The sequence below is a fragment of the Perca fluviatilis genome, chromosome 4 (genome assembly GCF_010015445.1).
Source record: "Perca fluviatilis chromosome 4, GENO_Pfluv_1.0, whole genome shotgun sequence".
NCBI lineage: Eukaryota > Metazoa > Chordata > Actinopteri > Perciformes > Percidae > Perca > Perca fluviatilis.
Window position 1 is genome coordinate 20,660,503 of NC_053115.1, and position 141,047 is coordinate 20,801,549.

General features: G+C 39.9%; 11 protein-coding genes and 2 long non-coding RNA genes across 20 annotated transcripts in view; 6 read left to right on the forward strand and 7 right to left on the reverse strand.

Annotated features, from left to right (window-relative positions):
- The window catches only part of LOC120558134 (migration and invasion inhibitory protein), a 5,398-nt gene extending 3,835 nt beyond the window's left edge, over positions 1–1,563 (reverse strand). The window contains exons 1-2 of one of the 2 annotated variants that reach the window (XM_039799049.1): positions 1,188–1,563; positions 298–500 (exon numbers count right to left, since the gene is read on the reverse strand). In XM_039799049.1, coding sequence (XP_039654983.1) covers positions 298–500; positions 1,188–1,422 — 438 coding nt within the window. In that variant the 5' untranslated portion in view covers positions 1,423–1,563. Of the gene's footprint in view, positions 1–297; positions 504–1,187 lie in introns of both variants that reach the window. The other variant, XM_039799048.1, reaches the window with a different exon arrangement.
- Positions 1,564–2,823: 1,260 nt separating this feature from the next.
- On the forward strand, positions 2,824–10,174 carry si:ch73-130a3.4 (uncharacterized protein LOC664763 homolog). The gene is made up of 4 exons (XM_039796277.1): positions 2,824–3,138; positions 4,587–4,779; positions 4,956–5,054; positions 9,064–10,174. Exons 1-4 carry the CDS (start codon positions 3,059–3,061, stop codon positions 9,301–9,303), a joined length of 612 nt encoding a protein of 203 aa, XP_039652211.1. The 5' UTR covers positions 2,824–3,058; the 3' UTR covers positions 9,304–10,174.
- Positions 10,175–20,485: 10,311 nt separating this feature from the next.
- On the forward strand, positions 20,486–40,422 carry mmel1 (membrane metallo-endopeptidase-like 1). Its single transcript, XM_039799026.1, has 24 exons — positions 20,486–20,634; positions 24,826–25,002; positions 25,504–25,548; positions 25,875–25,934; positions 26,051–26,212; positions 26,316–26,396; positions 27,303–27,398; positions 27,940–28,058; positions 28,402–28,467; positions 29,101–29,235; positions 29,520–29,609; positions 31,573–31,709; positions 31,817–31,910; positions 32,048–32,176; positions 32,525–32,623; positions 32,725–32,808; positions 32,910–33,013; positions 33,451–33,509; positions 33,630–33,749; positions 33,931–34,064; positions 34,204–34,269; positions 34,462–34,557; positions 35,148–35,224; positions 36,745–40,422. The coding sequence occupies exons 2-24, from the start codon at positions 24,846–24,848 to the stop codon at positions 36,842–36,844; spliced, it is 2,310 nt and encodes a 769-aa protein (XP_039654960.1). The 5' UTR covers positions 20,486–20,634; positions 24,826–24,845; the 3' UTR covers positions 36,845–40,422.
- An 897-nt stretch (positions 40,423–41,319) lies between these two features.
- Positions 41,320–53,106, reverse strand: prxl2b (peroxiredoxin like 2B). The gene is made up of 7 exons (XM_039796304.1): positions 52,902–53,106; positions 52,244–52,448; positions 45,981–46,032; positions 45,547–45,610; positions 45,333–45,408; positions 44,226–44,344; positions 41,320–41,636 (listed from the first exon to the last, which is right to left on the reverse strand). The coding sequence occupies exons 1-7, from the start codon at positions 52,962–52,964 to the stop codon at positions 41,610–41,612; spliced, it is 606 nt and encodes a 201-aa protein (XP_039652238.1). The 5' UTR covers positions 52,965–53,106; the 3' UTR covers positions 41,320–41,609.
- A 2,779-nt stretch (positions 53,107–55,885) lies between these two features.
- On the forward strand, positions 55,886–62,391 carry slc45a1 (solute carrier family 45 member 1). Of its 3 annotated transcripts, none has more exons than XM_039798558.1 (10): positions 55,886–56,040; positions 56,677–57,117; positions 57,217–57,309; positions 57,863–58,087; positions 58,246–59,123; positions 59,219–59,372; positions 59,496–59,672; positions 59,828–60,033; positions 60,253–60,478; positions 61,651–62,391. In XM_039798558.1, the coding sequence occupies exons 2-10, from the start codon at positions 56,697–56,699 to the stop codon at positions 61,677–61,679; spliced, it is 2,409 nt and encodes an 802-aa protein (XP_039654492.1). In that variant the 5' UTR covers positions 55,886–56,040; positions 56,677–56,696; the 3' UTR covers positions 61,680–62,391. The 3 variants fall into 3 exon arrangements, with proteins under 3 accessions (XP_039654492.1, XP_039654494.1, XP_039654491.1); XM_039798560.1 differs by having other exon boundaries at positions 60,253–60,375; XM_039798557.1 differs by having other exon boundaries at positions 60,253–62,391.
- Positions 62,392–62,698: 307 nt separating this feature from the next.
- Positions 62,699–65,426, reverse strand: si:ch211-222l21.1 (prothymosin alpha). Its single transcript, XM_039798561.1, has 5 exons — positions 65,219–65,426; positions 64,477–64,578; positions 64,011–64,074; positions 63,703–63,776; positions 62,699–63,589 (listed from the first exon to the last, which is right to left on the reverse strand). The coding sequence occupies exons 1-5, from the start codon at positions 65,267–65,269 to the stop codon at positions 63,518–63,520; spliced, it is 363 nt and encodes a 120-aa protein (XP_039654495.1). The 5' UTR covers positions 65,270–65,426; the 3' UTR covers positions 62,699–63,517.
- A 165-nt stretch (positions 65,427–65,591) lies between these two features.
- LOC120557890 lies at positions 65,592–71,452 on the forward strand. Its single transcript, XR_005639032.1, has 3 exons — positions 65,592–65,657; positions 70,618–70,716; positions 71,142–71,452. It is a non-coding gene; the product is annotated as an uncharacterized LOC120557890 (long non-coding RNA).
- Positions 71,453–76,541: 5,089 nt separating this feature from the next.
- odad1 (outer dynein arm docking complex subunit 1) lies at positions 76,542–82,301 on the reverse strand. 4 transcript variants are annotated; one of them, XM_039796445.1, is made up of 15 exons: positions 82,208–82,301; positions 81,555–81,624; positions 81,362–81,458; positions 81,069–81,258; positions 80,860–80,985; positions 80,573–80,686; positions 80,419–80,486; positions 80,152–80,339; positions 79,128–79,262; positions 78,774–78,856; positions 78,254–78,422; positions 77,627–77,790; positions 77,409–77,512; positions 77,203–77,293; positions 76,542–77,092 (listed from the first exon to the last, which is right to left on the reverse strand). In XM_039796445.1, the coding sequence occupies exons 2-15, from the start codon at positions 81,613–81,615 to the stop codon at positions 76,988–76,990; spliced, it is 1,695 nt and encodes a 564-aa protein (XP_039652379.1). In that variant the 5' UTR covers positions 81,616–81,624; positions 82,208–82,301; the 3' UTR covers positions 76,542–76,987. The 4 variants fall into 4 exon arrangements, with proteins under 4 accessions (XP_039652379.1, XP_039652378.1, XP_039652377.1 ...); XM_039796444.1 differs by having other exon boundaries at positions 81,362–81,461; XM_039796443.1 differs by having other exon boundaries at positions 81,549–81,624.
- Positions 82,302–83,794: 1,493 nt separating this feature from the next.
- Positions 83,795–87,634, reverse strand: LOC120557784 (taste receptor type 1 member 3). Its single transcript, XM_039798392.1, has 8 exons — positions 87,430–87,634; positions 87,000–87,300; positions 86,203–86,559; positions 85,703–86,116; positions 85,395–85,592; positions 85,142–85,262; positions 84,576–84,946; positions 83,795–84,478 (listed from the first exon to the last, which is right to left on the reverse strand). The coding sequence occupies exons 1-8, from the start codon at positions 87,630–87,632 to the stop codon at positions 83,885–83,887; spliced, it is 2,559 nt and encodes an 852-aa protein (XP_039654326.1). The 5' UTR covers positions 87,633–87,634; the 3' UTR covers positions 83,795–83,884.
- Positions 87,635–106,479: 18,845 nt separating this feature from the next.
- LOC120558155 lies at positions 106,480–107,425 on the forward strand. The gene is made up of 3 exons (XR_005639061.1): positions 106,480–106,675; positions 107,055–107,111; positions 107,204–107,425. It is a non-coding gene; the product is annotated as an uncharacterized LOC120558155 (long non-coding RNA).
- A 10,892-nt stretch (positions 107,426–118,317) lies between these two features.
- errfi1a (ERBB receptor feedback inhibitor 1a) lies at positions 118,318–125,176 on the forward strand. Of its 2 annotated transcripts, XM_039798385.1 has the most exons (4): positions 118,318–118,517; positions 121,489–121,688; positions 121,875–121,963; positions 122,192–125,176. In XM_039798385.1, exons 2-4 carry the CDS (start codon positions 121,567–121,569, stop codon positions 123,271–123,273), a joined length of 1,293 nt encoding a protein of 430 aa, XP_039654319.1. In that variant the 5' UTR covers positions 118,318–118,517; positions 121,489–121,566; the 3' UTR covers positions 123,274–125,176. The 2 variants fall into 2 exon arrangements, with proteins under 2 accessions (XP_039654319.1, XP_039654320.1); XM_039798386.1 differs by lacking the exon at positions 118,318–118,517 and having other exon boundaries at positions 121,658–121,790.
- A 3,581-nt stretch (positions 125,177–128,757) lies between these two features.
- On the reverse strand, positions 128,758–135,005 carry LOC120556758 (mucin-2). The gene is made up of 10 exons (XM_039796476.1): positions 133,694–135,005; positions 132,749–133,387; positions 130,565–130,731; positions 130,286–130,350; positions 129,982–130,184; positions 129,665–129,830; positions 129,390–129,554; positions 129,182–129,252; positions 128,996–129,077; positions 128,758–128,868 (listed from the first exon to the last, which is right to left on the reverse strand). The coding sequence occupies exons 1-9, from the start codon at positions 134,862–134,864 to the stop codon at positions 129,019–129,021; spliced, it is 2,706 nt and encodes a 901-aa protein (XP_039652410.1). The 5' UTR covers positions 134,865–135,005; the 3' UTR covers positions 128,758–128,868; positions 128,996–129,018.
- Positions 135,006–136,333: 1,328 nt separating this feature from the next.
- Positions 136,334–141,047, reverse strand: part of LOC120556759 (mucin-2-like) — a 6,414-nt gene continuing 1,700 nt past the window's right edge. The window contains exons 2-4 of the mRNA XM_039796477.1: positions 141,030–141,047; positions 140,368–140,419; positions 136,334–136,448 (exon numbers count right to left, since the gene is read on the reverse strand). The exon at positions 141,030–141,047 is cut by the window's right edge and continues 594 nt beyond it. Of these exons, the coding sequence (XP_039652411.1) occupies positions 136,334–136,448; positions 140,368–140,419; positions 141,030–141,047 (185 nt within the window). The remainder of the gene's footprint in view (positions 136,449–140,367; positions 140,420–141,029) is intronic.

A 141,047-nucleotide genomic window follows, 5' to 3' on the forward strand; every position in this document is an offset into this window, starting at 1 on the left:
AAGAAACTGAATTATGTTGATAACGTTCTGAGACAGCTGATACATTTTTTTATTCTCTCAAAGTGTAAACCACGGCTGAGTTTCCAGGGACATGGCAGGGAGTACCTTTTCAGTTTGAGATGAATTATTACTTTAAGACAACCAGTGTTAACAATGCTGGAGATAACTGAGACTTATGGAACACGGTCAGGGAACACGTTCAGGGTAGTGCTGATCTACTCATCATTGTACAAGTAAATATATAAAAAAAAAATAGAAACAAACTTGAGTAGACTGTCATTGGTACTTATTTCTTACCTGTTCCTTGCTATGATTTACTAGACAGGACTTGGTGCTGACTGGCCCAGTGTCCTGCAACCTGCTGTGGACAAGAGCATGTCTGTTGCCGTCTTTGAAAAGGCCCGATGGTGGTGTACGTTCAGCAGTCTCTCCTCTGTGTTCGGAGGTCAAAAATGGTATTGGAATAGTGCCCTGGAGGCCTGTTTGTCGTTCACATGTATCTGCTGGAGACACGGAGGAACAGATTTCTTCAATGACTCCAGGATTTTTTTATTCGTCATGTGGACACGACAGGTTTGAAGTATAAGGTTTGTGATACAGTAAAAAAGTCAGAGCACAAAAAATATAATTCCAAATTGTATAAATCACACACACACACACACACAAAAAAAAAAAAAACTTACTATCTTTTCCCAGACCTTTCAATCACATCCATCATCTTACAATGTGACCAAAGTTTCATACTTAGCCACTATCTCCATTTCAACTAGCGTTAAGCATTAGCTAGTTAACGTTAACGTTAGTCCATCCGCTGAGATAACAGTTGTCAGCTCCGGAAAAAGCTAGTATTAAGAGTTAACTAACGTTAGTTAGCTAACGTTTCTGTTTACAAAGTAGCTAACTTACTGTTGAATTAACGTTACATTTAGCTAATTGGATTAAAGAACAACTGACAAAATATATCGCTTTGTGTTTGATGTGCTGTCTGTGTAGCTCAAGCATGTCAAAATAGTTTCAATTGTTTGTTTGTTTTCTAGTTAACGTTACTTTTGTGCAGACATTTTGAAACAATACAAATGAGGAAACTTGGACGAAACACCAGTCTCACCAGGTAGCTAACTTAGCTAGCTATCTGCTGATGACTTCTCTCGTGTCTTTGGCTTAATGTAAACAAACAGTTTCATTACCCGCAAATCTCACGTTAGGCTTGGAGAGGGCGGCCCGGGCAGAACCTCGGTCTCCACCAGTCAGGGTCAGGATCTCAGCTCGGTCTCTCCTCGCCTCAGCCTCGTCCTCTCCCTCCCTCTTGAGGCTCTGACTGCAGCCGCTCAGCCGCTCCAGTTTTTCTCTCTGCTGCATCAGCTGGTTCAATAAAACTCTGTTACGCTCTCGTAAAATATCCATTCGGTCCGTAGATGACATTTTTCTTAAATGTATACCACGTTAAATTTACGTTTATGCAAGTAAGGATGAAACAAACCGACTTCAGGCTATTTAGTGATTTATTTTAAACTTTAAACCAGACGCTACCGCCACCAGCTCTATAACAACGCGTTGACAACAATGAATTGATTGGCTGTGAATCTTCTACCCATCATGCCTTGCAACCGTCCAAGTTTTTTTCTTAAAGTGACAGCCACACATTTTTTTTTTTTTTTTTTTTTTTTTACATCCTATGGATTTAAGCCATAAACCAAAAGAGTGCAACGGCCTGCGGGGAAAGGGAGACAACACAAAAATCAACTTTTGGCTGGACAGGAGATGCAGCAGCAAGATACTTAACATGGCCTGCCTGTGCTTCTCGAAACGGTGGTGGATTTGAAATAACTTCAAGGCAAGAAATAAAAGTGAAAATCTGGTCAGTGATTTTTAAATCTGTATATAAGTCCATAGTGATTCAGTCTCTGCTCATGCCAGGTGCATGCAGTAGGCCAAATCATGAGGATTTACTTTATGAAATAATGTCAATACACTCAAGAGTAATAAAACAAGGCACTGAGGTCATATTCATTTTAGTTCCTTCCTGTTCATAAAGGATTTCTTGGTAATTAAAGAGTGGACAAACTAGCCAAACACACTGTTAAATAAAGAAAATATAGACGTATTAGCAATTATTTGTCTCTCAAAATCAGAAGGAAAGGGCACTGTACGGAAGGATATCAAGAGTGGCATCAGCATAGGATTGGGAGATAAGAGGAAGACATTCCATTCAACATACATCGGGTATTGGGAGAAAGAAGAGTAAATATAAAAGAGAAGACAATCCTGAATACATGAAGAATTGGACACAGTAATCTGAACAGCAAACTTCACAATATAGGGAAGCATCCAACTGTTTTTTTGTGATCATTGCCAGGTGTCATAAACTGTAGAGTGTGTGCTTGTCAGAGCGACAGTTAAAGAAAGAGATAAATGACATGATCCTAAAAGATTATAGGGCTAACAGGAGCAGGAGTAAATAAGAACATAGCCTACTGGAGTGTGGTGGAAGTGGACAAGGCAGAAGATGCTCAGCTTCCTAATGAGAACAGGAGGAACATCTGACATACTGGACACTGTGAGTGAACTAACTCCAGTAGATGGCAGTAGTGCAACATGGATGCAAGCTGCCGTTAAACCAGAAGAAGGAAACAAGTAGGGTTAAAAGGATTTTATTTAAATATTAAAATGAAACAGGTTTAATATCCAGAATAGAACTTCTTAATAAAGTTGTTTTGTTTTTTATTTATTTATTTCAGTCATGATGTTACACGCTCCGGTACAGTAGGTGGCGGCATGCACCTTAAACGTTGGTTTGTAGCCCGCTAATAAAACTAAATAAGAAGAAGAAGAAGAAGAAGAAGAAGAAGAAGAAGAAAGTATTAATAGTAGTAACGTAGTTGTTTGCCTTGATTTAGACCGTTGAGACATTTGAATCCGCAAACTCCTTCGAGTTGTTGAGAATTCTGTCCAGGCAGTTGCCTAGTAGCAAACAGCATTTTTTGGTGGTCGTAGTATATGTCGCCGCCATATTGGACCGGGCTACGTCTCAGAAGATTAACGTTTGTCTGGAAAAGAAATGCCTGACTCGTGTGCAGCTTGGGGCTGTAAAAACCGTCGAACAGCCCAATCCAGATCTCTGGGAATTACCTTTCACAAGTAAGACGTGTGAGAGTTGTTTTTGGTTGTATGTGTTCATGATAACAATATGTTGAGAGCTAACTAGTTTACCGCCAGAGCTAGACTAATAATACCGTATATACCGCATTGGCCGCTGCTGAGCGAGACGTCGACGCGCCCGCCACGTTGGTATGGGGAGCCGTGCCTCCAATGTATGTGTGTCTTTCGAAACAGGAGGCCTATCCACAATTAAAATCATAATTGCTCGCAGAATTTTCAAGCGATTTGGGTTGTTACAAATGCGAGACATGTATGATACACTACAGGATACTTGGTTTAATTAAGCTTGCGGGTTTTCACACCAAAATATCTTATACTATTAAAGATAGTAGTAGGTTTTAAGCCTTAGTATAATTTAAAACAGGTGAGTTGTATAAAATAAAAAAATCACCCCTCGTCCTAGTTATCATGAAGGGTGAAATTAGCTATAGAGACCACAACTGTTTTTAGTATTGGGCTGTAAACATGTTTATTTTTATTTTTTAACATGGGGCTCTATGAGGATTGACCTACAGTCACAGTCTGTGGCAGTGATCTTCAATAGGGGGTCCGGGACCCTAGGGGGTCCTCAGAGTCAATGCAGGGGAGCCTCCAAATTTTTTAAGTTTTTTTCAAAAATCAAAAAGTCTTAACAAGAATCCAACATATTATTAGCAAATATTAATCCCTGCTGATTACTGGCCTATATGTAAGGTATTCACTAAAGCCATCCACAGATGCAGTTAATCGTAAGGATCCACTGTGCCACATGTATGTTTAACATTAAAACATGATTTATAAAATCATGCCAACAATTATTAGACAATTTGAATAGCTTAGTATTCTATGCAACATAGGTTATGTAAAGGCTTTAGGCCGTCCTTCAAGTTATTGTAGGCACAGTTTAATATGCAACTTCATTTTATACAACCTATGTAGTAGGGGTCCCTCCTCCATCTCTCTTTCAGTTAAGGGGTCCTTTGCTTAAAAAGACCCCTGTTTTTTTTTGACTTGCCTCAAGTGGCCACTTGATGAACTGCATTCCAGCCCCAGAGCTGCAGCTTCAATAACATACATGACAAACATAATTTTCAGCATCTTACTGATGTATTAATTACGTAAATAAAAAATACTTAAGTAATAATAATAATACTTAAGCTAGCATTAGCTTAATTTAGTATCAGGACAGTCATTTAACTTTTTGTTAGCTTAAAAAAGAAGGATTACCTTTACCTGTTTTGAAGTAGGCTATCAAATTCAACACATTCATTACTGTAGAATATTGTAAAGATGTTCATCTGTGAAATGGTATTCCATGTTGCTTAGTTTGGGCATTTATTTTGCATGAACATCCAAAAGCAGCACAAAAGATTTGTATGACAAACTACTCATTTTGGCTGAGCGACTTACATATTAGCTTACTAGCTGACTTTTCTCACACTTTGAAGGTTTCCCAAAGCGAAAGAGGTGAGGAAGCAGTGGGAAATAGCTGTAAGAAGGAAAGGTTTTTCCGCCAGTCGGTCCTCCGTGCTCTGCAGTGAGCATTTCAAGCGGCAGGACTTTGACAGCACAGGACAGACTGTCAGGATTAGAGATGGAGCTCAACCATCTGTCTTCAATTTCCCAAAACATCTACAAAGAGTAAGTGTATCACTAGATTATAAGAATTTCATAGCTAGTCAATGTCACACCTTGATGAAAATGTTTTCTTTGTTGTTGTTCTTATTGAATGTTTAGGAATCAATGATGTATTTTGTAATGCATTGTGTGGTACTTAAACCTAGTTTTAAGTGTTTTTTTTTTCCCTTCCACTTTAGCCAGTGGCAACCAGGACAACAAAAACCTCAAGGAAGGCTGAAGAGAAGCTGTCAGTGGAATCTTCTCCGCTTTTGAAAGAGACTGAACCTCTCAACGTTGTGAGTATTTGAACTAGCTACGCCCCAAACAGCTATAAGCATCATGGCCCTGGTCATAATCAAACCTGGAAGTCAGTCAGAGTTAGGGGTGCTGAGAGAAAGTCAGTCTATAATGATGTCATACAAATTTTGGATGGTTTTTTGCATTAATTGGAATAGCTAGGATCATTTTTATTTAATACTTATTAGCAACATTTTACACTAATTTCAGAATATTTTACACTACAACAGACCGCTAACGTGAACACCAATGTGTATGTTGAAGCAGCCACAGTAACTACTCAGTCAACAACACAGAACCGCTGTATAGCATTAACATAGGTACTGCAAGGAGAGGAAGAGGGAGTAAGGCAGTGTATGGATGCAGGTGAGAGATGTGACCCATAACCAGGTTATCATAGTTTACTGGGCTGTTCAGTGACATGTATGTTGCACACGATAAGCAAAAAACGGTCTGTGGTGTGAGACAGAGCTGCTTGTTTGTGTGAGGTGAGGGTTTGTGTGCTTGTTTGTGTATGAGTTGAATCGACAGCACATCACTATTGTAGTTGCGGGTGTGCATATTAGCCATACATTTCCTATGTCTGCCTGGTTGTCTTTAAATACAGAACCGGATTAGAATTGAATATTTTAAATATAACTAGACTAAGTGTTGTTTGAAGAGCAGCAACATTAAAGCCCATGTTGCAAGTTTAATTTTCCAACGAATTTGTGGTAATTGCTTGTTGGTAATAAACATTTAAACTGTTATTCATGTATTTGATGTTGTTAGGTAACACAAAACAGAATATAACACGAAAAAGTAGGTACTATTTTACAGCGGTTTGTCTTTCCCCCACAATGCATTGCATGACGTCACGTTGGGGAGACGACAGGCGAAAGCCCCGTCTCGGTTCACTGTCCCGGTCCCGGTTTCTACCACTGATCTGGCAAAATGGCTTTTGGTCCCGACCGAAGTAATGTCTTTATTATGTGTATAATAATATTGGGAGTGAAAGGCAGCTTGGACGGGGATGCTGTTCGGCTTTCACAAGTTTAAACAGCTAGCTAACGCTACGCCGACGTTTCCTAACGTTAGCGCAACAGTGTTATCTTAGACTGTTAGTTAAATACCGGTATTACAACTGCCTTCGGAGCTGCGTCCACGTTGTCAACACAAGACATGTGGCGTTAGTGCTCCTTTTGTATCATACTTTTATTGAATGAAATATTAAGCTTCGCTCCTACGAAATAGGTGTTTTTTGTAACATTACACACAAAGCTAACTGGCTATAGTTAGCCTGTACATACGCTAGCGGGATTAGCTAACGTTGCGTAGCCAGCCAGCAACTAAGCCAATCGGCAGTAGTTTCGGCGAGCTAACCGCGACAGTATGTTGCCCACAATCAACCTCTGCTGCTAAAAGTAGTCAATCTGCAGTGATGTTTTGAAATGGAGACACATGGATGTGTTAGCTGTCGAGGTTAGCTCGCCGAAGCTGCTTGCTGGCTATGCAACGTTAGCTAATGTCCGCTAGCATACGTACAGGCTAACTATAGCCAGTTAGCTTTGTGTGTAGCTAACTAACTAACAAAAACCATCTCGTATGAGCGAAGTTTAACGTTTCATTCAATAGAGTTATGGTACAAAAGGAGCACTAACGCCACAAGCCTTATGTTGACAACGTGGACGCAGATGTAGGAAACTCCGAAGGCAGTTGTAATATTCTACCTAGTCTGCTTAGCTAGGGCTAACGCTTTCGCGCTTAGCGTAGCGTAAACGTCGGGGGTGTGCGTTAGCTAGCTGTCTAAACTTGTGAAAAGCTGAACAGCATCCCCGTCCAAGTTATAAATAAACACCAGTCAAATATGTTGATACTGGAGCTAGTAGGCTACCATCAAAACGTGAGATATCTAATCATGAATCAATCATCAATCATATCTATGTGTTTACAACCATCGGGGGATTTCACAGGTGGGACTGGCAAGTTGGCACATAGCTAGCATGATGCCTTGTATTTTCTAGATCTAGATAAGTTTAGCGGTACTTATCTGAACTAACGACATGATCACTGTCACTAGATATAAATTAAACATTGACTTTCACTTGGTGCTATTCACGGACAGTAAAAACCCCTCTTCCTCATCCCAGTCAGTCACCATAGTTCTAGTACTAGGCTGATACACGTCTCCCCAACGTGACGTCATCACCGAATTGCGGGGGAAAAAAACACTAATACCAAAAACAACGAAAACCTGACAAAAACTGGCCTTTAACACTATTTGGAGACATTTTTAACAATGATATAAATATATTAAGTGCTATATGTACCTATTAATCAACAGTGGTGGTTAACTTGCAACATGAGCTTTAAAGTTTACAACAGCATAATCTCTTTATAAACTCATTAATATCTCACTGGAAACATTTTAAAATGTCAATAATATAAATGGTAATCTCCAACATCAAAATACTGCGTTAAGTTTAGAAAGAGTCAAGATTCAAGGGATAGATTTGTCACAGACAGTCTCAGTCATTCATCCTATCCTCTGTCCTCCCTCTGCTGAGGTGAATCAGGTACTCACACCTAGGGCTGGATACTGAACGTCGATACTTTTATGGCACCGACATTTTTTTAAATTTATCTTTTGGTGCCAAATTTCGGTTCCAAAAGTGTCTGAGCGCGTAAGTGCAAGCTTATCTGTCCTCTCTGCATATTGACGCAGAGCTCCGACCGACGCGCGCACACACACAGACACACAGACACACAGACAGACAGACAGACAGACAGACAGACAGACGACAGACAGACAGACAGACAGGATGGATTTGTACCTTGGCTGCTAGTTATTTTCTTTTGCCTTCTCATATTCCCACTGCGATGACAATGGCCGCTCCACAACAAGAGAGACTTTCCAAATCGTATAAAAAAACAGAGATATAGCTGCAAGCAGTGGAGAGGTGCGGGTGGAGTAAACTGTCTGCAGTTTTGTTGAAGTCACAGAGAGTCACAGCGATGCTGATAAAGTAGTTTCAAGTGTGGTTACAGTTTTTCAAAACTTCACGCAGACGTTTCCTGTGATATTATTATTAATATTATTATTATTATTATTATTATTATTATTATTATTATTAACGGCGAACTTAAAGCGGTCGCTGTGCTGTTTACGTTACACTTCCTCTTAGACAAGCGGGCACAATGGTGGCTTTTTTGACAGGCTGAGCTTGCAAGGCACTTTTAATAATGTTACTCTGAGTGAGCAGTTTAACCAGAATTTTTTAATTTTGATAACTGCTTTGATTCACAATTAAGGTGGAAAATAAAAGCTTTGTGTTTAATGTATTTTTGTTGATGTTGAAGTGGATTTTAAAACATATGGTATCGAAAAAAGTATCGTTAGGAACCGGCATCAAAACGGAGGTATCGAAATTGGCACCAGATCGAAAGATTTTGAACGATGCCCAGCCCTACTCACACCTTCACCACGAAAGGTTGATGACATCATTGACGTGCATCATAATTAGCCATGTGGATTTACCGCTGAAAGAGAGAGGAGGGGCTGGTTAGTCTCAGCCAGGCCCCCAAGAAGTGGGCTGGGCTTTGAAGCCAGTTTGACATATAGGCCAAACGGTGGAATTACAACTTTTGGGTCCGTCACGTGATGCCATGGGTCCCAAAAATACTTTTTTCCCCATAGATTTACATGTCAAAAGACATGGCTTTTTTTTTTTAAGAGCGTCACAACAACCCCTGCGAAATGACTCATTTCACCATCAGAATTTGATCCATTCGATCTGATAACATTTCAAAAGTGTAAAAGAGCTGCACCATCAAATCTTTTTAGGAGGTGCTGCAGCACCCCTACTTCCTATGGCCCTGGACGGTGCTGGCTGTGGAATTGAGGGCCGATGAGATTAAGAATGCGGGCCATCTTCTAGTGCATTGTACTAGCTATGCATCAGACAGTTGTGACTTTAAGTGATGCGATATAAACATTAATCATAACCTGTTCATCCTTCTTTTTACTAGGACCACTCCTATGCATTGCCTTCATCTCCCACTGATCTTAAGGCCAGACTCAGTGAAGCCTTGGCTAGGGTGGAGAGTCTGGAGCGAGAGATGAGGAACGTGAAGGACCGAGAACGGAGGGCAAAGAAGATGGTGCATGGTCTTCTGGAAGATCTGAGGAGGAATCGCCAATCCCCCTGTTTTGTAAAAATAAAGCATAACTTGTACAGGACAAAACGTAGAAACTTGCACATCAGGTAGAGCCTAGAGCTTTTTTTGTTGTTATGAATGAGGTTCTATTTTTTTTATTTTTTTTACTTACTTATACCAAAATCTTAGTTTTCTGGATGTCTTGTGGAGGGAGGACATAACTGCTGTAAGAAGCACAGGATCAGTCTGTTGTGGTGTTAAAAATATAATATGTAATATTTGTGCATTAAAATGTCTAAAATAGACTACCTATGGTATATATTTGTATAGTGTACTCTAATCTTAGGTAAGGATTGACATGTGGAATATATTGTAACATTGTGTCTTTAGCTGCTGGCTAATGTTAGCTTGCTTGCTCGATAACTGGTCAGCTACCACCTCAAATAAAATGTGGGAAACACTGCAGCTATTCGATTAGAATGACATGACATTAGTTAACAATCGTAAGTGTAAAAACCTTTTAATAGATGAACTCGTCCGTGAACAGATGCATTTTAATCTGCAACGGTGGTACACGAAGACAACTCCCATGATCCCATGCAACTTCACAACATCATCAAAAGTCTGTTTAAATTATAGCATGTAAAGATTTGTAATTATATTTTACAGTCCATGGTTTTGATAGAGAGACTCCTAGTGGCAGAAAATTACACTATTCTACATTTAATATATGCTGTTTTTAATCCCATATTTTTGAGAGGGAACAGAGAGCCCTCCGCCTTTTTAACCAGCCAAATGTCTTCACTACTTATTTTCCCATCAATATGCATATCTGTTTTTATTGCTGCTGTTAACCCCAAAACAGCAAAAAATGCACTACTGTTTTTTTTTTTTTCTTGTGTAGTATAAAGGGACTACAACTGTATTTAGTTGTGCAACCCTGTGTTGTACAATGACAATAAATTAACCTTGAATCTTGCAATATTTGGAGTATAATTGCACAATATACACATTATTTATTATACAGTATACTGTACATACCTACACACACACACACACACGTCTATGATTTAAAGTGCTTATATTATGCTTTTTCCCTTTCCTTTATTGTGTTCTATATCTTTTTGTGCATGTTACAGGTTTACAAAGTGAAAAAGCCTATCTCCAGCAGAAGACACTGTTCACAAACTGCTCCAAACAGCTCTGTTGTAGTCCAGCCTTTACTTCCGTAACAAACGTGCGTCATTTTGTAACACGTGGTAATGCTCGCCTAACTGCTAGTATGGCACGCCCTCATACTCTGCAACTGACAAGCTAGCAGTACTTACTGTGCATGTGCGACTCCCAACAAAGATGGAGTAGAAGTGAGATGCCTCACTCTGTAGCTAAAACAGAGAGCTCAACACACAGGGTGAAAAGAGGAGCTGCAGCAATGTGCAGTACAACAAATTCAGTGTTTTCTGAAAATTAAACCACATAAACCTATTCTGGTACAACCTCTAAATACAATTATAAACCTGAAAATGAGCATAATATGACCTCTTTAAGACATGTTGTTGAACAACAGATGGCGCTATTTACCTAAAATGACATTTGGAGAGACACTGGACACAGTTGATGGTGGTCAAAACAGATAATGCAGAATAGTTAATAACATGGTTCAAGAAGTATTAAAATCCTTAAGCAAAAGTAGTAATACCACAATGCAAATCATACTTTATTAAAGCACACGTCTGGGGACATGTATGTTTCTCGTTGTCTTCAAATCCCAACATTGTGTTGAGAATATTGCCTGTGTGGCCAAACAATAGGCCTAGTTAAAACACAGAAATGAAAATATGTTTTCAGTAGGATCCAATGGGCTTGGGACTGCGTGCCACAGACACTGATGGGATTTGTTGACAATAGCAAAGTATATTGTATATTGACATCCTTATCCTTTAATGCTGAAGGTAAGGTATTAATGTCACATACACATACTGAACATATTATTTCAGATGATCATACATTATGTACTAAAATCTGTATCTGTAGAATAAACAACATGCCGCTGTCCAAATGTAGAAGAGTAGAGAGGATCAAGTACCTCAAAATCGTATTTAAGCATAACACTTGATTAAATGTCAATTACTACTTACTCAATTACTTTCCACCATTGGTTAATAAGGAGAACTGCTGTTAAAAGTAGTCAATACACAAAATAAGGTAAAATTCATTCATAACGCATCTTTTAAAGAATTTAACAAAAACTGAGCCCTTACTAATAACTAAAGCAAAATGCTTAAATACTGTAATTCACACTAAAACTCATGGAAACTAAAGAAAGAACAAGATAGTCTGTTTGAGACATAACAAGCCTTCAAAGCCTAGTTGAGCCTAAACAGTACAGTACCACTACAGCCACAGGGAGAACAGGGACAAAATAGAAAACCATATTAGGTAGAAAGAAGAAATCAACTTCAGACGGTTTAAAGAGGAAACTCCTACAAGGACATATACAAGAGGTGCCAGGACAAAAATAATGAGCCCATGTGTAGCCTAACATAAAAGTATACATTCACAATTCAAGCTTATTTATGTCATGATCAGTTTAGGTTGAAATTGTGAGAGGCTTATGAGAACAAGTATTTAAATCATGCTTGCTCAGAGATCTGCAGCATTTAGAGACATACTCTATATTATCCACCCTATCAGGAGGCACATGCAACTGTGCCTGAAAGCCACTACATCCACTTCAGGAGGGAGGACGCAGGTCACGTGAGAAGAAGGCTCAAAATTATTATTGTTATTCTGGTAATAACATATCTATAAGAGCTCTGTTTCAAAAATATATTACTACATTTCTGTGGTAGAATTTCCAGGTTACACACTCATGCTGCTAAATTGAGATCATTAGTAGTACCCTAGGTCACATTCATGTCGCAGGTTAAAGCACAATATGTTCAGTTCGGAAACACTATTTCAACTGGCCAAATGCAACTTTGCAATATATTTATGTTGTGGATGCAACCACACTAGACATTTTTGACACACATACACACACACACAGAGGAAAGACACGCACTAGGCTCTACTGCAGTATAGTCAGGCTGACATTGTTTTCAGTCTGTGCTGAGGTGTTTGGGTTCATGATTTAGGATGAATATGTGTTGCGCCAGCAGTGGTGGAAGAAGTAGTCAGATCCTTTAAAAGTACTAATACCACACAAGTAAAAGTACTTAAAGTTTTAAAAGTAAAAGTACTTAATGCAGAAAAACTCCTCACGATCAAAACAGTTCTGTCAATCAACTGGGTGTTTAATCGGCTAATCATTTCAGCTGCACTTGTAGGCCTATATATTGTTGGGTAGTTTAATTTATAATAAAACATTGTATTTATACATGTGTTTTGTGTGCAACATCTTAATTTGTAAAGTAACTAGTAACTAAGGCTGTCAGATTAATGTAGTGGAGTAAAAAGTACAATATTTCTCTCTGAAATGTAGTGGAGTAGAAGTAGAAAGTGGCATGAAAAGCAAACATTTTTGTCTGTGTAGCCTGTTGAATTTTATACTCAGTGACCGCTTTATAGCTAAACCTGTAAAATCTAATGCAATTTAATACAAAAGCTCAGCCACAAATTCTACCTGTGTAGGACAGATTCCTCTTAGTTTACACATCTAGCTAAATTGTATTCCAACTTCTTTTTTTTTTTTTAAATCTTTGTAGATGTTTAACACATCTGTCTGAGCGCCAGATATTTCTATACAGTATATGCCACCGAATGGTCGTTGCTGTCCTGATCCTAAATCAGCTTATGTTCAGTTAAACATAACACATCCAGCATGAGTTTAAATACACCTTCAGGAAGACAGGAACTTTCAGGAACAGAGAGTTGGGATGGCATTGCACAATAACACGTGGTTAAACTGTACTGCCTGCTTAATTTTGTCCTTAATTGAGTGTTCATTAAATGCTACTGTGTAAGTCATCTAAGTCTCCTGAACCTTCCTTATGTACTGTATGTTAAATGAGTTGTGCTGCTCCTGAGTTTTACCTTAACATTTGCTATACCTACCTACCTGAACACACATTACAGGCACATTGCAATGGGTTTCCTTTATTAATTACAGTTTTGTATGTGATTTCTCCATCTTAACTTTTTGATAGGTTGATAGAGTGTTTGTAAAAATATTACCAACATGTTCTATAGGCCTAAGTTCAATGTATTTGATCAGATGCATGCATGCATGCATAGATAATAGTAGATCCAGGGAAAAGTCATAATTTCCTGCTGATTTCCTTTGTTAAATATGTTGGCTGATTGTTGATGGATCAACATGTTTCTCCCCACTGTATCACACTTAGAGGACAATCTGGGCTTGTAAAATTGGCGACAGTAGAAAATATCCAGCCTCTGCTGGGTATCTTGATGACATTAGTTTATTTACATTAAACCTGTCCATCCGTGGTGGCAATAATGACAGGGTTGCAGGTGGTGCAGGGTCACAGCTATAATCATATGCCTGATCCCCTGTGGAGCGAATGGTGTGGAACTGCGTGGGCGAGCTGCTGTTCAGTATTCCAGTCACGGCTCGTTTGCATTGAGAGCTGTCCAGGCCAGTCCAGTATGATTAGTTGACCACAGTAGTGTGGAGTTGCACCCCATTATCATTAAACGGTGGCAGTCATGAAGTCATATACTCCTCCCTGTCTCTTTAATTACACCCCCACTGTTGGGCTCCAAGCAATTACTGCCTGCCGCCAGAACGCTTCATCGTTCATTAGGCACAGATAACGGACACATCAACAACCAAAACACAAGAAAAGGGGAATTACTCATATTTCTGCCAAACAACAAAATATCACCTATTCTGACGAAACTAAAAGGTGTATTTTGGAGAAAGGTGCCAAAAATCATTGGAAAATGAAGACTAATGAATGAGGAATCATTTTATATTTGTCTTGATATTTTTTGAGGATGGGCGTGTCATGTGTCTTTGTGTCTTTTACCCTGTCTTGTTCAGTGTAATGATTTTTATTGCCTTATATTCTACCTTTAGGGGGCTGACTGTATCCTTATTTGGGGGAAAAAAACTCACTTTTAAAATAGAAAATAGTAGGCCCTATGATGGTCTGTAGTTTATGTAGACCTAGATCTGATTTTTCAAATCTGCATGCAGTCTGACAGAACAATGTACCAACTGATTGGTTCCAAGACTTTATTTAATCACATTTTATCTTAATATCTACTAAAAGTGATTCACAGACTAAGTCAATTAGTCGAAGAATGGGTTAAATATTACTTTATCACTTAATCCCAAACCCTAACCCTTCATCAGGTCTGTGACCTGACAACATGAGCAAACTCCACAACTACTATCAGATTTGCATGAACGTACATGACATCACCTTTTTCCAACTGAATCCCAAACCCAATCCAAACACACAAGATTTTAGATAGATTGGCAGAATAATTTGTGTTTAAAAACGTATCATATAAGATCTTTAATTTGGTCAATTCCTGTCCTTTGTAGTTGCAGGTCATGTTCATGGCAACAAAGAAGGACAAAAGACCTAAGTGAACAACGTCAACAGGGGAAAATAATGAGAAAAAGTGAGATTCTCAGCTCTCCTATATATTTGCATGACCATTTTGAGTGTTGTTTTTGTTATGGTTATAGTATATATCCCAGTCAGGGACGTTTTCTAAATGTCTGATATTGGAGTCATTTATTATTATTTGAATAAGCCCTAATATATAGATGTAAATGGCATTCATGCTGTCATTTGAAACATTGTTTTGTTAGACTGCAGGCCATTTTGAAAAGTCTTCTGTCTGACTGTGGAGGGAAATCAATAAGCTTAATTTACAACCTAAATAATTTTTTAAAAGTGTCAACTTGTGGCCGGGTTGGGTCAGTGGTAGAGCAGGCGCACATGTACTGAGAGGTTTATACCTCGACGCAGAGGTCCGGGGTTCAAATCTGACCTGTGACAATTTCCTGCATGTCTACCCTTTCTCACCTAGCTGTCCTGTCAAAAATTAAAGGCAGAAAAGCCCAACAAATTATCTTAAAAGTGTCAACTCATTTAGTAACGTGTAAATAAGAGTGCTGCTCGATTGAGAGATGTTTTCCCTGAATGCACATAAAGATTTTCTTCAAAAAAAGGTTTCCTCGTGATAAGGTAGATGACACAAATACACACAGTAAAACATTGCACAGAACAGATGATCAGACACAAACAGACACAACGTGATCTCCTGAATAGTACAGTAGATAGTATACAGTATACAATTGGGGGTTTATCTCAAATCATATCTAAATAATCAGTAATTATTGTCAGGATATTTAGCCATGACACAATGTTTTTATGTTGTATCCTGAGTTTTTCTGTGAAATCTATCACCAGTTTCCAGTGGAGGGCAAAGAAAGAGACACACTATGGATAATAAGACAAAGCAGTGAAATTGTATTTGGGCTGAGCTATTGGTTTTATTTACCTTAAGTTAACCAACTGTTAGAAATGATCCCTCTTAGCTGCTTGAGTATTGTTTTAAAGTAAAACACACACTGAGTTGCAGTGTACATGTTTACTTTGGAAAGCACAGTATGCCTGTTAAAACATCATTTCTACACTTATCTTCAGTTGAGCAATTATTCAGGGAAACCAGACTTTGTGGTTATACAAACCACACTGTGTGAGGGCTTTGAAAAGAAAACTTGGTATTACCACATGGTCCACTGCTTGCAGCTATATCTCTGTTTTTTTATACGATTTGGAAAGTCTCTCTTGTTGTGGAGCGGCCATCGTCATCGCAGTGGGAATATGAGAAGGCAAAAGAAAATAACTAGCAGCCAAGGTACAAATCCATCCTGTCTGTGCGTTGTGTGTGTGTGTGTGTGTGTGTGTTGTGTGTGTGTGTGTGTGTGTGTGTGCATGTTTGCAAGCTTGTGGTTCTGTTGAAAGACATGGGCCATTAGTTCTTTTTAACAGCAGCCACCTCTCCCAAAAAGCTTTTTTTTTGTATTTCCTGGAACCAGGCATCTCCAAACAAATACTAGTAAGGTAAGACTGTGACAAAGCACAACGAGCCATAATATCAGAGAGCGAAAGATCGGCCGAGTGTCTGATGGAGAAGGAGGGGTTTCTGACAGAGGGGGATGACTAACAGGATTGGTGAGGGAAGTGTTTTTTGCTGATAAAGAAAGGGAAAGGGTCGATAGTCCCCATCCCTCTAGCGATAGAGGTGGATGCCATTAAGATAAGGGGGATTAGATCTGCCACCTCGCTGTCCTAGCTGCTATAACCTGAGGGACAGGTGGAGAGTAAAAGACCCCATCCAGGGGGGGGGGAGGGGGGTTGTTGTCACCTTTCAGTGGCCAAAGAGACTGATTCATTTGGAGTTTCATAGGATAGCATTTCAAATCACAAGCAACTCTGTTACAAGCTTAAAAAAAACTCACACACAATCACAAAACATTGTTAAAAGCGGTGGAAGAAGTATTCATATCCAAAACTAGTCCTTTGTTTGTCTGAATTTTATTTCAAGAAAGTTAGTAAGTGAGTTAGTCATACTGTCGGTTCCAAACTAGAAGAAGCTTGTGTTATGCTGCTCTAATCGCCCCCCCCCCCTTTTGTTATTATTTTCAGATTATTTCTGTGTAGTTTGACAAAATTAAAATTTCAGGAAAAAACAATTAGTTCTCGTTAGTGTCTGTACTGCTGCTACACATAATATTCACAAATGCAGACCAGACTTTTTTAAAAGCTGTATATTTCTATCTACAATGTGCTTTTTTATTTGTTGCAGCAGCACCAAGTTATTGAAAGGAGTAAGCAACAAAACCTGTGCACATGACAAACATGTAGAGAAAGAAAAACTACTTCTAATACATACTAAACATTTTCCCTTTAGCCGGCCCTTCACAAGTAGATTACTCTCTCTTTCTTTTCTTTTGTTTTTACTCTGTTTTTACTTCTTGGTACAAAGTGTTATGCGTGACCACGCTCAAGTTTGGCCTGAGTGAGTGAGGAGTGAAGACGGCAGTAAAAATGTCCACAGTGACCCCAGCGCTCTGCTGTGGTCGCCTGTATTTTAAAACATTACACCTTGAAACTGTGATCTAATGGACGCCGATTTATGAGACAAGGACAGAGACCATGAGGTTTGCTTCAGGTCCGGTCTCTCTGAGTTAGTCAGCAGTCGGACCTCACATCAGGGCTTTTATGTCACTGCTGTGCTTAATGACCTGTGTGCTTCTCCGAGGCCTATTAATCACATGCAGTAAATCAACAGAGGAGGAACACACCAGTTAATCACAGCATTTGTTTCGGGGCTGAGGGACAGCAATGAATCCAACAACACCACCGAGCTGACAGAGAGTGTGTAAGGATGACTAACACTGTCATGTCAGACAGACGGACTGCTGCAGTGGCCACCTGTGTCAACAATCAATGCCTCTATTTCATCCAGCAAACCATCCTTATATAACCAAGACTATAGCATTGTTAGTATTTGTAAGAAAGGACAAATGGAAGATAGTATCACCTTGTCACAATAAATAAGCTTCCCGCTTGAAAACAGCTTTAAGATTTGCAATTAAAAACTCAAATATTCTGGGCTGGTTAAGCTCATGCCGACTGCTGGTCTAATCCGAAAGCGTTTAACACAAGACATAATTAACAGGGAGTAGAGAATGTAAAGCAGTGATTACTACTATTGTCAAGCTCAAAATAGTGCCTGAGCAAAAGCAAAAAAAAACAGTCGAAATGAAAACTAGGCCTGTATGTTAGATCCTGATTAATTAATCTAGCTACCAATAAGAACACAGGGTTCTCATATGGCTCCTGTTGGAACCATATACAGTCTATGGTTGGAACTAAAGAAGAGAACCATTTGGTCCATGTTGCGCAACCTGTAATTTGATATCATTTTTAGTTATGAGACCAAAATATATAAACTGTCATCCAAGAACAACATCATCCTTCTCTCCAGTTTCCAAGCACAGCATTACATTTTCTGCCGCAGGCTTTTAGCAAAGTTGAGCAGCCTTCTCCATCAAATTCGTACAGTAGCATTCATCAACAATAGCCTAATTAAAAAGCTTTCAAGCTTGTTTTTCAGATGCACTAATCACAGAGACAGTCCAGTATTTATTAACAGCCTGTGTGAAAACAAACATACGCTGCCTTGCAGCAAATAAATCTCCAATAATCCAATTTGAAGTTCCTTACTTAAATGTAATTTGACTTACTCGAGGATACTGTGTGCACTCAAATATATAACACACAATATCCAGACTGGAAACTGCAGCAGAGTAAAGATTTTATGTTTGCCAGCTACTTGTTTGAAATTAGGCAATGATAGTGGCAGGACGAAACAAGCAAAATATCAGCTGACAATGCTGCAACACAGAGCAGAAAGCCCCAAAACACATCAGGCAGAAAGCAAAAGGTTGTGACTCCTGGAAATGTGAAAAAAAAAAAAATCTTACCAGCACAGCGTTGTTCTGAAAAGAACACCAAAGCGACCAACCTTTTAAAAGCACTGATGTTCATTTACTTTAAATGAAATTAGTAGAAATACATTAGTCAGAAAAGAAGCTTCCCTGCGTACTGGGACTAAGAGAAAGCAGCTTTCAGAAGCATAAATCTGGCTTTTTACTTTAGTTTTATGGTTATTTGCAGAAGATGTATGAGTCTCTTGTTTGCAGTGTACCTACCACCATACTGGCGGGATGACTTCATAGTTCAGAGGGACGTAACACTGTTATGCTTGATTACATGCTCTCTCTTGGCCTTTCCCAAATCCTGTGAGTACATCTCTGTACTTCCCTGCAGGGATAAACATGTAGACCTTGACCTTGTCATTGAAGACAGTGCTCACAAGTGACAATATATGCCTAACCTTAGAAGATGAATAAGTCTAAATCATGAAGAGTTAGGAATATGATGCACACTATATTTAAAATCTCTATACCGCTAGAGCTTTGGTGGAGTATTTCGATTTATTTTGGGACCTTTTGTTAGCTGCAGGATTACTAAACTAAGTGATTATCCCTTTTTTAGGCAAAATAGGGCTTGTCAAATGTATGTTTTTGGTCAATTTATTCAAGATATTGTAGGTATAAAATATAACAAATGACAAAAAACTCAAAAAGAACACTATTTCTGGTTATTTTAAGTACTGTTTTCACCCGTCCACCTGGATATTTACTCCAGTTCTAAACCTTTAAGGAGTATAATTAAATTCTCAATCTGACCACAAACATCATATGCAAGAGTCAGGATATCATGGAAGTCAATTATGCTGCACTTCACACAATGACTTTATGAGAGGAAACATCCTCGCTGCTAAATAAAATCTATGAATAAATTATTAACTCGGTTGCAAACCTCGACCCCCGCCGTGTTGCACTCCATCATTCACGTTGTTGTTAAATGACTGCAAGCTTCTTCACTTCTTCGCGACATTAATCTTCAATGAATTTATATGATGCTGCATGGGAGCAACAAAAAGGATCTGTAACGTATTAAATGCATGTACTATTTTGGGTTGGCTCCACTAAATGTGTTTACTCTCACCTTGTCCTGGGCAGCAGCAGCAGCCACCTGAGCAACTGGTAGTCTACGAGCATCAGCCAAACACACCGTTGCTTTTCATCATCAGTTAATTAGTGTGGTCATCAGGCTGATAATAAGTCTGGGCGCCATGCCATTTCAATCTGACACCAGGCCAGGGCTCAGATCCCCACCTAGAAATACCAAGCATCTGAGATATCCCTGAAGACGAGTCTTTCTGGACACGAGAGGAGAGAGGAATGACAAGAGCAACAGTGATGAGTGGTGTTTGTTACTTTTGATGATGACAGGAGGGCATAAATCCACACTTTTATGGCTGCAGTGATAATAAAAACAGCTCAAAGAGGTTCAGAAACTCTGTTACTGGATTATCTGTCTGCAGAGTGCTTTAAGAACATGTTTTTCTTATCTCTCTGCAAGCTTTCCAGATTTTTCTGCCCTTTCCTCTCAGCCGCACTCCACAGGGATACAAAGGGGGAACTGATGCACACTGTAACACATCCTGTTGACCCTTCAGATACACACCTATAGCACCTCACCTCAACCCCTAAGAACACACACATCCCCAATATCCCAGTACTTTAATCAAAAACAATCCAGTACTATCACCTCCAATCTGCCTCCTCTCTCTCGCTCTCTCTCTCTCTCCCTCTCTCTCTCTCTCCCTCCCTTCCTCCATCTCTTGCTCTCCCTCTCTCTCTGCTGCCTCACTCATTCCCTGAGCAGCACACTAAACTGGATAACGTCTCCTTCAACCCGCAGCACAGACTCATTTCTCTACACACCAGCTCTGAGTGGATGCTCAGCAGGGGTGTTTGAGATATTAGCGCGCTGTGGGGGGGAAAGGCTCAGGGACTTCTACCATCCACATACAAAGGTAAGCCTCTGGATCCTTCAGATCAGATTCCTGTTTGCTGTCAAGTACCAAAGTGAAGGTGGTTAAAGTTACCCACCTGAAACTGCAGCCTTTATGTATCACTCATGTCAGATTCTCAGCAGTCCCAGGACAGATATGTAAGACATTTTCTAAGATTTTGAGCTGTTTGGACATTTGTACATGTGGAAAAAATGATTGCTGCTGTCATTATCAAAGACTTGGAGGTATACGTCCGTAGAAAAGCGAATAACAGTGACCTAGAGAAAGTGTGTTGGCAGTGTGACCTGCGAGTTAATCCTTGTTTTATTTGGAGCAGTATGTTTCGAGAGGAACGGTACCAGTCACTGGATGTAATCTTAATGTGCTTAAAACAAGCAGACCTGAAAACATTTAGTCTCACTTTCAGAGGAATTATTTTGTTTTGACACACTGAACCTCTGACCTGTTAGGTTACACCATGTCACTGGTATGTTAACGTTTCATGCATCATATAATGTCATTGGCGCTGGAGACATATTCAGAAAATTGCGATTTGAGGTCAGTCTCTCAGCACATAAACGAACGCATTTTCAACACTGAATCCTCGAGCTGAACTGGATCATCAGTGTCACTGACCGGATCGGTAGCTTTTTGCATTGATGCACCACTCACAGTTGACAGAGTAGAAATCAAAAGCTACACAGCCTCACGATGTTCTAGATGTTAGTTCCCAGAGTAAAGGGAGTCCCCTTTCTCCTGGGGACTTGAAATTGTCAGCGATGATTGCTGTTGGTCAAGTCAATTTGAAAGGATCTGAAAAACATGTCTTGTTTTTGCTTTATGCATCATATCATATATGACACATATTGTCACATATGGTTTTTGCTTTATTTTTAACTGTAGCATGCGACAGTTGTCTTAGTCTGCTAAGTCTGCTTAGTTTGTATTTATTGTTGTAACAATGTTTTAATGCTGCCCTCTTGGCCAGACCCCCATCATCTGCAGAGGCCTCACTGTTGGAACGCGGGCATAAAGCTGGAGGATGTTGTGTAGAGCCGCAGCTGGAGGACGTGAAGCAGATTTTGTCTGTCACTGCAGCTTCTTATTCCGTTGCCGGTTGTCTTAGTTGATAAAAATACAAATACGCTGACTGTTACCTTGCACTCATAGCAATGAGCAGCAGTGAATTTATTTTATTTTATTGGCCCTGGGTTTTTATCTCTCAGGCTACACAGAAGCTGTCCTAACCATCTGGTTGTTGGCTATCTGCAGGACAATCTGCAAACGCTACTCAGGGGGAGGAAAATACCACTCCAATAATGTTTAATGAGAAAGAAAAATATTACTGATATTACATCTACAAAGTTAAATGAGTTAATAATAATAATAATAATAATAATAATAATAATAATAATAATAATGACAATACTTTATTTATAGCATGTTTCAAAACAAGATTGCAAAGTTCATTACAAAAAAACACAAGATAAAAGAACAAAAAAATACAACAGAATTGAACACAGAGCATCATCAGGTAAAAAGACGGTAAAGAACAGTGAAGCAGTAAAAACTATATTTCAGTGTGTAATTCGTTATCTGTTGTCTCCTTCAACTATAACAAAAATCTTATTCAGTAGGGTTTGTGCATTAGTGATACAGAAATGAACAAACTTTATTAATTTAATTCCTTAGACTGCTCTTGTTGCAACAGGCATGAAGACCAATGCCATCGTAATGGTACAAATAAATGCAAGAAACAAGTCACATAGATGTTTGTTCCATGCTCTGATTATTAACAACCTGCTTGATGATTTCAGTTTCATTTTGTAATGCCATTTCACCAATGCTTAAAATATTAGGATATTATACCCTTTTTGTCCAATTTTCTGAATTGAAATGGTAGGAAGCCATAGACTTAAAGGGATAGTTTAGATCTTTTGAAGAGGGGTTGTATGAGGTACTTATCCATAGTCAGTCTACATGATGCCAGAACATAGGATTTGCTGGTCTATTACTGCTTCGATCATTTAGTTTGTTTCTGTTATTGTGTGACTTTGGTGTTTTAAAATGGTACTAGGGAACTAACAAAACAAACTCACTAACTAACCAATCAAGGCAGAGGTTAGACCAGCAAATCGGTAAACCAGTTCTGCAAGGTTAAAATTTCTGTTTTTGTCAAAGGAGTCTGGTGGCTTTGAAGAGAGCGTTATAACGACTTCAGTTCCCATACACTTAAACCAATATTTTTCAGGTGGCTAAAACATGTTTTGCTGCTGCCCCCGTCCATAGCAGTATATTGTTTAACTTCCGTGTCGGTACTACTTCCTACTGTAGGTAATACATTAACTATGGATAAGTACCTCATACAACCCCACTTCATATCTGCACTATCCCTCTAATATTCATGGGTTTTATGGTTGTTTAAAAATACAATTAGAAATGCATGTTGCTAGAAATTCAACTAAACTGCTACAGTCTGCCCGTATCCTAAAAACAGGGATAAATAAAACAGAAATGCAGCACAACTTACAATCTGAGGACATTTAAAGATGTAAATAAGTCTTACTATTAGACAACAACAAATCTTGTATTGACACAGTAGACCGCACATTATTGCGTAGTTCTCCTTAAAGTGAGGCCTGTCTTTGATGCAGCATAACAGTTTCTGTGCAGTCTGAGTCAGGGAAGCTCTAACAAGCCCCTGCCTGCTATTCATCACTGTAGTGCCAGATATGTGCCCATGAGTATTCATCAGGAAGGGCTAATGGGGCACAGCAGTGTGAACCTCTGATTTACAGCCCGTCCCCTGTCAGGCCTAATGATAGGGCAATGGAGCTGGTTATGGAGAAACAGGTGCGGCAGAGTGAATAGATGCAAAGCAATGTTGCTGAAAGCCACTGGTGATTGTCGTTTTGTCCCCTGCACATATGCTCATTTGCAATATTGTGTTCACACATACATAATTATTGTGCATAAAAATGAGCTCTTTTAAAGTGGGCTTATGAGGCCTGGTGTGTGTGTGTCTGTGTGTGTGTATGTTGGGGTGGTGGTGGGGGGGGGGGGGTGTAAGTTGGATGGTTAATTTACAGTTCCCCAAATTGTTTCCAGAATAAATGTCACATTCAATATACACAACAACCCTCTGTCCTATATTAACAACAGATGGATGAAGTGAAAAAAAATGTCTTAAATTAACTCATACACTGAACAAAATGTATGTGGTCAGGTTATTAAAACAGGTGCACTGAGCCCTGGAGAACTATCATTATTACCATACCATACCATACCATACTACACCAAACCATACCATACCATACCATACTATTCCAAACCATACCTTTTTGAGTTGTGGCCCATTAGAATAAAGAAATATCTACTTGTGATGCCACGTCACCAGCTTTGGTCATAATGTGGAGATGCGAGCAGTTTTTCTTTTATCTTTCTCAGATTGTTTCATTTAAAGGATTTTGAGAAGACTGAGGAGCTAAATCATGAAATAGCGTATGTATGACACGCCAATTCGTATGCCATTATTGCCGTGTTATCAAGATGCATACTCACTTTTTAGCGTGTATATCAACGCTGGACCACCACCAGGTTCCAATAAGAAAAGCAGGACAAAGCAATCCTTATGTCACCTCTTACTAAATCTCCCAATTAATTTTCCTTTTGAATTCCTCTCACATTAAGATAGATTGATGGTAAATACATAAATTAGAGAGAATGTAGGCATTTAGCTTTTATCAAGGCTGTCATCACTTTTAAAGGTAATAAATGAATGGCCAAAAGGCTCATTTTGTGAATTAAACAGGCTATACAAGTAAAGGCTATACAAATTAAACCTGGGCTGAAACGTTTTACATTACTTTAGAAAAGAATAACATGTAAAGTGACAAACTGTTTTTCTGCAGCGAGACCAACAGTTTCACAACTCCTGTCAGTGAAGTTGTTGTAGGTGTTTAGCAGTTGAAGCTCGCTCACTGCAGGTCAGCTGGCACAGTTTACTGATGGATCACTGCACAGCCCACACACACACACACACACACACACACACACACACACACACACACACACACACACACACACACACACACACACACACACACACACACACACACACACACACACACACACACACACACACACACACACGCGCACACTGGTAGCTCTCTGCCACGACCATCCCACACTCCAACAGTGTCTTTCCCACAGAGCCGGCAGTCAGGAGGAATATGGGCAAATCCGAAAGTCAAATGGATATCATGGAGAAATCAAGTAAACCTGGAAAGCGTCGTTGGACTGTTGCAGAAATCGGTCTGTCTGTGTTGCTGCTGTTGGTCAGCTGTGCCTTGGCCGGGTTGGTAGTCCTCTACACATCGGTTGTGAAAGGTAATGGCTCTTGTCAGGCTCACTGTGGAAAGATCTAAATGTTACAGATGGCTAATGACAAGTGTCCCCCTGCTCTGTTTTTGTGTGACTGCAAGCTGACATTGACACAGGAAAATATCCTGACCCTAGAAATGCTTTCACATATGACCGTAACATTGTTTCATGCAATATTGATGCACATATGTCATCAGTTTTTTTTAGGGATTTTTAAATGTTAATGTTACTCACCTAAATAAGCAAAAGAAGGGTTTTGCTCATAATATACACTACACACAGGCCTAACCTTTAAGTTGGGAACAACTCCAGGTTCTTTTCATTGCAGTTTTTTTTGAAAGAATAGATGATCTTTTGTGGACTTTTGTGAAACACAAACACAATGCTGTATAGGCCTCAATTGTGTTTTCTCATGCTTACATGTTAAATTATCGTGATAATTTAGAATAAAGTTGTCCTAACTGTGTATAATGGTGTCTAAAAATCTGTTTCTTCCAACCAATTCAGAACAATATAACAAAACAAGTGTGTCGAGGAGCTCAACAAGTGAAGGTGAGTGTTCCTCGCTTTAAACTTGTAAACTGAACACAGGAAGCACCGTGTGATAAGTGGGCAGGCATGTGTCATATTGGAGCGTGCACCTCGGATAGTCACTGTAATACTGTAATTCCCTTTACTGCCTGATCAGCAGTGCCACACAAAAGTGAAAGAACAGAGTCACTGCTGACATTGCACGTCACACATACGACTACACCAATGATCTAGACTATTTAGAATGAGCTTGTTTTACAGAGCAACATCCTCCTTGTCTCAGTTGGGGTGTAGTTTGTCAAAGAGTCTGCATGCTTTCTCATGAATGTTTACTTGATTTTTTTCAGGCCAGCTGTTTCGCTCCAGCCACAACAGTGTGTGCACAACTGCGGACTGTGTTACTGCAGGTGAGAGGAGCTGTTTTTTCTTTGCCCCCATCCCTGCCAAAAGCTGTTTTCTAACCACATGTGGATCTTCATCACCCTGTCTCTCTTTCCCATCTTCTCTCTGTGATACCTCAAAGCTGCTCGGCTCTTGCAGAACATGGATAAGTCTGTGAAGCCCTGTGATAATTTCTACCAGTATGCCTGCGGGGGTTGGCTGGAGAGACATGTTATCCCAGAGACGAGCTCCCGCCACAGCGTCTTTGACATTCTGAGGGACAAGCTGGAGATTGTCCTCAAAGGTCAGCTGGGCTTAATCTTTAGTGGTCAGTGGGCTGCAGCATTCAGAGCCATGCGTGGGCTTCATTCAGAGATGAAATGTCTGCATGTGTTTTGTTGTTGCAGGTGTTCTTGAGACAGAGAATGAAAAGGACAGAAATGCCATCAAGAAAGCCAAAGTCCTTTACAACTCCTGCATGAATGAGAGTAAGGCTCTCTTTACACTGCCCAAATAAGGGTTTTTTTTACTTCTAAAAAAATAAACATAAACAGTTGCTTGGAGCTGCTTATTGTATCTTCCTCAGCCAGGGTTTCTGCAGGTTTCACTAAGTTAAATGTTAGACTTGTAAAGCTCTTTATAATGTCATATATAGAATGCAATTTAATACCTGTTTCATGACCATACTGGCCAAAGTATGAAAGTATGATGGAAAACTAGTAGAGATGTGTCCTAGACTTATTTAATATTATATCACATCTTTTCAGTACTTACTCGTAAAGCTGTATAAGGCAATACTTTCTAATGATATCATTAATGTAATTAGTGCAGCCTGGGCATGGATAAGGTGCATTCAAATGGATGATGGATTAAACAATTAAAATTATTAAGTTCATTAGAGTTTTATTGTTTTAAAGTTAAATGAACACTTACCCATTACAGTACGAGCTTTCTAGTTTCTGTAGCTAGCAGTAGTAACAGTGTTAATCACTCACATCTCACAGCCCACAATCAGCTCCAAGAACATTTTGTAACTAACAGTCTACAGCAGGCAAGACAGACAAGACTTTTGTAGATTAAATTAAAGACTTTTTATAACTTTCAACCTAAGGTCTTATTTGAGGCATCAAAATAAGACTTTTTTAAGACCTGCAGATGAAGCTACCCAGTTGTCATTGAAATGTCAGAATTCTGAACCCTTTAAGGACTTTTCGTCCATGTTGGCTCAAAGGTTGAGATTGAAGGTTTATTCTTGTGGTGAGATTGAACTGCTGTTTCCAAGGTAAAAAAACTACAACTTTTCAATCTAAATAAGGCATGTTGTCTTACCAAATGAATAGTAGAGAGACTACAGTGTTGTTGTGTGTTCATAAGTTAAGGTATTTTACCTGCAGGCCTCATAGAGCAGCGTGACTCCCAGCCCCTCCTGCAGCTCATTGAGAGTATCGGAGACTGGCCTGTGGCGTCAGATGACTGGAACACCACTACAGGTAGAAACACACTCTCATTAATGCCTACACCGTGTTCTGTATAAACATGCAAATGTGCACATGCAATACATCCACACAAACAAGCAGTCATGTTCCTACTCAAAAACATGTGCTCACGCAGAGCTTGTGTTGCTATATTTGCACTCAGTGAATTGCTGAGTGTGAGCTTTGTTGGCGGGATCAAGAGGCCGGCCGAGGCTCTTCAGCTGAACAGCAAAACAGAATGTGTGGAGTTTGGGAGTGTGATGAGTGGGTAGAGGAGCAGGTCCTCACTCGGGACTGTGAAGGATGCTTTAAATAGTCTACACTGCTCTTCCCCAAGCTCCTGGCACTTGACACTTTAATTAAATGTAATCATGGACGGTGGCTCAAACTGAATTAACCACACATAGCTGCATCTGCACACACAGATTTACACAGAGAGCCCAGTTAAATGTGCAGCAGAGCCTGATTTTTGCATCCTGCTACATTAAATAGCTCTTTACAGTTAGATAACTGTGTTTAAACTAAGTGCCAGTTTTTTTTCTTCCTGTAATTGCAGAGGAAGCATGGAGCCTCGAGGACACACTAGCAAAGCTTACCGCTCGTTTCCACAAGAAGGTTCTGCTGGACATGTACGTGTGGACAGACGACCGGGACTCTCGGCGCCATATCATTTATGTAAGATCACAAAAAATCAGATTACATTCATAATGTTATTATACAGTCGTTATGTGTTAGTCTGTCTCCTAATACTTTCTAACTTCCCCTACCCTGTCTGTGGCACTTCGTTTCTAATAAAGATGTAAATCTTTAAAAACGGGTCACAAATGTTTCATTTTTATAAAAGATAAATACAACTACGACTAGTAGTAGTTTATTAGTTTAGTTAGTTTAGTTTTGGTATTTTCATGGGATTTATTGACAATAAGAAAAATATAGAATATTGCCAGTCATATATTTTAATTATACTGTTAAAGACATACCAACATTCTTAATTATTATTCTTGCTTATTCTGGTTAGATTGACCAGCCAGGACTTGGCATGCCATCAAGAGACTATTACTTCAATGATGGAAACTACAAAAAGGTAAGGACTTCACAGTTACAGCTGCATTGGAACTACTTTCTACTGAAGGAAGTGTCCACAGTTAGGTCTTATTATCTCTGGTCTTATCCTCCTGAGTAGTCTCGCTTTTCCAGACCCTCCTCCAAAGCACGATGAAGGAGGGTCTGGCTACTCCACATAGCATTCGGGTATGGGAGGAAAACGTGCTCTGGTCAAATGGCATTTCTTTAAACCAATCAGAATTGTCATGGGCGGCGCTAAATTCTGCACAGAGCCGCTGCAAACTAGTCGGGCAAGAGAAAACTCAGATTGAACAGATAGTCTAGCTAGCTGTCTCAATGTGACCTGCAGAGATCTGAGGAGCAGTCAACAATGGTCCTCACTTATCCATCAAATTTAAAATTCCAACACAAAGAAAGCGGAAGGAAATGGAAAATACATGCATCTGGTGGAATTTCCTGCGGCACAGGAAGTGGACCGTCAAGGATATAGTCTATATCCTGAGTAACCAGTTACTTTTTGGAAAATAAACTTTTCATTTTTTCCTTTATTTGAGTGGTGCAAATCTAATACTAACCAATCACCTTGGTTGTTCTGACACAACCTTGATTTTGCTGTGGAAACAAAATTTAATAACGTGTGATTGCACCATAGGTTCGAGAGGCCTACCTACATTTCATGGTTTCTATTGCGAAGATAACCCGAGAGGACAGGAACTTGACTCAGGATGATGACCGTGTGTGGGAGGAAATGATGCAAGTGCTGGAGCTGGAGACAGACATCGCCAATGTGAGTGCCAGCCTCAACAGGAAATGGAATTGTGGGATGAGGGCTTAAGGAAAATTAATAATGACAAGATGAAAAATGAGTACCTCCTCTCTGCGTCCAGTAAATGAGAGAATCAGGCTACATTTAGTGTGAACATAGGGGATCAGCCAAGCTTTTAACCAGATTTTTTTTGTCTGTCAAGAGCATGACGAATGAGACTTTGCTGATGAAAGGAGAGCAAAATGTGAATATATATAACCAAGCATCCGTTTATAGAAGGCTTCTTCCTTCCTGTTGCTGTACAGGCCACATCACCGGCAGAGGAGCGCCAAGATGTCACCGTTCTCTACAACAAGATGACACTTGGAGAGCTACAAAGCACATTCAGCTTTAATGTACGTGTGATTTCCCTTCTTTCTTGTGTGTTACATAAAGTGCAAGCACTAAACTATATTTGACTCTGATTGGAGTGATTGAGGATGTTTCCACTTGTGTCTTTGATCAGGGAAGTTGCCAGCTGTCCACTTGGTAGAAGGCAAATGTAAAGACACATTGGTTATATCAGATTTATACTATGACCATGGCAAATAAAGATTCCCAATTAACTTACACGTGTCCATTAAATAAATAGTTTTGGAAAATACACTTATTTGCTTTTTGACAAGAGTTAGATGAGAAGATTGATACCGATCTCATTTCAGTACTGTATGTTAATATGAAGCTAAATGGTTAGCTTAGCGCAAAATCTTGAAACATTGGGAAACAGCTAGCCTGACTCGGTCCAAAGGTAACTAAATTTACCTACAAGCCCCTATAAAGCTCACTAATAAACATGATTATATATTTATTTTTTAATCTGTACAAAAACTGAAGTGTAATTAGAGGTTGCCATGCAAAATAAACAGGATATAACATGTTATTAGTAAGCTTTCAGGGTGCTGGTAGATCCATTTGATTACCTTTGGATAGAGCCAGACTAGCTGTTTGCCCTTGTTTCCAGTCTTTGTGCAAAGCTAAGCTAACAGCTGCTGGTTCTTGCTACATACAGTTAGCAAACAGCCATGAGAGTAGTATCAATCTTTGTATCTAACTCTATCTCTTGGCAAAAAAAAGTACATAAGCATATTACCCAAATTGTTAAACTATTCCTTTAAAACAGAAACCTTAAAGGTGCACTATGAGTTCCTGCATGGTTTCAGCGCGATTTTATTTTTGTCTCAAATCGTAGGCATCTCGTATCCTTGATCCGCTAGCTGCCTGCCCCCTGAATACACTGTGAAAAAGCTCGGTCTCGGGAGACAACACAGGGGTCGTAAACGTCAAACAAACACTAGAGGCAAAGGCTGTGCACCAAAATACAACAAACCACTCCAGCCAATCACCAACAAGATGGTTGGGGGAGGGGGTGGGGGTTAGTGACAGTTAGTCATATGACAGTTATGGAAACATGGGGGGAGGGGCGAGCTTGCTCTGTTTTGTTTGAAATTTACTTGGAACGTCAACAGAAGTGACCATGCAGGAACTCATAGTGCACCTTTAAAACGTAGTTTCAGCTAACAGCTAACAAGGTGTACTAGACTGCTGGTAAGCATAGCAGAGACGGTTTAATAGAGAATATTATTCTTGTAGTTCCGGAAGTAAACTCCCATTAATTTTCTCTATAAGGATTTTTAATATTAGCCATAATGTCTAAACCATCCAAAGAACACTTACCCCAACCTATGAGATTGTGAAACAACGGTTTATGCCCCTGTAAGAAGCCAGAAATCTGTATGATATCAACCTTGTTTCAAGAAAAACATGTTTTATTTGCGATGTCATGGAGAAGTACTACACTACCCACAATCCTAAACATAACAGCGACGTCTCTGATTGGTGGAGCTCACTGTTACTATGGAAATGTTTACCGCACCCGCAAACAGTAGCAGCTTGCCGCAATTTAAAAAACTAAAGAACTGGAAAATGTAATACAATGTATATATTTTTTAGGAAGCAGACAAGGTACAAAGTATCATTAACATCCCCAATTACAGTGTTCAAGATGCAAATATCAATGAAATAAACAGAGACAGGCAATCAATTAATTAATTAATATTGACAGTGCTGAGCTCCTTAATTAAAGGATGTAGCTTGTTCTATTTGATGGCACAAATATATAGATTTTGAATAAACTTGAATCTATAGAGATTTAATTTAGCTGCACTGGCTGAGGCTGTGGTGTTGTTACTTTGAACTTCCCCCACCTTCTTCACATAATTAGAAACGTAGCTGGGAGCCCTTCCATGTAAAACATATTTAACCATATTGTATTTTAACCATGTTTAACATGCAAAATATCTCCTCCCTTTTGTTTTCCAGGGTTATAACTGGACACGATTTATTCAAGGTGTGCTGTCCAGCGTGTCCATCGAGGTGCAGCTAGAGGAGGAGGTGGTGGTGTACAGCTCTCCTTACCTTGAGAAGATGAATGACGTTCTCTCAAAACACAGTGTCAGGTCAGTCTAAGAGTGTTATGCAAACAGGAGCCCGGGCAAATTCAATTATTACAGAATTGTTCCAATTCAGCTCAACACTTTGACAAAAAAACTATATATGTTTGCAGAACTATGCAGAACTACCTCACCTGGCAGCTCATCATTGACAGAGTTAACAGTTTGAGCCGCCGTTTCAAAGATGCCAGAGCCCGTTACAGAAAGGTGCGATGAGCGTGACATAAAAGAGCAGCACATTAAAATGAGCTTGATCAAAAACTCAATTACAGTGTGTTGTGTGTGTGTGTGTGTGTGTGTGTGTGTGTGTGTGTGTGTGTGCGTGCGTGTGTGTGTATGGTCAGACTCTCTATGGGACCACTGTGGAGGATGCTTGGTGGCGAGAATGCGTCCGTTATGTCCAGAGTAGCATGGAGAACGCAGTTGGAGCTTTGTATGTGCGTGAGACCTTTGCTGGAGAAAGCAAACGAATGGTAAGTCCTTTTGGTTTGTAACCCCCCTGAACATAACAAAAACATCAGCTTCCTTAGAGCATGGAAATCAGTTACTAACACAGAGGCAATTTACATCAAACAATTAACGCAAGCTGTCTCATGCTGCATTCTTGTAAGAAATTCATGTGCAGAAATTAGACCTAGAGGCGCCAAGTGTCGCTTTTCGAAATACATTTCACACTCCACTGTTACATATTATAGTGGTAATGACATTGCAATTATAATTATGAACAAAATCTATTTATACACAAAATGTATTGTGTTACCCGGGGCCCCATAATTATGACAATTTGTTTCTGTATGGGATTGTGATTACACTGTTAACAGGTCAGTGACCTTATCAGTAAGATCCAGAAAGCATATGTGGAAACACTGGAGGAGTTAAGCTGGATGGATATTCCCTCGAAGGAGAAGGCAAAAGAGAAGGTAAAGTACACAGCCAGGCTAAGAAAATAGCTTAAAAAATAAGGATGTATCTTCTCTGGATGTTCAGTCTTACCATGCTAATTGTTCTGCGTGTCATGTAGGCCATGGCAATCAAGGAACATATCGGCTATCCAGATCATATTCTACAGGAAGGCAACCAGAAGCTTGACCGTGAGTACGCTCATGTAAGTAAAAACTCAGTCTATTTCCCAGACCACTGTGAACAATAACATGACATATGTCACTCATCTCTGATTTGTCCTGTTTTTTTGTTTTTGTTTTCCAGCTGAATTTTAGTGAAGAACACTACTTTGAGAACATCCTCGAGAACCTCAAGTCTGAAGCACACAAGAGTCTGAAGAAGCTCAGAGAACCAGTTGACCCAGACTTGTAAGCTGTTGATACATCTGACAGTACAAACTGTCCTTATCAGTAAAACACAAGCTTTTGCCCTCAGGTGGTCACCATGTTTTCACAGTTAAAATGCAACGGTGACAACACAAACCCCCTCTTTTAAATGAGGTTGAGAAAAGACATTCATACGTTTTTGCTTTCTGTTTCTAAGATAGTAAACAGGGCTGTTCTTAGCCAAAACATAAGAAACCGATTTTCTAAAATGGACATGGTGCATTAAATGTCCTACAGTAACAAGAGAAAGAATCTCTGTGTCCGCATCAAATAATCCCCAAACAACATTGAAAATAAAGGTTTAAATATTTTGTTTCATGGTGCAGAATATGCTCTGTGCATGGATTTTACAGCACAGTATCTTCAACTGAAATACAGTTTAATGCTGTTTTATCAATTATAAACCTATCACTTCTCAGGTGGATCATTGGTGCTGCTGTGGTGAATGCATTCTATTCACCCAACAGAAACCAGATCGGTAAGAGCTTTGCCTCAAATGAGAGATGTTTTTCTTTTTTTATATTTATGGTAACAATGTATGGTTCAATGTTGCCAGTACTCAATTGTGTTTTTACTCCTGTTGTTTTTGTCTGTCCAGTGTTTCCAGCAGGAATCCTGCAGCCGCCTTTCTTCAGCAAACATCAGCACCAGGCCCTTAACTTCGGTGGGATAGGAATGGTTATCGGACATGAGATCACACACGGATTTGATGACAACGGTGAGACACGAGTGATTCATCGTGGATATTTGTGGAAGCCCAAACTGATAAATGCAGTTTATGATTCACTGCCATTTTATAATAACAGTTTATTTTAAGTTTACTGGTTACACAAGTTACTGCTTTTTACATGCATCATGTTTGGCAAACGGTACTTTAAATGTATTATGTTTCCTCACAGGGCGTAATTTTGACAAGGATGGTAATATGCTAAACTGGTGGAGTAATTACTCTGCTGAGCATTTTAAAGAGCAGTCACAGTGCATGGTGCAACAATACGGAAACTTCAACTGGAAGCTAGCTGGTGGACAAAACGTAAGCACGAAATTAGTTGTTTTGTCTTTTGGCTCTAATCTCCGACAATGTAAACTATGTATTAGGTGATCACCAGGATGAGTGTTTTCATGTCGGTGTGTGTGTTTGTGTGTTCATGGTTTTGTCTGTGTGGCTGCAGGTCAGTGGAATCAGCACTTTGGGGGAGAACATTGCAGACAATGGAGGGATTCATCAAGCATATAAGGTTGGATGTTAGCTCTACAAAATCATGTTACTATTTCAGCAACAATAACAAAGTCCAAAATGTCTATAAAAACGTTCTGTAGATCTGAAACCTGTTTTGTGTGTGTGTGTGTTGTTGTGTGTGTGTGTGTGTGTGTGTGTGTGTGTGTGTGTGTGTGTGTGTGTGTGTGTGTGTGTGTGTGTGTGTTTACAGGCTTACCTAAAGTGGGTGGAGATGGAGGGTGAGGAGCCTCGTCTACCTGGTCTAGACATGGATTACAAACAACTTTTCTTTCTTAACTTTGCCCAAGTAAGTAAGAATAATGAGGGAATATGTTGTTTCTGAATGTATTATTTCAGCAGACAGAAGGCAGACAATAATTTCTCCTTCTGGAGTCGAGAGCTGAAACTCAGAGGTGCATTTTTCAATGGATGTTTGGCGCTGAGAAGTAAACACTGGGACAAAGGGAGAGGGATCAGGGGGTTAGACTCTGAAGCAATCCCTGAACAATTTAGTGTTCAGCTAGACACACATAGGGGATGAAGAAGAGCTGCCAAAGCAAAGAGCGTCTCGGAGCCAGGGAATGAAAAGCATAAGCACGAAACTGTCATCAACAAATAAACAGGTCAAACGTTACAAATCAGAGTCAGTTGGTGCATTAGTAAAATAACTTTAACAAAATGGCACTATAAAAGCTGGGAATTAGAAGAATCATTAGATGCTAAGTGCTGTAAATATATAGTATACACATATGATATATTATATATAAAGTTATATTTGAGGTAAATTACAACATTTGTAGTAAAAGTTATTTTTAATGTTAACAGTCTGCAGAAAGCTTGTTTTAATGATTTAAAAGTAGATTACTCCACTCATGTAATCAGTTTTGTTTCTTCTAGGTGTGGTGTGGTGCTTATCGGCCTGAGTATGCCAGCCAGTCCATCAAGACTGACTCACACAGTCCCTTAGAGTACAGGTAAGGAGCTTTAGTATTCTCAGATACTGTATATAGAACCAATAACAATATTTTAATAGGTAGGTAGTTTCATGGATTTTAATTAAGCAATATTACACGAGAGGGTTTGATTTAACGTCATTATTGGCACGACAGTGATGCGGCTAGGACCGAGGCGCTTTAAATATATACTTTAAATGCCAATAAACCATTTAAATAAATGCCAATAAACCATTAAAAGAAATGCCAATAAACCAGATTTATTTAGTCGTGCAACAGAAAACTCAGATTGGACAGATAGTCTAGCTAGCTGTCTGGATTTACCCTGCAGAGATCTGAGAAAAGGTTAACCATAGTCCTCATAAATCGACCGGAGTTTAAAAAGCCAACACGGAGTGAAATGAGTGAAATCGGCGGAATTTCCATCGGCAACGGAACAATCCCGGCAGGATATAGACTAGCTTGCTGCTAAATTGACTCCCTCTGGTTAAAAGAAAACTTTTACCACTTTTATTATGTGTTTCAATTTTCAAAATAAGATCCATATTGATATATGTGTTGCAGTTTTTTTGAGTTACAAACACATTTAAGGAAGACTCTTGTCATTGATGGATAGAAAATACAGTTTTTTTTTTTTGTTAAATCCAGTTAACCCCATATAGGCTATTTAATATACCTTAAAGAGTCTATAATTCATATTTTTATATTAACAATGACATGACGGTTACTTGCAATGATGAACCCAGAGATGTTTCTCACCTGACTCTGCAGTTCCTCTCATTTGTTTATGGGCACAGCAGACAGCTGTTTTAAAGCTATAGTGCGTAGTTTCTCTCTCCCCCATGAGGAATTCAAAGTAATGACAACAAAACTGTCGGCGCGTCCACATGATACAAGCCTTCCGTGACCGCGGAACTCGGACTCATTTGGCAATGGCTTGAATGTAACGGACATTCATTAATATCAAAAGGTTTCGCACTAAAGCTTTAAGAAGAAGAAAAATAATCTCCAAAAAGAAAGCATTTTAAACCTGCTCAGCACTAAACGGCAGCCAGACAAAGCTAGCAACTAGCTGGTGAACATAGTGGAGCATTTAGCAGCTAAAGAGCCAGACATATTTGTCACGAGTTGGTGGAGATCAAAGCAGAGCTAAAAGAGAGTGAATGTTGGACTCACATTCACCAGGTGGCCAGAAACACAACTACAGCTGGATGTCTAAATAGCTGTTTGCTAACAAATGCTAACGTGTCATATCACCATAAAAGGTGACAATATGTTAGTGTTGTGTTCACGGCTTGTTTCTGTTGAAAAATAAGTTATTGTTGGTTTAATTATTGTCTTTTCCCAAAATAACAATCACTAATTTGACCCAATCTTTATCTCACAACTCAATTAAGTATTGGAATCAGTGCAGCTCCATTCGCTGATCCAAACGTAAGGACTTGGACGCTGGACTCACACTTAGCAGTGCTCCTCTAACATTCATAACATACTTTATAGCTTTTATCACTCTGATAACGTTTTTTTTTTTTTGTCTTTAGGGTGCTTGGATCGCTCCAGAATTTCGAAGCGTTCTCAGAAGCTTTCCAGTGCCAAAAAGGCAGTCAAATGAATCCCGAGCTGAAGTGTCGTGTCTGGTAGAAAGTTTTACTCTTGAGAAATGTACTTCTTGACTTGGGCAACTGAAATCAAAACAACAAGTTGTACTTCTTAAACCTACAGAGACATCCTGCTCATTTCCAATTTATTTGGGGTCAGAGTGATGACACAAATATTTGCATATACTGTAAATGTATTTAAAATGGATGACATCCCGGAATACACCCCAGTTTCAAAACTTGAAGCATGTATAAAAGAAACTTGTTAGAGTATATTCTCAAGTTTTAGGTGTTGTCTCTGGATGAGTAGGTCACTTGTTTGTTTGTTTATTGCTGCGTCTCACAGCAGATGACGAGTGGGTACATAAATAAAAAGGCTACATAGAAAACTAAGACTTTGTGAAAAAGGTTAAAGCTTATGGACAACTTTAAATGCTTTGCCTGTCCTTTTTTTTTTAAATAATCCTTAAAAGAATCTCTTGTGCCGATCTTTGTGATTTATCCATTATCATTTGGCACTGAGATGCCTTGGTGTATTTCTTCTGGTGTATTGTTTTCCAGACATTGTGCCACTTCAGAAGAAACAATAGTGAACATATGTAACTCTGACTGAAGAGTATGAAATAAATGGAAGCTTGGGGCTTTGCCGAAGTAAAGCTACAATAGAATTAGTCACACTCTAAAAGTTTGGTCATTCACTGTTACATGAAATAAATTACCTAAAGACTTTAAGACTGTTAAATCTTTGCAGCTTTAACCTTAAATTAACATTCTAAGAGAGCTGCGGCTTTCAACATTTTTACACATAGAGTGGATAAATATTTAAAATTTACAAAGCTATTTAGTACTTTTTGGAGGATATTTTTTTCTAAGTTTCTTTATCTCGTCTTGCAAATGATTGTTGCTCAATACTCACTGCAGAAATGTATATGTAAGTCATTACAGTTTTCCTGTAAGAAACCATATTCAAGATGTTTTGAAAACTACTGGTACTTTTTTAGCTAGTGAGAAAACACCTGTTGGAGATGATGTGATAATGATTAAAACAAAACAATATATATACCGGTAAATATACACTTTATTGCATTAATGGTTACTGCCAAGTTTGGATGTACAGTAGGTTGCTAATCACAGCTGTGTTGTGTGTTAGAAGCTGGCTCCCTCTCTTTTTTCTGCTTCCACACATTCCACCTTTTACTTGATTTTAAGAGGATATAGCTATCAAAACTCCTAACACGTGCCATTTCTTAGATGACACTTACCTACGTGTGTTGAAATTATAATGTTTCCTTTTACGATATTTGTAAGTTTACATTTTACTGGTGATTGATATGTAGGAAAACTGTTATTTCCTTCACCATGAGATCTCCTGAGAGGAGATGTAGACTTTTAGCTTCTGGGCATAGCCAATTACATGCTAATGAGAAGGGAAAAGAAAACCCTGCACGCACACATACACACGCACGCACACGCACACGCACACGCACACGCACACACACACACACACACACACACACACACACACACACACACACACACACACACACACGGACAGGTAGCAGATGAAGTGGTTTGCCCTCTGATCTCGCATTGATCAGGGTTTTGTAAGATGAAAGGATAAAGTGCTGCTGAAGCGTAAAGACTGACCGCTGTAGAACCACGAGCCCGCAGGCAGACAAACACCGGAGAATGGGGCTTGTCATTAAAGAGATGGCCAGGGCCAGGACTGTTATTTTCTACCTTTATTAACAAGTAATGACAGGAGAATCAAAGCAGAAGTAATAAGAGAGGTACCAGCTGCAGGAAGCCACCATTCTTAAACAGAAAAACAAACACACATAGCCAGCTTTAAATGTTTGCTTGTTATTGGTCACATTCAGGATGCCTTGGTAAACTGAACACGACTTTTTGGTCTCAACAGAGGCTGCAGAATTGAATGTGCATATTGAAACTTTACACTCTTCTGTCTGTCTCTCCGTCTTCACATATTGGCAAATACTGTTGTGTTGAGCAGAGGGAGACCCCACATAAAAAAGGACTGTTTTACTCAGAATGTAAGTGCTAATAGTGTGCAGCCATCTTTAAGCAAACGATTGACATTTTGAGAGTTGAGAGAGTTACATGAGAAAAATGTATTAATTTATTTAATAGAACTTTTATTTTCAATGCCAAGACTTAAAGTCACTGTCCTAGCTCCATATGTCTGGCGCTATTCAACAGTAACAAAATCTGCCTTCCAGAATCTCTAAAATTGACTAAATAAAGGAGTAGTTCACCCAAAAACAATATACCTCCCTAGGCTGTCAATGGTCCCAGAAAAAGTTTTGTGTTGAAAGGCAATAAGAAGAGCAGAGCGCCTGAAAAAATAAAAGCAACAGAGTTTGAGAGACAGACAGCAAAAAAACTAAAAAGCTTATAAAACATCTGAGAAACTCTCTTAAAATTCCCATGCAGCATTATCCAGGTGTCTTCTATCCATTCCTGGGCTCATGGAGACAAACAGAACTATTTTTGCTCAACTGTTGCTAAACGAAGAATTTCCTGTCAAGAAATGTGTTTTGCACCAGAGGATCCGAAATATGCTTTGTAAAGGAAAATATAGTTAGTTAATAGTTGTCATAAAAATGTTCAGACAATTATAACCTTTTCTTCTGTCTTTTGTTCGGCTGATATGCCTTTATTTTTCGGGCACTCCGCTCTTTTTAACGCCATTCGAAATAAAACTTTTCTGGGACAATAGAGATCCTAGGGAGGTGAGTATTGTTTTTGGGTGCACTATTCCTTTAATATGTTGCATCTTAATTTAACAGGAATGTAACTTATATTTAACTAGGTTTTACACATGTACAGATTAAACAGGCTGATTTTGTTTCCTGTGGATAGAGCCAGGATAGCTGTTTCATCGTTTCCAGTTTTTGTGCTAAGCTACTGCTGCTGGCTGTAGCCTTATATTTAGCAGAGTGTGGTATCAATCTTCTCAAATCACTCTCTCTGAAAGCAAAGAAGCACATCTCCTCAAATGTCAAACTATTCCTTTTTGACAAAAAGGTGCTTTTATGTTATGATTTGATACTAAAAATTAAATTTAATTGAAATTGAAATTAATTGAATTATCATGTCTGGGTCAAAAGAATGCTGGAGGATAAATCATAAGTTGCGGATTTATCCTTGGCTGCTATGTGAAGGGCAACAGCTTAGGCTTGTGTATATTTTGTCTGGTTTTCCTCAAAAATAGTAAAACAGTTCAAAATTGTTAACTGAACACTAAAGGTTACATACTATACAATGTGTTATTGTAGATACTTGATGTTCTATTGCAGTATTTACATAAAAATGATTCAAATCAGGTAAGAAAAGAAGGGTACATTTCTTCACTTAGTTCTAGCTTCACATTTACGTACATGGTGAAATTGTGTCGTTTTGAAATTACCAGCCGAGTACAAATACATTTTTGTTATATATAAACATGTTTCATCTGTATACCCATCAGAAGAGTTTATTTATCTACATGAATATTTATGAAATATCATTGTTTTGCAAGAATTTAGACGTTAAAGGTGTTTTATGAATGTTCCTGCTGCCATGTAATTATCTTGCCATTAAAGTGACTGTCTCAACTGTTACCATCTCAAGTCTCTACTTTAAATGTGTAATTTTAATTGAATAACAATATCTCTTGCCTTGAGTTGTTTTTAATGCTTCTTGACATTTAAGTTCAGAATAAATTCTGTGTGCATTCGTGATACTGTAAAGCCCTAAAAGCACTCAGCCAAAAGCATTATGTTCATCTTCACTTACACAGAATCATAAGGTCAAGTTGCTACTTCAGTTTATAGTCTGTAAATGAGAGCCATGGTGGCTCAGTGGATCTAGTACAGTACAGCCCTTAGTCATGCTTAGCACTTATGTGACCGTGTCAGCAGGTACCATAGACAGTGTCATCATTAGAATAGTAAAATGCTACTACAGCAGCCTTAACCCTTGTGTTGTCCTTCGGGTCACCGGGACCCGTTCAGTTTATTTGACGTTTTGTATTGGCCCTGCGTTGAGCTTCGGGTCCCCGGTGACCCTTGCGTACTATGTGATGACGTTTCACGTGAACTGGCGGGGGCCTCGTCCTTCGGGGTCCAGAGACCCATCCTGCACTTGAACGCGTTAAATAAACTAAACAAGTCCCCGAGACACGAAGGACAATACAAGGGATAAGGTACATTTCTAGTTCTATAGAAAGGATGTTGAGTTATGAAGGCACGTAACGATCACTTTCACATTTTGGAAAATGTGTCCAAAGTTCAATTGCAGCAATGTAATACATTTCAAGCAAGTGCGTGACTCTGGAGCCAAAGCATCACCATCATACTGCCCTGCAGTAAACACTACAGGCCATATACAATCAAGATTTGTTGAAGGCGAGTAAAAGAAAACACTATAATCGTGATGTGTAACCCTGTGATAGAGCCATTAGAGTTTTGAATTATTAATGTAGTGTACAAACAATTGATTGACTGAAGCAAAGTATTGATTTTAAACCTTTATTATAACTATATATATATTGAGTATAATAAATGCAAATTCATAAATATCCAATTTTAGGTAAGTTCAAAACATTAATAATTAAAAAGGTAATGATTACAAAGGCAATACCACTGTTGCTTTCACTGTACAGATAGATAATACAATAATATGTTAGGTGACTGTCACAAAGTAGTTTTATGTTCACTTGAGCATTTTGATGACATTCCACTTAAATCTCCATTTGAGCTTCCCGATGAGTAGATAGTCATCTGGTACAATAGGCTGCTCCTTCATCACCGTGTACAAACCGCATCATTGCACTGCAAGAGAAGGTAAGTAAGGTTTAACAGCTTACTGCATATTACATACATATGATAAATCAAGTGTTTTACTATTTAATGCAAGAATATGGACTGTTGTATGATCACGCAGAGAATTAGCTATATACATTGCCCGCTTCACTGAATCAAAGCAGTTCTTTCTATGGTCTGAAATAATTATAAAGGGGACATTTTGTATTGGAAATGTATTTTATTCTATTTCGTTTTTTTACAGATAAAATGCTCATTGATTGAGCCAGAGTTAGCATAAAAAGCTAAAATGCTTGAGTAAAAATACTGTGATTTATTTTGGCATTTTGCCTCTACCAGCCAGGAAACATGGTGAGAAAGAGGAGGATGGTATGAAACAGGATCATACTGAGGTTAAGTACTGTATGTGTTGTCTCTGCCACCAAGAAGCCCAATGTCAGCAGACTTTCACTATTTTTTTGTGAGTTACTTACAGATATGGCGATAGGTGAGTATCACTCCAATTTCTATTATAAAGGCCCACATGTGGGAAACTTTGTTTACCTAGACTGAGCATTAAACACGTATAGTTGTTGGGGCCTCAGAATCCTTGTGCTGAACTTAAGACACAGGTTGTTTTTTTCCATCTCTATACACATAAGAGCAGTAAACACTGCCTATCAGCTATAGAACAAGAAAGGTTTGAACAAAAAGACATCTCTTTGTTTTATCTGGATCAGCGAATTACTTCACTCTGTTAACAAGGCTTCAACTTTTTCAGGTCCCTTTTCCACATAAGCATGTCAGATAGCTTGTGACTTGCATTTGTTTCTGCCACATTTTGACCCCCTCAGAAACAGACAAGGTCTATTCTGTTCCTGGGCGGCAACAATGACATCTGTTGGTCTTTAGACAGGTCATGGGGATGCCTACTAGACTGGGTAAACCCAGTCCGAGCTGCCGGCAATTTGATTTCGCCCTGCAGCTCAGGCTGGAAATCTGTACGTTTATCTCATTGACATATATAAAATGGACCAACAGAGCCCGTGTCTCTGGATGGAGACCAGTGAAGGCTATTAGAAGCACTTTTCCGGTGATCACTTGCTTTACTGCGCAGCCTCCAACTGACAGAGACAACGTAAATGTGACGTGAGCAACGTGTCTGAAAGTTGTAAGTCTTCTGGTAGCTGTGCCAAGAGAAATCTCAATCATTCCCAAACTTACAGAGACGGAGAGCGTTGGTATATGTAAGGAGATAACATAAGCACAGGCTAATTATTGATCACTAACATGCTAGTTAACATTAGTAATTAAACCTAAACAGCTAATGGAAGTCCAAACTGCCTGCAAGCTTCTCCTGTACTATACGGTAATTCCTCTACTGTGCGACAGTAAGTCACTTGGTTATGACACAATCGTTAGCCTATTTTTATAAAAACGTCTGCTACGGAGCCATAACGTGAGGTACAAGGTAATGGAGCCTTTTATACATTGTCGTGTTTCTTTAGAAATAAACAATGGACAAATAGAGTCTTTAAACGCTTCAGTTGTAAAGTTATTTGCTGTCAAAGTGATGCCAAAATGTATGCTAGTCAGTGGAATGCTAATGGGAAGTGATCTCTTTGTAGCGTCAAAATGGCGCCATAGGAGGTTCGAGTTCTGAAGCGAAGCTTACCCCCTTGGTTTATCTATCCCTTTCTCTATGATATACACTTGACATTAAATTCTGTAGCGCACTGCTGAAGTTACATTACAATCTTTGTGAGAGAAATAAGAATGTATATATATCCAATCCAATCCAATCCTCCTTTATTTATAAAGCACTTTAAAAACAACACTGTTGACCAAAGTGCTGAACACAGTCTATGAATAAACAATAACATACAACAGAGGCACAACACAATATTAATAAAACAATAAAAATAAATACAGCAATACAAAACTCAAAGTCAACCCTCAAACTGAGTTAAAAGCCAAAGAAAATAAATGAGTTTTAAGACGAGATTTAAAAACAGCAAGAGACTCAGTCAGTCTGATGTGCAAAGGCAGCTCATTCCAGAGTCTCGGAGCTGCCACGGCAAATGCACGGTCACCTCTGGATTTACGTTTAGTCTTGGGGACGACCAGTAGTGCAGTAATATATTTCATAAATATTGTGATAAGCTGCCAATACTGTTTTTTACTGTTTTTTTGTTAAACTACTTATATTGTAATAATAAGTTATCGGTTTGTGTTTGCAGAGCATTTTTAAGTACAATACAGACTTGAGATCTTCACTCAAGTTTAAAAGGTTTTGGGGGCCTATGACACAGACGCTGAGAGACCATAAAGACGGGGTAATAAGTGTGAAATTGTCTTTTAAAAGGCTACTCTGATGCATGTGTTGCTACTGACGTAAAAGAGAATCTGCTGGGAAAAAACTGACATCAGTAGAGTGTGCTTTAGTAAACACAATAAAACCATTTATTTAACCGCTTCACTAAGCACCTCAAAGTTCACTCATGGGCACCAATAAATTAAAAGTTAAAGCGAGGGAGGAAATGAAAAATGGAACATGGAAAGAGTGTGCATCTCAAGAATTTAGTGGATCTTTTCTTGTATGTTTATGGGATGTCTTACCACTGGCATCTGTCCTGCTTTTGCGTTGGCTGAGATACCCAAAACCTTGGCAATATCTTCCAGCGGTAGGTGGTCTCCCGGTGAATCCTGGATAAAGTGCACTAGGACCTTTTCTCCACCTTTGCAGAGCAAAATATATTAAGGAGGAGTCATCACGTAAGCAGCTTATCAAATGAATTTGCATTTGTGAACTCATGACTCTGACACGTAAAAGCAGTAATACAACACAGTGCAGAGTTAAATTCAATACAATGGTGATAAAAGGGTACTGACAAAAGAAAAATATATATATGGTTAGGTCCTCCAAAAATGTGCAATACAGCCTGGTTTTACTTCAAAGCTTCTATTTAATAAAGTTCAATAGTAAAGAACTAAATTGCCTCTTAAAACATTTAGATGCATGCCTAAATCTCCTCCAAGTGGTTAGGTGCTCAAAGAGGAGTAATGCTGGGTGAGAACTGTCTCCAAAAAGGACTTTTGGTAGAGCCAACATTTTTAAATTGAGACAGGACAGAATAACCTATAATCTACTTTCTCCAGCTGATTCCTCTCCATAACAACAAACTGCCTATACTAGACCATGAAAGAGAGTACAGCACACTGATAGATATTGTTGATTTTCCACTTAGTTTTCCAAGTGTTGTGCTGCAAATTATTTTGGACTGACGTTGCCTCTCCACTCCACGTTACAAAACGTCTCCTCTGTATGCAGATTTATTTCCGAGAATTATTAACCCAACACACTATTGCACATTTGAATAGTTTAATCCTTATACTTGTGGATAACGTGTGGATACAAGAAATAAACAAGTAAGGAAAGTCAGCAGCCCTGAAGAGCACTGACGTTGAAGCTGAGCGGTTTGGAGGGCTCACTATGAACGTCCAACCTCACTACAATGATGTGACGCAGCATTGCCCTCTAGAGGAGAGGCTGCAAGAATGCATTTCTTTGACCATTTATTAACCTTTATTTAGATGAGCGGACAAACTTCACCCATGATTTACATGCTGACATCGTGTTTTGAAATGTCATATTTTTCCATTCACTTATACACTTTCAAAAGACAGGCCCTTACTAATACCCCCTTTGGTGTATACTCATTGTACCTTTGGCCACAATGAGCATGCCTCCGCTCTGGAGCAGATCTCCTGAGAAGTTTCCCTGAATGCCTTCAGCATTGGCCTATAAGACAGCAGAGAAAACAGGCAGCCAGAGGTCATTGTGTCAATCTGGGTCTCAGCAACGTTACCCCTGCTTTACCCCCTGTGACCAAAGTACATATGAACCATAAAGTAATCATATAACCATGAAGCTATATACCTTTGCAGCTGCATCTCGTACTTTCTTCCCCAAAGCAGCGGGAACCACAGTTAAGGCTGTGTACCTGAGTGTGAAGAAACAGAGTCTCTTGAATAGAGATCATCACAAGGCAGCTAATCTTTTGCAAAGGAGATAAGATTAGCATGAGTGGTGAAACCTAATATCCCCCAGCCAGTCCAAAACCCAAAGTTATTCAGTTTATGATCATAAAAGACAAAAATAGTAGCTAATCCTCACACTTGAAAAGCTGGAACCAGTAAATGCTTGGCTGTTTTGCTTGAAAAATGACTAAAACAATCAATTGATTATTAAAATAGTTGCAGATGAATCGTTGCAGCTCTGAAGTATATAATTAAAGTTAAGACATCTTTGACAAATGAATGCAATTCACATCAGGGTCAAATCAAACCATAGGTCATGTAAAACAAACTCACCTTTTGAAACCCAAATCCTTGTAGCTTTTCTTTTGTTCATCAACATAAATGGCTACAACAAAAAGATAATTGATGGTTATTTACAATCCTACAAAATGTCTGTTTAAAGTGAATCCTTTTGTTTTTGTGGGTGACACCGTTCATTGAACCCATCACAACTGGGGAAATGCTTTCATTTAAAAAGGAGCAGTGTGTAACATTTAGGGGGATCTATTGGCAGAAATAGAATACAATATTCATAGTTATGTTTTCATTATTGTATAATCACCTGAAACTAAGAATCGTTGTGTTTTCGTTAGCTTAAAATGAGCACTTTGTATCTGCATAGGGAGCGGGTCCTCTTCCACGGAGCAATACATCCATGCACGGAGCCCGCCATGTTGCACCGCCATGTTTCTACAGTAGCCCACAACGGACAAACCAAACACTGGCTCTAGAGAGGGCCTTTCACGTTTTTACGCTGCCTGAAGGCTCCGTAGGTTCTACTACACACTTGGAAAGGGAGTGGTGACGGGAGGGTTATTGAATTGGTCGCAATCTGCAACATCATTGCTAGATGCCAATAAATCCTACACACTGAGCCTTTAAGTTACATGTAAAAGTAGAAATATCTTAGTCTAACAATAAGGAAGTAAAAGTCCTGAATTCAAAATGCTACTTTGGGGATAAGGGATACTTTGCCGATATTCAACCAACTTTGTATCATAATAATGTTGGTAGTATGTGTAAATGAACAATACAGTATTAAACTTCCCTCCGTCTTACCAGTGCCCAGATCTCCCTACTCACAGGCCAGCTGGCGCTAGGGCTGTTGCTGTCACTACAGACTGTACTTCCGCATTTGGACACGAAGAGTATAGAAGCGGATCAAGAGTAAGAGCCGCCCCTCTTTCTATTTCTTAACCCTGGACCGAACTCAGATTAAACTGTAAAACTAGACAGTGCTTCAACTTCATTATCCCGAAGGAAATTTGATCTACTCCAGGCATCAAATCGCATCAAGGACCATGACAAAATATTGACAGCCCAACAACAGCAGCAAACACAGAAAAATTCCACACCACAAATGAAAACAAGGTACACCTGACATACTGGACCAGAAACTAAAAAACAAGCTAAAAACATAAGGAACAGCACAGTAAATAAATACATGTTAAGTGCGTACCAAACGAAGTAAAAATCGAATGGAATAAATAAATAAATGATCAATCCAAGCTTATCCAGCTACCTAACACAGATATGCATAAAAGCAGCAGTTGATGAAATAAATTAAATAAATTAAGCTTCTCGACGGCCACAGGGATAAAAGAAGCCCTGGCACGCCTTGTTCTTGTTCTGGGCATTCTGAAACAGCCAGAGGGCAAGAGAACAAACTCCTTAAAAAGTAGGTGGTTAAGGCAGTTGAGACTTTGTTGAGCCTTCAGGTGACACTCTTACAATAACTATCCTGCAGCTGGGCGTGCTGCATCTAAAATTTTTCGGAAACATATTTGAACTTACTGTACCAGCTGTAATTCTGTGTCAACAGAGCTCAACAGTGACCGCCCACTTTTTGAACGGCTCTGGTTCCGGAAGTGATTTACAGTCATCTCTATTGACGTTTTATTAAATGCTTATATAATAAAGAGTTTTTATGGGATTAGTTTTGTGACTTTAATTCCAAGCAAAACTTCTCAAGTATCAAACAAAAAACACTAACTCAAGCAAAAAAACTGTCACCTCAAAGGTAAAACTTAAAACTTGCAAACAAAACATTTGTGTAGTTGTAAACTATTGGTCTTTTATTTGTTTGATATTATGTCCTTTTGTTTACAGTTCCCTCTGCTTCTTTCTCAATGATCAGTCTTTTGCTCTCTCCATCACGTTGCAGTCATGCTCCCAGCTTTCTCGTTTATGCCTCCCTGACTTTTTGCTTGCGATTCTGACACAAACATCTCGCGGGGTGGGTCTTACAGGGGGGCCTCCCCACATGGCTAATGAGACTTAAGGGGAAAGTTTGAGTGACAGCTCAGCCTCAGTGCAGGTAAACTAACGTTAGAGACTCAGAGTCTGGTCTGGAGGACACACAAGCCACTCCACAGGGGATTCCTACAAGATTAATAAAGTGTAAGTATTATTAATATATATATTATCTGTGATCTACGTTGCAAGCATGGTTACTAGACATTTGTTGTTTCGTTGTGTTAAGTGACTAGCTAGCTAGCTAGTAAAGCTTTTTTAAGTTAGCATTTAACATTAGCTATAGGCTACTGCTAATGTTATCTAAAACTTGTAGCCACCGGCTACCTTACTGAGCTAATAATTTGCCATGGGAATCATGTATTCTTCGTGAGGCCTTACTCAATGGAGCTGGATTAATTATCGTCTTCTCTCTGTAGAGACCTGCAGGACCCGAGGAGAGCTACGATGCTCTCCCAGGTAACCTAAAGGTTAGTAACGTAGCTATATTATGGTCTATTAGGAAAAATTATTATCCAGCTAACTACTAATTGTTGTGGTTGCTATTGGCCTGATAATACACAATGCTAGGGTATTGGTTAAGTTGTACAATGTAGAAGCTGTGAATGTAATGTATTATATCTAGAGGTTGACACATACTGTACAGTACAAATGCAGTGTTAGCACTGCTTAACTGGTTCATCTTTATAGTTTTGTGCTCATCTGTACTTTCCTAGTTATGAGACTGGCTATCCTAACTAATTACATGTCTTCTGTTGCATTTGCAAGCAGGTCAGCATAAGGAAAATGTTCATAGTGTTTTTAAAGGCTACACATTTGCTAATGGCTACTTAAAAGCAAGTTATTTTAATTGTAAATCACACAACCTTGGAAGCCTCAGTTATTAGTAAGAACTTTGTTACCATTTGATTTGTGTAAGAAACTTTGTTATAATTTTCTATCACAGCTCACATCAGGCAGCAGGCAGACCAACCAGGAGGACGTGGAGCAGCAGAGGGAGAGGATCCTTTAGTCTCTCTGTGGAGGAAACACTGTGTGCGAAGGCTTCAAACAGCCAGGGTATAGACCAATAGTGTATGTATTGATCATATTTTGCTCAGATACTCAGTTAACACTTACAATAACCTTTTTTCTTAAGTTTTCATTGGTGTACTTGTTTGGTGTATATTGGTGTATGTCAATATATATCCTACTACAGTATACTGTCCTGTAATTTAATTTTTGTTTACATTGTCTTACTGTAATTATATTTTAAAATGCACATAATATATAAAACATTTTTTTACATTCACCCTTGTCTGTTTGGTTCATAAAACAGGAAATAAGGTTGAGACTATTATAATGCTTTATTTTTAGTCCAATATAAAACTTCACATACATAATGGATATTTGAACATATTTAGCTGGGGCTCCGGTGGTAGAAGAAGCTGGAACTCAGTGTCAGTCATTATTTACAGTACATCACAGGTCAGGGCCAGTTTTTCATCACCAACAATACACAAACATACTGAGTAATTGGGTTATGTATATATTTCACATATTCAGTTTCACCTAAGGCAAGCTGTATTTCTCTGCTGACTTGTGTCTGCAACAACACTTCTGAGGGTGGTGCAGGAATATCACACACAACTCCTGGACGCCTGGGATCATCTGGTCTCCTGAGCTCACTGATGGCCCACTGCTCCAGTCTGGACGACAGCCTTTTCTGCAGGACAGTTCTCTGAAGGGCTGGGATGTGGCTGTAGTCCTTCACTTCCTTGACTTCTTATTGTAAAGCTTGAAGTACCTTATTGGATGATAAAAAAGTGTTTGAAATTAGCTCAATAATAAATAATTGTAATAAAGCCTGCACTCTAGAAACATTTTTCTAGCTTTCTGAACACTACTGGAACTCTTATTTCTGGAATATTATTGATCACACTTTCTAGATTCCTACCTCCACATTGACTACATGTGTAAAGTAAGATATGGCCAGCCACCAGGACACATGCACATCACATCAAACCATAAGGATCACTAAGCAAAGTATTTGTCAAGGGCCTGGTGTGTTAGTACATAGTACATAGTTTGGACAGTAGTAACACTATGCATTAGTTCTAAATATTGTTGACATTTACAGCGCTAAAAAATACAAAAAATACGTCCGTTATCTGCCATCTTAAGGTAGTGCAAAGAAAGAACAGTGTGTACAGATGGAACATTATCTAATGTATGTGTCAAACCCTATATATATTACATTCACAGCTTCTACATTGTACAACTTAACCAATACCCTAGCATTGTGTATTATCAGGCCAATAGCAACCACAACAATTAGTAGTTAGCTGGATAATAATTTTTCCTAATAGACCATAATATAGCTACGTTACTAACCTTTAGGTTACCTGGGAGAGCATTGTAGCTCTGCTCGGGTCCTGCAGGTCTCTACAGAGAGAAGACGATAATTAATCCAGCTCCATTGAGTAAGGCCTCACGAAGAATACATGATTCCCATGGTAAATTATTAGCTCAGTAAGGTAGCCGGTGGCTACAAGTTTTAGATAACATTAGCAGTAGCCTATAGCTAATGTTAAATGCTAACTTAAAAAAGCTTTACTAGCTAGCTAGCTAGTCACTTAACACAACGAAACAACAAATGTCTAGTAACCATGCTTGTAACGCGATCACAGATAATATATATATTAATAATACTTACACTTTATTAATCTTGTAGGAATCCCCTGTGGAGTGGCTTGTGTGTCCTCCAGACCAGACTCTGAGTCTCTAACGTTAGTTTACCTGCACTGAGGCTGAGCTGTCACTCAAACTTTCCCCTTAAGTCTCATTAGCCAATGGGGACGCACCCCTGTAAGACCCGCCCACGCGAGATGTTTGTGTCAGAATCGCAAGCAAAAAGTCAGGGAGCGCAAACGAGAAAGCTGGGAGCATGACTGCAAACGTGATGGAGAGAGCAAAAGACTGATCATTGAGAAAGAAGCAGAGGGAACTGTAAACAAAAGGACATAATATCAAACAAATAAAAGACCAATAGTTTACAACTACACAAATGTTTTGTTTGCAAGTTTTAAGTTTTACCTTTGAGGTGACAGTTTTTTTGCTTGAGTTAGTGTTTTTTGTTTGATACTTGAGAAGTTTTGCTTGGAATTAAAGTCACAAAACTAATCCCATAAGTTTTAAGCCTTGAACAAAGCCAACCAGCTATGAGATGAATTGTGACCATAAAATATTCGGCGCACAACAACATTTTGAAAATGGCAAAAAAGGCAAAGGTACAAGACAGTGTACAGAAATGATCATAGACAATGGTAGTAGCTCACTAGCTGTTTAAGGGTTTGTGGGTGCTGCAAACATTTCCATGGTAACAGTGAGCTCCACCAATTAGAGACGAGGAGGTTGTGGGTAGTGTAGTTTTCCTCCATGACATCGTGAATAAAACATGTTTTTCTTAAAACTAGGTTGATTTCATACGGACTTGTGGCTTCTACAGGGGCAAAAAAATTGCTTGTGTTTGTGCCAATCTACTGCTTAGACAGCCTAGTTTTATGAAAAGGCCTTCTTTCCAGTAAGTAAAAGCACAGTATTATCAGTTAAATGTATTTAAAGTATCACAAGTAAAAGTACTCATTATGCAGAATGGCAGAATATTATATTATTCTGTTTTTTTTAAACAAACAAATTCATGTAAGAGTATTTTAAATGTCGCAGTTCGTCCATGTGGAGCCAATTTTAGATACTTTGTATAATACTGGGTTGCTTAGTAGTATAGTACTGTGTTATATCATATAGGCATTTCATATTTGTAATGTAAAATGTAGTAACTATAAGTGTCAAATAAATGTAGTGGAGTAAAAAGTACAATATTTCCTCTGAAATGTAGTGGAGTAGAAGTATGAAGTAGCATAACATGAAAATACTCAAGTAAAGTAGAAGTATCAAAATTGTACTTAAGTACAGTAGCCTACTTGAGTAAATGTACTTACATTCTACCCCTCTTCCAATGCAAGAATTGAAGTACTGGCCCAAAACAGCGGTTTCAAAAATTAAACTCTGGTCTTCAGTTGCTTATTCATGCAGTTGGATTATGTTATGTCGTAAAATCTTTGGTCACATTCAAAAATGAATGCACAGACAGAAAGAAACTGACCGATTAGGGCTGTAGTGCAAAAATAGTTTTAGTGGAGCAGATTTAAGCCTTGTGTGTCAAGATGTGTTCCAGTTTAAGCACCACATATTTTTCATTTGAGTGTCAGTGCAACCAAATTAGGAAAAGACCCTTGTTTTGTAGATGAGTAAGTACTGCTTACATCCTTTGAAAAACCTTCCTTCTTTGAAGTCCTTCAGCCCCAACTCCTCTGGTCCGACCCCCACCAGCGCTACACCGCTGGCTCTCAGGTCCGGCTCCAGTTTGCTGATCTCTGTTGCCATCCACCGACACACCTGACAGCCAAACCTGCGCAGGAAGAACAAGACCACCGGCTGGTCCTGCCACAGGGACTGGAGCTCTACACTCTGAAATAGACAGAGAGGACAACTCACAGTGACATCACAAACCAGGTGACACATAGGTAGCATTTGGGAAATGGGTGTGGTTAGAGTTTACTATTTTTTATCAGTTTTCTGTGAAATTGATGATAGAGAATACATTATATTAAAACATAATTCACACATGTTCCCTTCAGATCATCATTATGTCAAGTTTGAGGCCTCATTTGACACCAATTATATCAATGCTGCGAGGTAATGGCAGGTTTAATACGGCAGGTCTCAGCAGGAAAACACAGGTCTCAAAGGGGAACAAACAGCACGGCTTTATATTAAAAGAGAGCACATTTAAACACAATCCAATCAACCAAATATACATTAAATAAGAGGAACGCTCAAAGTTGTACAGTACCAGTCAAAAGTTTCATTTAGCTTTCTAACCGAACAGTCGCCTGACGTTAGCTTAATAGCTTTACGTACCTCGCCAGTGTCACCGTTCTTCAACAAGTTCTTTCCAACTTGAACGAGGTCGACGTTTGTCATTTTCTATTTTTTTCGATTTATTTACGAGGACTGCACCGGCTGAACAATGTTACAAAAATGTCGTTTCTACAGTGTATAAAGTTATAGCAACGATGTTTGAGTAATGCCCGCACAACAGTTGCAAAACATCTGCATCGTGATATATAACCACTGAGCACTGACGTCCAATCAGATTCGGTTGGTGCTGAAAAGTCAGCCAATTACAGCGCGCGGTGTGTGGAACGGAGGCGGGGCTTCGTAAGGGAAACTGTCAGCACGTGCATCTCACAACAAAAATCAACATAAACTGGATTTATTGTAAATAGGCTAAATCAGCTTTTTGTTTAGTGGTTTCTTTACACCTTGCATTACACATAAAACAAGTTTTAACATGGACTTAAAGTGTTGACATAATGCAGGCTGCACAAGGTGTGGTGCATGTGAGCTCAAAGTATGCAATTTATTGCCTGAACTTTGTTTCCTTAAAGCTCATATGGTCCATCTGTTTTCTATTAACTCCTGAGAAAGAAAGAACCCATCTTGTTCTGTTTTAAGATTAACCTGTTTGTACAAAGGCCCTAAAGTCCTTTTTTTTAATCTTGTGGGCATAAGTTATTTATCTTGTGCGCACTTGGGCTCTGTATGTTTGGCAACCAGGGGTGGAATATTTACTCAACCACTGTAACGTTTTTTCATCTTCTGTCACCTTATACTTCTACTCCATTACTTTGAAGTAGTAGTGAAGTACTTTGACCAACCTTTGAAGATCAAGATTTTCCATATGTGGTCATAACCCAAAACAGAAATGAAACTTTGGTCACAAAAACATAATAGGCATATCTGTGGTCTAGTGACATTTATGCTAATTCAATACATCAGTGTGTCAGAGGTTGTTTCCATCCCTTCTGTAAATCAATTCAATTTTCAATTTCAATTTTGTTTATAGTGTCAAATCATAACAGGAGTTATGTCAGGACACTTTACAGATAGAGTAGGTCTCTAGACTACACCCTATAATAAAAAAAAAAAAACAATTCCCCCCCAAGAGCAAGCATTTGCGACAGTGGCAAGGAAAAACTTTCTTTTTACAGACAGAAACCTCGGACAGAGCTTGACTCTTGGTGGGCAGCCATCTGCCACTGCCGGTTGGGACAGAGAGAAACTGATACAGATATACAGAGAAATATGATTCAGTGGCAATTAAATTAACAATAAAGATAATAGAACTATGACTAGAAATAATAGTAGTAGCAGTGCAGGGCTTAGCAGGGCGTCGAGCAGGACCATGGCAGCAGCTGCAACTACGATTTAGGTGCCACGCCAATCCAAGGAAAACTGCTAGGTGAGAAAACATAAGGGAATAAGCTTCCCGGAGCTAAGTTAGTAACAAGCATTACTGGGACATGAATGCACACAGATGGAAAGAGAGACTGCAATCTGCCACCCACTACTGGCCAGTGACTGGTCCTTCACTTATTCGGCCTCGCCTAGGAACCTACCATCTGCTCAGAAGGTAAGCCACACCGATTTAAACCATATACATATTACAGAATAACAAATAACAAACAAAGTATTAATTTAAGGTTCCTTTGTAACTGCTGACAATCACATTTTCTGTATGGGCACACACCAGTCACACATGCACACCCATGAGTGCATTTACTGCATGTCATAGCAGGACAAGCACAGGGGTAACTGATGACATTAAAAACAACAGCATTCTATTTAGGTGAGCTAGTGATATTGTGTATGCTGGCTCAGTGTCATTGCTTACTGGGACACTTAATGGAACTGACACCTTGTTAATAGAATTTGTTTCACGTGTGCTTTTCCTGCTATGAAGCCCCCCCCCCCCCACTATTAAACTTTGTCAAACTGTATGACTAGTTATATGAACATATAGGTCAGTTTTTCACATACCTATAGTTATTTCTAGCCTTGCAGATCAAAATAGTTTGCATTCATTTGCTATTGAATACTCTCAAATGCAATTATACACATGTTCATTGTGTAAGTCCTTACATGCAAAATAGAGCAACCAACAATCACAATAAGCTGTCACACATATATAAGATAAATAGTGTGGTATTGTTGTAAAAGTTGTCAGATGGATAGACTTAGGCTATAGGGAACAATTTAATTTCCTCAAAATTTAGAGGAACCAAACACAAACAGGCGACATTTGAGGATATCATAGCAGAGCATAGTGGCATGCCAAAAATGATTTAAAAAAAACCATTACAGACAGGTATTCTGTCTGTAATGGAGTGGAATGGAAATTTCTAAGTGACCCCAAACCTTTGACCGGTAGTGTAAGTGAGAAATACGTGCGCAATTTGCATAATTATAAAACAGAAAAATAAATAGTTATTTATTTAACCGTTTAAACCGTTTAACCTTATCTATAAAGTTTTAAAATGGTCTTATTTTACTCTTTTTGACAATTTTATATTCTGCAAACCTATGCGTGTTTGTCTTCATTGAAGCTCTGATGTTTAGACAGTGAAATATTCAAACCTACACCATTGTAATGAATAATATGGATTTGTCCTTGTCATTCATATACATTCGCCCAAAGGACATCCTAGCATATTTGGTATATTTATTTGAAAACCTAAGAATTTCGACTAGAATTTAAAATAAAGTTGTGGGGTTTGAACAATGTTTAGCTACACAACATGACTTTGTAATGACAAACCGATGGTTAAACAACTGAGGACCCTCTAATATTAGGCTACATAGCCTAATTTGAATAGTGTTGTGGAGGCATTTCCACCAATAAGCCTAGGGCTAGAGGCTAGATAGATGTGTTTTTTTTTTTTTTTAGCGGGGACTGTCCCCGGTGCTGATGTTGCAGGGAGGGGCGTGACGTCAAGGGAGAGACCGGGAGGAAGAGGAGAAGGGGGAGAGGAGAAGAGGGGGTAGGAGAAGGGACTGGGGAGAGTGCGGGGGGATGACTGCATGAAAAGAAAAAAAAAAAAAAAAAAAACAACAATCATGACTCCTGTAATTCATCCTACGTCTTTTTTATAGCCTAAATCATAATGGTTGGTGTGTACACAGCATGCCGCAATAAATGACGAGCCTCCCCGATAAGGTAATTATCATCTTTCACGTTTAAATTTGCACGCCTGCTTCATCTTCTAACACAGTTAAGTCGATTGTGTGGTCTACACCTTAAGAAACAAATGACAAGTCGAGGATACTATCTAGGATCATTACAAAAAAGGCAAACATATAGCATAGTAGGCTATATAAAAGCATCGATCTGTTACGTGGCTACGTATAGGATGGGTCAAATGTTTAGTGTAGGCTAAGCGATCATGACATGTTATCTTTTTAACTTGTCTTGAAAGCCATCATTATAACCTCCATTGGCTCCATTGTTTCCGATTTGAGCTTCCTCCATGAAATATTAAAATGGAAACAGGCTTCATGAGAGCGGTGCCGCATACACTGCTGTAGTCAGCCACGCGAGCACATGGGCTTTGCGCACAACACTAACATGCGCATTGGTTGCATTGCGTCGTGTCCCATCATTGCTGTGCCATCGCTGTTGTCTGCTGACGACTGCAGTGTCCTCTTGGTAGCAATACATAACCATTAGCGGCTCTAAGTTACTCACATGACTGCGATGCTACATTGTGATGATCTTGAATGACCTCTAATATGAAAAATCAACCCAGAACAAGTTTGAACTTGGCCATGTTTATCACCCTTTTATATTCTGCAGTTTAAACTGGCTTGAGAGAGATGTCATCTCCGGGAATGGGCACCCCCAGTGACCCCCTTTTGGCCAGTCCAGGAGGGAGGTTATCTACAGCTCAGGAAGGTCTCTGGAGGAGCTCACTCCCCAAGACCACCAGCTTCCCAACGTCCACCACTCGGCACCTCAGTCACCGCGCCAACAACTTCCAAAGACAGCCAAAGCGCCGGAAGCTGATAAGACCTTCACCACCGCCGCCGCCCAACACACCCTGTCCCCTGGACCAGCTGGACCTCAGTGAGCTTCCCCCAAGGCGTACCTTCCAAGAGCTGCTCTTCAATGGCTGCATCCTGTTTGGTATTGAATTTAGCTATGCCATGGAAACAGCTTATGTGACTCCTGTGCTTCTACAGATGGGCTTGCCTGATCAATTCTACAGCTTGGTGTGGTTTATTAGCCCCATACTGGGTAAGTGAACAACACGGCAAGATGATCTCCTGGTGGACAGGGTGATATTTTGTGCAGCACTTAAGGCTCCTAACTCCATCCTCTGTCTTTGGCTTGAAGGATTCCTCGTTCAGCCCCTCCTCGGAGCGTGGAGTGATCGTTGTACATCCCGGTTTGGACGAAGGAGACCCTTTATATTTGCCTTGGCTGTAGGTAAGAAATGTAGTATTGTGCTTAGTAAGTAAAATACTAAATATGTATGTATTATATGTAATAAGTATGTATGTAAGTCTAGTTATGTAAAGTTGGGGGACTTAAAAGAGACAGATTAATGGTCAAAACGGATGCAACAGAGGCTGAGATATACTGCCTTTTTGTCTATAATATAAGCAAAAACACTGGATACGCCTAATATGCTTCCAATAATGTAACTCGATACTTTGGTTAGACCTTTCACACCTGGTAAATGCTGCTGTCTCCCAAACTCCACGGCCCAGTTGTAAACAGGTTTACTATTAAAGATTTTCAGTCTCCAAGCCCACACTGAGATACCTTGTTGATGTCACTTAAATATTGTTCTCTGACTTTACAAAGCTCCTCCAGAGCCACAGAAGACATTATACAACTGCTTTGACCGGCTTTGCACTACTCTCCATGCCTAGTGAATTGACTAAAATCGTTGGACTGCCCTTTTAATGATGTATACATTAATGATGTCTTTCCACTAAACAAGATTTCTGTTGAACTCTTTTTCTCCCCTTCATAGGGGCTCTGTTCGGTCTAACCCTGGTACTGAACGGGCGGGACATTGGAGGTGCACTGGCTGACACTGCATCAAATCACAAGTGGGGAATTATCCTGACGGTGTGTGGTGTGGTTCTGATGGACTTCAGTGCTGATTCAGCCGACAACCCAAGCCATGCCTACATGATGGATGTGTGCAGCCCAGAGGACCAGGATCGGGGGCTGAACATCCATGCACTACTGGCAGGTAAGAAAACACTTGGGGTTACTTTATTATTGTACAATAGAAGCTATAGCTTATGTTCTTTGAAGATAATTTAGAGAAAATATACCTGAAATAAAGCTTTAAGCTATTACCAGTCAATGCGAAAGGTAATTTATTTGTTTCTTAATCTTGCTCTGCAGGACTAGGCGGTGGATTTGGCTACATTGTGGGCGGCATCAACTGGGACCAGACACAATTTGGAAGGTCAATGGGAGGTCAACTGCGGGTCATATACCTGTTCACAAGTATCACTTTGGTGTTCGCCACAGCCATGACTCTGATGAGTATCCCCGAACGGCCCCTACCAAAGAACAAAAACTCCAGCAAAGCTCATCTAAAAAGCCCCAGCCTCCCTCTTCCTCTCTCCCCCCCTGTTGCGCAAGGATCATCTTTGGGACTGGATGAGGAAGATGAGGAAGGTTCTTACAGCTACAATTACTCCAAGTCTCACCCATATAACTCTGACTCTCTTGCCCATTCTTGCAGTGCCAATGCACGTCTCTGTGCTGGCCTCACTAGCCCCATATCACCTATGAGCCCCCTCACTCCGAAGTATGGCAGCTTTATTAGTAGGGACAGCTCGCTCACTGGCATCAATGACTTTGCGTCTTCATTAGGAACCTCCTATATAGACAGTGTGCTCATAAACTGCTACACAGGCCAGCAGACACCACAGGCCCTGGCCTCTAGTTCCACCACTGCACCCCTGCCTCCAGGGGACTCCCCTCCTCCTGACGAGTCCACACAGGGAGCAGGGAGCCATCCTGCAGGACAGACCCAGGCTGATGTGGTGTCTCATCCAGCTGGGGAAACTCAGGATCCAGAAGCGCCACAGCCTGAGCGAGATGCACAATCTCAGGTCACAGCTGGAGCTCAGCCTGGTGCAGGGTCACACCGGGGCTCTTCTGCTGGTATCCTGAAGCGACCCCAGAGTCTTGCACTAATGGAGGAGCCCATGGCAACCCAGATTGTTGAGCTGGAGAATGGACGCAGGAGAACAGTGACCTTCAGCCAGCAGGTTGGGACACACATTTTGAAAATGACAAAAGCTGTTTAGTCAGTAGCCACCACAGCATTTTTAAACACAGTGTTGTCTTTTTTTCTCTGATGAAGGTTGCAAACATTTTGCTGAATGGGGTGCGCTATGAGAGTGATCTGAGTGAGAATGTGGAGACAGGAGAATCGCAAATGTCAATGAAGCTGCTGTGTATAGCCATCTACAGGATGCCTCCCTCTCTGCGGAGTTTGTGCACTAATCATTTCCTGGGTGAGAATTAGCACTATTTAAATTGTATTGCAAATAAAAACCCTGCAACACTGTCAAAATGGTTTTGTAGTTAATATGAACTGAGCTGATACTTATTTTCACTTATTATATTGTTCTCTCTAGGCTGGCTGTCTTTTGAAGGCATGCTGCTCTTCTACACTGACTTCATGGGGGAGTTTGTGTTTGAAGGAGACCCCAAGGCACCCCATGACTCTGAGGCTTACCAACGGTACAATGCTGGTGTTAGCATGGGCTGCTGGGGAATGTGCATCTATGCATTCAGTGCTGCTTTCTACTCAGGTAAGCTGCACTCCTCATATAACAACATATATTGGATGTAAGTGCAGCTCTGGCCAGGGAAGAGGTTTTTTTAACCAGGAATGTGTCTTTCTTTCCTTGGCAAGATTTACATGTGTGCCTTCTGTTCATCTCTGGGTTTCTTCTTCAACTTTCAGCCATATTGGAGAAACTGGAGGAGCGTTTCTCTCTTCGCACTCTATATTTTTTTGCCTACCTGGCGTTCGGTTTGGGCACGGGCCTGGCCACACTGTCCACCAACCTCTACGTGGTACTTTCTCTCTGTGTCACCTATGGGGTGCTCTTCTCTTCTCTATGCACACTGCCTTACTCTCTGCTGTGTGAATACTACCAGAGCCCTCAGGTCAGTATCTCGATATGTAACTTACATAATTTGCAGTTTCTTTCCAGGACCAACTTAGAGGAATGGTTATTACAATTTTGGGAAATAAGCTTATTCTCTCAGCAAAAAAAGTGAATAAGCGCATGTCCCAAAAATGTTGAATTACTCTTTGAACGCTTTGATTTGTGGTGCACTACATAGACTGATCATATAACTAAAGTGTTTGCATATGTTCTTCAGTTTTGTGGCTCGTCAGAGGAAGGGACCAGACGCGGGATGGGGGTGGACATCTCTCTGCTCAGCTGCCAGTATTTCCTGGCTCAGATCCTGGTATCTGTGGCGATGGGACCTCTGACCTCACTGGTGGGTGGCGCCCAGGGAGTGATGTACTTTGCAAGCCTGATGTCATTCGTGGGCTGCCTGTACTCCTCTCTCTGCATGGTGTACCAGCTGCCCCCACCTGAGGGTGAGCCCCCCGATAGCGAGACCCAGCCACTATTGGTGCACATTTAGAAAAGCCTCTTAATTTACTTTTACCTCACACACACTCAACAGACACACGCTCTCACGCAGTCATTTAGTGTCTGAGTGTGTTGACCTTCACAGCACTGATAGGACGAACACATCCTGTCGCACACTGTACAATTCCATATATTGTTTCACACTTATCAGCACTACTCTTCTCAGAGCTAGACAGACAGACAGATAGACATTGGCCACTGCTCTAAAATGTGTATACATGACCAGTGTGTTTATACAGTGTGTCCATGCATTTTCTCCTAACTTTTGCAAACGAATGTGACCTTTTTGAATGCAGTGTGTTTTTTTGTGTGTGTGAGACCTTTTTGAGGCTAGATAAGCCTAAGCTGTTCTTCTGTCTGATTCTTTGCTGTAAAATCTTGCATCATCTTTTTTTCATCTTGTTGGTGTTTAGTATAGAAATGTTGATCACTACGTACAGGCTAACCACAGCTTTTGCTGTTTTTCTTCCTTTTATCAGTTGCCTAACGTCTGCATGAGCTGCAATGTAATCTCTCAAAGCCTTGTGTTAATGTTTTGTTTTGGTCATACGGCCAAGGTAATGTCTACCTGCCTGTTTCTCTGAGTTAGCATATTAGCATCACAGCTTAGGATTTTTCTGACTAAATGAATGTGCTGCCAGTGTCCACTCACACTCACTGTTAATGCTCCTTCATTAATTCAAGAGCTCTTCAATTTAGCAAACACATACAATAGTCACTTGAAACTGAACAATGTTAAATCACAGTTAGTCTTGAAGGGCTTCACATTGTTCACATTTTAACAGCAAATAAAAAAACCAAACACTTGCCACACAATTCAGTCAATATAAGACTTACTAGTGTGCTATCCCCAATTTTCACACTTTGGTGCTGGGTGACTCTTAATCAAGTCCCAAGTTTGAGTATAATGCCAATTAAGGAACTTAATCAGCATAGAGTTATGACTAATAGGATGACACACATAAACACGCTCATACGCAAACTTTCAAAAACAGAGAAATGTGTGCTGGTGGCAAATTCTGTCTGGGCCCTCACTAAGACATGGTACAGCCGTGAGCTGTCACCCTACTCCTGGCCATGCCATTGTAATAATGACAGTGATTCTTGTCATTATCAGGAAGAGGAGAAGTTGAAACTGGGGTGTGAATCAGCATTCAGTCGGAAACCGAACAAAACAGAAGAACAGCAAAAAAGGAGAAGACTCGTGAACTATGGGTAACACTGAAGGTGGACAACATTGAAAGAACAGACTGTTGGTCCATAGAGCCAGCAGCAAGTGCTTATTGTCATCATTAGGGTGCATGCTTAAGGTAGTATGCTTCTGCTCCACCACGCTCGGCCCGCCAACTTTGTTTGATACTTCCTCACAAGAAGTATCAAAACTTCATTATTTTTTCCTTTCTAAAGAAGCCATCTTTATCAACAAAATGGTACTTTTTTTTTTTTTTTTACATCTGTTGTGCCATGACAAACAGTATACTTTGTCTGTTCAGCCTCAACAAAGGTACCAAGCCTGACTTCAGGGCTTTAACAAAAGGTTAACTTTAGTATATAACCTTTTGCAAGCCTACCATTGTGATGGCTTCATTGACTGGCTGACACTAAATACACCAACATTATGGTGCCAGTCATAATTGCTGCCTCAGCAGAATGTCAATAATTGACTACTATTTAAGCCTCCTGGACTGAGTAGATTCACATGATGCTAATGTTTCTAAGGAAACAGTATATGTATGGATCATGCTGTTGCAGCTTGCTTAAAAAAATATGGTACCACCGATTGCTCAATATTAGCAGTGTTACTGTAAAAGCTACTTTTATTCAGGGTTCAGTTTAAACTAAAATGATAATTTTGCCATTTTGGACTCCTGTGTCAATTATTTGTCATTGATAACTATTGTGGCCTATACCAGTTGTCATTCCAGCTGACTTCAGAAATAATTATCTGCAATATTAAAGTACACCACACGGGGGAGACACAAGACAGCAATCCATTGATTCTGTGCACTTTTCCATCACCAAGTGAATGAGATTATTCCTGTTCCTTCCTGCATCTAAGCCAGCCATTTTCCAGGTTAAAAAAAATTGGGTCAAGTGACATCATCTACCTATAAAGCTATGGTTTTAAGAAGCACTAATGATCAGGTAACACACACAAAACATACTTAAGTAAAAAGACAATTTATTTGTTAATCAGAATATACAAAGCAGTGGCTGAACTAACCGAATGTCATTCTGGTTCTGAAAAAGGCAGTCTTGGACACAAAACTGGTCTACCCAGCCATAACATAAAACTCATTGAAAATGTAAGAAAAACAAAGTATAAATGGTACAAACTTGCGTGGAATGCATACAGAACAAATGACCAAAGCTTTAAGATTTAAGAGGGGTTAATTTACATTGCAAAATCCTGCCTCCATAAAACAAGGTCAAGCAATTTTATCATGGAGGTGCAAGACAGAGCCCCTTTATTTATTTGCACCATCTGTTATGTTAACAGGGCAGCCAAGCCAAGGATTAACTAGCAGCTCAACACAAAAAATTATGCTTCAACTAATAATGCTAACAACTGTCCATTAGCCCCTGCTTAAAACTTATCTTTGGTCCTTTAAGTGAATCTGAGAGGTCAACATGAGCCTTGGAGGTAAGCAGCTGCCTGTATGTATGAATCATCTGGTCAGCACTGACATAATAGAGATTGTGCTTCTAACATACCAATATAAAACCTCAAGAAATGAAAAAACTGATCTCATGGTGTGGCCCAATTTGTACAAGTAGAAAAAAAGCTAATTTTAAAGACCAATAAATAACATTTCATAAAAAAGGATGCAGGGCCACTATGTTTCAGGACTCCAGTGCAATATGGTAACATGGGAGGAAACAAAAAAATATTTCTCAAAAAAGGTACAGAAAGCACAAGCTCTACAACAGGATGTTGACCAGGCTGGTAAGACAGTGCTGCAAACAAGTAGCAGGGTAGAGACCTAAGCCTTCACCTCATCCTCTTTTGAATCTCCATTTTCCTCTGTTTTCTGCTTTTTTGTCTCCACCTTTTCCTATTAAAAAAAAGGAGAACATTTCATGCATTAGCAAAGACTGAAGTTTACTGGATCAACACAATAAAAAATGCTTGATTACAATTGTATTTTTCAGCCTTGTGACAACATACCTCCTCCTCTTCAGCTGCACGCTTCACAGGCTGTGCATCAGTCTCCTCAGCAGGGGGCGCCTCCTCTGCATCCCCTGTAAGCACAGTTTGTCACACTTCAGAAATACATATTTTACTTGAGTGTAATTAAGGCAATATTCATGTAAAAATGTATCTTGTTGAAATGGAATTTTGGCTTCAAGGATACACAAGGTGACAGCATTTATGAGGCAAATCAGAAGCAACCATGGGAGAAAATTTGATTTTTAAACACTGTTGCTGAAGATTTATTTTTCTGAAAACAGTAATACTGCTTTATATGAACATACCATCTCCATTCTTGTGTTTCTCCTCTCCGTTTTTTCCCACTTTGTCACTGTGATCAGCACCATTCTGAATGAAGAGAGTGAAATGTCAGTCCAGTAACATCATAAGTCATGATTGGGCTTTTATTATATGAGCAATGCTGCTGAGAGAAACAAATAAAAAAATTAAATCCCAAGCAGATTTTAACAATCCTCCCAGAGTCTTACATGTAGAGACTCCTCTGGAGACACTTAAAAAAAGGCATGTGTGTTGATCTTACTACTCCCCAGAGGATTAGCTACCAAGCTAGACTAGAGACGCCAATGGAAACCAAAGGCTTGCTAGCTAACATCTGTGCCATTTCACAACCCAAACAAAGCGCTGTGTGGAGAGCAGCTGAACAGGAGGGGGAGGCGGGTGCAGCGACACCTGCATGATGAGGGGTGCTAAGACAAAAGGCCATGAGGCTGGTCCTCCTCGCCAACTCACTGTGCCATTGGCAGGTGCGTCCCCGTTGTCGGTCTTCTTCTCCTCCTCCTCCTCCTCCTCCTTCTTCTTCTCCACTTCTACTTCTTTCTTCTCTTTCAGCTCCTACAAAATAAAAGCATGCATCTTGATCAATGTGAAGGTTCAGCAACGAGTTTAATCTAAAGTACCTCACGTTCTTACCACGTCTGCTTTTAATTAAAAGAAAGCTCGTTTTGCATATGTGGGATAAAGTCTAATTCAATGAAGACTATATTCGACAGAGGCAATGTCGAACGTTTTCATCTCAACTCGTAATGTAACGTTAACGTTAATGTAACGTAAACTGTGGCTTCCCGCCCAGGAGCAGCTCCGCTTCACCAGCTCCTTTCTAACGTTATCGCTTTGTCTACAAGACATTTTAGCTAGCTAACCACATCACGTAGCTACGTTTGAATTTCCAGACAATATTTAGCTGTCGACGCTGTTAATTACAAATAAGTCACCTTGTCGGTGTATGGTTGTCGACAAGTGGCATTTCAAGATAACGTTGTCATTTAGGTAACGTTGTGACACTTTCCCCAATTAACGTTAACGTAACGTTTTAACTCAACATTAAGTACCGTTACTGCAGTCACCGACGGTTGTTTAACCCGAGCTAGCAAAACTAATTGTTAACACAAATAAAACAAGTTTAAAAAGTTCCAAAATCTTTTAACACGACAGTTCAACCGAGAAAAAGAAAATAAAACTGAATGAAACGCACCTTGGCTGTAACCTCTGCAGTTGCGGTCGTGTCAACAGCTGTGTCGGCCATGGCTAATTTTGTAAATTAATTTAGATAATAATATTCCTGTTCAGAAAAAGATGTTTTATTTCTTGGCTCTTTGCCTTCGTGTGGATAGATGTCCAAAGGCGCTGAGAGAGAAATGGTGTCTGGCTGTCTCCGCTTTTCAGTCGAGTTCGTTGAAAATCCACTCTCGTTGGCTACAACGGGTCGATCCCGCAAACGATTGGACAATGTCGACCACCGGAGAATTTGATTAGAGGGATATCCTGTCAATTATGGCAAGGCGCCCCGCCTACTAGCTATCTTATCGTTGATAGGTCAATGGTTTTAAAGCACTGCACTATGGTACCAGACTTCTTTTTTTTTACTCATCAGTTTGCGTTTGATTTTTGTACCTACATTTTGAACAATGGAGGTAAGTGGCCAGTTGTTAAAGTTATACAAATCCACGAGGGTCTTCTGACGGCTGAATATTGTGTTAAGTAGATGGAGTGGAAAAGTTTCTAAACATATGCCCACGGGCATCTTTTGTCTTAGCGCTCTTTCTCTGCAGAGATGGAAAAAAATGAATAATGCGCCTCGAAAACATTGCGGCCACTCCTCCTTTCTATATTTAACCCTTGTAACGAAATGTGTTCTGGTTAAGTGTGCTTACACTTTCACTATTTTACGAACCTGGTAAATAGAGTCAAACCAGTAATAGTGCACATTAGACACACAAAGCATAATTAAGCAATTAATTATTCTATTACAAAACTATATAGCCTGAAGACGCAACATAGACTACCTGCATAGCCTGAGAGCTATACATCCACTATACATCCACTTTACAAATTGAAATGTATTCAAATATTAAACTTGGCAATAAATAATTGTTTATCAATGTACATGAATTGATAAATAACAATTATACTTAGATTATATTTCCTTCTAAAGTATTTCTGTAGTCATTGGAGAACAATCAGTTAGTAAATCTAATTGCAGTTAGCAGTAAATGTGTTGCTTTGTGATTTGTTAGTCTATCAGAGACCGTAGCCTAATGGTGTGTGGTAGTAAGTGTGCACAGTAATGTGAGAAAACCTTTACAGCATGCATTGAATTACAGCTATTGTCATAATACTATTAAATGTGACTTTAATTTTTCCCCTTTCCTGTTAATTAAGAAACATTTAGTCTTGCTGATAGAGGGTTTTGTCTGATATCCCAAACTGGCTGTTTTTCTTCTCCTTCAGAAGTTTTTGCACTTGCTCATCCAACTGTTAAACCAAAGGAAGTGGGCGCACACAACTTTGTGGGCTGCAAACTCTTTAATTTAAACCTGCATATGGTCGGTGCCTCACTGTCAGTTAAAAAGAAGGCAAAAATATTTTTCACAGGTCTAATCTACACATTTTGTGTCATCACTCTCTGACCTACAATGGAATGCCTCAAGTTTCAACTAAATCATTTGACCGTGAACAACCTTACTTGCCACGCCTGTTATTGTTTCCACCCACGCACGGCTATCATTCGTTTTCATAAAACGTTTACCTGCAGTTATCAGATAGTTGTCCGAGCAACAGCGTAATTTCCACTTGTGTGTTCTGCAGATACTATGGATCAAAGATTCAAATATTTCTAGACTATTGTTAATCCCTAACTTGCCCCAACACACCCAAGTATATTTTGACACAAGTATGTTTTCAGTCTCTAATTTTAGGGCCTCCTAGGACATAATCCTACACCGCCTCACTTATCTTCTCCATGCCATGCCAGAATTCAAGCCACTGAATTTAAAGAAGCCTCCAGGCCCTATTTAGTCATTCACCTCACATTCAGCTGAAATATAATTATAAAGACTGTAATTACATGCAGAGATCAAAGGGTTGTGTGTCAGTGTAGTAGCTGGTTACTTTGAGATTTATTTTCTGTCTCATATAAGGATGTTTTTTCACCTATGCTGAGTATTGTTCTACCATATATTTAAAAGATTGCTATTTTTAATATGAAAGCTTTTGATATATTATGTGAAAGACAAAAATCTATTCGTCACGAACAACAAACAAAAGATAATGATATTGACACAGCATTGGTTTTAAATTGTGCGGTTAAAAATTAATACACAAAGCAGCAATAAATGACATGTCACTGCACTAAAAGACAAGGAATCATCTTGGTATTGTGTTATAGCCCTTAATTTAGGAAATGAAGACCATGTGGAGACCGCAGAGCATTGAAGCAGACATCCCCAATGTAATGGTTTTCAGTAGATCCACGGGAGGAACAGAGGAGCAGAGTAAAAAACAGCAGAAGGCATTACTCACTCTTTTTCTGCAACTGGAAAATGGGAGCAATCTGAGAGAGGGGGAGTGTTTGTGAGATCATTTCCTGTCTTTTTTTCTTCTTATTTGTCTACCTCAACATGTTTCCATATGCCACCACTCTGTAACAGAAGGAAAAAAATCCTTCTATGGGCAGCCTGTTTCAGGTAAAGATGTGAACTAAACTGTTGCAGCAAGTAGGGCAGTCAAGGAAAAGTTGAATAAGAGATGCAATTTAGGTGGCAATCTTTGCAAACCAACAACTCAAGTGTTTACCACACTTTCCAAAAGAAGGAACTGGAAACCCTTAGTTTAATACTATTCAAAGTTATGGAAACACATAAATAAATAAAAGAAAAGCCTCTTTGTGTTCACATTGACACTTTTGGAAGTGTAATATTTTGCATCAGTTCCCATACAATGGGGAAATATTTCTTTGAATGTTAAATTGTTTTCTCTTTGAATGTTAAACTATTTTCTGCTCTAACAGGTCAGAGGATATAAGATGGGAAGTACACCACCTTAATTTCACCTTAATTCTTCAGCACAAAGGACTGACCTGACTTGTGGAATGTCAGTGCTCAGGGGTTGAGCAAAGTGGGGCCCATCAAAGAGCAGAGGTCAGGATTAGGCGGGGGAAGGGTCCCGATAATTGGAGGAATTGATGGGGGCAAACTGAGCTCTTTTGTTTTGAACAGCAGTGTCCTGCATGGTCTGGCTGGCTTTCTCATGGTTTTCAGGTCCTGCAGAGTACAGGGACAACATAAAGATGACTTCTCAGTGGCACGCTTTAGTCGAATGCACAGTGAGGGAGAAAGTTATTGATCTATAATTAACACAATTAAGTGCAGTCATTATTGACGGAAATGAAAACATGTATAGTATTGCTGCCACAAGACCCCCTGAAGCTTGTACTGCATTTTCAAATGAAAACGGCAGGGACGTTCCTAAAGTAACAACTATATGGCCAAGAGTCACAGTACATGTACCTATAATAACGTGGCCAGGCAAGATCTATTTTAATGGAACAACAATTCATTTTTATGAATAATTTTTTTGATGTTTTTATGGTTCTGCAAGAAGTAAATTTTTTACTTTATTTGACGTGATACAAATTCTTGTAGTAACCATGACAGTGCATCCCAATAATAACACAAAGACCCAAGAAAACATAAAACAAAATATATCAACCAGAATAATAATCAAAAACAAATTAATAAATAAGTACACAAATGGTGTACAAATACATGAAATTAAACAAAAATAAGTTTAAATTCAAGGAGTCAATAAAGTTTCCACTTAAAAGTGAATACTAAATAAATAAAATAACTTGTCATAGCATAAACTGTTTACATTTTAAGACATTTTAAGATTTTAAGTAGAACATAAGACAACATTTAGAAATGTATTATGTTATTTATTCATTAATGATCGCTTTGGGACTATTATGTCACTGCAGCAGCCAGTTATAGGATTCAAACAATAGAAAACTAAATTAGTATAAAGGTGAGCAATAAAACTAACATTTAATGCAGTATAAATAAAAATATTTAGCAAAAGTGAAAACGCAAGTCAAGTAAGAAAAAAGAAAATCAATTTATATGCAGCATGAAACAGTAATTCAAAAAACTGTATCTGAGTCTACAGAAACCCACATCATGTAAACCAAAGCTCCTCAGAGGCACTGTGCCAAGAGCTCCTGAAATCCTGCTGCTCTGGATATTGTTGGGGCTGTTGTGGTTGACATGTCTCTTCAGTGTTGCATGGATTAGTCTGTGAGTGCTTTGAGGATTTGGTCTTTTGGTCTCTGTACACTCGGATTTAAAGCAGTGTTTGCCACTATCTCAAGCCAGTTCTAAATGGGTGTTATTCAAGTATGTGTGTTGTTTCCTTCCCTGTTTGTGATTATCATGGGCAGGATATCAAGGTTCAGCCAAGGTCTGTAGAGTGTTTTTCTGTTAACATTGGGTTATGAACTCTGCTGTTTCTGGCTCCATTTTTGATGCACAGGAGCCAACTGCTCCTGAGTGTAAAGTAACTGGGGGATTAGCCTACTACCGCCTCCAAAACTGAGGCTAAGAATTCTCTCCATAAAAAGATGTATTATTCGATCCAGGTGAGGGAGAAGCAACAACCATATGTAGAGGAGTTCAGATATTTCAGGGTCTCATTATTAACAAATCGGGCTAGAACGGTCAAATGCATCTGCTGCAGTAATGTAGCCATTATATGCATGGTGCTGAAGAGAGAGATGAACCATAAATCATGCTTATTGGCTGTTCATCTTTAATTTGACCCTTACCTCTAAGTAGTGACCAAAATTATAATGAGAATACAGCTAGCTGAAATCTTGGAAAAACCTCAAACTCTACATTGGATGGTCTGCCTGTGGGGGGCCTCCCACTGAAGGACTGGAAAAAGTTCTCAGAACAGATTCAGGACATGCCACAGGGACTACATCCCCCAGCTGGCATGGGAGCACTTGGTGGAGGTGTTGTAAGAAACTGTTGGGGAAAAAAGTCATCTGGGAGACTCTACTGACTGTGTTGCCACAGCGACCTTGACTCAGAAAAACTGCTAGAAAATGAATAGATGGATGAACAGATGGACAAATGGATGACAGATATGATGTGTAAATGTATTATGTAGTCACATTACAGAAGCCAAGATACTGCAATTATTCTGTAAATTGTATACAAAACATAGGTTGAAATGCAGCAGCAGTGGCAAAAGACAAGCCCATTTCAGTGTCCTATTGCAGTGCAACACAAAATCTGTCAGCGAGCACTTTGCTCCTCCTAATTGACAGTATTAAAACCAATACCGCACATGCATAATACATTTCTCTGTAAATGGACACAAAGAACTAGAAAGAGTCTCATGTAAACAAACATGATACATATCTATCTATTCATATATCGTTTGTTGTATTATCTTTAGCTGAATTGGATTTTTATTGTTGGTGCTACATCACCGTATCATTAAAGTTTTATCTAATTTTTCTTACACTTCAAATTACAATGTCTTTTATAGATCTTGCATAAGTTGTGATTTTTTTTTTCTTTTTCCATTCAGATAACCTGGTTATTTTATGGCCACATAAACACACCAGAACCTGAAAAATACTACTCTTGATGTTGGCTGTATAATTAACCATGATTTCTCATCCAAAAGGTATTGAAAATTGAACATACAAGAATTATTCAACAACGTATTGCATCTAAGTTAGGACATTTTCAAACGTTGTACAGGACGGTATATTAAGGGTGCATAATTGAACAAGATTTAAGATTTAGATGTATTGTCACAGAGGGATATTTGTTTCCACAGTCAGTTCCACAAACAGTGATACATAATAGAAACCCAGATGCCAGTGATTAAATGGATACAATTCATGCATCATTTGTTTTGGTATTATATAAAATAAAACATATTAAGAGACGGTTATTAATCAAAGGTTATAATAACAGCACTGTTATATTACATTTCCTAATGAGTTACAATGTCTTTAAGGTTTTATAAACCTAACGGTAGCAAAAGTTCTTCCTCTGCACTGCTTAAATTCAACTGCACTACCTTATTTATTTCACCTTCTATAGCTCCACCCCTGCAACTGGCTTGCCAGAGAAAAGTGGAAATTTCCAGTCATTCCTTCTGCTTTGCAAGAAATGCTCCTCCTCCTTCTAGTTTCCCGCCTTTCCGCCTACCTGCTCCTTCCTGTTGCAAACTGGCCTGAAGACCTCCCAGCCCTCTGCTGCTGAACTTTGTGGTGCCCAGCACGTTTTACTGTGTACAATGAGAAAACGTGCTATTTCTCACATAGATAAAACATAACATGTTTTTATGCTTCTGGCATCATACTTGGTCTATAAATGTATTAGCACAGAAATATGTTCCTTGAATTGTATAATATAAATAATTGCACTTATCTGAACTGCACTTATCTGAGAGAGTTTGCCCTGTTTCTTTGTTTACTATTTTAAAAATTACATAGTATCTTGTTACCCTCTGAATTACTATTAAGGTTTAAGCTATGTGTAAATACTAAATTAGCTCTTGAATGATGAACAATTGGGGTTGGTTTGGGATCACAGAACAGATGGTAGATTTGCATTTCTATTTCTCTGGCTGATCTGATATTCGTCTGTTTTGTTTCAGAGATAGCTCATGCTCCAAAGCTTGTCTTCAACTGACTTGCCTAAGAATCAAGAAATGTGTCTAGAGCTTTGGAGACAAAGAAGGCCTACATGTAGCGCAGATTCTTGAAAACAAGATGATATCTGTTAACGTGTTTACAGCCTAAGAGGTCCAGGCCATCTCTACGTACATCTGTGGTTTTACAACTTCCTCTTAATTCAAGACCACAGTATAACAGTGTACACATGAGCAGCCCTGATGCCTGCTGGAGAATCATTTTTGAAAAACTACAAATACAGCCACGAGACAGCTGCAGTGGACAAGTTTGAGTGTGTTGATGGCATGAGGCACACTGACCTTAGACCCATTGTGAAGCACCAACAAAGAGCCATCTGCACAGCAACCAAAGCTGAGATGAGGGACTCGCACACAGGGGGATTGAGGAGGGGGAGGGACACAGGGACCTGGAGAGTATAAAAAAAAGAAAACAAATCAGTGATAAAGAAACATTTGAATGGGACTTGATCAGGTGGATCATGTCTGAAACATCAAAGCAGTTGGTTATAATATCTCAGAGGTTTGTACAGAAAGAAAACAGGAAGCTGCACAACATATTAGCCCAGAGAGTGTATGGATCTCTCCACTGCTGGTAAAGTGGAAGACAAGAGCTGCTGGCCTAATCACTCAAGAGCACATTTCCTGCCTCTTGCATGATGAGATGAAGTCAACTGAAGCCGTTCAAGGCTAATATTTAACCCAATCCTTGATCGCAAACAGGGTGGGTATCTCATTCATTCTGCCTGCAGAAACATAGTTTCCTTGTCTCGGAATTGATCTGAATTGTAATTATATATTTTATAATAGGTTCATATTTTGCATGTAAATAGGTTTCATAGTGCAACCAAAATATAGTTTTTCTTACAAATGGGGTGCATTTCAAAATGGTGAAAACAAAGACAAAATGGTGTCAGGGGCATCTGTAAAAATCACAAATGTTTCACAGGTAAGACATGAGAGTCAGGATTGCTTGGCAACAGCAGTAAAAAAAAAATAATCTTGCAGCCTGTGTGGTAACGGAGAAACTGACCTTGCTGCCACCTAGTGGTGCTCTGCTAGTACATGCTGGGGATCAACCGGCACTAAAAATAAGAATGATCAAAAAAGACCTTCTCTAAAGCAATATATGTGCAGCAAGATGAAATAACCACAATTACCTGTAAGGTGTAAACCCATAATTGAAGGACTTCTTCAAAAAAGTGATATCCTCTTTCCTTAACAGTGTTCGAAAATATGTTCAGTAATTTGATTGGCTAGAAAATGCACCAGCTCTCATGTTGCTAAGCAACATTCATGGAAGGGTTGGATGTGGGTGGGAGAGTTTGGGGGGAGGGGGGTAATGTGTTCGTCTAGGGGAGGGAGCATTGTGGGTGCAGGCAGACTGACTGGGGAAATACCTGGCAAAATTCCCAGATAAACAAAAAAGAGAGAAATCCATGCTGCATCCAGATAACAGTTTAGTCTGAGATAAAGGGAAGAAGGCATTTTATAAGTGCTAACACAGTTTGTTCCCAAAGCAGAACAAGACTGCATAGGGACAGGAAGTGGAGAGCATTTAACTGAAAACTTTGCCTAAGTGAGATGAAAGTTGACAAGAACTTTACAATACATAATAAATGGTTACTGGCTTGAGACAAAATGAGACTCCAGCATTAGTTTTTAAGAGAACCACGATTGGCATAACAGAATATGGGCCGTTGCAGTCAATAAGGTGTAACAGTTTAACAAGGAACCGATGAATAGGCTACAGACAAGCATGTAGTTCCCAGGTGAATGTGGAGAAATGCTACCTGTGCTTGCATGTTTTTGTCCGTGCGGTTTGGTGTGTCAGAATGAGTTGAATTAAATGCAACAATCGCACCAGCCTGCAACATGTATACAATCAGAATCAGATTTATTGCCAAGCAAGTTTGCACCTGCAAGGAATTTGCCGTGGTGTATTAGGTGCATACAGCAAACAATAAACATATTAAAAAGGTAATAAACAAAACAAAGTACTGCTACAGTCAAGGACATAAATACAGAATACATATACAGCATTACAAAAAAAAAATATATGTAAAAAGACACTGAATGGAAAGAATGATAAGGACTAAAATGGCAAGAGATTATGAGTTGCGATGCAGAAGGTGCAATAGAGAATGGGGAAACTGTTAGGCTTAAGGAAGGAAAAAAGGTGGAAATGTGCTTATATGGCCAGGGAAGGGTAGGCTACACAGCCTGGCTGCAGTTGCTGGTAGGTACAGCCAGCAGAAGGTGGGCCTTGGAAATGGCTGATGCAGGCAGTCTCTACAGGCAATGAGGACTCTTTGTCAGGAATAGGAAATGAGGTTTCTGTTGTGATTCAAAGGAAGGTTTCTATGGCAATGTAGAGAGCCGTGTGCACAGAGAACTTGTTGGGAGTGGAGGGGGCTAAGTGAGAGTAGAATTTCAAAGAAAGCAGCCTCCTCTATCTCATCTCCCAGCACCGCCACCCCTCTGCCTTTCCACAGCACCCTTTTATCTCTCATAATCTGTTTTCATAGCCACACAGTTACGACTGCAAGGGAGATTATCCTGAGCAAACCGAAGTCATTGGTCGATCAGTCACAAATGTTTACAAAGTATCAGTTTCACTTCCCGAAATCGCTGCTGTCAAAACCTCACTGGAAAAAACTTGAACAGATAAGCTAATTAAAACCACACAACTCAAGCTAGATAATCAACATAATAACATATATGTTTCTTTCTTGTTTAGACAGGTACACTTGTGTCAAATCATCCCCTTTCCTTGTACAGCCCATGATAAAAAAAAAGTATGATGGCATTAGTTTGACCTTAAAAACCTAAATATAGTAACACCCTTTGTTAATTGTTTCACTGTAAAAATATATTTCTTAAAATACGTTCCCATCCCGATGTTCTCTTTCGTACTGAGGAAGTTGCTCACTGCAGCAGTGACTGTCATCTTTGCCCCAACACAGGCTCGCCCCAGGATGTTTGGATTAAGTGAAATTTGAAACTCCTGAAGATCAAAGTGAAGTTTTTTTTTTTTTATCCTTGCACATTTCAAGCCACACTGAAAATTAAAGATACAGATGCTCTTATTACTGGTACACATGAAAATAATATGATATGCCTACACTCCAAATAGGTAACTGACATTAATAGGGTAATCATTATAGTGCATATAAACAGAAGAGAACTATTTAATACATTTAATTTAAATGTAATGGTAAGGTCACAGATTATTTAAATAATAACACTGATTTTATCACGGAGAATCTGAATAAATGAGTGTGATCTGCCAAAATACATCCGAGAAAAATCATTATTAGTCCACCAAAAAAAAAAAAATTGTTCTAAATCAGTGTGTTCAGTGAAGCGCTAAAAACTCCTCACCTCCTTTTTGGAAACACAGACTCAAGGTCTCAGCATGCCAATTAGAATTACAAAAGGTTCTGCTGCCCCCAACCTTTTCGTTTGAGCATAGCAGCAAGTACCATGTAATGAAACGCTGCCAGTGCGGGAGGGCTCTACTGCAACCAGATTGTATAGTCAAAGCCAGATGGCAAGTCACACATCAAAAGGACAGCTGGTTACCAGAATTTGAAAAGGCATCTTTATAGCTCCAAACCTAATTAGTTCCTACTAAACAAATCATAGCAAGATACAGGCTTTGAACAGGCCATGCCAATAATTCACCATAAAAGGTGACATACACATAACATAATTAAGCTTTAAATGTTTATATGTGCAAGCTATATTGATCTATACTGCCCTACAAAGGCAAAAGACCATAACTCGCTAGAGTGTGGAACTGAGAAGAATGAGCTCAAATTTGACTTTTAGACTTTTGACCTCTAGTTTTAAGTTACTGTACTCTGCCTTTGTATTGTTTGCAAAAAGTTAGAGGTCACACCAAGGCAAAAGGCAATAACTTCCACATTATCAATATTTGGTTGCTGATCACCATTTACAAAATCATTATAGTAACACCTGTATAAATTGTAGTGATCATGGCATATATTTTTGATGATTTACAATTACTTATAGCCATCTACTTATTGCGATCCTGTACCCTGACTCAATTTGAGCGTTCCAAAACAAAGACAAAGAGCGGTAACTGGTGTTATGGTGTTCTGCCTTGGTTTCTCCTGGGCTTTTGGAAGTTACTGTTAAAGGAACACGCCGACTTATTGGGACTTTAGCTTATTCACTGTATCCCCCAGAGTTAGATAAGTCCATACATACCCTTCTCATCTCCGTGCGTGTCGTAACTCTGGCTGGCGCACCCACCGCTTGCCTAGTTTAGCACAGATCCTGGAGGTAACCGGCTCCAACTAGCCTAATTCTCCCAATAAGTGACAAAATAACGCCAACATTTTCCTATTTACATGTTGTGATTTGTATAGTCAAATAACAAGGTCACATGAGACACAGCCATCTTCTAACCGTATACAAACTGGGAACTATATTGTCAGAAGGCGAAGCACTGCAACTTCTTCTACTTGGGCAGAGTGATTTGCTCGCAGCACACGAGAAGCCCCGTGGTGAGGAGCAGAGAGTAACAACGGTGTTTTTCAGGTGTTGCGCTAATCACTCCGCCCAAGTAGATGTGCTTCGCCTTCTGAGAATATAGTTCCCAGTTTATATACTGTTAGAATATGGCTGTGTCTCATGTGACCTTGTTATTTGTACACGCTGTGACTATACAAATCACAACATGTAAATAGGAAAATGTTGGCGTTATTTTGTCACTTATAGGGAGTCTATGTATGGACTTATCTAACTCTGGGGGATACAGTGAATAAGCTAAAGTCCCAATAAGTCGGCGTGTTCCTTTAAGACAAACCTTTATTACAAAAAACAACTAAATTGACTCAAGATACTTATCCACATGATAAAGGATGTCTTGAATGTCCCAAAAATATCATTAACTCATGTTCAACCAAAAACGAAGTTACTGCCTTTAGTCTGGCTCAACGGATGTTCTTTGCTGAAATAAAGCCTGATGTCCCTCCCGTCTTGCTATATCCGCTATCGGGGCTTAGTGCTGCCCAAGACTTGTTGTGATTGGTTTAAAGAAATAAAAAATAAGCCAAAGCGTTTTTTCCTCCTAACCCAGAATAGATAGGCAGTGTAGCCAGACCATACTACGCTGAGGAGATAGATCTAGCAATGCGAGACTATATTACGGTAAACAATGAAAGCCAGCCCTTCGACTCATTTTAAATCTGTGCACATTAACTACACTGATCATGTCAATGTGTCAGATTAGTGCGTCTTCCAGGGAGCGTCGTCTGCCATCAAACTGCTGACTGGTCTTTGAGGCTTTGGTTGCTGACTGCCGGACTGAACTCTCTCTCTTCAAAACCTATAAATCAGATCCAGAAATATGAACAAAGTACTTTAAAAAAAATTGATCATGACATAAAGCATAAATAATTACTTAAGTGTAGGATTAGCACTTTATATTGCACTGACCCCTTGTATAATTCTTTTGCGAAGTTCCCACTGTGAAAGGGGTCGTTCTTCCTCATCAGTGACAGGAGACTCTTCTGCATCATACTCCACACTGAGGAGTTCAACCAACACAGATACACTCATCAACCTGATGTTCAGAGTGTTTAAATGTATAGCTTTACTAATTATAAACAAATGGGGATAAAAAGAACAGATAAAAGGCCGACCTGTTGAATGCAGGTTGGATATTAACAGTCTGCTGAAGCAGTTCTGGATTTTGACCCAAAAGAAATTTGGCCAGGTCTTTTGGATTGTAGTCTTTTTCCAGATCCTTACAAATACAGAGGCACATTATATTACAGGGCAGAAATAAAACAAAGTACTGTCTATACAACAGGAATGTATGTAAGAAAAGGTAAGACAGAACCGCAGGCTAAAAGGTTACTTTAGAGTTGAAGAAAGCTTGAACGGTGAGCAGCTCGTTGGTCTTCTGTTCCACCAGACCCAGGTAGGACATGATGTTATTCTCACTGATCCCTGTAGAGGAGCCCAGTAGATCCTCTATCACTGAGCGGTCACACTCCATTTTAGAGAAGATGCTGTTCACTCCTGTGAGATGGAAGAAACTAAAGTCAGAAGTAGCTGCTTTTTTTTCATTTCTTTTTAAGCTTTTTGTTGTTGCGTGTATGCTTGTATTTAAGAATAATCTGTATTTGATAGGTCTTTAATTTCCTGATGATTTCATGGAACATTTCTGGGAAAAATAATCTAATTTGATACTAACTTCAGGGGGAAATTAAACCCATGTAAATATTCACTGATTATCCATTTACTATTGTGTATTGAACTGTATGCTTTTCTGTCGACAAATCTGAATTTTTTTTCATGTTCATATGAAATGCTGAAGTGCACTGACTAAAAGACTACAGGTTACATTACCTATTTATTGGAATCAATTAATTGAAATTATACTAATTGAATAATGTGTCTATTACCCCTTCAATTACTAATTATAAAACGTATTATAAAATTAGTAGGTAATTTCAGACCGGTAAAATAATTAGTTGCAAACCTATATTTATCTCGTCCAGGATTTTGCTCATGATGCTGGCCTGGTTTTCATAGTCCTCAGCTTGAGACTGGGTTTCCTTTTGTTGTTCATCAATGTCTCTCAGCAGAGAGCGATGATCTTGCTCCTGTTGCAAACCTGCTACTCGAAACTGCTCAGTCTCTGCTTGTATCTGCAGATGCACACATTTTAGCACAGACGTTTAAATATACAGATAAGTCATATGAAGCAACACAATTTTTCCTCCTTGAATACTACATGTTCCCTTTCATACTACTAACTGCTGTCAGAAATGACCTATATCTCTTTACCTTTTCATTTAATTTCCTTGAACTTACTAGAATTTGGTAAGAACTCTACGACCCTGGACTTTGAAGTCCATAATACTGGTTGCTTGTAATCTTTGTGAACAAGGAATTAAGTGTATCTGTTCTATTGTTGTACTGAATAGGAGTATAAGCAAATTTTGTAAAGGTAAAAATGAAAGAAATTAATGACGAGTAAATAGAGAACACATACTCACCTGGCTGATTTGATCTCCCAGTGCTTCAGCCTCATTGTTTTGCTCATTTACAAAGTTGAAAAGTGCAAAGTTCCGGTCTTCAACTACACAGCGAAACAGCATTACAGCAGTCAGATACATTGACATATTCTGAACTGAGACTGATTATTCTTATTATTAGTGTTCCTCCAAAGGTAGAGAACTTTTTTTCTCAAAGGAAATAGATGGCTGTAATTATGGTGCCATTGTCTATAACAACAACAACTACAATAAACAGAAATAACATGTTATCACAGGTCCTGATAAGACTGTAAAATGGGTTGTCTTTGTGTATGAATGAGTCTAAAATAGTCAGGTTGTGTTGGTAAGACTTACCCTGGATGAACCGGGTGACCAGCATGTCCAGGTTGTCCTCCCCTGTCACAGTCTGGATCCTCTGGAACACCTCCTCTAGAGCGTCCAGCGACTCTTCCCCCGAGTCCATCCTCCTCTGCTCCTTCAGCTCTGACACTGGAACAAACAAGAACTATTACCATCCACATCAGTATCATCAGAACTGCATAATAGTCAGTGCCAGCAATATTATTATCATTTAATACTATACAGTACATGATGTTAACACAGACATTTTTCTTATTCACCTATTCCTCCTTTGACAAACTTAAATCAGCAATGCCAAATCTGTACATCACAATATTCTACTGTAGTAACTTACATTGATTTCTTTTTTGTATCAGTGCTGCTACTAGTGGCTGAAACAAGATAACAAACACTGTGAAAAGGATCCTATTATTTCTATTACAGTGTTCAAGGACTCACTGGCAGGAGTGACTGTACTGTTTCACTGGTGTTGGTTTCCAAACCTACAAGAATGCTTTTTTGTTTTTTTGTGTTATTGATTTAATCTGTGGTAGTACAACATTTACTCTGGCTTCTGTCTGCGTGTAAGTTATGTTTTCCTCACTGAAAAGGAAGATAATAACCACCAATAAAAAGAACAGATAAACAATGTGACTAATACATCTGTGGACACTTGAGCATAAACTGAAATTCATAGTAACGCGTTAGTTTTGACATCTAACTTTAATTAAAAGATAAACCCTTATATGACATAATCCCGTAAAACCATTCTCAATGTGGCTACAGTAGGCTTTTCCATCGTCTTAAAATCATTTTATAAAGGACCTTATATTTGTGCTACATGAAGATCAGATAAGATTGTGCTCATAGGATATATTGTAATAGATTGTGCAGGGATTCCTAAATGCATCCATAAAGCACAAGCTAATATTTGGTGAGATTCCCCACCGAATAAACATTAAATAATCACTACCAGCTTTATCACTGTCGCTAACACTTTCTCCATTATCATAATAATCAATCAATGGCTGTGTCTTACGCTGTCTATGTCCCATATCATGGCCATCATCCTGCCCGCTCCTCTCCCTGCACTTGGTGGTCATAAACTCTTTCAGGATGCACTCATGTGCAATAACCCTCTCCAGTTCCTTCATCTCAGTGTTGTACTGGGCAAGGTCCTTCACTGCCTTCTCCCTCATCATGGTCATCTTGGACTGAGCCTCCACCCTAAAGTAGAAGGGTTTATAAATAACATATTCAACAACCAAGAGCATGTCATGCATTTTTTTTCTGTCTCAAATCTGACCTGGCATCGTAGGCAGCAGTGGACATGTTGACAATTTCCCCGATCTTCTTGCGCATATCTTGCAGTTCCTACAACACACAAAAATCAGTGCAGAGACGTGTTAAAAACCAGTGTTAAAAATTGTCTCTGAATCCCTTATGGTGTGACCTCTGACCTTGTCCAACCTGTTGTGTAGTTGCTGGAAACGAACACGCTCAATATGAAGAGTCTGCAACTCCTCTCTCAGGTGGCTGTTTTTGGTCAGCTGCTCATTGAAACGAGTCAAAGACTGGACAGGACACATAGCACATGCAAACTTTAAAATAATACAATATAATATAAAAATATGTGAAGATATGCACTTGAAAAACAGACAAAGAACAACAATACAACTTCTACATATAATATTAAGGGATCTGTCTGTTTTCTAGGTATTTTGTGGTAATAACTTGCATGACTCACTCTGTCCAGTTTGTATTCCAAAGTGCGTATGGCCTTCTGAGTTTTCCGTACCTCAGACTTTTGTGTATCACCAGAACTGACCTTGCCTTTTCTCAGCTCTGTCATCTTCATTTCCATGTTTACAATCTGCCCACATTACAGATACATGAACAAATATCAGTAAACATTTAATTAATAGTATCATATATTGTGAAAAGGACTTTATTCACCTCTTTCTCTAGCTCTTTTTGATACTGCTTCTCTTTAACCAGCTCTTCCTCTAGCATGTCTCTCTGCTCCAGCAGAGCACGAAGACTCTGGGTGTCCTCACCGTCCTGCTGTTGGCGTGACAAGCTCTTAAATGCACCAAGGTTTCGATGCAGCTCCTCCTGCTCCTTCAGCAGCTTCTCTATCTCCTGCCTTCATCCACATTATAAAAACAACCAATCAGGCACACAAACACACACACACACACGCACACACACACGGTTGACAATGTGATGTGTGTGTAGTGGTTATTCACTGTTGTTTGCGGATCTGCTCCCGGGCCTGAATGTTGTAGGCCTGCCGATCTCCTTCCATGATCCTGAACTGTCTCTGCAGTTTGGCTATCTCTGATTCTGCTTAAAAAAAACACATCGATTTTGCAATTGTCAAAATAACATTACTCAACATCTACTAGTTAATAATAGCAACATAACCAACATTACCTGTACCATCAATATCCATCTCACTGCTGTCTGAGCGGGCACTTGTGGCCGATCTACCTCGAGGCATTGTTACACTCTGGATAAAAAATAAAAAGGTAAAGTGACGCTGTTTACAAAAAATATTGAACTTTTACTCATTGTCTTCTCACCATTAAGTTGAATCAAACCTAGTCTCATATTTAGCTTTCAAACCTAGATTTAAAGCTGAATATATATGAGACTAAATAAGTTAGAAAAGAAGTGACTGCCTGGAAGCAGCATTTGATTGGCATTGATCTTGTCTGCATATTATATCACTAGAGTAAGACTTACATGAGGGGGAAATTACATTGTCTTACTTTTTGCCTAAATTATTTACTTGAAAAATACATTTAAAAGGATATAGTTTTTTGTTATTTGATGAATGCATGAAATTGCATCTTATAGAAAAATAATTTTACATTGAACAATACACATTTATTTTCACCTTTAGTGTGTAGTGCTGCAGATTGCTGTAGGCCTATACAGTTTTTCATATATAGGACAGGCCATCAAATCTAACATAACTAGCAAAAAACTTGCAATTAGTTAGCTTGTTTATAGTTAAGCATCGATAAAGGTGCCAGCTGTTAAGGACAAATAAGAATTTATATCGCAAGTTTGAAAAGTAAAGTTCTTACCTCCTGGGACACAGCAGACTCACAGTCGTCTGAGTTGTTAGCAACCGTTGTTAAGTGCCCTGCGACTACCGTTTCCCAATGTAATACTGTCTATGTGTAATACACACATGGCATTTCCTAGGAAGGCGAAGCAATGTCCCGCCCTACTCTGCCTTACTCTGCCTCTGATTGGCTTACATATTATTACCCTAACCAATTTCACTCCTCATGCCTAAACCTAACCAAATATTCTCTATTAGGCCTACTAATAAACCGCCTGTGACCCTTGAATGTAATAAGAGAACGAATTCAACTAACGAAGGCAACAAGTAGCCTACTTAGAGGCAGAGTAGGGCGGAACATTCCTTCGCCATCCTAGGAAAACGCAAATTCGCGACCCTACAAGGCTACATCATGATGCACTCAATGATGTTTACGGCCAGTATTAGTCCAGTAGACTACATCAGAGATCTTTAACAGGGGGCCCGGGACCCCTCGGAGTTACTGCAGGGGGGGGGCACCAAATTCTTGTTTTTTTTGTTTTTTTAAAGTAAAAAAATAAATTTCAAAACAATGTCTTAACGTCAATCCAACATAGCTTATTATTAGCAAATCAGCCTATTTGTAAAAAAAACCCAACCCATTGATGGTAGGCTTACTTGCCTATTTTAATAGCTTAGTATGCTATGCACTAAAAATGTATGTATAAAGGCTTTAGGACACCAACACGTTATTGTAGGCCCAGTTTAGTATGCAATTTAATTTTATACAATATATGAAGTAGGGGGTCCCTGATCTGTCTCTCTCAGTTAAGGGGTCCTTTAGTCCTTGGCTTAAGACCCCTGCAGTAGCCTACACACACACACAACATTTGAGGAGGAGCTGCCGTACAGGACTGAAGCTCTGTGGACAAAGGTGAGCTGATCAGCTTAAGTGGAAAGTTTCCCTACTTCTTACTTCTAAGTTATTCCACTTAGAGTGGTTAAGTACCCAGATCTTTTTTTAGTAGCAACAAAGATTCTCCTACGGTTCTAAACCGTTTCTGGTAGCAATACCACAGTGCAGAAATGTTATGAGTAAAAGTCATTCATTTAAAAATGTACTTAAGTAAAAGTACCAAAAGTATAAGAATCAAAAAAGTACTCATTTTGCAGAATAGCCCATTTCTGAATAATATTTATTTTATTTTTGGATTATGATATTGTTGCATTGATGTGTACACATCACTTTAATATTGCAGCTAAAAAATGTGGGGGTAATTTGAATTGATATCTGATTGATATGTTGCTTTAGTCTACTGCTAGCTTAAGAATTTTCCCAGTGGGGATCAATACATTCCTATTGTTGATAGCATAATGTATTTGTTTCATAACTAGTAACTAAAGTTACCAAATAAATGTAGTGTGTCACAGTTTGTAGAAAGCTGGTTTGGATCCAAATGCAAGTGACCAAGCAGGCAGGTTGACAGAACAACAGGTGAGCTTTAATAACATAAAGCTGAATCCAAAAATACTAAACACTGCATATTGCATTAAAGGTCAACTTATTATAGCCTAATGTAAAATATGTTTCATAGCCTATACTGTAGGCCTAAACTAGTTTAATACATGAAATTCACAAACACTCTTTATTAAGCATGCAAATGTACATTTTACAAAATATGAATATGAGATTTTATTCAAAAAACTGCACTTTAGTCTACTTCCCTGTCTCTGTCTGTGGCTGAGGTTCCTCCTGAGCTTGTGTTAGTGGGACACCCTCTAGGAAGGTACAAAAGTGCTCTGCTGTATTGAGCTCAGGTTTTCTCAACAGCAGGTAGCATTTTGGGAAGAAGTAGGCTGCCACCAGTCCTAAGTTGCTTGCCAGGGTGAAAGAAACATGGACAATAGACCTGTCCTTGGGACTCAAGCCTATGTAGATCGGAATAAAGGTCACCCAAATCACACAGTAGATCAAGGTGGAAAAGGTGATGTCCCTGGCAAGGTTATACTGATGAGGAGGCTGTGCTGCCATGAAGGTACACATGAATGATATAAGGGCCATTACACCGTTGAAACCTTGTATTAAGGCAAATCCATGCAAGGGTTCCATTGGACATGCCAGAAATGCGCTCAGAAAGTCTATTTTCATTTTTGACACATATTCAGACAGCGAAGGCCCTTCCTGCACAAACCAGACACAGAGACCAGCCTGTACAGCACAGCAGACCAGCACAAACAGCCAGCTTCCAGGGCCTCTTAGTATATGGAGGTGAGAGGCGGCCGTCTTTGGGACCTCTGTCAGGTAGAGTATCTGTTTAAAAAGAGGGGATTGCAGCCTGATTACAATGTGCACTCTTTATTTTGTCCTCCAGTACAGTGATGTATTTTAATGTATTGTCATTCCTCACCTGTAGTGAGATGGACATTATAATGGAGATGGCCACTGTTTGGAAAATGGAGGTGAGGGGCAGCTGAAGATGACACACCATGTCCCCTGGCTGCCCCAGGAAGAGCAAAAGGCTGAGGCAAGCTCCCATCAGGCTAATCAGAGCCACAAAACTCAGGGCTCCCCCCGAGGCTGCTACCAATAGGGTCCCACGGTGTTTCAGGAACACAACACCCACTGACACCTGACATACCAGGAGCAGCACCCCAGCCAGCATCATTACCAGAGCCACGGACGTGTCCCAGGACAAAACGACAAAGGTGGGGTTGGTGCAATTAATTCCGCGGTCTACAGACCATTGACGTTCAGGGCACTCTTTGCACTGGATGTCCTCTATGAGTCAGAAAGCACAACAAGACATTTTTGATTGCAATGGTTTGATTGCATAACCATTAATGTCTTGCAGAGAGTTAGATGACAAGAGTAATACCACTGTCAGACAGGATAGTGATATAAAAAAAGCATATTTCCCATACATTACACTATATCTTTAAATAAGGATCAAATATTTGACAGATACCACATTACCCTCATTTGCCTGGTAAGTGCCTGCCAAACAGTCGATACAATCAAAACAGCAGGAATGGAAACCTTTGACTCTGCGGACCTGGCCTGGCCCACATGCTGCTGAACAGGTGGACTCAGGAACCTGCATTACAGTTAGGATTGTCATGGTAACAATTACAACATTTCAGAAACCCAAACTGGATTAACCACAAAGCTTTTAAAGTATACCTTTTTAAAAGTTTATATCACATTTCTAATAGATTGCTGAAATTACCTTTGCAGTGTGCCATTTGAAGAGGGTTTTGTTGATCGACAGTTGTTGATAAAAACTTCCAACTTCTAGGTACTTAAAACCAGAATCATTCCAGACCCACTCTATCACATTATAGCCAATGTTTGGGTTGCCATTTGTGTCAAACTGTAATCGCATGCCATTTATGTCTATAGAAGTTTTCTTTAAAACCTGCGACAGCTGCAAAAGAAGATGTTATTCATCAGTTGTCTTATTAGTCTCAATGTTGTTGAAAAAAGGAATTCTGAATTGTAAACACTTAAATATAGCAGACCGAAAAAATAAATCACCTTCCAGGGATAGATTTTGGTATCAGATCCCTGCATGCAGGCAGTTGAATTGCATCCCAGCAGGTTGTGCAGTGCCTGTGCAACACTGTAGATGGCAGCATACACACTGAAAGCGGTGCGCTTCACTGCATCGTTTGTTACCAAGGTAATATTAGCAGTTGACAAGTTCCAACACTGTGGGCAGGGATTGTCAGGATTGACCTTTGGTGTGGAGGGGGACATATTCGCCCTCTCCTCACTCATTTTGGTGAAGAGCTCCTGTGTGTATTGAGTGAGCAGATCCACGGTCTTTACCTTGTTTAAGAATCCAATGATTGTTCCGATTGATTGGATATTGGGGAGAAGAGCCACTTGATCATTAAGGACCCAACTTGTGCTGGCAATCCACACAGCCGTTACATTTCTCCTGATGACCTGGAGTAGATTGGATTGGATCATTGATACTGAATTGAATATAATCTATCCACCAATAATTTGTATTAATAACATGGTTCACTAACCTCTTTAATAAATGCCATAGCTGGCTCTGCAAGAGAAAAGACTACTACCACTCCGACTTTGGTTGCTTGGATATTGTCGATGATGGTATTGATCGCTGATTTAGGGTCAGTGTAGACTGGAATCAGCCCCTGATAGGCCACACAAATAGACATATTTTCTGCTATTTTGGAGAATTCCTGCACACCTTGTTGTCCATACTCCTCTTCACTGCCAACCAATGCCACCCAGTTCCAGCTAAACTCCTTCAGCAGAAGCGCCATGACTTCCACTTGCCATTTGTCGCTGGGCACCGTACGGAAGAATGACGGATAGAGAAGCTTGTCACTGAATTTGTCACTGGTGGCACCAAAACTAACCTGAAGTGAGAAAAGTCATAATATACCACTTTTGAATTTTACCACACTGATGTTTCCCAGCAATGCTCCATTATTTACACATAAAGCCTAATAAAAACTGAGGTTGTAGGATAATTTGCAGTGCAAGCGGGCAGTGTTTTTTTATGTCACTAATCTGTTAAAATTAAAAATCAAAACAATTAATGATTGACAATGATGAATGAACAAATGAATATTTTTCTGTACTACATCTTGCTTTGTAGGACAGCGAGTATTCATCTTGTTCTAACAATTTAAGGCTCACTTCCATCTGAGATAAAATAATCAACTTCTTGTGGAACACTGTAGAGGCGACTTTTAAGATTTACTTTTAACATTGGGAATACTTTTTGAGGAAATGTCTATTCAGCCCAGGAAGTAAATGTATGCGGACATATGACTAGACATATTTGTAACCAAACCTGTGGCATCAGAAAGAATCCCAGGAGTTTTCCTATGACCGACACCATTTCCGAGGTTAAAGGACCAATCACTGCCGATATGCTGGTCTCATAGTCGGTGTAATTACACTCCACAGATAGCACTTTGGTAGATTTTGCAGTGAGGAACGAGATGGTGGGCTTTACGATGAGGGCAGATTGTAGGCATGTGTCATAGATTTCATAACCCAAATTAATGCCAGGGAGCAGAATTTGGTTTGCGTTGATTTCATCCACTGCATATTTCATTACTAGAGCGAGGCCCAGTCCATACTCATTTAAACTGTGGAACCACAGGCAGAAAAAAACAATGTAGAAGCCTTGTTAGTCAGGTTACTCATACATATTGGTTCAGAAACTCAATTAATAGGGTCATTATTCCTCAAAGATGCTATTTTACACAACCTGTTACCTTTTACAGCTGATGTCGTTAGGCTCCATCCTCTGGCTGAGGTTACTGGAGAGTTGGTTGATGGGAAAGAGCCCTCCGAGCATAATGTCCCCAGGCAAACTAAAGAGATTGGTAGAAATGTTGTTGAACCATTCAGGTGGACTCGCACTGCAGCTCAGTCTGAACGCCCAGCACAAAACCAGCAGAGTGAAAGGAGCAGCCATGATACAGATAAGCCGGAGACTGACACTCAAGTAACGAGAACAGCGTGCCTATGTGTCACTACATCAGTTGTTGTATGCAAACTCACCTAAAACCCCCAAAGCAGAATTGGTTCGATTGGCCCCTCCCCAAGTTGCGACACATTATGTGAAATGGTCCTTATAATATTCAACCACATTTACATTTGTGGTATAAATGGACATGAAATGAAAGATCAGCATCCCTCAACTTTTATAATAAAGATATTTTGTGTATTATTGTTTTCGGGAAAAACAATAGCTAGTAGTAGATAGTAGTATTAATTACACTATTATTGTGATTTTGTCTAGATTGATTGAACCTGAGGTCTGAAGGAACTGTGAATGGTGGCATCTTGTTTAATGGCATTATTGTTTGTCTAATTTGTAAGGCACTTGTAAGAGTTAAACACACTTTGCACCTTGTGTGTGTATGTACATCTGTGTGTGTCGTGCAAGTGGTGTTAATCGTTCCGGAGCATTTTCCTGACATTTGCTTGTGGTTTGCTCTTTGACTCTCTTTGGTGTAACTATCTTTCAGACACACTGAGTGCAGTAAATTCCTTTTCGCCTACTTACCCTGATTTGTTATTACAGCAAAACCTCACATTTATCACTTTGCAAATGTTACTTTTTGTGGGTGGCTTATCATGTATTCTTAGGGGAAATATATACTACAGTAAGCCTGTCACTGCAAGTGTGCTGTTATGAAAACCAGGAATGAGCATTAATATTGATACTGCTAACCCTCATAATAAGATATATGTTAAGATCTTTTGTATTTAATGTTTTTATTTTGTTGCTGTCATGTTTTGCATTCACCGCAGTGTTGCTTTTGCATGTACATTTGCATGCAACACTGGATGTTTGTCATCCATACAAGGACATTGACATGGACATTTCCTCCCAAGATATTTGCATAAACCTACAGTAGATATGTGCTCTTTTAACTGGTCCTTTACAACAACAATATTGAACAAGCCATAATATTTTAGTTAATAACTTTCATTGTTATGCATGTCATTCTTGCTGTTACAAGTTCAGGCTACTTGCTTTTAGAGCTGTTGGTCACATAACTTTGAAAACCACATAGCTTCTTTGTTTAAATGTGTTTTTAGCCTGTAAAGCACTTTAAACTACTATTTGTATGAAACAATGCTATACATACAGTATAATCGAAAGGGGACAATACCTAAGCTTGAGTGAAGGCAGAGAGTCACAGCCTCCTGTACGCCTGACATGCAATTGTTTGGGTTGTGGGAGTAAATTGGATCCAGATGAAACCAATGTGAATTTAGGGGAACATGAAAGCACTGGTTGGAAAGCAATTAAAGTGACAGTGCTATACACTATTCTGCCTTGTAAAGAACTTTCTTATTGAGTTGCCCTGTGGTGAAATAAGAACAAATGTGAGACACTTGAGTTATAAAAACTAATAATAATAATAATAATAATAATAATAATAATAATATTTTGCATAAATGTTTCCTAATTATAATTAGGTTCTTCTGATTTAATGATCACCATTAACATCAACTCAGCTTGCTCCTGTTTTAGTCATCTAAATGATAAAATGTATTGCCAAGAAATGTTTCCACTGCCATTATTACTTTTCCACATTTGAAGCAAATATTTTTAACATAATGCTTCTTAGAGCCTGTCAAATGACAAAAATGTTTTTTGTTAGAAAAGTTTTTTTAAAGGTCCCATGACATGGTGCTCTTTGGATGCTTTTATATAGACCTTAGTGGTGCCCTAATACTGTATCTGAAGTTTCAAATTCAGCCTTGGTGCAGAATTACAGCCACTAGGGTCAGTCCCACAATGAACTTTCCTTAGTATGTGCCATTTCTGTGTCTGTAGATAGAGCTCAACAGATCCGCCCACAGCGGGTTCTGGAAGTAAAAATACAATGCAATTTCTCCATTGACATAATTGTTGTAAAAGTTTGCTGCTGAAAAGAGAGAGCTGTAGCTTAGCTCCAAGATGGCTGACACTCGACTAGCTTCGGCTCGCTTCGGGTAAAGACGACAGTCCAATCCCCTATGGGCGGGTTGAAAACATGCAGAACTAGCTGGCTGTGGTCCACAGACTCTGGGCAAGAAGGCCTCCGATGACGCTAAATGACGATTTTGCGTAATTTGAGGCTTTTTTCTATACCCACAATACAGAGAAATCTAGTCTCACGGGGACATGAGGGAGGGAAGCACGGTCATTCGAAAATACTACCAGGTTTCTACTGATACAAAGCTTAATGCTAATTGGTGAAGTATCCCTTTAATTGCAGCACAGATTAACTGACGGAACAAGATGTGGAAAGTAAAAACTGAAACAAATGGGAGACTGCTTAATAGTATTATACTACAAGGAAGAGTTAGGTTTTATCAGTCAAGTTCTTGAGTATTTCTCTTTGACGTCAACATAGTCACTTACAAAGTTCCAAACAAAGTCAATAGAGGGAGTGTTTTTTTTTTTTTGTAATTGCCTCACATGGGCAGAAGTATTCTTCTGTATCAGATGTGAATCTCATTTGATTAATAAGTTGAGAATAAGTAGCTAAACTGGGCAAAGAAAGATTTCATGTCACTCAATATTGAATGTCAAGTTCCCCCTTTATAGTTTTGCATTGAACAATACACATTTATCTTTAGTGTGCACTGCTGCAGGTTCTTGTAATTAAACGTTTCTGTACTTGCATTACATGCTCATGTACATTTATCTTTTGAGGTGAACAAAACTGATTTGAAGACATATCAGTTACAGGGACTGTTTGCTCAGGGACATAAAGGGAGTATTCTGTTGCCTATCATGTTAGTCATCTTGACGTAAGAAGACCTGTGATGACACTCAATGTTTTTTCTTTAGTACAGCCTGCCCTGTACAATCTGCTCGTTCAACCTACAGATCATTCTTGAACAACAAGCCGGCATTGAAGGTTTTGTCCTCTCTGTGAATAGTCACAATCACTTTATTTGCAGAAACATTTAAAAATGGTCACGTCTCTGACTGACTCACTGTTGCTGCTCTGTTCTTGTGTGCAGACAGTGGATTCAGATTGAAATCTTGTTCATGTTTGAGCAGATTTCTTTCTCAAGCATGAATTCACCTTTTGCCTCGTTGTGCGTCATAGCTACGGCAAACTTTCATTAATGATCTATGCCAGTGTCACACACAAACACATCTTTCTGTTTTGGTTCCAGATATCAGTGGCCTGACACATGTTTAATAGAAAATAACTGGCACATAGTGAATAACTAACATTATTGCCACTTGATGGTTATAAAAGTAACCTGCGTCTGGATTGTTCAGTAAATGCATGATAATAATATTGTGATTTAGAGCTAGATGTATAGTGTCTCCAGTATGAATGCTTGTTAAACCTCAGATTACAGGGTAATTAAAATAATGCCATGCAAATACTTTTGGTTTTATATGTTTTGTTATGTTGGTTGAAGATTCATTTCTGCATCAATCACAATACAATGGAGGTGAATGGAATTCTGTTTGTGGTAAATCAGCATTGAAAAATTACGACAGCAACCTATTTTTCAAACGTGATTTCCCAGTTACTCTTGAAAATCCACACATATTGCTGTCAAATGTTTTCACTCAAACCTACTGAAAGTAATACCTATAAAAACCATTTACAGAATGTATGTATAACCAAAATTGCCAAGTCTGCCATTGTGGAAGAGGGGTCTCTCCTCTTTTGCTCTTCCTGAGGATTTGTCCTTTTGCCCACTTAAGGTTTTTGTTTGGGGAGCTTTTACTCAGATTGTAAAGTCCTTTGAGGCTAATTTGTAATTTTGGCTATATAAATTAAACTATTACTTTCATTATCGATTTTCATTATCGACTTTCTTTATTAATTGATTAAAAGAATAGTACTCCCCCGATTTAGTGTTGCATTTCTATCATTCTTCCTTGTTAAAGTGTTAAATTTGGAATTGGAATTAATTTCTTCTCTGTAATTTTCACACTTTGCAAAGTCATCAAGTGGGCCTGATTCAACCCTTTGGCGGGCCTGTTCTGGCCCACGGCCGTATGTTGACACCCCTGGGTTAGAGGTCCGGTAAACTCACTTCTTTCTAACTCCACAACTACTAGATTTTTTTACATTTTCAAACTTCTAGTCTTAAGCCCTGACCGACGCTGACTGAAGTGACATTACTTTAGGTGATTCATCAGCTATCTCTGGAGCCACAAAAACCATGTATACAGTTGTACTCACCAAAACCTGAAAACCTGTTAGTAGTTTGGTCTGTAAAACATAAAAAAACTGCAAAAAAGTCCAAGGCATTATTATCTTGTTCAATCAACAATATCTTGTTTTGTGCAACCAAACCAATATATTTAGATAATTTACTATAAAAAGGTCAAGAAGAAGCAGCAAAGTCTTACATTTTAGAAACGTATCCATCAAATGTGGTGCTTTTTTTTCTTGAATACATTGATCCAATAAACATTCAGCTCTAAATAAAATTGACTTGATACCACTAGAGGTAAAAAAATATATATTTCCATAATTTGGGTGAACTGACCCTCTAAAAAGTGGTTGCCTCAATACAGCTCATAAGGCCACCACTCCCTGAGTGTGAAAATGTACATAGCTCAGCCACTAGATGTCAGATGTGTGTATTGTATTATCTTCACCTACTGGACTCACACAGTCTGCCTTGCATGTGGGGCTGTTAAAATCTGGCACTTTACTTGTACGTACAGATGTGGAACATTTATGATTTCTGATGAGCTGGAGGCCTAAGGTGAGAAAACTCGAGACGTATTGTGTTGCTGGTGATGTAAGTGAAGGTGGAGCTTCATTTAGCTGTGTGAGCAGCAGGTACATTGTGTAGGAAAGGGCTGTTTGAACAACAATCTGATAACAGAGGGAGTGAACCTGCATAAATACTAAAATGATTTTCTTGGTGCTACTATGTTTTGGTTTACTCAGAATTTGGAGACACATTGTCCTGGAAGCCTGAAACCATATTACCGTGTTTGTTAGTAGATTTCCGTGGGTTAACCTTATGACCTGCAAATGAGGGAACATTGTTGCACAACACCGCTCAGATGGAGAAAACATAGACGTTCTTTCCATCAAAGGAACACTGTACATGTGTTATGTGAAAAAATAGATACTCTCGCACGTAAGGGTGCTTTGTGCCTTTGTGCCAGTGATAATGTACTGTGGCTGGCAAACATAACATGCCACAAGTACTCCCTCTGTCAGTCCCAAATGGCTGTGACTGTTGCAAAACAGTCTGAGCTACATTCCCTCCCTGAGAGAGACTCAGGAATACCACCCTCTTTCCCTTGCTTCCTTTTGCCCTCCTTTCCGCCCACTACTCCCCCCTTTGCCTGCACAGTGGCCGGATCAGCCCGCTCTCTAATCTCTATCGCTGGCCTGAGAAACACTGGGCCTGTTGTTGACATGCTGGCCTCATACCCCACAGGGGCTGACAAATTATTAGCCAGCCTCTCTATGCAGAGTGAGGACAGCCAGCCAGCAAGCCTGTGCACCCAGAAAGCAGAATACTAAACTGTGCTGTTGGACATCTGTCTTGATCAGCTCTGTGGCAATAATGCTGGAGTTAACAGGGAACGACGAGATCCTGTTGTACAATGGCGGGGGCGGCTGGTCAGGGTTAAACCGGCTGTGATGATGCAACATTGCTCAGTTTACAACATCATGCAGAAAAGCTTGTGCGTGTTATCACAGCCTGAATATGTGTATTATGGAGGTGTTGTTACTGCACCATGAAGGGTTAAATAAAGGATTCATCCTCCCCCTTCCAGCAGTAAAACTTGTTCTTCTTCGTGTCTTTAGCCTATGTATGTATGTGTGTGTGTGTGTGTGTGTGTGGCTCACAAGTGTGTTGCAACTTGTATTTGTATAAACATGTGGAGGGATATATAAACAATGGGATACATTATTGTGCATTGTTTTATTGTACTTACAGTCAGTTGACTGTTGCCTTTGTTTCACATCTACTGATGCTTAACATTATCACACTTCCCTGTGAAGGTTAATCCATGGCTACAACATTTTACTACACAACAGTAAGAAAACTTTGATAAAATTCAACCAAAAGTGCCTACAAATTAACCAGCTATTTACTGTTTTGGCACTGTCCAAGGGCTGGAACAATGATGTTTGCACTCTGGGTTGACTAACTAAACCGGTGATTTAAAAAAAATCACTTTTTTTTTCAGTTCTGAAAAATATTTGCAGTTCAAATCAGGGACAAGAGTGTTTGGCTTCATCTCTGCCAGTCTGCTCTACTACTTACATAGCAGGGAATGACTGACTCACAGCAGCTCATGGGCTCGAAGCAGTAGGAATTTTATGAGCTTGTTAAATAATCAGAGTAAAGAAAAGTGTTTTACTTTGTTCTAGATGCTTGTGCTGTGTTATGAAATGAAAAGGGATTGGCTAACAGCTGACTTGCACAGTTGTCACGCAAAAAAGTTGAGTTCCTATTTTAAGTGTTGGAAATGTTGCATGATTTATTCAGACTGTGAGGGCAGAAAGTTAGAGGGGGGAGGAGTGAGCGACAGCATGGCCGAGGACCTTGAGTTTTTGACATCAGTGTAACGATTGATTTGATTATCTTTCAGTTTGTGCAAATGCAGTGTTTACAGATCCAGGTTGTCACAGCTGTGTAAAGTCTGGTGACATTATGGATCACTGAACTGGAGAGGAGTACAGTTCGTGTTGTACAACGAATGCCAGACATGCACAAAGTTGAATATATACACTTACTCCACACTGTATGTATGACTAGAAAAAGTAATTGCTCAGTTGTTGTCTTGCACATAGCATGAATGACACTGGAGTTATTTGGTCATCTGATAAGGAACATCATTGTGATCATAGTATACGAACATATTCAGATATCATTTTTCAGTGTTTAGAAAATGAAATTAACAATTTAAAAGTTTGATAATTGCATCAGCCAGGATGTGTGTAACTGATCCATGTTATTGAGGTTCTCTGTGGACTTCAAATGGACATGGGTCATGCAGCAGAAAGCTCTTAATATATGACTTTATATCTGTTCTTTGTGACTCATCCAGCGAGTTATCTGTGATCTCTGAGTTACTCTGCTCTCCTGCCGCAGTTTTGTACCTGCTGGAAATGCTGATGTGAGACATTTTCTGAAAAGGAAATAAAATTGAATCTGCACAGCAATTATATATTGAAAAGATGGTGGTGATACGGTGTTATACTGAGACTAAACATTTTCAAACACATTGAAGTGGACATAATCTATATATATATTCTGCTCTTGCTTTTACAGGTTAGTGTAGCAGATAGCTAACATCAGATCCTTGAAATAAAGACCCCTGGAGTAAAATGTAGGCTTTAAAAAATATGGCATTACAAACTGTTCACATACATAAACATAAATATGCAACTCAAGTCTAGCATATAGCCATCCCATAAGAAAAATAAGTAGCCATAATCATGAGACTTGCAGAACTAGTTAGCATCTAAGCTAAATTTAACATGGATGTCAATGGAGAAATGCTAATACTGATTTGCATCTATAATACAAGATTAATGTTACGCGAAAATGGAAAATACACAAAGATTATATCAAAGTAGATATTTACATGCTTCATAGATAAATACTTACAGACTTAGACCTTCAACAAGACCACTCCCAACAATGACACACAGGGCCAGATGTACGTACATTTGCGAAAGTAGCGTTATCAGCGCCATGGCCATCCCGCAGAAAGCGCACGCTGTGATACATCAGCTTACATCGTATTTACCAAACCTGCAGTTCATCAGGTAATCAGCGCCTTTCTCCGCCCACTATACCGTAAATTGCGCGCATTTAAAAGCACAATTGAATGGGCGATGATGAATGATAGTGCGCTGTAGCAAAGCGTTAAGTACTGGTGCTATGATATGGCAGACTGCGATATTCCCACTGCTGATGCTATGACCGTTTGAAATGATTCTGATGCCAATATTTGTAATGTAACGAGGAGTACTACTGGAATGGAATGTGAACGCTGAGTCGGAGATTCGGAGACTTGGAAGTTAGAGGAGCAGGGAGCAAGCGAACACTGTGGAATTTTACCAGGTCAACTTTATGTAAGAGGCTGAGCTGACATAGGACAGAGGATAAGAGTCATACAGCCACACTGCTCGAGTGGAGGAGGGAAATGCTGTTTATGAGGAGATAAATGAAAGGGGATGAAAGCATGCAATGTCTTGTGCCTGAAGCTCTGTCCTGGCTGCATGACTCTGCCTCTATTAAGACCTCTAATTCCGTTTTCTCTTTGTCATTGTTGAACCTTTTCACTTCCGTCCAACTCGTGAGTCATCCGCTGAGGCTGTCAGTCATCGGATGATTTGATGTGGGTTTATTAAAAGGAGGCGAGTCTTTCCCTCTGACTCAATAATTACTTCCTTTTGAAGACAAAAAAGGAGACAAAGATCAGCATCTGCTGTGAAGAATAGAGGAGGAGGTGAGGGAGGGTAGGTTGCCGGTTTTTAGAAACATACCAGCTGCCACAGTCCGACCCTCGGGGTGTCTGTCCTCCTCAGCACAGGTTAGGAGCTGCTCCATGCAGCCACATGCACAGTCAGGGAACCTGACTTCTGTCTCCAGTCATAGTCCTTTTCATGCTTCACACCACAAACATATATTTCATCATTGCTAAGTGAGTGGGGTTGGGCTTGTGCTTTCAGTTACATTTTCTTTGTAAATGACTCATATCAATGACCATTTTTATTGGTAGAAAATAGTGCACTATAATAGATGAAATCACAAAAAGTAGAATGTCTACTGTTTGCAGTAATAAGATAAAATGTATTTTCAAATAGGTTGCATGGGTAACATGAGTTTACTCTAGTATGAAATACTCCCCCTATTTAGCATTTGGGAGCACTATGTAAATATTTAATTAATGGTTTAAAACACAGTATAATGTAGTTTTAGATATAAGGACATTTTATCTACTTATCAATGTCAATGATATAATAAATTTTATATTATTCCAACTGCTGTATTGTCTGTTTATACAACAGCATCCACTTATTTGTGACCACATAAGGAGTTATAGTACATTTATATCTGCATACAGCCATATAATAGTGTTATAAACCATTGATTAAATGTTTATATACTGCCTATCAATGCTAAACAGTTGGAAGTTAAAGTGTTACTGTTGCATGTTTCTCTACAAAGAAAAAGATTATTTGAATTTTGACTTTTGTTAGCTTCCTTATTTAGATGTAAGGGAAACACAACATCTTTTTGTAACATGAATGGAAACACTGGCTGCTAGTTGCAGGCCCGTTAGCAAGCAAAGCTGATAACCCTGAACATCATTTAACTAGGGCAGCTTTCGCATTACTGTTATCACTCCATCACTGGCCTAAATGTTTTCAGCGATCACTGATGAGTTGCAGATGAAACCAGTACCTCTGCAGTTTCCAGCTGCTCATTAAGGCTGCTTGACAGTGTATCACTATTTCAATTATTTTTAGTGCAGCCCAAGGGCATCCGCGTGGGTGAGAGGAAGCGGGGAAATACAAGAGACAGAGAGGGGGATGAAAAAGAAAATGGTTAAAAAAGAGAAAGATTTATTGTTTCAGGAGGGGGGGGAAGTTTCCAGGTGTTATGTTTACTGTATTAAAACGAAATGAGTCAACTATGTATTCTAAAGTCCTTTCCATTACCTTCTTTCAACATTGGAACAGTAATTAACCTGGAGTATATTTAAACTTGCAAAAACTAACTAAAAATAATATTTTTATTAATCATGATAATTAATAAATACTTTTTTTAGATAATTTGTGGCAGTAGAAATAAGCTGTAAACAAGACATATTATCACCTTTATTAGCTAGTGTCACTGTCCTGCTCTGGGGCCACTGGTATTCAGACTTTTTGTGTTTCAGGGTTAGTTGCCTTTATTCCAGTGTCTATTTCTTGAGGGTTAGGGGTTTTCTGTTCATGTTCTTTGTTTCATTCATTGTGTTATTTTTTGTTTTCTTGCGCTGTTTCTGTAGCTCTGCATGTCTTCCCATGTACACCTGTTTTGTGTCTTGCCTCTTCAGCCTGCCTTTGTGTAGCCAGTCCTCGTTGTTTTGTTACCCAATCAGTGTTTCCCTCGTTATTCCTGTTCCCTGCCCATTCCAGCTGTGCCTTGTCTTGTGATTAGCTACATGTCTATTTTTTACCTTCTGTCTGTTCTTTATTCGGTTTGTTTGTTGTGTTTCCCTGTGTTGCTCCTCGTTTTCAGTCCACAGTTTTCCTCTTTGTTTCTCTGTTTGGCGCATCTGGTTCTTCAGCTGCTAAATGCGCCACGAAGTTCACCAGGTAGTTGCTAACTTTGTCTATGAGTGCCGTGAGAGTGAATCAGAACAGCCAGTTTGCGGGCTGGAAAAAAAAGCTGAAAAATGCCATAAATTTCTGTAGAGCTGAGGGAAACTGCAAAGTCATGTGATAATTATCTGCATGATTGTCACTACGAGCGACTGCTTTTACATTACAGTCACTTGATCCATTGTTGTAAATATATCATAAAAATATTGATTATTGCTGCTTAAAGGATAGGTTCATATTTTTTTCAATTCTGCCTCAAAGCGTAACTCTCGCCAAAATGCAACCTAGGGTCTTTTTGTGAATTAAACTTTCGTTTAAAAGCATATTTAGGATGGAATCGCCACTTTTAAGATTTATCGTATTTTTGTTTTTCGGTCAAATGGCCTTTTGAATTGGAGTGCTAGGGGCACTTTTATGCTAGCCTCAAAATAGCTATTTTTAAAACACTAAGAAGGCTCGACACAATATTAAACTTTGATCGAAGTATCCCCAGGGGCTCTACACCTTAACGAAAGCATTGACAACATTGTTTGTGTACCCAGAGTTTATTGAAAAGAAAAGTTTTGAACAACTCACCGTAGCTCTTGTTGTTGTCGGACGCTACCACCTCGGCAGTCAAAAAGAGTCGATAATGCGAATGAACGGACTCCATATGAGGCTCCTTTTTCAACTACAAGGTGAATATTGTTTTTCAATAACGACAAAACAAGAATTAATCCATGCATTTATATGGAACTAAGCTTTAGGAGCTTTCCGTCTTTACTCTCCTCCCTGTTACGTTGCATTCGGAAATCGATTGTTTTTGACTGATAAAATGGCTGCGGCCGGAAACAACAAGAGCTACGGTGAGTTGTTCAAAACCTTTCTTTTTAGTAAACTCTGGGTACACAATCAATGTTGTCAATGCTTTCGTTAAGGTGTAGAGCTCCTGGTGATACTTCTAGCAAAGTTTAATGTTGTGTCGAGCCTTCTTACCGGCAATTTCCACTGGATGCGGAACGTCTGCGGAACGTCTCCGGAACGTCGACGGAGTCATTAGGTTTCCATTAAAGTCAATCTGTGTATTTCCACTGACTGCGGAACGTCTGCGTCCCTACTCCGTCCCAGTTCCGTCAGTCCGCAGCCCTCCGGAGTAGATACGCAGAGCTTCTATTTTTGACGGACGACAGAGAGCTCCGCAGCAATTCAGCACACGGCAGATAGTGCGGGACAGGAAGTCGAGCACAGAAACAAAATAAATATCCGGTTAATTTTCTAAATAAAATACACCGTGCTCACGGCGGATCATATTTCCCTGAACTACACCTTGAAAACACAGCGCAGAGTCGTTTCTCCTCTACTCCTCTGGATGGAAACAAACTGTTGTTGGTTTTGTGGTTCTATTCTACGTGAATTCGCGAGAACTTGTGGGTCCTCGTGACTACAGCTGTCAGTCACGGCCGCAGCCGTTCCGCAACAAATCCGGACCCGGTGGGTATTGACGGACGGCGGAGCACGCAGCAGACACGCAGCGGAGCCGGTCCGCAGCCGTTACGCATCCAGTGGAAATCCCCGGTTAGTGTTTTAAAAATAGCTATTTTGAGGCTAGCATAAAAGTGCCCCTAGCACTCCCATTCAAAAGGCCATTTGACCGAAAAACGAAAATACAGTAAAGCTTAAAAGTGCCGATTCCGTCCTAAATATGGTTTTAAATGAAAGTTTGACTCGGGTACATTCACAAAAAGACCCTAGGTTGCATTTTGGCGAGAGTTACGCTTTAAGACAAACATGCAGGCCAAAGTTAGTTTTTCGTGTATACAATATCTCAGGACTGTTAGCTAGCTGAGCTGTAGTAAAACAAGGAGGGACTGTAAAACATAAAATACTGTATCTCTGAAAGACACCCACTCTAACAGCTGAACATTAGGATGCAATTTTGCACACCATTTTGCAGATCCACCATTGATTTGTCCTGAGCTTAGCTCCGCCCAAGGTGATTGTGATTGTGATTGGTTTTAAGAAATGCAAACAAGCCAGGGTGTTTTTTTTTCTCCTTTCCCAGAATTTACGTGTGGTGTATCCAGACCTTACTACACAGCGCTGTACAGATAGTTCTGGCAATGGGAGACTATGTATGAGCTCGACACATTGTTGAAGATGCCACGGAGCCACCATGATTTCAGGTCATCTGCACAAGCTGGAAATCTGTGGAAGATGGCTGTTTATCATGCCTGGTGTATACCAAATTTGGCACAATATGTTCTAACACCAGGTGATAGAAATGTGAATGTGCTGTACTCACACCAGGTATATTTTATTTGGATAGATGACTCAGTTTGTGCTCTTGAGACACAGGATTTGCGTCACTCTGGTGACCTTACAGGAAAATCCACATTGCATTACTCCAGGCAAGTGACAATACCAGTCATCACCATTATCATACATTTTAATAGCTCTCGTGATGACAGGCTAGTACTGTGATATAGGACAGGGCTCTGTATTGGACTGAAGATCCCTAACTCTGTTCAAACTCCCTTAACCTAAATTAGGCAGAATGTCCTTTTGTCTTTTTAGATCCTCAGTGTGTGTATCTTATCTGAACATCCAGATCTAACTATCTCTTGTCTCTTTTATGGTGCTTAATAAAACCCTTATCAGTGCTTGTTATGCTTAACCCATAGTAAGTGCAAACTCTACCTGTCTCTGCTATCAGCTTGCGTCCCAAGAGAGAGAGAAAGATCAGTCATATCTAAGCCTGGTCTAAATCTGTCAACGTGTAAACACAGACCTCCAGCTGCCTCCAGTGTGATGAATGAAAACCTGCGAGCTGCAGCTCCTCCTGACTGACAGTAGGCTTGCGTGTGAAGATGAAAGCTGCCTCACAGCTTTAAACTTAAAAAAAGACTGGGGAAGGGGGTGGTGTTAGAGGCCTTCCTCAAATTGCAAAACATCTGTATCTGACTTACTCAGAGGTAATCACACACCTTTACGGTGCAGCAGAACATCCTGCACTGTTCCACACTAAGGGGGGGGGGAGAGAGAAATAAAATGGACTTCAACTTGTCTGTTTGATTATTATTAGACCTTAATTTATTTTAAAGACAGCATTTATTTAATCAGTCATTCTTTATTATTATTAGGTGTTTATTTACCCACTATACACAATACATTTCTCTCATGCTTTTCTTTTCTGTATTAATTTATAACAGTGTCTTTTTTAAAATAACAATAAAAATTACTGTTGCAATTACATATTTAAAGCACTCTACTTACTATCCATTGAGTCCTTGATAGTTACACATTTAGATATTTGTACATAGCATTCATGTTAATACTTATACAGTGCTTTGGCAATTACTGTATCAAACTGTGGTCATGCAAATTATGTCCTCTTATGTCCAGCATATTGATGCCCATGACCCTGAAACAACATATGGGTGTTCAGGTGACCACATAGATTGATAGGGTGTCCTTACTTTTTTGGGAATGTAGTGTAGCTTAGCTTTACATAAAAAAAAAACTACCAGATTAACACAACTTTACTGTTCCTGTAAAGTATTACTGACTGGATTGATATGACAAGGGATTAGTCTGTGAGCAAATGAATCAGGGCAGCATCTAGACATCCATTAGCAGCTGCGTGGGATATACTGGCCTGTCATAGCCACAGAGACAGCATTTACATCAATTTACATTGGGTGAGCAGTCGGCCTCTCTTCCTGTGTACTGCTGTGTGGCTGATGTTGGTCAGTGTGTGAGGGAGAAAGATAACAAACAAGGAGAAGGGAGGAGCTACTCTTCATACCTAAACCATCTCAATATGTTTACATTTGGTTGGCAGCAGCAAAAGGCAGTTAGGGATATGCATTGGGCATATTTTGTATGTGCACAAGGGTAAATTTGATGGTATGAACCTGGTACACCTGAATAGTGTACAGGATGTGTGTGTGTTTGTGTGTGTGTGTGTGTGTGTGTGTGTGTGTGTGTGTGTGTGTGTGTGTGTGTGTGTGTGTGTGTGTGTGCGTGCATTTGTGTGTGCAGAGGGGTGCGTGTGCTGAGGGTAAAGTGGATGGTTGACTCCACTGGAATGCGACGCTGACTCAGTCTGTCTGTCAGCCACAACCATGTTCACTCTGTGGACTTATTCACACTCTGCGACCCTTTCAAGGGGGCGGCCTGTTGCCTCATGTTGGATTTCCGGCAGGACTCTTGGAATTTCAGGGAACGGAACTCTGGGAAGCTCTGGGACATGGCCTTGTTTGGGTTCAGGCTTCACTGTACTATTGTAAATAAAAAAGGTTTTATTTAAGATACCAGGTTTCTTCAACTGGCCCGTAAAGTTGAATAGAATATATACGTACATAAGACCTTTTGAGTTTTAGTCATTTTACTGTGGGACAAATTGAGTTCTAGTAAATAGGTTTAAACTAAGTTTGAAGCCTAAAGTTATGATGGATATGATGGGAATAAAGGGTAAAAAACAGTTTTTTAGTATGACTTTCTATTAATAATTTTAATTTAATTCACAGACTGATATTGATCACGGATCTATAACTGATCATAGATCAATGCAATGAGCTCAACTGGTCTGCACTTTTCTTTTCTTTTTATCAAAGTAAGCAAGTGAGTGTTAACACAAAACCAAGGCATTCATATTATAACCACTGGCTGCACTGGTGGACTCAAGTTCTCAGGCTTGAAAAGTATTACTGTAACTGTAGCCATAACTTAAAAATCTGCAGGTTTTTTTTAATTAGAAAAACCCTCACAGCACTGTTTGTATTAAGTCTGTCTGTAGCAATCAGACATGTCTCGTGTTAGTGATTGACTGGGGTTGTCACGTAATCAAAAAAAAAAGGCTTTGTCTTGGCCTCCCACGCCCCACGTCCCACCCTCTCCAGACAGACAGAGATCTGCTGTGTGTGTGTGTGTGTGTGTGTGTCGTCCTCTCTGGGCTCATCAGATTGCTCCTCCCTTTCCAGATGCTGGCCAGGAAAGAAAACAAGACCAGGACAGGGTGTCTATCATCTTGGGATTACCTGGTCCTCCTCTTCCTCACTGGGCTATCAAAACAAACATGTCAGTCAGAGGAGACTCAATTCTGATACTGTGTGTGTGTGTGTGTGTGTGTGTGTGTCCAGTAAGTGTTGCTGTTTGAAATTTGGTTGGATTTGCATGTCATTTGTCATGAATGGTTTCTAGATACAAGGATACAAAGATTCAAAATTGTCTAACTAAGTCCTACGCTTACTCAAGTAAGTATTGAGGGGCTTGGAATTAGTATTTTCATTGTCTGCTTCTTTATACTAATTCAATTACATTTGCTCCACTACATTTATGCAACAGCTGTTGTTACTACTAACTCTAGAGATTAAGATTTTACATGCACGACACGTGACTGTTTTATAAGATGTATTGCTCCACCTTCCAGAGCTACAACACAAAATGCTTCTTACTGTACATGTTAATTCATCAGTATAATAATCCAGTGATGTAATAGATAAAAAATATAAATCTGCCACGGGGCGATTCTGCAGCATTATGAGTACTTTTACTATTGATTTTGTTGATATTATGTTTGTTCTTTTACGAATGCTTGGCTGTTATTTGAATGGAGCATTTTTATAGTGTGATATTTATACTTTTATTTAAATAAAGGATCTGAATCTGAAGCTACTTAAAATCATTTGCATCAAATCATCTCTGATCTTTGTTAACTATGCAGTAGTCCTGCACTATATATATGAAAAAACATGTTTATTTCTTTAGTCTGCCTCTGGTGGATCTTTATGACTGGAGTTTAGCTGCCAAACTGTGTTGCATTTCTCACACTATAGTGCTGTACTGACTCTCTTCACTTCCGCCAGTGTGCTCAAGTGTCAAGTACACAGAGTCTCTAAATCAACGAGATAGACTTAAAATATGTCTGTCCGCAATTGATCCTGAAGGATCAGTGTCTCCCCCCCAAGCAAACAGCAGTTTCTCACTGCACTCACAGCCAACGAGGACTGCTGGAAGTATGTGTGGAGACAGCCACATGAATCACACTCATGTATACTATGTCCTTTTAAAGCTCTAAATTTCAAATTGAGTGTGTGTGTGTGTGTGTGTGTGTGTGCGTGCGTGTGCGTGTGCGCACCTCTGTCTGTCACCAGTGCAGAATTCTCTTGCAAAGCCTCTCCTCTAACAGAATGCACTTTGTGGCATGAAAGACAAACAACTCATGCACACACACCACACAAACACACAACCGCACGCACAAACTTCCACACTACTTGAACCCTCGGGCAGAATGCCAAAATGCTGGAGGAATGTGACCCGGTGACCTTGGCTTGCAGACTTCCACATGAAGACCGGACACTTGGATGGTGTGCATCGGAAGAGCAGGCCAGAATAGCTCCGGTGTCCGGTAACGGGAGACAGACTCTGTTTGTAAACTGTAGCCATATGAGACACTGAGAGCCTGCAGTGCACATGTATACGCACAGACCCACAGGTGAGGGAAACACATGTCCAGAGGTTAATCGGCTGGCAATGATGGGTAACATGAAAAGGGGGTGCTCGCTTTGAGTTTGGTACGTACGTTCTGTCCTGTACAACACTGGGTTAACCTTGCAGCAACACATTTTTCTTCTTTCATGAATCCTGACTATCCTGTTTGACGTTTCAAGTTTTTTTCTTTTTCTTGAAATACATGCTTAGTACAGAAAGAGGCCACGTTTGACTTACTCAGTCAAAGTTTTAAAATATTCCAGTAAAAGAAATACATGTGGGTGGACATAGAATCAGCAATGCACATGCATGCACAGATTACAAAATGTAAGTTTTGCAAATGTTTCTGCACACATTTACTTGACTGATGCACAACGATCTCTGTGACAAATGGTTGCACAATATGCTATTTTTTTTCTTCCTTCAGTGAGTGTGAACAGTGGGGATCCAAGTCATGCATCAAAGATGGTTAAGATCGAAGTGTACGACAGCTCCTAGCAATATATGTGACTTTTTATATAAACTACATACTGGTAGGTGTATTGTCAGAGAATCACAGTAACAGGCAGCCTTCCTTTCTCAGAAGCCTGTTGATATAAAAAGTAAGTGTCACATAATAGTTTTAGTAATATACTTTTACTAGTTACACAGTCTGCACATCTAACTTAATCTAATTCATTTAATTAAAAAAAAAATTAAATTTACTTTGTGGAAGTGAAGAGACGCTATGTTTTCAAAAAAGAAATAATCAACTATATATACAGAGATGTTCAATGTAAATAATTTTGTACTCTTTTGCACAGACAGGCCAGGGGTAAACCCCACCCTCTGTGCTCTGAGACAGGACAGAGACACAAGTGACAGATCAGGTCCAACCAGTCACAGATGACAAACCTTCAGTGTTGCCCCATGATTATCTGACAAACATTTGAGCCCTCTGCAAGAGCCTTTCTTTAAAGAAGTTGGATTTCTTGGTAACACAACCAACTTATTTCTGCCATTATTTGGAAAGTAGTTTGCCTGGTACAGATAATTAATTGTTAAAGGTCTGGGAAACTAATAGGAGGCTCTGTAACTTCATATTTTGTCACTAAGAATTCATTTACGTTCACATTGTCAGCACAGTAGCATAAAATGCACTGTTTCAGTGTGTAACAGTACACATATGGGTTATCTGATTCCCCCCTTAACACTTGCTCATAAAGTACCTGACTCCTCTGACTCTTTAGGAGGCTGTCTCCAGACCTGTGTGTAGTTTGTGCCCTATCAGTCTTGCTGAGCACACAGGTGCAGATCCTACCTGAGGCAGACGGTCTGGTGCCAATAGGTTGTAAAGCAATCAGACGGCGGTAATATATGCCTCTGCCTATCAAATAGCTAACAGAGCAGGGAAAGAACAGCGTGTTGATCCAGAAACAAACATCACACAGCCCCCACCCCTCCCCATCTGACCCAGGATGATCTGTTTTGATCTCTCTCCATCACTGTCACTCCAGAAACACACTCCCAATGCCACATTCAGACACTCCAGCCTTCCTGCACACTGGGTAGAGTAACCAATCATACTCTCAGCACTGAGAGTGACCATCTAATTTTGAACTTAAGTATCGGAAAGCATTGTGGACAGCAGCACTGTAAGTGTATATCAGCAGCTGACACTGAATCTGAACAAAGAAGACACTGTATAATTAACACTATTGAGAGTAAACAAGACCAGTATGATGTATTTGCTGGGATTGATTTTCATTATAGGAGACTACAATATGTCTGATCCATTTATATTCTTACAAGTTTAGTGGAAGCAAAGCGAATCAAGCTGTGACGGTGCTACCCCCACAGCATCTATTCAGGTCAACTTTTGAGCGATGCCACTATCACTAGGGCAACATGTAAAACAAACAATGCGTGGGCTTTGTATGTGTATGAAACACTAGACTCAAATCAGTCAGCCACACAAAATGCAGCTAGTGGAACAGAAGGACGTCTGCGCCCAGCTCAAGCTGTACTTTCAACCACGTTCTGCCTTTATGAGACAGTGTGGGTGGTGGGAGTTTAAAAAGCTGTCAGACTTTTTTAAATCTATGTTTACCACAATGGGGAGCTCTGTAAACACATGGGTTTGCCACAACATTATTCCAACAAGCCAGCGTACTTTGATCCAGGGCTCACTGAGGTTTCTCCAATGAGGAACTGACTTGACTCCAGGGTGAGCTGGCTCCTAACTGTTTAACTTTTCCCAGGCTTTTGGTAACATTGTGGTTCGGAACAATGACAGGTCATGATAACTTTTAGAAGCTAATTCAGTAATCTGTCTAGGATGGCCAGTCTTTGAAACTTTTCGCACAGGTGTTTAAAATCAAAATATGTAATACTTCCAACCCTCCAGTGCTGTCTACCGGTCCAGTTCTTGTCATTTTCTTGCATCTGGCCTAGCTGGCTAATACTGGAACTGGTACCTGCTCTTAATTCACTATAGTGGTGACAACCACAACTTGGCCCCTGGGCTGTTGTTGAGTAATCCAGTCATACACAGCACACACTCCAGGAAAGGTTTTACATTGTGTGTCACTGTGTGGCTTCCATAGGCAGAGAAGATTTCAAGATATCCAATCAGGAAACACCCTTAAGCACTGAGAGAGCTGGTAAGAACAGATTTATACAAACCACATGTGTAAGAGTGCATGCTAACTATTCTAGATGTCGTAATCACAGGCTCTTATCTTTGTGTCCATAGGAGGGAAGGTTTTATCAGCTTGGCTATACAAGCTTAATGTGACCATGGACACAGTGAGATGAAAACAGGAAAGCGAGGCAAGGTGCATTCAAGGTACATTCAAAAAACATCAGGTGTTACATATCATAACCCCGGAAGAGAGCTTGTCTCATTTTCTCTGTTCACCACACGGAAATTATTGACCCTGTTATACGACATGAATATAACTGATTAAAGATTGCAGAAAAGGAACAATAGCAAGCACACAATGTGCAAAACAGTGTACAGTGTGTATAACTACTGTTCAAACACAGTTCAAAACATAGTTGTATGTCCTTTTTTTTTTTTTTACATAAAGGATTCACTTTTAAATTTGGAAAATTAAGTGATCAGAAAAACAGATTCACATGGCCGGGTTGCCTCAGTTGGTGGAGCGGGCGCACATATGTAGGGGTTTGCTCCTTGACACGGCAGCCGCAGGTTCGGCTCCGGCCTGCAGCCCTTTGCTGCATGTCGTTCCCCCTCTCTCTCCCCTTTCATGTCTTCGTCTGTCCTGTGGAGGTAGAGGCCTAAATATGCCCACAAAAATAATATTTAAAAGAAAAACAGATTCACAAAGTGTTGCAGAGCTCAGTTATTCACTGCCAAAGCATGCTACACACCCTCACTGTAGTAGGAGTGACACTCATGACAATGTGCATCACTACAAGCTCTGACATTGTTCACTCTCTGCAGGGTCTTATGTCATGATTTAGATAATTGTGTGTCTACTCTAATCAGTCGCCCATCACCGTGGCTCCAGTCGTGAAAGCTGCTGTTAGTGATTTGGACGCTCCACTCTGCTCTGGCTCAGCGGGCAGGCAGCACATACTGGAGAGGAGACCCAGTGTAATGTCCCTGTCCCACAGCCGTGTGCCAACCAAACCGCATGAGTCAAGCCTTTGTGGTAAGTGTGGGTGGCTTCTCTCCTGTGACTACTCCCTGACCCATCTTTCTCAAACTCCCTCACACTCTAACCTCTCTAACTCCCTCTTTTCCATGTGAATCATCAAGCTGAATTTTGATGGTGATGAATGTTTGCCCCCTCAAAATACCTCTTCACTTCCTTGAAGAATGGGAGCTGGGCCTTCCTTCCTGACCATGATTTGACTGAAGGTGTAAATATCACCAATACTACACCAGCTTTGGAACAACAAGACACAGCTCTGTTTGCCAAGCTATAGCCGTATCACATTAGAGATCTGCATTACGTCACATGGACACGTGCCTATGCAAACACAAAAGGCCAGAAGACAGCAGGGAGTGGTGTTAGTGCTCTTGTACGAGTAAGGTGTTCGGTGTAGGCCAGCACGTCCATCAGACTTAAGTCTTTCCCATTAGAAAATCCATTCTTCCCCTGTGTGTCTGTTGTTGTTCTGAGTAACAGGCAACCGGGGACTAGGAAAACACATCTATAGGGTCTGCTTCTTCTCACACAGACTGCCAACAACATGCTGACATACTCCCATGAAGTGCTGCCTGTGCTCTGAACTCTGCTGTTCATCCTGTGCTGACGTTATTTGTCCCACTCTTATGCTTGCAATGACACAAGTGCATGTGAACATACTGTACGTGCATGTGAACGCTCATAAACACAAACTCAACACATGCTTTATCTACTTCCTATTAGCTCAGTTTCCCAGAGCAGGGGAAAAGCCAGAGGAAGCAGAACTGTTGTTGTCTCTCTCGGCTGGGTGCTTCCTGTCCTGATAGAGGGCCAAGTAGAGATATCTCTGAAAGGAGCTGTTGGAACAGGGGAGGGAAGAGTTGGGTGTTTTGGACCCCTTTCAATGACTTACAATCTTATCTGGTGTGAGTTTGGTATGCATCCACTAGTTGGAGCTGGGCATATTTTGAGAGAATGTGATAGAGTCTCCCTTCTTTGCCTCTCTGTTACAAATAGTAAAAATTTGCAGAGCTGCAGATAGCCCTTCATCTTTAATGGAATTTGGACTTTAAAGTTAAACATGTTTACACCATGACTTTTATCATGCTTTCTCACCATACAGAGAACAGACACGTGTCAACCTTTGATTGTTTGTTCTTAATCTGAAAAGACGTAGACTGAAAGATTTCACCAGGATTTGTTTGGTGTTTGCAGCATTCCAGACAATATTTCAAAGGAGCTACTTTCAGAACTTTAATGAGAACAAACTTAATTAGTGGGTCCTGGTGGGAACACTTTGCAAGCTCACTTCAAAAAAAGATTGCAGCTATGCAGAATAAGCTCAAAGCACTCACTGTGCAGCAGGAGTCTATGTTATGGCCAAGCAGGTGCGATTACTTTTGCCATATATCATTGCTTTTTGATAAAGCACTTTAATGTGAAAGACTGCCATCTTGTTCTCCTGTCGAATTCTGATGCATTTCAAGATGCTTACTTTCAGTTTGAACTCTAATCTGAGTAAACATTCAAAGACAGGCCACCTCCCAGTCTGTCTGGTCTGTCTATCACTCTGTGTGTACTCTCTCTCGTTTATGACAAGATGGTGGCCTGAGAGGCTTTGTATGTGTGTTTGTGGTGGGACTAATGTAAACATTAGGCTCCTCCTCCTGTCTGCAGATAAGAGCAACAGAAATGGATATGATTAAATAATTAAGTGAGCAACCCGGTCTCACTCAAAAGCGTACAAATAACACGGGTTTACAAACGTGCAATGTGTACGCCAAAGTCAAACTGTGCGTACAGTAGATACGTGGAGCGCTCCAATTACAGTAAGGGAGACCGGTGCGTTTTATATGCACGCGGCTCGCGTCGCCACGTTATGTGTTATTGCAAGAACAGCGTCACACAAAAAACAAAAAGAAAAAATGGAAAAGAATGCAGGGAAAGGCTTTAGTAACACAAAAAAGTCACAAAAACACGCCAATAAACGGTTGGGTTTAGGGAAGAAACACTGGGGAAGGCTTAACAAAAAAAAACATAACAAAGTCACAAAAACACGGCACATAAGCACTAAAATACGCTAATAAACGGCTTAACAAAACCCCGATCTCCCACGTGAAAGTGCGTATCTACTGTACGCACAATCTTACTTTGGCGTACACATTGCACGTATTTTCAAAGTGCAAACCCGTGTTATTTGTACGATTTTGAGTGAGAGTGGGCTAGCAGATGCGTCAAGGCTATCATCATCTGCAGTCAGGATATCCAAGCTTATCTTTGTCAATGACACATGATTGGTAATTGGATGGCCGGCTATTGTTGCCTACAAATGCAGGACACATACTGATGTCTCAGACGTCACAGACACACATGCTCATGGAAAATTGCCCATGTTTCAATCAGAAGCTTTGTGCTCAAGTGTATGCTGTGCAGAGTTATTCCAGGCTATTACGCCAGCATTTTAATTAGGCAAAACTAATTATCAGGCCAGAGTAAGTCAGAGAGACACATGCTTAAGGGCAATTGTCTGATGTTTGATATGTTTGATGTCCCTAAAAACTCACAGTGGAAACTTTAAATGAGCTGAGGATGTTTTCACAATACTTTCTCTAAGTTCTGAGAAATTAGTCTTGCTAAACATGCTGTACAGTAAACTAAACTGGGTTCCATTAGTTTTCTTTTGTAAAATTTGGTACTAGCTTCAATTCTTTTGTAAATGTCTTCTGAAGACAGACACATTCGGGGGTCTGTTTCAGGTCACGGCAGATAACATACAAGAATCTATAACGTAGGCAGAGTGTCACAATGTGTCTTAACCACTTTGACATGAGCCCCTATTTAAAGCCAGTCCTTCAAAGGCAGTCTGAGATCAGAGGCACACGTATGTGAGTGTGATATCTCTTAGAGAAGTGTAAAATGACACTCTTTTCCTGTGTAGTGAAAATCTTAAAAAACGCTTGTCAGTAAAGGGGATTCAGAAGAAGGCTCCAAATGATGATGATGGAGTAATTATGTCAGGAGCTTTACAGTAAATATAGTTTTAGAGTGGGATTTGTAGAGGGTGTTAAGTATAGACTACTGCTCTCAAAGTGTTGCTTGTGTGGGAAAAATCCGAAAATGAAAATGTTTACTTAAGCAAGCATGCCTGTCTGTACATCTGTCGCTTACCGATGTGTAAACTCAAGTATGTGCAGATGTCTATATGCACACAGTTTTTCATGAGTTAATGTAAATTTATGTGCATGTCTGTGTATACAGCAAAGTCTGTTTTTTTACTTGAAGAGGAAGTAACAAGCACATTGTGCCCCGTGAGCTCGGTGTACACCTCCCACACCCCTTCAGGCTCCAGAGGCCCTTGCAGTGTTTGGGCTGGGGCGGCTCCCCGGCTGATTTACTACCTGCCAGGGACCACAGCAGTGCGTGGAGGAAAGTGTCTGCAGGGTTTACCAGAAAGCAGAAAGAAGGCAAGGATAAACTGAGATTTATGTTAAAACTTGTTAATTCACCGCCTCTTCAAACAGAAGCTGTCCGTCTTTGTGACCCTACTGTTAGTTCACTGAATGCACAGTAGACCTACAGGACAAAGAATGTTTAAGAAGCTGAATCAGAATATCACTATTGCACCCAAGTAATCAGACCTAGAGCTTCACTTGTTACATGATTTAAAAATAGGGTGTACAGCAGTGATAACCCATTATTTCTTCTACGGAGCTGAGAATAATCTGCTGGCTCCAAGATAATTATAGTCTTTAACTTGACTTTGAATGTTCTTTCCACCCAGAGCTAAATTTACAAAGCAGTGAAGATGGCTCATCTGAAGCTTCTATTTTGTCTTGGCATGAACCATGGTGTCATATTCTTTATCATTTTTCAGTTATTTTAGTCATAAAGTACAATAAATATGATACTATATGAAGATGTAAATATTGAGATGGATAACAATATAAAATAATTACCAACAAACTAAAGCGTTCATACTCACAAACAAATCTTTCCGTGGCTCTTCCTGCCCTGTATGGAAGCATCTGCATTTGTTATGTTTCTCCACTCATTTATTACTTTTCACATCACTAAATTTCACAACACCATGGGTTAGTGTGGCTTTGCATTAACTCTTGAGAAAAGGTACAAATGATGTTGTGGTGCAGTAGATGGCAGTTTAATTATTCATCTGGCTTAGCTTTTAGCATGTAGCCCCAAGGCCATTATAGTCCTCGTACCCTGACGATTGAGTTTAGCTCAGGACTGCATTCCCACCCACGCACGGTTATCCCCCTGGAGCGTCACATTTTGCCCCAAACATTATGCGTCTGCACAGCCAACCTGCTCGCAGAGGATGGAAAATGGGAGCTGGACCTCATCTGCATTTCTTCTGAACCAGTAGGCTCGCTCGTTAAGAGGCCTGTGTGAGCGGTGATCCAGAGCATTTCTGTTGTGAGGAATTAATGTGGCTGCTGCCCAGCACCAGATCAGGTAGTCTGGCTGACTTCATCAGGGGCCCTCAATTAATTTGTGAATGGAACAAAAGGCACTCTGACAAAGCACATACTCTGCCCTCTATGAATCAGTCCCTGTCATCAGACCCTGCCACATGCATCCTCTTTCTCACGCACACACACACACACACACACACACACACACACACACACACACACACACACACACACACAAATGGGGGAAACAGGACTTGTTCAGCTCACTGACTGTAGCTCATATGGACCGCATCCTTCATTACACATGTGCTTTTCTGTCCTCTTAGTGTACCTAGAGAGCATTGCTGAGGCTACTGATTTATACTCTTCTCCATTAGAAGTGCCCCCCTTTGATGGCAAGCCTGCTGATCTTCTTGGTGGACAACATCTGAAATCTTTATCAGCAGAGCTGGGGGCCTTGGGTCCTGCTGTGTGCTGTGTTTCTAATATCCCCCTCGAGTGAGGCTGAACCAGGAAATCAGGGGAAGAGCAAATTCCCTTAGCAATCAGTTGTTACTTAAGATTAATAGATTGCTACATTACCTAAGCACAACCCAAACCTTCGCCTCTACAGGCTAAGATCAGGAACACCGGAAACCTGGGATACTCATCGGCCAAATGCCATAAACTCCTGTTTTGGATGTTTGAAATACAATACAGGCATTACATTACGGGAAACAGGTAATGTATTTCTTTATGTGACCCTCTAGGATCCAATAATCCACAACAAAAAATGAAAATGTAGTCAAAAGATATGTGATGTTCTCTACACTGAATATTGGTTGTGAGGCCGGAAACAAGGCATATTAGGAGCAGGTTTCCATCTGTGTCAGTCAATCCTGTAGAGCTCCAGTGGTGCAGCCTGCGAGCAGAGTTGGCTCTGAACTAGCAGCTGGAGAAAGTCGAACCAGCATGACATTCTCCATCACACCGCAGCTGTCGTTTTCACAGCTTCTCCCCAAACACCAGACACAAATGAGAGTGTTTGTGTGGGTGCCTGTGTAGGGGATTATGTGTGACTGTAAATGTATGCTCCCACTCTTTTTTACTACTTCCCAAAATCAAAAAAAGACTAATTATTACAGCATGTTAGCCTTACTAATAATCAGCCATCATAACTACTAACATGACTTTGATTCAGTCTCAGTCATAGGATGAGCATGCCAATAACTCCCCCAGTCTATGTCTAAAGTGATCCTCGGGTTATGGAGACTAAACACACCCTGTCATCATCAAGGAGGCGGTGTGGCTCGCTCCACCCATTACTAACAGCAAGCTGTGGCGGCACTTGAACCACTCAACAATGACGGGAAGTGATGCAATGATGACTCGTTATTGCTGCTTTTGATTATATTGCGCTCCAAAATAGAAAATACCTGTGTGAGGCAATTTACTCTAAAATCCCTGCATTTCCCAGATGTCTTTGTACCAATACAGGAAGTGATTAATAAGTGAAGCAGTTGGAGGATTCTCAGGAGTTTGGTATGATTAACAAGTAGTGCTTTAATATGGTCATATTTACATTCTAGAGAGAGACGACAGCCCGTTGCCTGGGGATTTGTGTTTTGTTTCCACGGCAGGAGCCAAGTGTGTGGGTCTGCCAGACAAAACCACGATCCAGCAGTAATACACGGCGATGTGTCAGCCTGAGCCTTGGCTGTTGCTCACAGCTGCACCGGCTGGACACACAACTCATCTGCAGCGTGAACCATGAAAGCAGGACACAGTCATGTTGTACTGAAACATGTATTGTTTCTGTGTGCTACTGTTGCATTTCTCTATGGCTACTTAGGGATTCATTGAGACTGTTCCTATTTAAAATAGTTCATTATTTATCACCTTTCAAGAGTCAAAAAAGTTTTACAATTAACAAATACATTAAAACAAGTCAGGTAAAATCAGTTCATCTCAATTATAAAAATCCAGATTTTATACTTCCTTAGCTGGGCACATTGTTTTAACTTTATTTCAATCAGCAGAGACAAGTTAATGAAGTTAAGATGAATGTTTATTATAACAGATGATGTGATAATTAAGTCTTGGCACAGTTTATCGGCCAGGAAGCCGACATTTGATTGAAAGCGGGGAAAGCTGGTCTGCTGGGGTTAGCCTTCAGCCAAACACAAACACCGGCTCGTTTGCTGTGTTTTATGTTCTCACACCGCCTCCAGCGTCTCCTCATTCAGATGGCAGCGTTAAAGGTGAATAATACTAGCCGCATCCAAGGTAGCGCGCGCTATCGTGACGTCAAAATTACGTAATATCCTGACAATATCGCGACAAAGCGGAAACAGGAGGCCTGAACGAGTTTGCCGACAACCGGATACCAAGACTCTCAGAGTGACTGCAAGTCTGTCTTGTAAACTTACTGGGTTAAGATGAGCTCTTTTATGGTGAATGAAAGGCTTGATCCGACGAAGTAGGTCATCGAATCAAATCGAAGCATTGACGGCAATGCTGCTGCCAGTTCTGCCGTTGTTTACCTTTTTCTTCTTCTTCTAGTCCGTAGAAAGAGCAACGTCGGTATCCTATGCTCATTTGCGCCACCGCTGTTCAGGAGAAGACTGCAACTAGTGTCGCGACCACCAGCGCGGGTATAAATAGTTACGGTACAGACCCATTTGTCCGACACGACTGAAGCGTGGTGTCGCGACGTCATACAGCCATGGTTGATGCTCCACGCCCCTGACCAGCAGCCGATTGGACGAATGCGTGACTTGGGTCTGGCTACTCGAGAATTTCAACAGAGTGTCACGGCGGCTCGTTGAGAATACAATCTCGTATTTTACAAAAATCGTTCACCGAAACGTGTTTCTGAAAACATTTTAAGCGAGAAATAGGCCATGCAGTTGCTGAATCTGTCTTCATTTCAGATCGACAAAGGTTAGTTTGAAAGATTTTTGTCTACTTCTACTGGATAGTCGCGTTCAACGGATTAATTTGCATAAAGCTGGGCATCGGCCAGCGTTTTGACGTGCAGCATTTTTTCCAATGCAGCGCCGCCTTCCCGGAATGCTTTGCAGGCGCGTTGAAGTCACTTGACCCATAGGAATAGAGTGGAGCGCAGCGCTACAGAAGCGTCACACGGTCAAATGGATCTGTACCGTTACAGCTATTTCATGACGTCACATATGCGCGCGCCAGCTAGGCTGGGGTTACTGTAAAACACGCTTTAGACTGCTACAACGACCAGAGGCCGAAGCCACAGCATGGCCTACTGCTGCCATCCGAACAAGGAGACTTGTGTGAGAGGAAAATAAATTTGGTAGATGAGTAGCAGCATGAATGAGCGAGAATCATATTTATACAGAAGCAGCAGCAGGATGATACACTGTTACAGTAGTCAAGTCTACTGAAGATAAAAGCATGGACAAGTGAGAACAACTGATAACATAATTGACAGCAATGGACAGGACAGCAAGGAATAATGAGTGAGCATGCGTGAGAGGATTAAATGCAGATGCATAAGAAATAAAACTACAGGCCTATGCATGCAAAAGTAGCCTATATTCTTCCTGACTTAACTTATGCCATAGCTTCATTAGTCATGGTTTTGAGATATAATTTCTACCACAACCCAAATGTAATGGAAGTGAATGTGATTCTTTTTCAAAATGTTTTGAAAATTTGCTTTCAAAGGAATAGTTTGGGAAATATACTTGTCATCACTATGACTAGGGTATACATTTAATAGGCTATATGCAGATTTTTTTTTTTCCACTTAATCCTAGTTTTTCTACTTTACTAGTGGTTTAGAAGAGAAATATCTCTTTTTGTAATTTGAGTGAACTGACTCTTTAAGCTGCTTTTTAAAGGTGTCAAAAAGTCTGCACAGTTCTCATGTCTAAAGAGAGAATGCTGCAGACTTTGCTGGCCACAAAATGCTTACAATAACCTTTACATTTTACAAAGGGATAGGCAGCCAACCTTGATCAAAACCAGTGTCTTTAGCAAAAACAATCACAAACTTAACACCAAATTTACCAAAATCGTCTACAGACTCATAGGATTGACGTCACCTTACTTCAACACTAAACCTTCTGCTGCTGTGTTTATATCAGTATGAACTTTGGACGCAGGCTAAATATGCACATAATTTAATTACCTCAGCAATCAATGCTGTGACCTCCATAGTGAATAAATCATTTACACTGATGATACAGGTTATTTTTTTCATTTCCAACTCAACTCCACCCTTTTTGTTGGTAAGTGATTCATAGTCTGAGACGGGACTGAAGTGGGAGGAGAGAAAGTTTGGAAATAGCGTATTTTGAGATGGAAAGAGACAGATTCAGAAATATAAAGTGGAAATAAACATAATCACTTTATTGAACTAGCCTTTTCCTTTTGAAAATGTACTTTTATTGTTATAGGTGAGTATTCCCTGTACCATCCATCACATCACACTTGTAAATTATTTATAATCCAAACTGTGATGCTCATTTTATTCACATTACACAAACTGTAATTCTCACCAACAAAACCCCTTCCTCCACTGGTCACAACCAGCCCAGGGAATTCCAAAAATTTGGTTGAAATTATAAAGGGGATTAGCGATAGCCTGGTCCATGTAGAGACCAAATGTGTAATGAAAAGACTTCTGGGTTTGGGGGGGGGGAGGGGGGGGCGGGCTCCGTGCACAAGCTGTAAAGGATTTACGAACTCAGACACAAGAACACTCTGTTCTCTCTCTGCACACACCTCTGCTTTCTGCCACTACTGATTCAACACATAAGTTGTTTGTAGCCATTGTATCGCTGTGTTTGGTTAGTGTGCATGTTACTGTTGGGTTTGTATAGCCCAGATAGGTTAGGTGCCATAGTTATTACAACACCACTTAAGATCTAAGTAGGCTAAGTGACTAGAAATAGAGGGTGTTAGGGATGACACATCTAAGATTTTTACCTTAAACTACACAGAAAAATCAATTTCACCTGATCAACCTTGTAGCCTGAGTTATTTAATTACACTGTGTAAAGTGAACATTAATGTCAGGAAAACAGAGAACAGTTCCAGCTAAAAGCACATGCCCTGGGTGATCTGATAAGCGAGCAGCTAAGCAATCTGGGCTTCATTCAGCTAGCAGCTGTGCAGATAAGAGTGTTTCTGGCTCTGTTTCTTTGCCTGTTGTCTGCGTTATCTATACTGGAGCCATCCCTATTACTGCCTCGGTCTCCCTGCATATCTGTGCAGTTCACTTTTGACTTCAGCACATATGCTTGTTGTTTATGAAACCAGACATTTGAAGTAGGCCTATAATATAGGTCATAAAATGCAACGTTTTTAAAAGCTAAACATATGGGATGATGTTCCACCTTATTACTTTATTGCTGCTATGGAACTGTATGCAATTATGAATAAACATCACTCCACTGCATCAACCAATCCCTGTTCCGCTGAAATGTATTCACAGAGCAGCTGCATGTCTAATTGTTGAGATGTGTACTGTTTAATGCATGTCCCCCATCCCACTGTAACAGTTTATGAGCTAATTTTATCCTTGTGTACACACCTGCTCCGTCCTAGGGATAAAAGCAGACTTTGATCACATCAAGTTAACTTAATGCTCAAATTAGACCTGTGGGTGATTTTGCCATCCCATATGCACTCAGCCTGTCCTGATGTACATAGACTAAACGCTGCAGAGAGACATGTAAAAATGAAAACTGCGCCTTTAAGGGCAAGTGTGCGAGGCGGAGCCAGTGCGTCTTTCGTGTGGTGGAGCTTATATGAAGACATAAGCCTATTGCTCACTACAACACTTGACTTATCTAAAGTGGCACAGTTTAGCCGGAGCTCCACCAATTCGCTGGCGTCCTGTCCCTGATACAGTCAGAAGACTATAGACTCAAATCAAACCAAAGAAACCGAGGAGCTATATTCCACCAAAGAGGAGTCTAGGAGTAAGTCAGCGGAGGAGAACTGTGAAGTTATTTAGGTGAGTTCAGAAAGTGATTTGAAATGTCTGGTGTTGGCTGCTGTAAGTCTTGTCTATTGTTTTGTATGTTGGTGCCAGCACGACAGACTCCACTCATTGATGCAACCTGAGCTCCTCTTGGGATTATATGTATTTAAAAAAAAAAGTATATTCTAAGCCATTTAGAGGTGTAAATTGTCTTTAAGCCGACATAACGAGTTTTAAAAAGTTCTGACAAAATTAACACATTAACACACACATCTAGCCATCTTTTATGATAGACCGAAATATTAAATGTTCTATCCCTTAGACAAGTTTGGGTCGATTGCAAACCTATAACCTGGTATGATTCTTTTATTTAGTCTACAGTATCTATGTGTAACTTTTCCGCTTAAACTAAATGGACATGACAATCAATTCTGTGTCATCAGTACCCGGCCTTGCCAGATAGCTGACTTGTGTGTTGTGGTGTGAGTCACCTGCATGCTAGAAGGCTTTTAACCATTATTATCTCAATCCGGTAAAGTGAGGGGGTGTGCGCGCTGTTTGCTTGCCGCACAGGTAGAGCGGGTATGATTGCTCTGAAATGGCTGCAGGGATGTCATGAGCGGGGTGTGAACTCCTTCTTTCAAGGTCTGTGTGTGACTACTACAATCCTGAATCAAAGGAAAACTATCTCCTGATGTTTTACATCACAGCTAACCAATCAGACCTCCTCCTTTCCAGTAAGCATGGGCCCTGTGTTATCTTCGCACTGGCATTGAGCCTGTCCACCTAGGCTATTGTATAGGCCTACACAGAAAGGCCAGACTTCACCATAAAGACTCACATTTTCTGGTTAAATGATCTGATTTAAGTGATTTAAAGAATTCCATCTTAAGAGGGTTAATGCTCTGCATGACTAAACATAATTTGTTTAATTCTGTTGCCTGTAAATGCTCCTCTGGTTAACTGCCAGGATGAACTGGCTTTGCACCTGTTGCAAGAGGAAGCACAAGCCCCCCGGGGTTCATTATCGAGGATCATGTTGCTTCCCATCCCCGCCGAACCGAATCGACAGCCCTGGGCATGTGGAGTGCATGCCTTGTTGGGCAGTTTGGCTAATGCTGCTGACCCAGGCTTCCTGTTGTTTTAGAGCTTTGTTTCTCCCCAGCTGTCAGGGCAGCACATAAATTTGGCTCATAGGAGACCAGGAGCGAGGGGGCCGTGTTCTTCTCAGTCATCACTCCAACATTATAAGGAAGACAGCTTGTCTCTGGGTGTGCAAGCACCTCATTTGTGGTCTCCAGAAGAGATGACCACCAGGCCAATGGATGCACCTGTTTTACTGCATTCTGAAAAATAGGACTTCTGATAGAGCGCCAAAGCAACAATGCACGGCTGGTGTCAGTGAACTCACACATGGTGTACAACAAATACACCTATAATAGGCATTGTATACTTTATAATAACACTTTCTAAACTCATGTCGCCACAGATTGTGACATACTGAACTGGTTAATCCAGTGTGAGTCAAGACATTCAGATCAGATTTTGCTTCCACTGTATTGCTGACCCCAGAAATATCAATATGCTGCCAGATTTCCTCCTCTCTGAATATTGTACACATTGTTTACTCAGCCCTGACACATACTTGACATGACACGGACATTCGGGTCATTTAACTGGAGGAGTTCTTGCAACATCAGGTATATCTATGGTAACTGGAGGATCCCCTTCTTCTGCCGTTCAGGACAAGCAAGATTGCAGTACTGGAGTACAGCACAGTCAAGTTTAAAATCAACTGTAAACATATTAAGAGTCGAGGTACAGTCTGTAGAAAGAGAAGTCTGAAAGTTGGTTAATGAGTTCACACCTAAGATTGTTATGTTAAATTTAGACTTCTATAGACTAGGGCTGGGCAATATATCGATATTATATCGATATTATATCGATATTGCGATATGAGACTAAATATCGTCTTAGATTTTGGAAATCGTAATATCGTAAATGGCTTAAGTGTTGTCTTTTCCTGGTTTTAAAGGCCCACTACAGAAAGGGTGTTTTTTACCTGCCCAAACTTTTTTCCCCCCCTGATAAAATAAAAAAAAAAAAAATTTTTTCTATTATTTTTACCTTTACCCACTTAGTCATTATATCTACATTACTGAAGATTATTTAACTTAAATCTCATTGTGAAGATATTTTGTTAAAGCACCGATTGTCAACCCTATAATATCGCCACAATATCGACATCGAGGTATAAGGACAAGAATATCGCGATATCTGATTTTCTCCATATCGCCCAGCCCTACTATAGACCCTATATATAGAGTTGAAATGTAAAGATCATTCAGTGAGCTGTTAACAATTAACAATTGTATTTATATATCAATCAACATATGTGTACTGTCAAATAAATCAAAACTAAAGCACTAATTGCTCTCACTGTTTCCACTTTATACAACTTAACTTCTAACTTTTATCTGTCATCTACTTCAGGCTAATGTTTGAATAAAGTAGACTTGAAGAACGAACAACAAAACAATCTGTAAATTATAACAACATTTTTACATCACTATCTTTGTTAGTTATTTTGGTCTATCTACTGTTTTTCTGCTTTCTTTGTAAAATACTCTGAACAGAACATTATGAATGATAAAGTGCTCTGTCCTCATCATTTGTGGGACATAAGTGACCGAAAATCTTGTCAAACTTTTTGTCAAGCTTTTGTCACCTCTGTCATAGAAGATTGTTGTCTTGTCTTATGAGAGGGAAAAGAATAATAAGCAAAAGGCCATAACTAAATATTTGGTGTGGTGGGCAGCAGAAAGGGGGAGATGTGTTATTTGCACTCTATTATAATATCAGGTTTTTTGCTTCAGTAGAGGATGTGAGTTCTGCTTTCAGAGAGCATTTTTTCAATGTGCTACACGTTCTGTTTCTCTTCATCTGCTTTTGCTTTCAACCTCCTTTCACTGTCATTCATTGCTGTGTCTTGGCTGTGTTACAGGTACACCAGAAGCAGGGGCAGCCAGCCGGGCGATCTGAGTGTTTCCTGACTTTGATGTGACCCGAGTGTGCCTGGAGCATGTCCACAGTGGGCCTGACTGCCCAGGAGATCTCATTTCCCATAGAAAACCCCTTCCTGAGGGGCAGCTACTGTCACAGCATGGCCAAACCCTCCTGGAGCTATCGCCATGAGCTGGACAAGTGAGTGTTCAGGTGCCACAACTAGCAGTCCTTTAGGGGAAGATTTTTTAGAAAGGGACAGTATTTCAAATCTGCATGACATGCTGCACTTTTATGGTTCAGGTCAGTCTGAGATTTATTGCAAATTACGATGAAATGTTATGTAGCTCTTAAACTGGTACTAATCTAATGTTTCTTTTTTAACAGCTTCTACTTCAGTATGGACACTGCACACACAGATCACAGCTCTCGTGCCCAGCATAAGGGGCCACCTCCACCGTCTCTAAGTCATGAAAGTAAGTGCATGATCTGTCATCTGCACAGTGCAGGTCTTCTGAAATACCCAAATGCTGCATTGGATGTGTTGTTCCTTTGAATCATCTGCTACATACTAGATATAGTAAGTGGTTTTCCAGAAATGTAGAGAAAGATAGGAGTCCAGTGGAGTAGTAAATTGTTTTTACAGTTTTATACTGTGCCATTAATGTGATGGGTCTGTTTCATTTTTTTTCTATCTCTGACAGGACATAAACACAGTTTCAGCTCACAGAGATTACCTCCAAAGAAATCCCGGCCCTCCCATCTCTCCCTGTCCTGCAGTGCTGAACCATCCACCCCAAGTCCTGCTGATGACGACCAGGTGGTTCCCTCATTCCAGAGGCTCTCAGTGTACGAGTGCAGCAGTCCCCCACAGACGCCAGGCAGATGCTCTAAGCCTCTGCCCCCCATCCCTCCACAAACCGACATCTCTCCTGAGCAGGCTATGGACAGTGAGGTAGAATTTTTTACAAGTTCGGACGACAGCCGCTGCCTGGTGTCTGATCAGTGTCCAAAATTGTCTCCTTTTCGATATGGAGTCCCCAGTCGAAGGAGCTTCAGGGACTGCGGCCAGATTAACTATGCTTACTACGATGGGCCATTAGGGCCGCAAAGCCAGAGGAAGCCCCAACAGCAGCATCAAGCACATCATCCGCAGGAAGCGCGGGAACAGTATGAGCAGCAGCGACAGGAACCACCTGAGCCAGTGGTCTGTCAGAGACAGCAGGATAAAGCTCAGAGGAGGCTACGACGATCGCACTCTGGCCCAGCTGGATCCTTTAACAAGCCCTCGCTGCTGCGCCTCACGTGCCACAAACGCCACACCCAAAGTATGGATAAGCCCGAGGTGCCACCCCCAATCCCTCCTCGAACAATCAAGACAGGAGACTATCGCCGCTGGTCAGCAGAGGTCTCGTCAGGGGCTTACAGCGATGAGGACAAACCACCCAAGGTGCCCCCAAGGGAACCTTTGTCCAGAAGCAGCTCCCGCACCCCCAGCCCCAAGAGCCTCCCCACATACATTAATGGGGTGATGCCACCCACCCAAAGCTTTGCACCGGATCCTAAGTATGTAAGCTGTCGGGGTTTACAGAGACAGAACAGTGAGGGCTCCCCCTGCATCCTCCCTGTTATGGAGAACGGCAAAAAGGCCAGCACCACACATTACTATCTCTTGCCTCAGCGATTTCTTCGTGTCATTAACAGCCCTGGAGCTCACAATACAGATGGATCAGACTCAGACTGGGACTGTCACACCAGTGGGAAAGCACATGTGGATTTAGATTAAAAAGTTTTAGTGGAAGTAGCAGAGGACTCTACTGTAAATGAGCAAAAACCACTTGAAAAATGGTGAAACTGGACGCTATCAACCCTCAAACCGCTGCTTTTACCTTCTTTTTTTTAACCTCTATGTATTCTGAACACACAGGGTGTGTGCGCACTGTAATCAGTTACTGGTAATGTTGGAATAGCTATCACAACCGAGATATTTCATGTAAAAACTGTATCTCTGACAATAGATTGTGGGCAAAATTCAACATTGTAGATCTTATTTTTGATGTGCTTTTTATTACATGACATTCAATATTGTGCTGTTTTTATTGATGATGTGGTACAGTCAGAAGGTACAAGCGGGCCTTGAACCTTGTGTGTTCAGTGTTTTCGGTGTCTGGAAGGTTAAGGATGTTTTGTGAGATGCATTGATGCTGCTTATGTATCTCACAAGAGACAGGTCAGTAATGTAACCATGTATAACTTAATGTATGAAGTCTAAATACAAGGACAGTTAATTTTTAACAAAATGAAGGATGCTAGCACACAAATCTCTTTTCTGTTTGCTATTATATATCAACACGATATGGTTTCCCTGCCTTGATGAAGTTTCAGTTTTACTTAGGCCACTCTATCTGTGTAAATGTTGTTTTCCACATGGTATATTTTGTACTAAGATGTGGGTGCATTACTGGTAGCTACGCATGTTCCATTGGAATGTTTAGTGCAGCTTAAATGGTGTAGTTGTTGGTTAATGAGTGAGTGTGTGTGTGTCTGTGTGTATGTATGTGCATGGACGTGTTTGTGCATACGTGCATGTGAACAGCAGTTGGAAAAGTGTTCTGGTGAGACTTTATAAAAAGGCTTTCTACAATTGGTAGAAAACTGTCAACTATACTTGTTACTGTGCTCTGCTTATTTGCAGCACCTGCGTTTGAGTACAGCCCTCTAAAAAGTAATTGCTTTCTTTTAGTGTCCAGGTCTGTTTTGTTGCACAGAAACTGACCTGTTGAACATTAAGGGAATGTATGCTATCCTTACCGAAATTTTATCAAACAGTTGGAGGAGCATAGCTTTGTCAAGCTGTGATTCATTGCTTGGAACTAATTTGCGTCAAAGTACTACTGTACCTCCCTTTTGAAATAAATCATGTATTTCACTTATTAAAGGCAACATCTAAAATTATAATCTACAAAAGATGAAGTAACCGCTCCATATGTGACTTGACATACAATTTAAATTCAGTTAAGTGTAAGACAAAGTCAATTCTACCTGGATTTCCTTAAATAGAGATTTTAGATCACGCAGATCTTAGATCACGAAGTTGTTGGGCTAACATGTTAATACAGACGCATTACACAGACAGTGCAGGGTTTACCTACCTGACACAGACTTTCCTGTTCTGCTCATGCATTCCTGCCTTACATGATTGCAGTGGGTGTGGTCAGAGAGACTTTGGCTGCTGGCAGCCTAGAAAATGTATGCATTTTTGTTGTAGATGATTCAAGAAGCATCAGGATGATATAGTAAATGTAGCACACGTATTGAAGTAACCCTTTGTATCGAACACGGTGTTCAGTTTGGGAAACATAACTGTTAAGGTCAAATATGAAATATACTTTTTCTCTCCCTCCTGCTCACAAAACCTTGCCAACACAATGTTGCTTTTGACTTAAATGTCTGAAAAATGTTTACATCATACACTGATACTATTTAATCTTAAGGTATTCATGTCTTATTAGAAATAATAAAACTGAATGAAGACTAGTTTAAGAAATAACTTCTCTGCTGTGGTGAAGACATGCACTGGGAGAATACAGTATGCTGTGTACAGTATTTAACAATTCCATTTGTTATGAATAGTTGATAAGTATATAGTCTTTAAAAAAGAAAGCAAAATAAAATGAATTATTTATGAACCTGCTTTATTCTGTTTCTTGAATCTATCAAGCCTGAAATCTCAACTCCGCTGTTTGACCTGTTTTATCACCCACACACCCTCATGCTGTGCCTTTTTGTGACTGGCCTCTATCCAGAGAAAGAAGAGTGACTTACAATAGTCGACTGGCAATACATTGTGTACAGTGTATTGCCTTCCTCTTCCTGGTTAAAACACGTTATCCTCCTGCATGACTCCTTAGATGCTCTGTAGTAGCCAGCTTTGTGCCAACAGGTTTTTTAAGCACTTAAGAATGTTGCAAGTGTTTTACTCTTGACTTGAGTCCATGTGGTTAGGCATGGAGCCGAAACCACAGTGAGCCACACAGAGAATTAGAGGTCAAATCATTACTAATTCAGCTGTAGTTACAATAGCCACCATATAACCTCTCAGCAAGGCAGTAACCATTTCTGTAGGTTTGTAGCAATTGATTTACAATTGTCTTAATGGAACAAAAGGCAGCAGTTGGAGCTATGAGGTCATCTGCAAACCTTTTCACCTGGTTTACTTGTAGGTGAGCTGCTAAGCGACAGCATTGGTGGTGACTATAGCAACTGTGGCTGCACATTTTAAATGTCTGTTGGGGGCAGGAAAGGTCAAGTGCCAGATGAATTAACAAAGCGTGTGGTTTGTGATTAGTGTTTGAGCGACACACATTATAGCATGGCTGTGGCACGAAAAGGCATTGTTGTGTTCTAAGCCAGAACTCAGACATGTCACTTGCTTAGAATCCAACTTTTGATTTTACATTAAGCTTTTTTTGGCAGAAGGGATCATTCCAATTCTCTATTAAATTCAGTCACTTTGTGTTCTAAACTTTTTCTGTGGCTGATTCTTCTTAAACCTTGTTTCCTGACAGAGCTTTATTTTGACAACACAACTTCAGTATTGTACTTAAATATGCCATTGGCTTTTTACCCTACCTTGGATTTAATTCAAGGCATTGAGTATGTAGGACTTAACTTTCAGTTGTAGCACCTCAACTACATCAAATATATGTTTTGGCCTCAGTTAATTAGATAGAAGTCCTTGGCTGGCAGAGCCGATGGATTAACTAGTGAAACAAACTTGTTTTAATGATAAGAATTATTACAGTAATTATGATTAATGCCTCATTAATTGCGAAACAGTCTCTGCTGATTAGTCTGCAGTTGTTTCTGTGACTGGCTCTTAACATGTCTGCAGTGCTGCAGAAATTGACATTGATCAACAAGAAAATTACATAAAATTCAGCTATAAACAAAGAGGTATGCTGAGTAGTAAAATACCATATTTTACAGTTTATGCATGATTATTACACTGATGGATTTAACTCTAAGGTCCAGAAATTGAAATTGAGTATCAAGCAGCTATACTGTTGTAGCCTACTTTTATACACACAACAAAAAAGTAAGACACTAAATAGTTTAATGCAACCTTTGTCTTCAATAGTAATGTAGTATAAAATAGGGCTATATGGGGGCAAATTTAATTGGTTTGACCTTTAACAGTCAGAAAAACTTCCTCTTCACATTTTAGGTTTGATGCTCAACAACATTCGTTTCCAGGATTAATGCAATTCACACAACATCCCATTCCTAATCTATTTATAAAACATCTGCAATTGTATTCTACATTCAACAATATGCTATTTTATTTTAGAAACTCCTTGTGAGTGAAAAGGGGTAGTTAACAGTACAATAATAGCAGGCTGTTGTGGCAGTGTCACAGAATACAAATAATGAGAATCTGAGCCGGAAAAAAACTTTGGCCAGTTAAAATGTATTTATGTAGACAAAATGTGGAGGATATTCATCTTATCATAAATGGTGTAGAAAAATATTCTTAACAGTGAATTCAAAATTACTATTCTTGGAATATTACTTGCTATGCTCTCTCGTATATCACTTATATGTAAATATACTTTTGGTTATAGCAAGAAAATGCATATCTGCCATCTGTCATATTTTCAAGTGTCAAGAGAAGTAGAGTTTGTAAATTCTATGTTGGCTTCTTCTGCATATTTTGATTCCCCTCTATACCAAAAAAACATGCAGCAAGATAATCGGAAAATCTGCTAATTAATTCCATTGCATGCAGCGCCTTTTCTTTTGCTGTGACTTTTCTTATCATTTGCTATGAGGGGTTGACAGAGTTGTAAATATTTAACTTGACTGAAGTGCTGCTGGTTAAATTTTACTCAGGTCAGATTACTTGTAAAGAAAGTATAGTACATCAAGTGAAGGTAAACAAATTGGTCACAAGGTGTTTCTTCTGCGTCAGCCACTTGGTGTAAACAAATAGCCATCAATGGATCAGATGGAAAGACATCAACGAACTGTATATTACTGTTGAGGAACAGCAGCAGGGATGTGTACTAGCATTTCAAGGTATAGTGGCACAGTTAAAAAAAGAGATCTCAATGCCAGTATCCCAATTAGATTGACAAGATCAATAATATTGGACTCTTACAGTACTGATAAAGCTGTTATTATCTGATGCGACAGTATACATTTCCAATTCTGCAACAGGACAGCGGTGGTCACTGCTGAGGTTGATTAAACAATGAGACATTTTCACATCACTCTCATTCGCTTTATAGATCATAAACAATTGTGTTAAAACTGTCTATCTCTGTGCCTCTCTATTCACATACGGCAATGGCAAAGCATCATTTAAACGAGTGTGTGTATGCCATCTAGTGTCAGGATATTGTACTGACATTGAGGGATATTGACAAGTCACCATTACCCTCTTTGGCTTAGCAGGGATAGTGAACATGATTTTCACTAATGGACACAAATACAGGAACCCTAGATGCTGATTTAAAAAACAACAACACTTCTTTGGCACGGTTGAAGTAGCATTTTGCATGGCTACTGTATTGGTTTCCATATCATTGGACAGATGTTTCTAATCATGCATTACCTATGTATTTGAATGCTATAGATTATTGCATGTGTCACAGAGATTTTGTGTTATCAAAACAAATTACTAACTGCTATGGCAAGTGCATATTGCAGATATTAGTCAAAGTCTGAGAAGTGGTAGGTTGGCACAGCCCATTGCATTTTCTTGAATACCAAAAACACTCACATCTCAAAATCAACGGGCTCCAAACCGCATGCCAACATTATAAAAATATTTGAAAATATTTAAATCACATTTTATTCTTACTATAAGTTTACTCCTGGTTACTATTGCATCTATGTGAATTCAAAACATGTTCTAAATGTTGCTGTTATTTTGTGCATTTGTAGTAAATGTAGAGCAAAAGCCACCAGGTCAAAAATTTACTCAATGTAGTAACAGCATGTTTCTGTATGATGAGGACATCAGTTCTGAAACAAACCTTGGGCAAGAGTTTCAGGAAGTGTTTTTTTTTTTTTTTTTTACATTCTTACCTTGTGTTTACTGCAGAGTAGCTTTGCTCATGTAGTGAGGTGTGATTAACTGGAGTCTGAATAGAAATTAGATTTTTATATAAGAGCACAAGAGGCTACAGTAAATTACAATTAATATAAATTAAGTCATAAATATAACAAATTACTAGTATATGACATAATGTGCAATATACGGATCTGTAATTTGCTTTATTTCTAGCATGGAAAACAATTGTAATTAAAACATTTTTGCTGTCTATAGCCTTCATCTAGGGTTGATGTTCAAAACCTCTGGACGTTTTGTTTTGACCTGGAAAGACACAAGAATGATTACATATTAATAACATTTTAACTAAAATATTACATGTATCTGTCCTTGAACTTCAGAAGACTTCCAGAGGTACTGTATGTAATATCAGACTAGTAAACGAGAATACCTGCAATTGGGTGTCAACATTTTTTAGCTGTGGCCTAAAACCTTTGATGTGTAAGTGCCTGCAAATCCCAAGTTGTGATCTCCTGGGGAAAAGAACATGATAATATTGAAATTGCAAATGTTAGAGTCCTTGCGGATCAATTGTTAGGCAGATCAGTGATTACTAAAAAAACAGACCTCTACACACCTGTATCAGAGAAGTCAAAGAAATCTTCCTCAAAGGCAGACAGTCTTCTGTTGTAGGAGTTGCTTCTTCTCCTAAAATAAAGAGGCAGTTCCTTTAGTTTCCCATGGCAATGTTTGTAACTTTATGATTGCTGGCAACAAGAAACAACATTTGTTGACCATTTGCATATTACTATATAGGAAGATGCAGGTTGGACATCACAACCCACCAAATGCTCATATGTCTCTTTTTGACAATGACAGCAATGACAATGATAATCAAGAGCAAGAGTGCTGCTGCCAACGATCCAAAGAGTGCACCATAGAAACCTGGACCCCGACGGAAGAGGTCACACTGTGGTCCATAAAACTGCTCAAGGCTAGACTCGAAGCACCTGGATTGAAGGGCCATAAGAAGGAAACGTTACTAAAAAAAAGCATTAGGAGCAAAATATAATATTTAAGGTCCTTGCAATTAAGATAAAAAACTGATATTTTTACTTACCTACATGTTGGCCCTTTGTAAATGTTATTGTGACATTCTCCATGTTGATGACAGTAATCAGGGTTTGTTTTGCAAGGTCCAGTACACTGCCATTGACCGTTACTAATCTCAGCAGTGTAATTAGCAAACTGAGAGCAGTTTACAAAAGGCTTTAGATCTGTGATATCTGATTGATAAAAAAGTGATGTATTTAGCATTTGTAAAAGTACCATGAAACAAATATAGAATTGTTGACATATATTGAAAGAAGAAACACTGACAGTGCAAAGCAACAATAAGTTAAGTACGCACATTTAGAACTGACAGAGTACACTTACTTGTAATCTCAGGTAGCTGAAAGGTGAATCCATTTAACTGCACAGCTGAATTATTAAAGGCCTGAGATATATTTTTGAGGTTACTTGTGTCATTCAAGATATTAAACAACACTCCATCAAGCTGAGTGTTGACAAATTGGATTTGAGTTTCATTGTTTGGATAGATGTACTCAGCCACGCTCTCTGCAACAACACTTCCTGACCTACAGTTGAAAAATAGAAAAATATTAACCAAAAAACAGCGTGTACTTGATTAAAGAGTAATTTAAATAATTGTATCAGTAAAGTTGAAATGAAAACCTACGATAACTTGATGACTTGTACTTTTTTAAAGGTTTCTGGATCTGCTTCTTTGCATAGCCCTTCAAGCTACAACACAGAACAGATGTTATTATAGCATGGTTATAACAATTAATAAAAAAAGACATTAACATAAAAAAGTATAGAGCAAAACACAAATGATAAAAAGTTGCTTTATTATTACTTATCGCCTGATAAATATTAAGTGTAACAATAAGTAAGTTACAGGACATGAATAAATACTACTATCATTAAGTCATGCAACAATGAAAAAAATATTTACCTCCCGTTCTAATTTCTCAATGAATTTTAATGATTGAGGTGAGCTTAGATTATTAAAAGCAGGCTGAAAAGTGATTTGAATTGTCAAAGTAATATTTGCTTTTCGAGTTGGAATTGCTCCGGTATCTGCAAAACATGATGAAACCGTTAAATTGAAATTGCAAATATTTTATTGACACTGCAATAACATTTTACATTCACTTCACTGAGGTAAGAAATATCAATGCCAAAATCAGACACAATGTTAACATACTGCTAAAATCCAATAACTTATCTCTGCTTCCAATATTTTTCTTCAGTTTTTAGAATATTTTGAAGACCTGTATTTCGATATAAAAAATCTCACCAATATGAACAGGGGTGTCGTTCTTTCCAAAAGTGCAGACATCTCCAAAGACAAAATCTTGACATTGGCAGTGACATCTTCCAAGTGTCACGTTGAACTTACAGGTACCCCCGATACACGGACAGTCCTTACACTGAGGAGTTGTAGATAATGTTGACACAGTGACAGTAGTTGTGCTGGTTCCTGTTGGTGTTGTTTCACTGTTTTGGTCAGAAGATGTTTGAGTGAAATGAGTAGTTAGTGGAGGGACTGTAGAGGATGAACTTGGTGAGACCTCTGTATTTGTGCTGTTATTGATTGTTGTTGTCGGTTGATCAGTCTTGGTAGTTGTTTTTCCACTTGTGGAAAGGGTTGAGGCTGTTAATTTTGGTGTTGCCATGGGTGTTGTCGTCGTCACAGATGAAGATCGTTGCTCTGTTGAGGAGGACATTGTTGTAGGTGTTCCTTGGTTAGTTAAAGGTAGCTGAGTGGTGCTGATTCCTGTTGGTGTTGTTTCCCTGTTGTGGTCAGGAGATGTTTGACTGAAATGAGTAGTAAGCGGAGGTAATGTAGATTGTAAACTTGGTAAGACCTTTGTATTTGTCGGGGAATTGATTGTTGTTGTGAATTGATGAGTCTTGGTAGTTATTGGTTCTCCATTTGTGGTGGGTGTTGAGGTTGACACTGTTGATTCAATTTTCCCTGTGGATGTCACTGTCGGAATAGATGTAGTTTGTTGCTCTGTCGATGAGGAAATTGTTGTAGATGTTTCCAGGGTACTTAACAGGGGATGCGTTGTGCTGGTTCCTGTTGGTGTTGTTTCACTGTTTTGGTCAGAAGATGTTTGAGTGAAATGAGAAGTTAGTGTAGGGACTGTAGAGGATGAACTTGGTGAGACCTCTGTATTTGTGCTGGAATTGATTGTTGTTGTCGGTTGACCAGTCTTGGTAGTTGTTTTTCCATTTGTGGCAAGGGTTGAGGCTGTTAATTCTGTTGTTGCCATGGGTGTTGTCGTCGTCACAGATGAAGATCGTTGCTCTATCGAGGAGGGAATTGTTGTAGAGGTATTCAGGGTACTTAACAGGAGATGAGTTGTGCTGGTTGCTGTTGGTGTTGTTTCACTGTTTTGGTCAGAAGATGTTTGAGTGAAATGAGTAGTTAGTGGAGGGACTGTAGAGGGTGAACTTGGTGAGACCTTTGTATTTGTCGGGAATTTTTTTAATGTAGTCTTGTTTCCCATTTGGGTGGTCTGTTATATTTGGGTGTACCAATAATGTTTTGTTGCTAATTGTATGTACTTAACGAGATGTTTGTTGACTTTTAAAGAGAAAGAGTAGTTAGTGGAGGGACTGTAGAGGGTGAACTTGGTGAGACCTCTGTATTTGTCTGAGGTAATTGTTGTTGTCGATTGATCAGTCTTGGTAGTTCTTGTTTCTCCATTTGTGGTGGGTGTCGAGGTTGACACTGTTGATTCAATTTTCCCTGTGGGTGTCACTGTCGGAATAGATGTAGTTTGTTGCTCTATCGAGGAGGACATTGTTGTAGATGTTTCTTGGTTATTTAAGGAGATGAGTTGTGCTGGTTCCTGTTGGTGTTGTTTCACTGTTTTGGTCAGAAGATGTTTGAGTGAAATGAGTAGTTAGTGGAGGGACTGTAGAGGGTGCAAGTGAGACCTCTGTATTTGTGCGGGAATTAATTTTGTTGTCGATTCATCAGTCTTGGTAGTTCTTGTTTCTCCATTTGTGGTGGGTGTTGAGGTTGACACTGTTGATTCAATTTTCCTCGTGGGTGTCACTGTCGGAATAGATGTAGTTTGTTGCTCTGTTGAGGAGAACATTGTTGTAGATGTTTCTTGGTTACTTAACGGGAGATGAGTTGTGCTGGTTCCTGTTGGTGTTGTTTCACTGTTTTGGTCAGAAGATGTTTGAGTGAAATGAGTAGTTAGTGGAGGGACTGTAGAGGGTGAACTTGGTGAGACCTCTGTATTTGTGCGGGAATTAATTGTTGTTGTCGATTCATCAGTCTTGGTAGTTCTTGTTTCTCCATTTGTGGTGGGTGTTGAGGTTGACACTGTTGATTCAATTTTCCCTGTGGGTGTCACTGTCGGAATAGATGTAGTTTGTTGCACTGTCGAGGAGGACATTGTTGTAGATGTTTCTTGGTTATTTAAAGGGAGATGAGTTGTGCCGGTTCCTGTTGGTGTTGTTTCACTGTTTTGGTCAGAAGATGTTTGAGTGAAATGAGTAGTTAGTGGAGGGACTGTAGAGGGTGAACTTGGTGAGACCTCTGTATTTGTTCGTGAATTAATTGTTGTTGTCGATTCATCAGTCTTGGTAGTTCTTGTTTCTCCATTTGTGGTGGGTGTTGAGGTTGACACTGTTGATTCAATTTTCCCTGTGGGTGTCACTGTCGGAATAGATGTAGTTTGTTGCACTGTCGAGGAGGACATTGTTGTAGATGTTTCTTGGTTAGTTGAAGGGAGATGAGTTGTGCCGGTTCCTGTTGGTGTTGTTTCACTGTTTTGGTCAGAAGATGTTTGAGTGAAATGAGTAGTTAGTGGAGGGAATGTAGAGGGTGAACTTGGTGAGACCTCTGTATTTGTGCGGGAATTAATTGTTGTTGTCGATTCATCAGTCTTGGTAGTTCTTGTTTCTCCATTTGTGGTGGGTGTTGAGGTTGACACTGTTGATTCAATTTTCCCTGTGGGTGTCACTGTCGGAATAGATGTAGTTTGTTGCTCTGTTGATGAGAACATTGTTGTAGATGTTTCCAGGGTACTTAACAGGAGATGAGTTGTGCTGGTTCCTGTTGGTGTTGTTTCACTGTTTTGGTCAGAAGATGTTTGAGTGAAATGAGTAGTTAGTGGAGGGACTGTAGAGGGTGAACTTGGTGAGACCTCTGTATTTGTGCGGGAATTAATTGTTGTTGTCGATTCATCAGTCTTGGTAGTTCTTGTTTCTCCATTTGTGGTGGGTGTTGAGGTTGACACTGTTGATTCAATTTTCCCTGTGGGTGTCACTGTCGGAATAGATGTAGTTTGTTGCACTGTCGAGGAGGACATTGTTGTAGATGTTTCTTGGTTATTTAAAGGGAGATGAGTTGTGCCAGTTCCTGTTGGTGTTGTTTCACTGTTTTGGTCAGAAGATGTTTGAGTGAAATGAGTAGTTAGTGGAGGGACTGTAGAGGGTGAACTTAGTGAGACCTCTGTATTTGTGCGGGAATTAATTGTTGTCGATTCATCAGTCTTGGTAGTTCTTGTTTCTCCATTTGTGGTGGGTGTTGAGGTTGACACTGTTGATTCAATTTTCCCTGTGGGTGTCACTGTCGGAATAGATGTAGTTTGTTGCTCTGTTGATGAGAACATTGTTGTAGATGTTTCCAGGGTACTTAACAGGAGATGAGTTGTGCTGGTTCCTGTTGGTGTTGTTTCACTGTTTTGGTCAGAAGATGTTTGAGTGAAATGAGTAGTTAGTGGAGGGACTGTAGAGGGTGAACTTGGTGAGACCTCTGTATTTGTGCGGGAATTAATTGTTGTTGTCGATTCATCAGTCTTGGTAGTTCTTGTTTCTCCATTTGTGGTGGGTGTTGAGGTTGACACTGTTGATTCAATTTTCCCTGTGGGTGTCACTGTCGGAATAGATGTAGTTTGCTGCTCTGTCGATGAGAACATTGTTGTAGATGTTTCCAGGGTACTTAACAGGAGATGAGTTGTGCTGGTTCCTGTTGGTGTTGTTTCACTGTTTTGGTCAGAAGATGTTTGAGTGAAATGAGTAGTTAGTGGAGGGACTGTAGAGGGTGAACTTGGTGAGACCTCTGTATTTGTGCGTGAATTAATTGTTGTTGTCGATTCATCAGTCTTGGTAGGTCTTGTTTCTCCATTTGTGGTGGGTGTTGAGGTTGACACTGTTGATTCAATTTTCCCTGTGGGTGTCACTGTCGGAATAAATGTAGTTTGCTGCTCTGTCGATGAGAACATTGTTGTAGATGTTTCCAGGGTACTGAACAGGAGATGAGTTGTGCTGGTTCCTGTTGGTGTTGTTTCACTGTTTTGGTCAGAAGATGTTTGAGTGAAATGAGTAGTTAGTGGAGGGACTGTAGAGGGTGAACTTGGTGAGACCTCTGTATTTGTCGGGAGAGCGCGGGAAATAATTGTTGTCGATTCATCAGTCTTGGTAGTTCTTGTTTCTCCATTTGTGGTGGGTGTTGAGGTTGACACCGTTGATTCAATTTTCCCTGTGGGTGTCACTGTCCGGAATAGATGTAGTTTGTTGCACTGTCGAGGAGGACATTGTTGTAGATGTTTCTTGGTTAGTTAAAGGGAGATGAGTTGTGCTGGTTCCTGTTGGTGTTGTTTCACTGTTTTGGTCAGAAGATGTTTGAGTGAAATGAGTAGTTAGTGGAGGGACTGTAAGGGGGTGAACTTGGTGAGACCTCTGTATTTGTGCGGGAATTAATTGTTGTTGTCGTTCATCAGTCTTGGTAGTTCTTGTTTCTCCATTTGTGGTGGGTGTTGAGGTTGACACTGTTGATTCAATTTTCCTGTGGGTGTCACTGTCGGAATAGATGTAGTTTGTTGCTCTGTTGATGAGAACATTGTTGTAGATGTTTCCAGGGCTTAACAGGAGATGAGTTGTGCTGGTTCCTTTTGGTGTTGTTTCACTGTTTTGGTCAGAAGATGTTTGGGTGAAATGAGTAGTTAGTGGAGGGACTGTAGAGGGTGAACTTGGTGAGACCTCTGTGTTTATCTGTGGGGAATTAATTGTTGTTGTCGATTCATCAGTCTTGGTAGTTCTTGTTTCTCCATTTGTGCGTGGGTGTTCGAGGTTGACACTGTTGATTCAATTTTCCCTGTGGGTGTCACTGTCGGAATAGATGTAGTTTGTTGCACTGTCGGGAGGACATTGTTGTAGATGTTTCTTGGTTATTTAAAGGGAGATGAGTTGTGCCGGTTCCTGTTGGTGTTGTTTCACTGTTTTGGTCAGAAGATGTTTGGGTGAAATGAGTAGTTAGTGGAGGGACTGTAGAGGGTGAACTTAGTGAGACCTCTGTATTTTGTCGGGGAATTAATTGTTGTCGATTCATCAGTCTTGGTAGTTCTTGTTTCTCCATTTGTGGTGGGTGTTGAGGTTGACACTGTTGATTCAATTTTCCCTGTGGGTGTCACTGTCGGAATAGATGTAGTTTGTTGTACTGTCGAGGAGGACATTGTTGTAGATGTTTCTTGGTTAGTTAAAGGGAGATGAGTTGTGCCGGTTTCTGTTGGTGTTGTTTCACTGTTTTGGTCAGAAGATGTTTGAGTGAAATGAGTAGTTAGTGGAGGGACTGTAAAGGGTGAACTTGGTGAGACCTCTGTATTTGTCGAGAGTAATTGTTGTTGTCGATTCATCAGTCTTGGTAGTTCTTGTTTCTCCATTTGTGGTGGGTGTTGAGGTTGACACTGTTGATTCAATTGTCCCTGTGGGTGTCACTGTCGGAATAGATGTAGTTTGTTGCTCTGTTGATGAGAACATTGTTGTAGATGTTTCCAGGGTACTTATAAGGAGATGAGTTGTGCTGGTTCCTGTTGGTGTTGATTCACTGTTTTGGTCAGAAGATGTTTGAGTGAAATGAGTAGTTAGTGGAGGGACTGTAGAGGGTGAACTTGGTGAGACCTCTGTATTTGTGCGGGAATTAATTGTTGTTGTCGATTCATCAGTCTTGGTAGTTCTTGTTTCTCCATTTGTGGTGGGTGTTGAGGTTGACACTGTTGATTCAATTTTCCCTGTGGGTGTCACTGTCGGAATAGATGTATTTTGTTGCACTGTCGAGGAGGACATTGTTGTAGATGTTTCTTGGTTAGTTGAAGGGAGATGAGTTGTGCCGGTTCCTGTTGGTGTTGTTTCACTGTTTTGGTCAGAAGATGTTTGAGTGAAATGAGTAGTTAGTGGAGGGACTGTAGAGGGTGAACTTGGTGAGACCTCTGTATTTGTGCGTGAATTAATTGTTGTTGTCGATTCATCAGTCTTGGTAGGTCTTGTTTCTCCATTTGTGGTGGGTGTTGAGGTTGACACTGTTGATTCAATTTTCCCTGTGGGTGTCACTGTCGGAATAAATGTAGTTTGCTGCTCTGTCGATGAGAACATTGTTGTAGATGTTTCCAGGGTACTGAACAGGAGATGAGTTGTGCTGGTTCCTGTTGGTGTTGTTTCACTGTTTTGGTCAGAAGATGTTTGAGTGAAATGAGTAGTTAGTGGAGGGACTGTAGAGGGTGAACTTGGTGAGACCTCTGTATTTGTGCGGGAATTAATTGTTGTTGTCGATTCATCAGTCTTGGTAGTTCTTGTTTCTCCATTTGTGGTGGGTGTTGAGGTTGACACTGTTGATTCAATTTTCCCTGTGGGTGTCACTGTCGGAATAGATGTAGTTTGTTGCTCTGTTGATGAGAACATTGTTGTAGATGTTTCCAGGGTACTTAACAGGAGATGAGTTGTGCTGGTTCCTGTTGGTGTTGTTTCACTGTTTTGGTCAGAAGATGTTTGAGTGAAATGAGTAGTTAGTGGAGGGACTGTAGAGGGTGAACGTGGTGAGACCTCTGTATTTGTGCGGGAATTAATTGTTGTTGTCGATTCATCAGTCTTGGTAGTTCTTGTTTCTCCATTTGTCGTGGGTGTCGAGGTTGACACTGTTGATTCAATTTTCCCTGTGGGTGTCACTGTCGGAATAGATGTAGTTTGTTGCACTGTCGAGGAGGACATTGTTGTAGATGTTTCTTGGTTATTTAAAGGGAGATGAGTTGTGCCAGTTCCTGTTGGTGTTGTTTCACTGTTTTGGTCAGAAGATGTTTGAGTGAAATGAGTAGTTAGTGGAGGGACTGTAGAGGGTGAACTTAGTGAGACCTCTGTATTTGTGCGGGAATTAATTGTTGTCGATTCATCAGTCTTGGTAGTTCTTGTTTCTCCATTTGTGGTGGGTGTTGAGGTTGACACTGTTGATTCAATTTTCCCTGTGGGTGTCACTGTCGGAATAGATGTAGTTTGTTGCACTGTCGAGGAGGACATTGTTGTAGATGTTTCTTGGTTAGTTGAAGGGAGATGAGTTGTGCCGGTTCCTGTTGGTGTTGTTTCACTGTTTTGGTCAGAAGATGTTTGGGTAAATGAGTAGTTAGTGGAGGGAATGTAGAGGGTGAACTTGGTGAGACCTCTGTATTTGTGAGGAAATAAATTGTTGTTGTCGATTCATCAGTCTTGGTAGTTCTTGTTTCTCCATTTGTGGTGGGTGTTGAGGTTGACACTGTTGATTCAATTTTCCCTGTGGGTGTCACTGTCGGAATAGATGTAGTTTGTTGCTCTGTTGATGAGAACATTGTTGTAGATGTTTCCAGGGTACTTATAAGGAGATGAGTTGTGCTGGTTCCTGTTGGTGTTGATTCACTGTTTTGGTCAGAAGATGTTTGAGTGAAATGAGTAGTTAGTGGAGGGACTGTAGAGGGTGAACTTGGTGAGACCTCTGTATTTGTGCGGGAATTAATTGTTGTTGTCGATTCATCAGTCTTGGTAGTTCTTGTTTCTCCATTTGTGGTGGGTGTTGAGGTTGACACTGTTGATTCAATTTTCCCTGTGGGTGTCACTGTCGGAATAGATGTATTTTGTTGCACTGTCGAGGAGGACATTGTTGTAGATGTTTCTTGTGTAGTTAAAGGGAGATGAGTTGTGCGGTTCCTGTTGGTGTTGTTTCACGTTTTGGTCAGAAGATGTTTGAGTGAAATGAGTAGTTAGTGGAGGGACTGTAGAGGGTGAACTTGGTGAGACCTCTGTATTTGTGCGTGAATTAATTGTTGTTGTCGATTCATCAGTCTTGGTAGGTCTTGTTTCTCCATTTGTGGTGGGTGTTGAGGTTGACACTGTTGATTCAATTTTCCCTGTGGGTGTCACTGTCGGAATAAATGTAGTTTGCTGCTCTGTCGATGAGAACATTGTTGTAGATGTTTCCAGGGTACTGAACAGGAGATGAGTTGTGCTGGTTCCTGTTGGTGTTGTTTCACTGTTTTGGTCAGAAGATGTTTGAGTGAAATGAGTAGTTAGTGGAGGGACTGTAGAGGGTGAACTTGGTGAGACCTCTGTATTTGTGCGGGAAATAATTGTTGTCGATTCATCAGTCTTGGTAGTTCTTGTTTCTCCATTTGTGGTGGGTGTTGAGGTTGACACTGTTGATTCAATTTTCCCTGTGGGTGTCACTGTCGGAATAGATGTAGTTTGTTGCACTGTCGAGGAGGACATTGTTGTAGATGTTTCTTGGTTAGTTAAAGGGAGATGAGTTGTGCTGGTTCCTGTTGGTGTTGTTTCACTGTTTTGGTCAGAAGATGTTTGAGTGAAATGAGTAGTTAGTGGAGGGACTGTAGAGGGTGAACTTGGTGAGACCTCTGTATTTGTGCGGGAATTAATTGTTGTTGTCGATTCATCAGTCTTGGTAGTTCTTGTTTCTCCATTTGTGGTGGGTGTTGAGGTTGACACTGTTGATTCAATTTTCCCTGTGGGTGTCACTGTCGGAATAGATGTAGTTTGTTGCTCTGTTGATGAGAACATTGTTGTAGATGTTTCCAGGGTACTTAACAGGAGATGAGTTGTGCTGGTTCCTTTTGGTGTTGTTTCACTGTTTTGGTCAGAAGATGTTTGAGTGAAATGAGTAGTTAGTGGAGGGACTGTAGAGGGTGAACGTGGTGAGACCTCTGTATTTGTGCGGGAATTAATTGTTGTTGTCGATTCATCAGTCTTGGTAGTTCTTGTTTCTCCATTTGTGGGTGGGTGTAGGGTTGACACTGTTGATTCAATTTTCCCTGTGGGTGTCACTGTCGGAATAGATGTAGTTTGTTGCACTGGCGAGGAGGACATTGTTGTAGATGTTTCTTGGTTATTTAAAGGGAGATGAGTTTTCCCGGTTCCTGTTGGTGTTGTTTCACTGTTTTGGTCAGAAGATGTTTGAGTGAAATGAGTAGTTAGTGGAGGGACTGTAGAGGGTGAACTTAGTGAGACCTCTGTATTATCTGTGCGGAATTAATTGTTGTCGATTCATCAGTCTTGGTAGTTCTTGTTTCTCCATTTGTGGTGGGTGTTGAGGTTGACACTGTTGATTCAATTTTCCCTGTGGGTGTCACTGTCGGAATAGATGTAGTTTGTTGCACTGTCGAGGAGGACATTGTTGTAGATGTTTCTTGGTTAGTTGAAGGGAGATGAGTTGTGCCGGTTCCTGTTGGTGTTGTTTCACTGTTTTGGTCAGAAGATGTTTGAGTGAAATGAGTAGTTAGTGGAGGGACTGTAGAGGGTGAACTTGGTGAGACCTCTGTATTTGTGCGGGAATTAATTGTTGTTGTCGATTCATCAGTCTTGGTAGTTCTTGTTTCTCCATTTGTGGTGGGTGTTGAGGTTGACACTGTTGATTCAATTTTCCCTGTGGGTGTCACTGTCGGAATAGATGTAGTTTGTTTGTTGCTTGTTGATGAGAACATTGTTGTAGATGTTTCCAGGGTACTTAACAGGAGATGAGTTGTGCTGGTTCCTGTTGGTGTTGTTTCACTGTTTTGGTCAGAAGATGTTTGAGTGAAATGAGTAGTTAGTGGAGGGACTGTAGAGGGTGAACTTGGTGAGACCTCTGTATTTTATCTTGAGAATAATTGTTGTTGTCGATTCATCAGTCTTGGTAGTTCTTGTTTCTCCATTTGTGGTGGGTGTTGAGGTTGACACTGTTGATTCAATTTTCCCTGTGGGTGTCACTGTCGGAATAGATGTAGTTTGTTGCACTGTCGAGGAGGACATTGTTGTAGATGTTTCTTGGTTATTTAAAGGGAGATGAGTTGTGCCAGTTCCTGTTGGTGTTGTTTCACTGTTTTGGTCAGAAGATGTTTGAGTGAAATGAGTAGTTAGTGGAGGGACTGTAGAGGGTGAACTTAGTGAGACCTCTGTATTTGTGCGGGAATTAATTGTTGTCGATTCATCAGTCTTGGTAGTTCTTGTTTCTCCATTTGTGGTGGGTGTTGAGGTTGACACTGTTGATTCAATTTTCCCTGTGGGTGTCACTGTCGGAATAGATGTAGTTTGTTGCACTGTCGAGGAGGACATTGTTGTAGATGTTTCTTGGTTAGTTGAAGGGAGATGAGTTGTGCCGGTTCCTGTTGGTGTTGTTTCAC

Bases quoted from the DNA above. Each gene is read 5' to 3' on its own strand.
- si:ch211-222l21.1 (XM_039798561.1), bottom strand. From the start codon at position 65,269: ATGGCCGACACAGCTGTTGACACGACCGCAACTGCAGAGGTTACAGCC. The intron at 64,075-64,476 runs GTGAGTTGGCGA...CTCTTCATTCAG, and splicing joins ACGCACCTGCCAATGGCACA to AATGGTGCTGATCACAGTGA. The intron at 63,777-64,010 runs GTATGTTCATAT...CTGTGCTTACAG, and splicing joins GAAACACAAGAATGGAGATG to GGGATGCAGAGGAGGCGCCC.
- LOC120556758 (XM_039796476.1), bottom strand. From the start codon at position 134,864: ATGTTCTCATCGACAGAGCAGCAAACTACATTTATTCCGACAGTGACA. The intron at 133,388-133,693 runs GAACCAGCACAA...CAACACCAACAG, and splicing joins CAGTGAAACAACACCAACAG to GAACCGGCACAACTCATCTC. The intron at 129,555-129,664 runs GTAAGTAAAAAT...CCTTCAATCCAG, and splicing joins TACAAAGGGCCAACATGTAG to GTGCTTCGAGTCTAGCCTTG.
- LOC120557784 (XM_039798392.1), bottom strand. From the start codon at position 87,632: ATGGCTGCTCCTTTCACTCTGCTGGTTTTGTGCTGGGCGTTCAGACTG. The intron at 86,560-86,999 runs GTTTGGTTACAA...TTCTCACTTCAG, and splicing joins GATTCTTTCTGATGCCACAG to GTTAGTTTTGGTGCCACCAG. The intron at 86,117-86,202 runs GTTAGTGAACCA...AATCTACTCCAG, and splicing joins CTATGGCATTTATTAAAGAG to GTCATCAGGAGAAATGTAAC.
- prxl2b (XM_039796304.1), bottom strand. From the start codon at position 52,964: ATGACAAACGTCGACCTCGTTCAAGTTGGAAAGAACTTGTTGAAGAAC. The intron at 52,449-52,901 runs GTACGTAAAGCT...TGTCTATTTCAG, and splicing joins AGAACGGTGACACTGGCGAG to AGTGTAGAGCTCCAGTCCCT. The intron at 45,611-45,980 runs GTGAGTTTGTTT...CTTCACACTCAG, and splicing joins AAGGATTTGGGTTTCAAAAG to GTACACAGCCTTAACTGTGG.
- errfi1a (XM_039798385.1), top strand. From the start codon at position 121,567: ATGTCCACAGTGGGCCTGACTGCCCAGGAGATCTCATTTCCCATAGAA. The intron at 121,689-121,874 runs GTGAGTGTTCAG...CTTTTTTAACAG, and splicing joins TATCGCCATGAGCTGGACAA to CTTCTACTTCAGTATGGACA. The intron at 121,964-122,191 runs GTAAGTGCATGA...TATCTCTGACAG, and splicing joins ACCGTCTCTAAGTCATGAAA to GACATAAACACAGTTTCAGC.
- slc45a1 (XM_039798557.1), top strand. From the start codon at position 56,697: ATGTCATCTCCGGGAATGGGCACCCCCAGTGACCCCCTTTTGGCCAGT. The intron at 59,373-59,495 runs GTGAGAATTAGC...TGTTCTCTCTAG, and splicing joins GTGCACTAATCATTTCCTGG to GCTGGCTGTCTTTTGAAGGC. The intron at 59,673-59,827 runs GTAAGCTGCACT...TTCAACTTTCAG, and splicing joins CAGTGCTGCTTTCTACTCAG to CCATATTGGAGAAACTGGAG.
- si:ch73-130a3.4 (XM_039796277.1), top strand. From the start codon at position 3,059: ATGCCTGACTCGTGTGCAGCTTGGGGCTGTAAAAACCGTCGAACAGCC. The intron at 3,139-4,586 runs GTAAGACGTGTG...CACACTTTGAAG, and splicing joins CTGGGAATTACCTTTCACAA to GTTTCCCAAAGCGAAAGAGG. The intron at 5,055-9,063 runs GTGAGTATTTGA...TCTTTTTACTAG, and splicing joins AGACTGAACCTCTCAACGTT to GACCACTCCTATGCATTGCC.
- odad1 (XM_039796442.1), bottom strand. From the start codon at position 81,615: ATGCCTCGAGGTAGATCGGCCACAAGTGCCCGCTCAGACAGCAGTGAG. The intron at 80,487-80,572 runs GTCAGAGGTCAC...TGTGTGTTGTAG, and splicing joins TACACAACAGGTTGGACAAG to GAACTGCAAGATATGCGCAA. The intron at 80,340-80,418 runs GTCAGATTTGAG...CTTCTACTTTAG, and splicing joins ACTGCTGCCTACGATGCCAG to GGTGGAGGCTCAGTCCAAGA.
- mmel1 (XM_039799026.1), top strand. From the start codon at position 24,846: ATGGGCAAATCCGAAAGTCAAATGGATATCATGGAGAAATCAAGTAAA. The intron at 25,003-25,503 runs GTAATGGCTCTT...CAACCAATTCAG, and splicing joins CTACACATCGGTTGTGAAAG to AACAATATAACAAAACAAGT. The intron at 28,468-29,100 runs GTAAGGACTTCA...ATTGCACCATAG, and splicing joins ATGATGGAAACTACAAAAAG to GTTCGAGAGGCCTACCTACA.